The sequence below is a fragment of the Eubalaena glacialis genome, chromosome 5 (genome assembly GCF_028564815.1).
Source record: "Eubalaena glacialis isolate mEubGla1 chromosome 5, mEubGla1.1.hap2.+ XY, whole genome shotgun sequence".
NCBI classification, from domain to species: Eukaryota; Metazoa; Chordata; class Mammalia; order Artiodactyla; family Balaenidae; genus Eubalaena; species Eubalaena glacialis.
This window is the reverse complement of record NC_083720.1, coordinates 79693109-79837287: the sequence shown is the minus strand read 5'-3', so window position 1 is coordinate 79837287 and position 144179 is coordinate 79693109.

The following is a 144179-nucleotide window of genomic DNA, read 5'->3' as shown; positions in this document are numbered from 1 at the left end:
GGGGGCAGACACCAATGACAACGGGAACTACAAACATGCAGCCTGTGAAAAGGAGACCCCGCTGTAAGTTAAGCAAAATGAGAAGACAGAGAAATATACAGCAGATGAAGGAGCAAGGTAAAAACCCACCAGACCAAACAAATAAAGAGGAAATAGGCAGTCTACCTGAAAAAGAATTCAGAATAATGATAGTAAAGATCATCCAAAATCTTGGAAATAGAATGGAGAAAAAACAAGAAACGTTTAACAAGGACCTAGAAGAACTAAAGAGCAAACAAACAATGATGAAGAGCACAATAAATGAAATTGAAAATTCTCTAGAAGGAATCAATAGCAGAATAACTGATACAGAAAAACAGATAAGCGACCTGGAAGATAAAATAGTGGAAATAACTGCTGCAGAGCAGAATAAAGAAAAAAGAATGAAAAGAATTGAGGACAGTCTGAGAGACCTCTGGGACAACATTAAATGCAACAACATTCGAATTATAGGGGTCCCAGAAGAAGAAGAGAAGAAGAAAGGGACTGAGAAAATATCTGAAGAGATTATAGTTGAAAACTTCCCTAATATGGCAAAGGAAATAATCAATTCAAGGAAGCACAGAGAATCCCACACAGCAAAAATACAAGGAGAAACACGCCAAGACATACATTAATCAAACTATCAAAAATTAAATACAAAGAAAAATATTAAACGCAGCAAGGGAAAAGCAAAAAATAACATACAAGGGAATCCCCATAAGGTTAACAGCTGATCTTTCAGCAGAAACTCGGCAAGCCAGAAGGGATTGGCAGGATATATTTAAAGTGATGATGGGTAAAAACCTACAACCAAGATTACTCTACCCAGCAAGGATCTCATTCAGATTCAACGGAGAAAGTAAAACTTTACAGTCAAGCAAAAGTTAAGAGAATTCAGCACCACCAAACCAGCTTTGCAACAAATGCTAAAGGAACTTCTATAGACAGGAAACACAAGAGAAGGAGAAGACCTACAAAAACAAACCCAAAACTATTGAGAAAATGGTAATAGGAACAAACATATCGATAACTACCTTAAATGTAAATGGATTAAATGCTCCAACCAAAAGAGAGACTGGCTGAATGCATACGAAAACAAGACCTGTATATATGCTGTCTACAAGAGACCCACTTGAGACCTAGGGACACATACAGATTGAAAGTGAGGGGATAGAAAAAGATATTCCATGCAAATGGAAATCAAAAAAAGCTGGAGTCGCCAGCCATAAAAAGGAATGAAATTGGGTCATTTGTAGAGACACGGATGGATCTAGAAACTGTCAGAGTGAAGTAAGTCAGAAAGAGGAAAACAAATATCGTATATTAATGCATATATGTAGAACCTAGAAAAATGGTACAGATGGACCGGTTTGCAGGGCAGAAATTGAGACACAGATGCAGAGAACAAATGTATGGACACCAAGGGGGGAATGTGGTGGGTGGGGGTGGTGTGATGAACTGGGAGAGTGGGATTGACATATATACACTAATATGTATACAATGGATAACTAATAAGAACCTGCTATATAAAAAAATTAAATTAAATTAAAAAAAAAGTTGGAGTAGCAATTCTTATATCAGACAAAATAGACATTAAAAGAAAGATTACAAGAGATAAAGAAGGACACTGCAGAATGATCAAGGGATCAATCCAGGAAGAAAATATAACAATTGTGAACATTTATGCACCCAACACAGGAGCACCTCAATACATAAGGCAAATGCTAACAGCCATAAAAGGGGAAATCGACAGTAACATTATAATAGTAGGGGACTTTAATACCCCACTTTCACCAATGGACAGATTATCCAAAATGAAAAGAAATAAAAACACAAGTTTTAAAAGACATATTAGACCAGATAGACTTAATTGATATTTAAAAGAAACTCCATTAGAAAACAACAAAATACACTTTCTTCTCAAGTGCTCATGGAACAGCCTTCAGGACAAATCATATCTTGGGTCACAAACCAAGCCTTGGTAAATTTAATAAAACTGGAATCATATCAAGTATCTCTTTTGACCACAACAGTATCAGACTAGATATCAATTACAGGGAAAAAACTCTATAAAAAACAAACACACAGAGGATAAACAATATGCTACTAAATAACCAAGAGATCATTGAGGAAATCAAAAAATACATAGAAATGAATGACAATGACGACCCAAAACCTATGGGATGCAGCAAAAGCAGTGGTAAGAAGGAAGTTTTATAGCAGTACAATCCTACCTCAAGAAACAAGAAACATGTCAAATAAACAACCTAACCTTACACCTAAAGCAATTAGAGAAAGAAGAACAAAAAAACCCCAAAGTTAGCAGAAGGAAAGATAGCATAAAGATCAGATCAGAAATAAATGAAAAAGAAATGAAGGAAACAAAAGCAAATATCAATAAAACTAAAAGCTTTTTCTTTGAGAAGATAAATAAAATTGATAAACCATTAGCAGACTCATCAAGAAAAAAAGGGAGAAGACTCAAATCAATAGAAGTAGAAATGAAAAAGGAGAAGTAACAACTGACACTGCAGAAATACAAAGGATCATGAGAGATTACTACAAGCAACTATATGCCAATAAAATGGAAAACCTGGAAGAAATGGGCAAATTATTAGAAAAGCACAACCTTCTGATACTGAATCAGGAAGAACTAGAAAATATAAACAGACCAATCACAAGCACTGAAATTGAGACTGTGATTAAAAATCTTCCAACAAACAAAAGCCCAGGACCAGATGGCTTCACAGGCATATCCTATCAAACATTTAAAGAAGAGCTAACACCTATCCTTCTCAAACTCTTCCAAATTATAGCAGAGGGAGGAACACTCCCCAACTCATTCTACGAGGCCACCATCACCCTGATACCAAAACCAGACAAAGATTTCACAAAGAAAGAAAACTACAAGCCAATATCACTGATGAACATAGATGCAAAAATCCTCAACAAAATACTAGCAAACAGAATCCAATAGCACATTGACAGGATCATACAGCATGATCAAGTGGCGTTTATCCCAGAAATGCAAAGATTCTTCAGTATACACAAATCAATCAATGTGATACAACATATTAACAAACTGAAGGATAAAAACCATATGATAATCTCAATAGATGCAGAAAAATCTTTCAACAAAACTCAACACCCATTTATGATATAAACTCTTCAGAAAGTAGGCATAGAGGGAACCAACCTCAACATAATAAAGGCCATGTATGACAAACCCACAGCCAACATCATTCTCAATGGTGAAAAACTGAAACCATTTCCTCTAACATCAGGAACAAGACAAGGGTGCCCACTCTCATCTCTATTATTCAACAAAGTTTTGGAAGTTTTAGCCAAGGCAATCAGAGAAGAAAAAGAAATCCAAATCAGAAAAGAAGTAAAACTGTCTCTGTTTGCCGATGACATGGTATTATACGTAGAGAATCCTAAAGATGCTACCAGAAAACTACTAGAGCTAATCAATGAATTTGGTAAAGTAGCAGAATACAAAATTAATTCACAGGAATCTCTTGCATTCCTATACTCTAATGATGAAAATTCTGAAAGAGAAATTTAGGAAACACTCCTATTTACCACTGCAACAAAAAGAATAAAATACCTAGGAATAAATCTACCTAAGGTGAGAAAAGACCTGTATGCAGAAAACTATAAGACACTGATGAAAGAAATTAAAGATGATACAAACAGATGGAGAGATATACCATGTTCTTGGATTGGAAGAATCAACATTGTGAAAATGACTATACTACCCAAAGCAATCTATAGATTCAATGCAATCCCTATAAAACGACCAATGGCATTTTTCACAGAACTAGAACAAAAAATTTCACAATTTGTGTGGAAATGCAAAGGACCCCGAAGAGCCAAAGCAAACTTGAGAAAGAAAAATGGAGCTGGAGGAATCAGGCTCTGAGTTTAGACTATACTACAAAGCTACAGTAATCAAGACAGTATGGTACTGGCACAGAAACAGAAACACTGATCAATGGAACAGGATAGAAAGGCCAGAGATAAACCCACGAACCTATGGTCACCTTATCTTTGATAAAGGAGGCAAGAATACACAATGGGGAAAAGACAGTCTCTTCAATAAGTGGTGCTGGGAAAACTGGACAGCTACATGTAAAAGAATGAAATTAGAACACTTCCTAACACCATACACAAAAATAAACTCAAAATGGACTAAAGACCTAAATGTAAGGCCAGACACTATAGAACTCTTAGAGGAAAACATAGGCAGAACACTCTATGACATAAAGCACAATGAGATCATTTTTGACCCACCTCCTAGAGAAATGGAAATAAAAACAAAAATAAACAAATGGGATCTAATGAAACTTAAAAGCTTTTGCACAGCATAGGAAACCATCAACAAGATGAAAAGACAACCCTCAGAATGGGAGAAATTATTTGCAAACGAATCAATGGACAAAGGATTAATCTCCAAAATACACAAGCAGCTCATGCAGCTCAATATCAAAAAAGCAAACAACCCAATCCAAAAATGGGCAGAATACCTAAATAGACATTTCTCCAAAGAAGATATACAGATTGCCAACAAACACATGAAAGGATGCTCAACATTGCTAATCATTAGAGAAATGCAAATCAAAACTACAATGAGGTATCAGCTCACGCTGGTCAGAATAGCCATCATCAAAAAGTCTACAAACAATAAATGCTGGAGATGGTGTGGAGAAAAGGAAACCCTCTTGCGCTATTGGTGGGAATGTAAATTGATACCACCACTATGGAGAACAGTATGGAGGTTCCTTAAAAAACAAAAAATAGAACTACCATATGACCCAGCAATCCCACTACTGGGCATATACCCTGAGAAAACCATAATTCAAAAAGAGTCATGTACCACAATGTTCATTGCAGCACTATTTACAATAGCCAGGACATGGAAGCAACCTAAGTGTCCATCGACAGATGAATGGTTAAAGAAGATGTGGCTCATACATACAATGGAATATTACTCGGCCATTAAAAGAAACGAAATTGAGTTATATGTAGTGAGGTGGATGGACCCAGAGTCTGTCATACAGAGTGAAGTAAGTCAGAAAGAGAAAAACAAATACCGTATGTTAACACATATATATGGAATCTAAAAAAAAAAAAAAAAAAAAAAGGTCATGAAGAACCTAGGGGCAGGATGGGAATAAAGACACAAACCTACTAGAGAATGGACTTGAGGACACGGGGAGGGGGAAGGGTAAGGTGGGACGAAGTGAAAGAGTAGCACTGACATACATACACTACCAAATGTAAAATAGATAGCTAGTGGGAAGCAGCTGCATAGCACAGGGAGATCAGCTCGGTGCTTCGTGACCACCTAGAGGGGTGGGAGGGAGACGCAAGAGGGAGGGGATATGGGGGTATATGTACATGTATAGCTGATTCACTTTGTTATACAGCAGAAACTAACACAACCTTGTAAAGAAATTATACTCCAATACAGATATTAAAAAATTAAATAAAATAAAATATAGTATAGACAGTGAGATACAAATGTGAGCTTATTAATCTATACCTAAGGGTGATCAACTTGTGCTAATTTGGAATGCAGGTTCCAAATATAATTAGCTTGATTTTTATTCCAAAGGACTAACTCCAAGGCAGCTGGTGATAGCATTCCAAGTATCTTTATCTTTAATCAACACCAGAATTTTTAATTAATTAGCATAATCACATACTAGAATTGAATTTTTAAAGTTAAAATTATTGGCTGTTAGTGAACATAATGGATATTAGAGATGGGCTTTCAGTAGTGGATTAGTAGTTTTCAACACATATAGATTTCAGTAGAAGTACTTCAGAGACGTTCCTGCCCTTGAATAAACAGGTCATAAAAATCAAGGAAGCAGAGTAATCTTGTCCTTAGGAATCCTACTCTCAGCTTTATTCCTAAACGGTCCTATGTGTATCTACTTAGTTCAGATGATTTTTGCTTTCCTGACTCCCACCAGTAATGTGAGCTGAATCTTGCCAACAGATGATTATCACATTTGAAGCATCAAAATAAAGCTGGGGCTTTAATGAAGCCATAACACAGTTTGTCTGAGGACTTTGTGTCTTCTTGTACTTGCGTCAGGATTATATTCCAGACTTGTTTTCACTGATATCTGGTATGACACTGTTGTGGGGAGAACCCCCCACCATTACTTGCCTCTAACTATTGGAGGCTACTGACATTTACCAAAAGGAATCTAATAGTTGCACATGATCAAACTGGCTTGGTTCATTTTGCAACGTCATTCTTCTCGGCACAGTGATAGTGTAAATGTAACCTAAATTAGGGCAGTAAGACCGAACTGTGGAAGCTTTGCAGAAATTACTTAGGAAGTGATGTTTTGCAAAGACACTTTAAACACACTAGAATTGCCAGGCTGGTTGAACAGAACCTTGAAGCTGCTTAGGGCCAAATTGGCAACTGCACGGAAACAATCTGCATGAAAATAATGAGCACAACTGAAAACTCCATTCCTCAGCCTGGCTTGCACGTGGGGGTGGCCATGTGATTACGCACTGGCCAGTAAGCTATAAGAAAAAGGTTTAAAAATGACTTCCAGCAAAAACCCTTTAAAAGGCAGAGACTAGGATATGTCTCTTCTCTTTTCCCTTTCTTTTGCCTAGGATGTAGATGTGATGGCTAGAGATTCATCAGCTCTTTTGTGACCAAATACATTTGTTCACTGCGGTATTCTGTTCTAGAACAGTGGCTGATACGGGACTCAAAAATATTTGTCAACATTGTGATCCTTTCATCTGTACGTTTTAATGTATGGATTTTTACTTTCTACATTACACATAGTAATGATAACTTTGTTGACTTACATAAGTTCCAGCAAGGAGGCTGATTAGATCTATTGATACAATGTGTTTTTTTGGGGGGTGGGGAGAGTCAGACCTCACTAGAATACCAATGTCTTAAAAGGCCAGAATGAACTTTAGAAAAGTTTAGGTTGTGCTACATTCCCCTTATATAACAGATGAGAAAACCAACATACAGGGAATTTGAAGGGAAGTAACATGCATAATGGTTAAGAAGAGGGACTGGGTCAGAAAAATCTTTAAGTTTGTGCTGTAATATTTATATAGCTGTTTTGATCTCTTGAGTCAGTTACACAGTCTAAGGTCCAGTTTTTTTTCTCTGTGAAGCAGAGTAATGTTTATACTTCAGGAATATTGTGAATATTAAATTTAAAAAAGCTTATAATAAAAAAAAATTGTCAAATGAATGAATGGATGAATCAATCAATAAATGAAGCAGAAAGATATCTCCTCTTCAGCAGCTGCCTTGTCTTCATCTCTTACGGAGATTTCTTTTGTTAGATTTAAAGATTGACATTTTTAAGGCCAGGCTTTGGAATTGTTGGCTATATTTATTAGGTGCATGCCCTTTAGCAAGTCATTTACTCTTCATAAACTTTGGTTTTACCATTTGTAAGCTGAGATAATATCTATCTTGCATGGTTGTTATAAGGACCTGAGACAGCTTATTAAATCCCTAACTTGTTGTCCTGCATATTATAGATTCTAAGTAACTTGTCCACAAATGTCTTATCATTTATATGCCTCTAATACATTCTCTAGTGAATATAATGAGGAATGACTAAACTTTTATTGAATTCATACTGAATAACATTTTATGCTAGACACACAGAATTCCCTAACTATATACTCTCTCCATTTAAGCTACTTATTTCATCATTACTATACAAACACTCATTTCAGAATGTCATTACATAACTTTTCAAAATACAGTATTAAAAAAAATAAACGAAAATGGAAAATCTTCATTCTTTACTCTTACATTGTTTTCTATTGACAAGATAGAAATTCTAACTAGATTATTAAAATATAGTATCATATTAAGGATGGGACACTCAAGGAGCTTTTTCTATAGTAGGGAAGAAAAACATAATATAAGGTAAAATATGAATTTCATCAGAGAGATAATAAAAATGTATGAGGAATTCAAGGGAGGGAGAGATTTCTTTTGGCTGGGCACACCAGGAAAGGTTTCAGAAAAGAGGCAGCACAGTAGCCAGGGTCTGACGGATGGAATAAGATGGAAGAAAGGGCATACTATCTGACAGAACGGCGTGAGAAAAGACATAGAAACAGAAAACATGTTCAAATAGCAATCAATGAGTTGGTTTGACTGGAAGGTAAGAAATGTAAAAGGAATTTTAGAATATAAAGCTTGAAAGGTACCAAGATGTGAGCTTAGTTGGATAAATAATTGTTAACCATTTCCAAAAAGGAAGATGTATGTACAACTATGCTCACAGTCTTCTCTTAGTAGAAAGATGAGTGTCTGGAAATGGGAGGGGACGCTGAATCAGGACTATTTAAAGGCACCGTGATGCTGTCTCTCTGGTGATGCAATCCTAGTGTCTTTCACTGACACATGTTCATCCTTTTCTTTGATCACCTGAATTCATGACAGGCTCCAACTACCCTATTTGATAACTGGTCACATAGCCCAGGATGCAGAGATATTTCTGATACCTTTCATAATATTTCTAGAAATCCCTGCTTTGTTCACCTTCTTATGCATTTGTGGACAAGAAATGTGCCTCCAGCCATGATTAAAGGCCTATTTAACATCCCACTTTATATACTTCTTTTGATTCTTTTTAACAGTCCAACCCTATCATTTATCTGACATCTTATGGCAGATATTATGGGTCAAACAGTTTACCAGGCCATTCAGATTTAACAGCAGATATTGCAGAACACATGCAATAGGTAGGACACACTGGCTGAAAGAGCATTAGTACAGCCAAACAAAAACAGAAACATAAAAGAAAACCCAATCTCAGGATATTATTTTTTTTCCTCTAGAAATATTACTTTCTTTCCCAACCTTTTTTTCCCATTTCATAAAGTGAAATCTTGCCTTACCCAAGAAAGCTTGGATTATACTGTGACTTTTAATTACTCTATTCTTAAAGGAGAAAGAAAGGAAAGAAAAGAAAGAAAGGCATTACACAAGCTCATGGCCTCACAGCTACTCCAATTCTCTTCTGATAATGTATCTGACTAGAATAATGCATGTGGAAATACTCTTCCCTGCATTCAGTCTGCTTCTCTGTCAACTTCAACAGCAAGGTTCACTGAATGGTCTCATTGTCTACAAGCAACTCCAGAGCTCCTTTAAACTCACCAGTCAGGCTGGGAAAACCAGTAGACATTTGGCCTTTTATCACAGGATGGATCCATACACTGACTTACCAATTAAACTGGGTAGAGTAGGAGGAATGGGGTAACTTGAACAAATCTCATCGGTTAATGACATTCAAGCCTTCAGCTGTTCTACAGTTTCTGAAATGTCAAAGACTGAGAAATCCTTTTTGAGTATCTCATTTCCTAGTGGTGTCAGGTAGCCTCAAACATGATGCAAATTACTTCTGGGGCGTGGCATGGAGCAGTCTACCTCCTGCTCTTCATGTACGTTATGGGACTAGTTGATCAAACCACCAGACTCTGTACATCAGAGGGCAGTCATAACTCCCCTGGGAATATTTGAAAAGTCAAAATTAGAAACAATTATGGATTAAAAATGTAGTGGAATTTTTAATCTGCCTTAGATACAAGCAGCAACATCTAAGGGTAATCTTCATCATGCCTGAGTCAGTTGAGAGGATTCAAAGTCTGAGAAGATTCAGTTTATTTATAACTAAATGCAATTTGGAATGGTTCATAGATTGGTGAATACTGAAGATTAACAGACCCCCTAATTAAAAGTGTTTTGTTGGTGTGATGAGTAGTGCTTTCTTTCATGAAACAGACATAGGAATACTTTGAAATATTTTCTTTGCTTCTGCCTTTTTTTTTTCACTTTTACTACCCTCTTTTTCATGTGGGTGCTGTAAATGCCAAATCTCTCTTGTGCCAATATACTGCCCTCCTACCAAGACTCTTTCTGTGAAAAGACTGTTTTCAATTATTGAGGTTAGATTTCTAAGTTCTTAAGAGCAAATATATTAAATGTTGTTAGTTGAATCTATAGCTAAATCTACTTACTCTGTTTTCTAATCTCAATCAGTAACTGAATTTACCTACACACCAGTGGTTTTTTTTCATTGTTTGTTTGTTTGGTGGCATACTTTCACCAGAAATATAGAAAAGTGATGTCTGTCTTCAAGGAGACTGGTACACCTTCCTGAAAGTATTTGTTTTGTTTTGTTTTTGCCTTTATTTTAATGGTTGATGGAAAAGATATTCTAAATAGCAGAATAAGAAGAATAATGTGGTCATTAGCTACAAAAACATTGGTGTCATCCAAACATGAGTTTAAACCCTGGTTTCACTGTGTACTATCTGTATAACTTTGGGTGAGTTCCTTATCTTCTTTGGGTCTCAGCTTCCTCATCTGTAAAAGGGCATTACCTGCATTATAGAATTGTAAGGAGAATTTTAAAAGATAGTGTATTTAATAGTTTTCACACCATGACATATACACAGTAGGCATTCAACAAAAGATAGCATACAACAAATAAATTATTGCCAGTCCTCTTTCTGTCTGTAGAGCTATAAAAACATCAGGCAGCTCACAATTAACTTCTGACACTGTAGTCTTCTCAAATCAACAGAAAGCATCCCCATCCAATCAATTGTTTGCCATAATATGTGACAAAGGTTCTCCTGCATTGAGTCACACAAAGTCCCAAGACATGCTAGTGTCCCAAAAGCTCAGACTTTGATCTAATAGATCCAAAGAGAATATAATGAGATATTGAGCTTCTAAAATTGTGGTGAGTGAGGAGCAGAACGAAACAGAAGCTTAGATGTTTGGCAAGATGGTACCATGACACACCCTGCCTTCCCCTACACTGACCACTTTCCCTTTAAATATGACCTCCATTTTATGAATTAGGTATACTGATGCTGAAGGAGGAAATGTGAAAAGCCATCCAAAGAAGACAGTATGAGACAATAAAGAGAGCCTATTTTCTCTGGAAACTTGCAACTGAATGCAGCCAAATGAAAGTTATGAGATTCCTTTAATGAGTTTTGGAAACCCCTGCCTGCAATATATAGAGGGAGACACTGCTCTGCGCTAGTGCCATTTTCTTTGACTTGATACTAAAGCCAATGATTCTGCCCTTTAAGGTCCTACAGAATTTTCCCTTTTCCAGTCTCTCACCTCAATTCTTTCCAGTGTATGTTTTTTTCCTTCCAGTTATACTGAGATATAATTGACATACAGCACTGTGTAAGTTTAAGGTGTACAGCACGATGATCTGACTTAGATTTATCAATAAATGATCATCACAATAAGTTTAGTGAACATCCATCATCTCATAGAGATACAGAATTAAATAGAAATTTTTTTTGTGATGAGAACTCTTAGGAATTACTCTCTTAAAAGCTTTTATATATAACACACTGCCGTGTTAATTATATTTATCATGTTATACATTACATCCCTAGTACTTATTTATCTTATAACTGGAAGTTTGTTCCTTTTGACTGCCTTCATCCAATTCCTCCTCCCCCACTCCCCTTCTGATCCCCCACAAATCTGATCTCTTTTTCATGAGTTTGTTTTTGAAGTACAACTGACCTACAAAGCTATGTTAGTTCCTGTTATACAACAGTGATTTGATGTTTCTATACATTTCAAAATGATCACAATAAGTCTAGTTGTGATATGTCACCATACAAAGATATTACAGTTAGTTATCGACTATATTCCCCACGCTGTATATTTCATACTTATGGCTCATTTATTTCACAACCGGAGGTTTATACCTCTTAATCTCCCTCATCTATTCTTTTTCCTCCTCCCCACTCCTCTGGCAACCACCTGTTTGCTCTCTGGATCTATAACCCTGTTTTTGTTTTGTTATACTTGTTCATTTGTTTTGTTGTTTGTATTCCACACATAAATGAAATCACACAGTATTTGTTTTTCTCTGACTAATTTGACTTTGCATACCTACTAGGTACATCCATGTTGTCACAAATGACAAGATTTCATACTTTTTATGTCTGAGTAACATTTCATTATATATCTACATACCACATCTTCTTTATCCGCTGACCTATTGATGGGCACTTGGGTAGCTATCTTGGCTACTGTAAATAATGCTGCAGTAAACATAGGGGTGCATATATCTTTTCGAGTTAATGTTTTTGTTTCTTTGAATAAATACCCAGTAGTGGGATTGCTGGGTCATATGGTAATTCTATTTTTAGTTTTTTAAGGAACCTCCATACTGTTCTCCATAGTGGCTGTATCAATTTACATTCCCACCAACAGTGCAAGAGGGTTCCCTTTTCTCCACATCCTCGCCAATACTTGTAATTTGTTGTCTTTCTGTTAATAGCCATTCTAACAGGTATAAGGTGATATTTTATTGTGGCTTTTATTTGCATTTCCCTGACAATTAGTGATCTTGAGCAATAGATGTTGAGCATCTTTTCATGTGCCTGTTGCTCATCTGTATGTCTTCTTTGGAAAAATGTCTATTCAGATCCCCTGCCCATTTTTAAATCAGGTTGGTTGTTTTTTTTGATGTTGAGTCGTATGAGTTCTTTTTATGTTTTGGATATTAACCCCTTATCAGATATATCTTTGCAAATATCTTATCCCATTCAGTGGGTGACCTTTATGTTTTGCTGATAGTTTTCTTTACTGTGCAAAAGCTTTTTAGTTTGATGTAGTCCCATTTGTTTATTTTTGCTTTTGCTTCTCTTGCCTGTGGAGACATCCCAAAAAATATTACTCAGACCAATGTCAAAAAGAGTACTGCCTATGTTTTCTTCTAGAAGTTTTATGGTTTCAGGTCTTCAATTTATGTCTTTAATCCATTTGAATTTATTTTTGTGCATGACGTGAGAGAGAAGTCCAGTTTGATTCTTTTGCATGTAGCCATCCAGTTTTCCCAACACCATTTATTGAAGAGGCTGTCTTTTCCTCACTGTATATTCTTGCCTCCTTTGTCATAGATTAACTACCCACGTAAGTGTGGGCTTATTTCTAGGCTCTCTATTCTGTTCCACTGACCTATATGTCTGTTTTTGTGCCAGTGCCATACTGTTTTGGTGATAGTAGCTTTATAGTATAGCTTGAAACCAGGGAGCATGATACCTCCAGCTTTGTTCTTTTTTCTCAAAATTGTCTTGGCTATTGGAGGTCTTTTATGTTTCAGTACAACTTTTAGAATTATTTGTTCTAGTTCTGTGAAAAATGTCATTTTGATAGGGATTGCACTGAATCTGCAGATTGCCTTGAGTAGTATGGAAATTTTAACAATATTAATTCTTTCAATCCATGAACACAGTATGTCTTTCCATCTGTTTGTGTTGTTTTCAATTTCTTTCATCAGTGTCTTATAAATGTATGTCCAGTGTATGTTTTTGATCTCTATGATTTGACCAGGTATGTTACTTCCATTCTCCTAGGGTTATGCTCTTCTCCACTGTAAACACATTTTCCTATGCAACTCCTAGGAGACCAGTAGATTTTTTTTTTTTTTTTTTTGGATTCTTAAACGTCTACACCACCACATCCTTCTTGTGATAACAAAAAGCAAGTAATTCTCTGTTACTAATGAAGAAGTTGAAATCCAGAAATGTTTAAGTGATTTCAGCAGAGGCAGCAAGGGGAGCATGCAAATGTTTAAAACAAAGCTCATGGCCCTGACAAAGCTGCTCTTTAAAGGAAGGTCAGCACCTGTTTTCAGTTTACATATTTTTATCTTTTACTAATAAAATCTAGCACATAAAGGGTGTATAGCCCTTTACAGTTTATGACAGTGTCATCACACACATAGTTGTTTCTAACTTTCAGAGTAGCCTATTAAGGAAGACTTACTTTCCCTCATTTTACCTCTGAAACACTGGTTGAAGACGTTTGGACAAGGTCACACTACAGTAGTTATAGTGGCTGGATGTTAATCTGAAATTTCTGACTCCAAAAACCAAAATCATGTGCTCTCTCCCTATGATAAATCACATGACCGAGGTTAACTCCCTGCTTAATGTTCTTTCAGACACTTTAGGAAAGACTATGTCTCCTAAAACATGTCTATACTAAAGCCTTGCAGTGGAACCTAAACTCTCCACATCACTAGTTTCCCCTTGCATAAAACCACAGAAGGACCTGTGGATGTAAAAGTGTCAGAAAAAGTGGTAACATATCAACATAGCTTCAGATCATCTTCAGTCATTATCAACCAAATTTGACTGAATTCATTAAGTTAAACCATCAGGGATACAAGTTTTGCAGATAATCAATATGAAAAAGAATGTTTGCAGGAAAATAAGTTGTAAGTCTAGCTCCTTGGGGGAAGCAAGTGTAGAGTGGATAATTATCAAGTCCTGGCATGGTAAGATGTTGGTGTCAAGCAGTAGGAATGGTGTTTGTACCAGAATGACAGTGAGGCTTGCTTGGGTGTCACTCCTGGTCCCACGGTTTGAGTCAGACTCTCTGATCTTCCTATATATACAAGGATAATTTCATAAATTCCCTTCCTACTTAAGCCCACTGCTAGATGCCTACTGAACACTCAATTATTCTTTTTCCTTATTAGAAAAATATTGTAGGGTTTTTTGAGTGGTAATGTATCAGTTTAAAAAGAAACAGCCTACAAGTCCCACCCTTTCTCACATCCATGGTGGCCAATGAGATTCAAGTAGAAGTCTCCTAGAAACTTCTGGGAATGTTTTGCCTTCCAAATATACGTACTGTCCTTTCTTCTTCCTGTCTAAAAATTGGATGGAAATGTGTAAATTGGGTAGCTTCTTTGAGATTATTAGAAAATCAGGAGAATTAAACTACAGGCTATGGACAGACAGGAAGAAAGACAGTAGAAGCCTGAAATATTGATGTTTTAAAGCTCCTGTATCATCACTATATCACTTGTCTTAGACTTTTATTTATCTATGACACACAGGCTTTTGTTTGATTAAACCACTATATGCAAACTTTTGATCATTGCAGGGGATACACTATCCAAAAGGATTATTTTTTTTCTAAATAGGAAATCTTTACAATCCACATATAAAGGTTTAAAATATAAATGTAAAGGATTTACTGATATAAGTCTCTGTTCTACCACTATTTGACCTAGGGTAAGTAATTTTAATTACCAGGATCTTAATATCCAAAAGTGAGGTAGTTGACTTAAGTAATATTTAAGTGATTTTTTTCCATCTAAAGTTCTAGAATTCCACGACAGGTCCAAATGTAATTGAAAATAAGTATTCCTTCACTTGTAACTGCTCTGTAAATTGAATCAGTTATAGCTGAGAGAAGAGACTGAAAATATTTTAGAGAGATTACCAAGGATTTGATCTTGTATAAACTGGGTGAATTTGGGACAAGACCTCATACACTCAACAAGTGGAAGCCAAGTAGAATATATATCTAATTACAGATAACAAAATACAAAAATATTACTTTTAAGTGAGCTTAAGATAAAAAATTAGGATGGAGTTCTGGAGGATAAGATTTCTAAGGGGATTATCATACAAAGGAAAGAGGCAGGACATCAGAAAAACGTCTTTCATGTGAAACTGAAGTTGCTATGTGCCATACTGGTCACATTGTGGTAGAGGATGCTAATTCCTATTTCAAATATTCATCATTTATTGGGAAAAGATTTACTGAAGATGTACTACATGCAAATCACTGTGGAAAATACAATGGCATGTAGAGAGAAATAACATCACATTCAGGAAGCTTTCAACTGACCAAAAACAGATAAGGCAGCATCATAAATAACCATAAAATAGCATGAAATGGTGTACAGGGCATAAAAGCAGAGTTCCCATGCATTTGGTTTGCCTAGGACAATCCTGGATTAATTCTGTTGTCCTGGCTTAATTATTGACTTTGCTCCATTCCATACTCAAGAGTGCCCCACAATGGTTACACAGGTTTGAAATTAAAATTTTATTTTATATATTTATCAACCCAAAGTGTTGATTTTTATCCTCATTGTCTTTTGCAATAATACAAAATTTTAAGTCTCCAAATTTACCTTTGTGCTCATTAATTCACCACCAACTTGCTTCCTTTCCATCCCATCTAGTCATGAGCAACACAAAAGGAATCTAAACAAAATCTGAAGAAGCAGTATTTTCCAGGATAGTGACGTAAATGGTCCACTATAGCACCTTTAGAAAATATATTGAATAAGGCTAAGTTAAAAAAAAAAAAGAGTAAATTCAAAGGACAAAATGAACCTATAGGGCATACATGAGAATTATTAATAGGTTGGAGACTAAAAGCGTCCTTTTTGTCTAAGGAAAGATGCTGTTAATGTGTTCTCTGATTGTAAAAGATAAAACTTTTCTCCCATTTATAAGTGCCAGTTACCAAATAATATTGTAACACCCTATTTTACTTTATTAGTTTTAGTATTAGTTCTTCTGGCCAGAGATGACAGCCAGAAGACACTAACAGGTGATGATGATGAAAAAATAACTACATTAAAGTTATGTATGATGGCACTGAAAGAGTAGCACACAGTGGGAGGTAACCAACCGATCTGTGGTATTGGGGCTCATTCTTCTACACAGGAAACTGTGCTTAGGTCACTTATGGACCTTTATGATTGGTTTTAGCATTTTCCTTTTCTGATTCTGTTAAAGAAAGAATAAAAATGCTTTTCATATCCTTGGCACCCACTAGAGAAATCATCTTCTTCTCTAATAATAATGGGAAGTGCTGTAATTAGAAGCACAGAGATTTTATTCCTTCCCAGTAATTTGACTTAGCATAAATCCCCTATAGTAAAACCATTTATCTATGGTTTGTTGAAACATAATTATAAACAGACTTAAAAAAGCAGTTTTGGTTAATAATGCAGCACTATAAATTGAGCAGGATTAATCTATTCCATTATTCTGTACTTCAAAATAAATTGGGAGGGGCAAGACAACAGAGCAAGGAGATTTTCCAGTTTTCCACTGAAGTAAGCCATCTTGCTTTAATCACTGTTACCCAAAGTGAACTAAAGAGATTTAAAAGTCACTTATTAGTGTTGAAAAGAAAAAAAAAAAAAAAGGTTTCCAGGTTTAGACAAAACTTATTAAAAGATTACAAAAAAGTGTAATTTTATGGGTTTAATGAAAGATTAACTGGGAGTAGAAATTTGATTGAAAGTAAAGGCTGGTTAAAAACAAATCATAAAATAAAACCCTTCTTCTCCATTTGTTCCTGAGGTTCTTGTCTCTCAATACTTAGAGAAGATTTCAAGTTTCCAAAGGTGGCATCTAAAAGTGGCAGAGGGCTTCCCTGGTGGTGCAGCGGTTAAGAATCCGCCTGCTAATGCAGGGAACACGGGTTCGAGCCCTGGTCTGGGAAGATCCCACATGCCGCGGAGCAACTAAGCCCGTGCACCACAACTACTGAGCCTGCGCTCTAGAGCCCATGAGCCACAACTACTGAAGCCCGTGCGCCTAGAGCCCGTGCTCCTAAACAAGAGAAGCTACTGCAATGAGAAGCCCACGTACCGCAACGAAGAATAGCCCCTGCTCACCGCAACTAGAGAAAGCCTGCGCACAGCAACCAAGACCCAAAGCAGCCAAAAATAATAAATAAATAAATAAAAGTGGCAGAGTGAGAATTTTTACCGTTGTCTTTCTGGTACCTTAATGATGAGGTTCATCCTCTTCTTTGCCAACCTAAGTCCTTTCATTTTAGGACCATTTCAGCTTTCACATGGTTAACTGGTTAACTTAATCAATGTCCTAATATCACTGTTCCTTGGAATCCAGAATAATTCACCTTTACGGTAAGGAAGGACTCTTAGGACCTCACATTAGGATTCTCTATCACTTGGATGTTCTTCACCTTTGGATTCTCGACCTTCCAATTTCTACTTTCTGGCTATATCCTTCTCTTCTTTTACATCCTCTATGGCTATGCACTAAATGCACCAATTATTCAATAACGTTTAATTACCCTTTCTCTTGACCCCACTCTATTCTATTCCTTCAAAAGCCCTGTCTATGTTTCATCTGCTTTCTTCGCTCTATCTAGACCCACTGGTTAATGACTTCAGATAATTCCTAATTCCTACCTAGCATAATCTAGTTCAAAGGGCACTGAATGTAAAATAAGACATATACAGGTTAAAATCCTGTGTCTGCCTTTTGGAACTTGTGACCTTCTCTAATGCACTATAATTTCTCAACTTTAGATTCTTCTTCAGTAAAATGGAAATAATGTCTGCCTCTGAACATTCTGTGATGATTAAATGAGATAATGTGTGTAAAGTTGATCAGTAGATATAAAGGCTAAATAAAGGTTAATTGCCCCTTTCCTTTCTTCTTTTTCTCTGTCCTTATGAAGAATTCACTGCTAATTCCTACCCTAAGACCTAGCCAACTAACAGGAACGCTTCTGCGACTATGCTATTAAACTTGATGCAATAAAAACATATCTGGCCTCAACTAAACAATTCCAGTAAAGCTTGAGATTCCTTTTACTGCTTTCTAGGCTGTTCCCTTTGTACCTTCTTTTAGTTATTCTAAGTCCTTATTATATTTTTACAACCCTATCTCAGTCTGTTACCCTCAGTCCCAGAAAATTATCTTGCCTCATACTCCTCTGAGAATCTAATAGGCTATGAAACATAAACTCCATCAACTTTCCTCTTACCACATTCAAACTCATCTATCTACTATCTACCAACCTACTATTTTCCCCCACACCTATTCTTTCTTCCTTCCGTTATGTCTCAAATTAGATACCCCACCTCACCTCCAAGACAGACAGCTCCATCTATGTTAACAATCTCATTCTCCACTGCTCCATCTGGGACCCTGCTTGATTGATGATACCCCCTTTCTGTTGGGACTTCGCAATTTTCTTCTCAGCATATTAAACATATTTATTCTTTCCCATTTAAATATATTTTCTTTGCCATATATTCTTCCCAGAGTATATAATCTTGCTCTGTAATTCACCTTACTGCCCAAGTCCTTGAAAGAACAGACTACAATTATTTTTTTTCACTTTCTCACTTACCATTCCCTTCTTAATCCAGAGATGACTTCTGCCTTCATTACTTAATAAAATTATTTTAATATTATAGCTAGGTACTTCTTAGGTTCAGAATCTGGTGGGCATTTTATTTTTTTATTTTATTTTTTTATGTGCAAACACTTTGCTTAGATTTTATTTTATTTTATTTATTATTTTTTTAACATCTTTATTGGAGTATAATTGCTTCACAACAGTGTGTTAGTTTCTGTTTTATAACAAAGTGAATCAGCTATACATATACATATATCCCCATATCTGCTCCCTCTTGCATCTCCCTCCCATCCTCCTTATCCCACCCCTCTAAGCGGTCACAAAGCACCGAGCTGATCTCCCTGTGCTATGCGGCTGCTTCCCACTAGCCATCTATTTTACATTTGGTAGTGTATATATGTCCATGCCACTCTCTCACTTAGTCCCAGCTTACCCTTCCCCCCACCGTGTCCTCAAGTCCATTCTCTACATCTGCGTCTTTATTCCTGTCCTGCCCCTAGGTTCTTAAGAACCTTCTTTTTTTTTTTTTAGATTCCATATATATGTGTTAGCATACGGTATTTGTTTTTCTCTTTCTGACTTACTTCACTCTGTATGACAGTCTCTAGGTCCATCCACCTCACTACAAATAACTCAATTTTGTTTCTTTTTATGGCTGAGTAATATTCCATTGTATATATGTGCCACAGCTTCTTTATCCATTCATCTGTTGATGGACACTTAGGTTGCTTCCATGTCCTGGCTATTGTAAATAGAGCTGCAATGAACATTGTGGTACATGACTCCTTTTGAATTATGGTTTTCTCAGCATATATGCCCAGTAGTGGGATTGCTGGGTCGTATGGTAGTTCTATTTTTAGTTTTTTAAGGAACCTCCATACTGTTCTCCATAGTGGCTGTATCAATTTACATTCCCACCAACAGCGCAAGAGGGTTCCCTTTTCTCCACACCCTCTCCAGCATTTATTGTTTCTAGAATTTTTGATGATGGCCATTCTGACCAGTGTGAGATGATATCACATTGTAGTTTTGATTTGCATTTCTCTAATGATTAATGATGTTGAGCATTCTTTCATGTGTTTGTTGGCAATCTGTATGTCTACTTTGGAGGAATGTCCATTTAGGTCTTCTGCCAATTTTTGGATTGGGTTGTTTGTTTTTTTGATATTGAGCTGCATGAGCTGCTTGTATATTTTGTAATCCTTTGTCAGTTGCTTCATGTGCAAATATTTTCTCCCATTCTGAGGGTTGTCTTTTTGTCTTGTTTATGTTTTCCTTTGCTGTGCAAAAGCTTTTAAGTTTCATTAGGTCCTGGTGGGCATTTTAAATTTACTATTTTGCTTGATCTCTCAGAGGTTATTTGCCACTGTTGTTTTCTTAAGAATGTTTTTTTCCCCTCTTGAACTCAGAATATCGTTCTCTTCCTAAGTCTATTACCAATTCCCTCTTTTCCCTTCATTTAACCCTACCTCTTCACTCAGCACTAAAGTACTTTGTTTCCTAACTTCTATCTTTGACCTTCTGTTATTCTATACATTTCCCTCTCAAGGTCATATTTATTCTCATGAATTCAATGGCCAAATAAAACTTGAGAATACTCATACTTGCATTTTGCCCAGTCCTGATTCTTGAGCTACCAGATGAATATGTAATTGATACTAGACATCTACAACTGGATATTCTCTTATAAATTAAAGGATCTCCATTAATCCACTCATCCAATATAAAAACTTGCCATAACTCCCTTTAAATAGATAAGGTATATCCATGTTAGAATTTGAGTCCAAGAAACGAGGGAGAGATCAGCAGTCCTGTCTCCAGATAGTCAAGAGAAAAAGAGTGGTGAGCCTACGGCCATATGAATACCTTAAGTCAAAGCTAAGAAAATAAAATAGAATAAGATAAAACACTTGTGGCAAAAATACCCAGAAAATTCCTGAGTGATAGTTAATAATGGTAGGGAAATGTCCATGGTTTGTGGCTGATACCAACTGCCAAACTGTTCACAGGTAGATCATGTTGACCTAAAAGCAGACTCGGAACACTGGCCCATGATTCCTCAGTTGCTAACATCTTCATATAAAACCAACCCAATTCCCAAATCCATTTACTCCTACCACCTAAACATATCTCAGACCAACTCTCTTCTCTCCATCCCACTGTCACTCCTTCAGTTCAGGCCATCATCACTTGTCACATTCACTACTGCAATAACCAGCTAATCAGTCTCTCCTGGTCTCTGTCTCAAGTCTAATAAATCTTCCACTCTACTTTCAGAGTTATCTTTCTACAACATGAACCTGGTCAAGTCACTCCATTGCTGTAAGTCCTCTGCTGAAAAGTTAAAATCTCCATCTCTTAGCCTGCCAAATAAGAATATTCACAAACTTGCTCCTGCCCATCTTCCTAGGCTTAGCTCCAACTGCTTTTGTCAACTGTATTCCTTTCTTCTCATCATGACATTCTTTCACACCTCTGTATTCCCTGCTGGTTCTGACTGTTATGTCCTAAAATCCATGTTTTCATCCAGTGAAACGTCAGTAATTCTTCAAATTTTAACTGAAATATTGTGCCTTTGGCATGGTTATCTGCAATGTGTTGCAAATGGCATGAATTAACATTGCCATAATTAATTATCATATCCCTAAGATTCTATGATCTAACTGAGGTCTTTTACATTTGCACGCCCCATATTTAGATGTGTGCCTAACACCAAAAAATGCTCAAAAAATGTTTGTAGTTGGACTGTTTGGATGGATGGATAAATGAATTAGTGAGTGACAGGTTACTGTAAAAATTACCATGCCCCATATAAATTCTAAGCTGGTTTGAATATATTTTACTGTGGGAAAAAATATTCTTAGTACTTTTGAAAGAAGATACACAATCACAGAGAGAGAAAAGGATTGCCAGCCCCAAAGGGAAAGCTTTTCTTTCAGATACTAGATGACAATGATAGCAATGCTTTTTACAGTTGCTATTTAAAACTTTTTAAATGGTATTTAAATATTTAAAAATTACTTTCTCCCAGTAATTACAGCTTCAGAATTGATTTAATATAGACTCAGGGGATAAATTAGGATCTGGCAACTAATCATTAATTATGAAGAGAGTGAAACTCTGATCAATGATGACCCCCAACTCCCCCTTGTCCTCAATCATTATTGATGCCTTTCCCTACCAGTCTCAGCACCACTCACTTCCCAAGGAAGTTTATGTGTGGTGTCTTCAGCCACAGAAGTTATCCTCTGGCACAGTCTAGAGTGACAGAGAAAGCTCTCATCCTACTCTACTGGTTCATTCTACATCACTAGTCAGGTTTCAGCTTCTTGCCTGACATTCACCCAGCCCTGTATCCCAGCCTGCTCAGTGAGGCCCCGAGACCTCACCTATCTTTGACCAACTTTCTTTCACTTGTGCTGAATGGATGGATCACTCAAATTAAATCACTCTTGCTTTCTCCAATGCCTTTACTACTACTTGCCACCCGAAGCCTTCTTGGGCTCTGAATCATCTCACTGTTTTATTATGATGTTTGCTTAAATCAAGCTTGTGTTTGCATCTTATCTTTGGACGTTCTACATGTGAAGCTGGATACTCTTCTAAAGTGCCAGTTCTAGAATCTAGATTGTTTTTAAGTTCCCTGTTGAGCTTACATCAGTTTAAGTGGTTCTTGATGAACAGACAGTGGGCATATTGTCCCCTGTGGGACATTTGGCAATGTCCGAGACATTTTTTGGTGGTCACAATGGGGGATGCTACTAGCATCTAGTGGGACCAGGGATGCTGTTAAACATCCTATAAGGCATAAGACAGCCCCCAGCTCACCCCCCAAAAAGAATTATCTGGCCCATAATGTCAGTAGTCTTGAGATTGAGAAATCCTGCATCTAACATTTTCCTCTTTCTTGTACACCATTGGTGATTAAAGTACCAATATGCCTCATGGCTGTACTGACCTCAGTTATAAAACCAGGACAGAAAGCATATAAAGTTTGCCAAATTTTGATACTGTAATCTAGTCACTCGTACTCCTTTTTGCCCAGGTTTCCCATCTTGATGAAATAACAGCTGACCATTCCTCTTCTACAGAGGGCCCTGGAGGTTTAATAAATCCATTTTAATGAGGAGCTTTGCCATCCTCAGGTGAAAAATGCTTCCACAAGTGTTATTCCCATCACAAGAAAGAGCAAGGATTGCTTTGCAGATTGGCACATGAAGTTCATTCCTGCAATGCACTTCCATCCCATAGCTCCAAAAAGTACAAAATCTGCTCATAAAAAATAGAAGCGGACTGACAATTTCAGCATTTTCTTTTACCTCTCTCAGTAGAAGTGGAGTCACTGAAGAATCAGCTGTCAGGTGGCTGCATCTCTAAATTATCCAGTGCATCAGCCATCACTGTTATTAAATTCTTTGGTTGGTTTATAGAATCCCCTAATGTATAAAGCAGGCAGTAGATGGAGATTACATTGATCTCACAAGAAGAGGGATTAAAAAGTCTTTAATGTACCCACCAAAAGTATCGGTCTGGCAAATGTGGCATATGTAAAGCTGTAAGGATTGGAAAGGAAAAGATTAATGACTTTGTCTCCTTAGAGTTCAGAAAAAGACAGCTTCCCCCATCTGATAGAATTTAAATGTTTTTCTGTCCCTGGGAAGCTGCCGGTATATGGTGGCCTAGATGGATTTAGTTTGCTTTCTCTTCCATATGAACCTATGATTAAATGAGGCTTTAAGAAGCTAAATGTAATTTTTTAGTCATTTTTATTTTAACTAGAAAGACATTACTAATTTCCCTTTTGTACGTTACTTAATTTTTAAAAGATATTCTAACATGATTGCAATCATGGTGAATATTAGTTTTATAGTCTTTTAACTACCTTATCATTTTAGCAAGTTAAAGTGTTCAATTCATTCACTTATTGATTCAGTCATTGTTTCTTTCAAGTAAATATTTATGGAGTGCATTCTCTAAACCAGCATTACATTGAATTACCATCTCCATAGATACCACTGTATCCAAACCACTAACTTCTCTTGCTTGGACTACTTTGAGAACCCTTTATTTTCAGTTTGCAGAGAATGAATTTGACTGCATATTGGAAAATAAGAGTGGCTTAGATAAAATTGAAGATGATTTTTCTCTCATGAAGCTAGAAGTTGTAATATAGTGGTTCAGGCCTTGTGCAACAGTCCTCGTCCCTGAGTCATTCTGTCCCTCAGACGTCCTTGGTTACAGATTCCGCCCTGTAGATCTACTTACAGTTGCAATTTGGTCCTTGCATCTCCATCCTTTATCTCCATGTTCTGGGAAGGAAGAAGCAGCAGGAGAAGGAAAAACAGCTGCCAGCAGAGTTAGCTCCATATATACCGCTTTTGCCCAAAGTCCCACCAAATGACTTCAGCTAGTCTCTTTTGGCCATAGCAATTACATGACCATTCCAAGTTGCCAGGGACACTGAGAAATGGAATTTTTACCAGTGTGCATTGCAACCTGAAGAAAATTGGGGTTATGTTAGTAGAAAAAAGAAGAAGGAAGGGATATTGGGTATTAGGCGATTAGGAGTCTCTTCTATACCTTGTTTCCACTCTTGTTCTCCTGAAGTCCATCTCCCAGGAGCAGTCAGAGAGGTCTTTTTACAACATAAATCGAATCAAGTCACTTCCTGATTTAAAGCCATCCCAAATAGAATAAAATCTAAGTTCTTTTCCATGGCCTTCATGTGGCGATATAGTTTCACATCATTTCTTACTATTTTTCCCCTTGCTTTCTGCAATAACCACACTATCTACTCTTCAAACAGCCCTAGTTCATTTCAGCCCCGATCCTGTATACTTTCTATTCCCTCTGCCCAGCACTCTCTTCCACAAGGAGTTTTTATGGCTTGATCCATATTATGATTCAGTAAGTATGCTTAGTGTTATCTTCACTGATTGCTCAGCAGAATGGTGAATTCTGAGTTTGTACTTCCTAGACTCAAATCTTGGCTCCTACCACAAGTTAGCTGTGTGACTTAGGCAGTTACTGATCTCTTCTTTGTCTCAGTTTCCTCATCTGTAAAATGGGCTTATTTTTACACAGGGTGGTTGCTAGCCCTCAGTGAGTTAATAAGTGTAAACTGCAAAGAACATTATCTGGCACAACATTATCTGTAGTTGTTTGATAAATGTTGGCAATTATTTAAAATGGTACTTCCCCATCCTTCACAAGCCACTAGCTATACCTTCAGTTTCTTCAAAACAGATTACTTTCAAAACTACCTAACTTATTTACGTAGTTTTAGCACTTATTGACTAAGTGCTCCAGGAGAATATAAACTATATGAAAGGCACCACTGTATACCCAGACACTAGAACAATTCCCAACATAGAATAGGTGTTCAAAAAGAAATAATTTACTGAATGAATTGTGAAACAATTAATATATTTATTTATTTTCCTGATATTACAAAATAAGGTTATATCTGATGTATTTTAATAGATTATTAAAATATTGTCACTTTATTGTTGGCATTCTTTTTCCAGTTCTGACCTGGTTACAGAAGATTGAGAATGTGCTTCAGGTTTGAAAGAAAAACCTAATTTTAAATAAACTTTATTTGGAACCTAAGAGAAAAATCACAAGATCTCACAGGTGTATTTCTCAAAGTTTAGAGCATGGTCAGCAAACTTTTTCTGCAGAGGGCCAGAATGTAAATATTTTAATGTTTTGAGGGTCTATTTCATAATATTAAACATATCCACATTAGTTGTGAATATAGAGGTATATTTATTATAAAACATTACCTTAGTGAAAATACTGAAGAAAAGTTTAGACTGTGTTACTCATTTGAGGTTAAATGGATCCTCAGCTGATATTATAAATCACCAATGGAAATCAGATGAGAACTGCATCAGCCACAGATGGATTAAAGATGTTAAAAAATTATTTTCTTAGGTACCAATGTTCCTAAATAAGTAAAGTAGCAAAATGTTGCATTGTTTTATTTGTACGATTGTGTTTATAATTTTTTTTTATGTTTTAAAATAACTTTCTCTGATGGAAAAAATACACAATTCTTGATTTTTTCTTTCCAAAAAAAAAAAAAAACCAAACAAATAAGGGGATTTTAGATAAAACCTTCAAGAAATAGTATCTTACATTGCTAATCATATGGAATTGCAAGATACATTCAGCAACTCATTGACCTTCACCAAGAAAATTAAGATTTTTACAAGTGGTACTGATTCAAAATTCTGGTCGGAATAATCATTTGAATCTGTATGTTTCACATTTTTTTACAAGAATAATGTAGTTATATATTTAGTTGGTAAAGGAATATTGTATATCATCATCATAAGACCTGGTAGTTAAGGAAAGGAGAAAAGTCAAAAAAGTTTTAAAAGCTTTGAAAAAAAAAAAAAACAGAAAGAAAATTATTTTCTTGAGTTCTTTAAGTAGGAGTGGAATTAGTATAATGACGACTATATGCTTAAAATTATATATTTAAATAAGAAGTTATTTTTATATTTGAATCTTTAAAAGATTAGCCGATAATGTTTTACAAGTCATTTCACCTTTTTGGCCCTTAGTTTACTGTTTTTTAAAATTAAGGAGATGAAATAGATGGCCTTTGATATATTTTTTAACACTAAACATCTATGATTTTATGAAACATCCATGAACTTTTTTTCAACTCAAATTGTTTTATCCTCCTAAAGACATCTTCTGAAATCTATTAAGCAACATAATTAATGAATTGATTGAAAAAATATTTACTGAGTGTCTATTTGTCAGATACCATAATTAACATAGATGCAAAGTTCAGTGAGACAAGGGCTCAACACATAATCCCAGGGAGTATTTCAGAAAGCTTCATTTTGCAAGTTACTTTTTTAACATACCAAGCCATCAGCAAACTACAAGGAATACTATCAAGCAGCAATTTGGGTAAAAGTAATTATTTTTATATAAGAAATCAAAATTAATGGCAGAGTTAACCAAATAATTCCTAACATTCTTGAAATGTTATAATGGGGGGAAAGGTTAAATTTTGAAAGTTTATTGTAAAAATGCATGTCCATGGATTGATTCAGAATTTTTTTTTAACATTTTTCTTCAACTTAAGAAATAAAATTATCATTTATTCTCAAGACAAAGACTTAAAAACACACCTCAGCACTGTCTTGTTTCCAAAGGGTGAAAAGTGACATTATAACCACACAAAAGCTTTAAAAAATCATTCTGATTTCATGGACATTTAACATGTGCACCTGCTGTTCTGTTGAACTGGCAGGTGGCTAACAATTTTTTACCACTGCCAACCTTTGTCCTTAATGCCGGCTTGCGGTTTCATGTCATTTTCTGCCCTGAGGAGAAGAGTGTGCCTGCTGTTTCATCTGCCTAACTATCCTGCCTGATGACTTTGCCATTTTGTGCATGTCTATATTATAGCTATAGTTTCATGAAACAGTCTAGATTTGCTTTGTTCCCCAAACTGTCTGTTCTTAAGGTCATAATGTGGTTCCACAGAGCAATTCAAAAGAGAGGTAGCGGCAATCTGACACATGAAGATTAACTGGTCCTTAGAGAGTGGGAAGTCGCACCCTCACATGGTCATCACCACTTTCCAAGGGCTAGTCCTTAGCTTTGCTAACCCAGAAACCTAATTTTATTATGTCTTCAAGAACTGATCAGTCTTTGGGGACTCAAGTGAGGATGTGAGTAACCAAACCCAGAAGAGAATGATGATTCACTAAGAAAGAATGGAGCTCTGGGTTTCATAAACCTAGCTACACTGGTTTCTTGATCCAAATCACCCACTGTCAGAATCAAAACATCTAGAAGGCAGAATTTACTATTTAAATGTAGCCTGATGGGGGTTGAACCAGTGTTAAAGTTGGATATTTTTGAAAGAGGTTTCATCTGTTAGAAAACTGCGAGGAACTAATACCTTCTCTAGCAGTGGAATACCCTTCTCTTGGAAAAAAAAGAAATTCACATTTATTAAGATTTACTCTGTGTCAGCTATCATATTATGCATATACATAATTTCACTTATTTACACAACAGTATTTGCATCCAAAGTGGGTGATGGTGTTATTTTCACTTACTAGGCACAAATCTGAAGTCCAGAGAACACCTCATTGCTTTAGGGAGTGGAGTCAGGATGCATATTCAGGTCCCTGTGACATCAAAGCTCAGCCTAGGAACTTCCTATTCCCTGCTATACTCTTAAACTCTCCACTTCAATACAATGCTTCTCCTTAATGTGAAATGCCAAGTAAAAACTGTCCATGAAATTTTGTTATTTTTCCTTTTCTAAACTCAATATAAACCTTACTCTCCTCTGGTTGACACTTTTATTCCCTTAGACACATGTACAAACTAGAAGTTTCTTTATCTTCATTCTTATCCTGAGGCTTCTTTGTTCATCTTGATTGGACTTGAGTATTTCCAAACCTCTATAAACACTTTCAAAAAGTGGAATCATATTTTTGGGATATAACTAGCCCTTGGTGAATGCTTGTTGCTTCTAGTGTTCATTATTTTCATTCAAGTAAACTGGATTTTTTAAAAGAAAGCTCAACTTGATGGTATAAAAATACAGAATGGTTTATTTTTCTTTAATCACTGCCTTCCAAAATGTTCTATTGAATTGCTGTTCCCCACTGGGAACCAGATTCTTTCACGACCATCTTAGGAAATTTCTATAGCCTTCTGGACATTGTTGACTATATAGTTAGTCCAACTCAGTTTAAAATTTCACATGATGATCTATTTAAAGCTTTCCCTGTCCCCATTGTTGGCTGTAATTATGGCTTCAGGAACATTCATTGGAAAGGAGTCATGTCTGCTTTTTTAGTCCTTCTTTTCTTTTCCTCTTCTAGGAATAGCTACTCTAATAATGAGGCTAAGGAGAAAGAATGGGAAATGGTGAACGTCAGTGAACTTAACTGGTACAGCTAAAATTCTCTCTGTAGTGGCTATTGCTGCTTCTCTGACCAACAGGGACTGATGGCCTCTGCTTGTCAAGTGTGCCTCTCTCATGAGGCACATCTGCCTCAGAGTACCACCACCCTTCACACGTCTTTCCACTCCACAGTTCCTGGATATGGGAGTTCAAGCTCCTCCCAGCTTCCATCCCAAGGTGTTAGCCTTATGTAAAGGCATCTTCCTTGGCCATCAGCCCTCCCGGGTTGGTTCTCACAAGGGTGGCTAAAAATCAGTTACCTTTCATACTGTGCACCAGACACAAAGGAAATTCACACATCCATACCATGCCAGTGAGCATGCAGAATGCTTTACACCCACACCAGCCTGCCCTGCTCCCTCTCTCCAATTATTTTCCTCTACTTAGAAAGGCAGAGGAACAGTTAGAAACTCACTGCCCAAGTGTATATTCAATCGAGGGAAAGAACACCAGTCTCTTTCATTGTAGTACAGGTATGTGAGTGATTCCATTAGAGTGTCCCCATTATTTGAATTGGCGGCAGAGTGCCCACCTTTCATCCTCACAGTGGAAAAGCTTCTCACCAGCCACAGTTTACTTCCCATGAGGCCCATGATGCTGACAACACTCCCTTTATCCCTTGCCTCTTTATACTTCTTAGATATACTGAGCAGAAAGTAAAGTTGAGGTCGTCAGTGGTAAAAGAAAGACTGATTCCAATGGCACTTAATAAGGCCTGGCACGAGAAATGTGGTACCAATTTTTGTTAGCTATCTTTAGAATGGAATGCATTTAGTGACTTTTTGTTCAGCTTTGGCCTGACTTGAATTGTTAAGTCCTAGGAAACAAAGTCCTATCTTTTTCTTACTACACATTTATTTTTTAATACATTATTCAAAAAAACTACTGAATGGCTTCTACACAACAGCCATTGTAGTGCATGCTGATATAGAAGATGGATAAGGTATAATTACCACCCTCACAGTTACAGTCAGGTGCATTAGTTCATGCTCTGTCTTTGGTCACAATACTCACAGCTGCCCACTAACTTTAACTTGAACCTTTTCTCACTGTAATGATAGTATTTATTGTGTGATGGGAGCACCTAAAGGGGTGAAAATGGTTCTCTGTGGGAGGTGGGAGGTCAGGGAAGGCTTCACAGATGAAAAATTGTTCCTACTGCCTCTTAAAGAACAAGTAGGAATTAGCCAGTTAAAAAGATAAGAATGGGCATTCAAGAAAGAAGAAATAGCTTGTGCAAAAGCATGAAGACATAAAAGGAATAGGAAATTACAAGTAATCAAGCATGGCTTGAACAGAGAGTCCATAATAATAGTACAGGGATAAGCAAGGCTATCATATTTAATGACTTTTATTTTTTTACTGTCTCTATACTAGTGATTCTTAAACTTTGTCATAAGAATTTCCCAGGGTTCTTGCTCAAATGCAAATGCAAATTTCCAAACCCCACCAGAGATTTCCCAGGGCCACTAGAAATTCTCAATCAGTATGTGTGAAGCAGGGCCCAGTATTCTGCACTTTTAAAGACATTCCAGGGTAATCTAAACATGTAGCTTATGTAGTTCACTATCATAGATTCTGGAAAGTTTTTGAAAGGTTCTTAGCAAGGGGGTAACATGCTTAGATCTGCATTTTAGATACACACCTCTGGATACCCTGTGGCTGAATGAGTGGAATAAGGCAAGACCAGAGACAGGAAACTAATTAGATGGCTATTACAGGGGTCCAAGCAAGACATGAGGGTGGACCAAACTGTCAGATTATAGGATGGACCAATCAGGCAGATGCCTGAGATACCAACAGCAAAAGTTGCTAAAATGATCACTGGACAGAATCGAAAATATGATACAAGTTAAATAGGAAATATTTATAACATAATTAACAAAATGGCAAAATGCACATTGATCGTGCTCCTTCTGAATTAGAGAGGATCATTTGTCAATGACGCCTATCTCCGTACAGTGTGTGTTTTTTTGTTTTTTATTTTGGTTTTTTTTTGGTTCAGATGTTCAAATTCAGGGGTACAACTATAGGTCAAACCATCAGCCAGCCCTGGAACCTTGAGTCAGAAATTGCAGTCAACTGAAATTATAAAACCAGAGGGTGCAAAGCACAAATTTAAAGATTTATTTTATTATCTAAATTAAGCCCTTTGATACGTCTTCCAAAGAAATTGTGTATTTAAGGAAATTACCAAAGAATATGGAAGAGAAACCAAAACCTACAGTATTTTTTTATTTCTCTTGTTAGCAAGTTTTTGTTTCCCTTCTTTTCTGTAAGTTTTGGTTTCACCCTCTAAGGCCAGGCAGCTCTCTTTGTAGAGAGCCTTAGAGGATGAACATACTAGGGCAGCAACTAGCAACTAGTAAAATGGAAGGACTCCTCTTTGATTTGCCCATGGAGTAGAAGAACACTGCATAACGGGTTGTACACAGGGGTCAGGTGGCACATCAAATGACACGGAAGTTAAGGCTTTTAGGGGTGGTCTCAGGAATCCAGAGATGGAACAGGAATGGAGCCTCTCTAATTCCATAATGATCTAGTGACATTCCACTCCAGTTTCTCCATCATACCAGATAATAGTGACATGGGCCAGGAAGTAAAAGAGTCAGAAATGCCCACTCATGATGGAAATGTGGAGGTATAAGGACTTGGTCACTTGATTGAGAGCTCTCCTCCTTTTCCAGAACTCTTTGTGGGCAAATTTAGACAGAGTTGATGCGGCCTGGGGTGATAGCTCAGACTAAGAAGTCCAGAGAGTTGGTGGAATATTAAAAGAAAGAGATGACGGTAGGGCTTTAGGTAAGTGATAATGCCTTTGTCAGCTTAACACCTAAAATTCCCACATGGATAGCTTTAAACCACAGATAGTTGTTTATCTTCCAGTCCTGCAAGGGGAATTCTGCTTGCCTGTGCCTGGCTCTCTGAAGAGGGGTAAGAGTAGAGGCCCAAGGCTGGGAGGAAAGAGGATCTCATGGGGAAACGGGGTTGCATCTCCTGCTGAGGAACCTACTCAACTCTATTAGACTTGCAAAACCTGCTAGTTACTTTCCTGGGATAAGAAGTCATGTCTGATCTTCTTGGACAGCTCTGAGAAAAAGAACCTAGATGAAAAAACTTGATGACTATACAACAATTTACTGAAAGAGAATGTGCCTGAAATAATATTCTGAGATATTAATCTGTGCACACTTTGCTCCTACTTTTTTTCCATTTCTTTTATTAGTACTCAGTTTGTAGCAGTACTTGAGAACTTAATATACTCTATCCCTCTCTTGTCACTATGACATGACCCTAGGATGGCAGGAACTCATGGAAGGCCCGAAGTATAGCACTAACCAAGGGTTCAAAAGCAAAAATTAAATGGATGACTTAAAAATTTAAAACATTAAATCTCACATCTGAGACTCTGAACCCAGATTCATTCATCCTAGCAAGTTATAAATTGCTCATTTTGAAACTAAAAAAGATTTATAAATTTAGTAAATAGGAAATTAACTTTTCTTATCTACTCAAATAAACATTGAACAACTATTTAAAGATTATTAATTCAAAGGCATGCCAAATCACTTGCTGTCCAGGTGGCTACACACCCTGGCCTCAGGCCTACATCTGAACTTAGGAAAGCAAAGAAAGATTTAAAAGATTTAAAAGATTTAAAATCAACTTCTGCCCTTTGATCTTTGATTCAATGCTTCCTTTCAATGGTTACTGTGTCTTTCCCCTCCTTTATGTCTTATATTAAGATGAATTATGTATATGAAGCTCCTTAAAGACAGAAAATATGATATTGTCATGTACACACTCCTTCACAGTGCAGTTCACATAGTAGACACTAAAGTAGTATTTGCTGAATGACTGGATGAGATGAAATTTGAAGGTGCTATATAAATATAAGATATTGTTTTGTTCCAAGCTAAAAATTACAAACATACCACATCTAAGAAGTAATCTGCCTCCTTTGATTGAACAATGAAACAACACACAGGGGCTTAGACATGTAATTCCAGATTTCTATTGTATCTGTGACCTTGGTTATAACTTTTGGTAACTGGCTTAAGCACAGTATCCATCTATTTCCATATCCTTCAATTCCTCTATTCATAGAGTCACAGCAACAAAGATAATTCTTTCTGACCTCATATAATGGTGGTAAGAAATAAACAATCAAAGCTATGGTTAAGTACTTTATGACTGAAACATAATGTGCCTTCCGAAACGTTTGTGGAGCCAACCAAGCTGACCTTTCAGTAGATAATTAATTACTCAGATTCCACCATCATTCTAGAGCAGTCCAGATACTAATAATATTCCTTGACATTGGTATAAGCACAGCAGATATGCTTTGCATAAATGAAATAATTTCATATAGTATTTATCATATTCCAATTATGAAAAAGCTCTACAAAAACAACCCAAAATATAGCATTAACATAATAAAACTGTAATCTATTCTCAATAGCTTAATTGGAATGTGAACGGTGGTAGAAAATATTAGGCAGGATAGCAAGCCAAACACTAAAAAAAATAAGCTTTCAGTTTTAGGCTAGATTTCTGGTAGCTACTGTACTTGGCTATCCACGATGAGGTTTAAAGATCTAGTTGAAATATGACAATTTAGATAAACATCTAACCTGGTTCCTAAATCCAAAGCCTCATTTTCAGGCAGAGGCCCATCCAGAAATCACATAGGATAATACTTCTGGGAGAAAGTTTAATTTAGAAGGATAGTTAAGATTGCCTTATTCAGGAACCTTATTTTATTACTCCTTTTTGCCTCCATCCCAAACACTCAATATAAAAAATAAGAGAGAGAAGTAGAAACTCCTTTCATGCTTTTCATAAAATGAAAAATATTGTGATTATCTAAAAAACCAGCAGGAAATTCTTCCAGAGCTTAATGATGATGACATTAGCCTTGCTCTGCTGAGAGGATGATCAAAGGTGGAATGAGAGACAACATAACCTTACATTAGTCAGGTTATAAAAAGGATTCCATCAAAAGATGAAATCTCTAAAGTGTAAAACTGAAATGCTATAACTTGCAGAAGACTCTATGTCATTTTTTCCTGCAAAGGCATTAAAATGTCACAACATCATAGAAAAGGAGAGTTTATTATTTCTAAAATGTAATAATGTTATATGGTTACATGTCATATATAAAGTTATATATATATGTATATGTATTCATGTAAGTATATTAAACCACTGTTTTCTTGATCAAACTAAAAGCACTGAGAATGCCTGGAAGTCACATTTAACTATAATTTGTGAGTCTGAATCCACATGAGACAAATTCACCACATTTGTGAGCCACTTGACACTGTTTTCTGATTCTTTGGAGGGCTGAGGTGAACTTTCTTCTCCTTAAATTTCAAGCAAATCCAATCAGATCAGCCCAGCACTTTTACTTACTGAAACAAGAAGTTAAGATTCTTACCAATTCTAGTAATTCACAAAAGCAGTAGTAAGGGCTTCCTGTAGAATGTTTCAATTGATCATGTAGTGTTAAAGGAGAGGATATATAGAATTCCTACCATACAACAAAAACAGCAGAATAGAAGAATCCTAATATTGCTTGAGACTATTTGCTCTCTCTGAGGCCCATGTTGTTTAGACACAGCCAAAATAAATCTAGCTTAAAGAGCATGCCCCAAACACTATGAGTAGAGCATTGCGATACATACTAAAAAGGAAACAAATGACATACAGATGCCCACAGGAAATTCAAAACTCTAAAACTAAAAGTTTAAAACCTAAAAGTTTGCAGATTTGCTTCATATTCAAAAATCAAAAATCTCCTTAGGAAAATGCCACACTGGAAATGAACATACATCTCTAAATTAGTCCAGCACAGGCTGAGAAGGAATGACGTAGTAAGAATTATCTCTTTACCATTTGACTAGTATTTTGGGACATTGTTAAAATACACAAAATACACTACATTCTTCCAAACAAGGACCACATCAGGCCATACCTCAGCAAGATACTGCTACCAAAAGCCCGTGGGAACTGAGACCAATATGGAGAACTCAAAATCTATGACTTTCAACTCATGCTTTCTTTGAAAAGGATGGCAGGTAGAGGTGGATTCAACAGTACTATTGAAATTCTGAGCACATATATAGGTGATTAAGTTAAATGAATCTGTGATAAAACTACACTATATTTGTAATAAAGCCAAAGCAAAGCAGCGATACAAACCAATTACCCTAGGATTTCACAGGAATGAGCCTCCTATGTACAGGAAATAAGGAGGCAATTCAGGTAAACTTTGAAAGTTTAGGAGAACAATGATATGTGAACAAAAGAATTAGAAAGAAAAATATTCCAAAAGATAGAGACATGTGAAAGGGCAAGTCCTAGAAATGAGGAAGATACTGAATTCAGTGAGGTTCTTATTTATATTAAACCACGTATCTTGAAAGGCCTTGAATTCCATGCTAAAGAGTTTAGATTTATTCTGTAAGTAGTAGAAAACTGGAAGATTTTTGAGATGAGGAAAGGTCATTATGAACCAACCTGTGATTCAGAAAGAAAATATTAGTGGTAGAGTGGGGAGTGAAATTGATGGCAAGAAATTTAAAGTAAGAAGTAAAGTGCAGGCCAAAGGAAGAGAAGTAAGAAGGGAAAAGATGAGATAAGATACAAAAGACATTTCTGAGGTAAAATCATGATTTAGTGACTAATCACATAAAGGGGAAAGGGAGAAGGATAAGATATTGTATCCTAGGCAACTGGAAGATTGGTGTCACCACTAATAAAAATAATGACAATAAAAAAGAGTAAATTATTCCATCAGGGATGAGAATGAGAGTGGGTAGAGAAAATTCATTTCATTTCAACTGTACTGTGTTTAAGGAACCCAGGTATATGCAAGTAAAGGTATTCATTAGGCTCTTCACAATTGAGATTGTCAACAAGGAAAATGCTTACAACTGAAGGTGATTTGAGAGCTATCTGAATGTGATGATATTTTAAGCAGTAAATATGAATGGAAGAGAAAGATGTAGCCAGCGTATATGAGTGGAGAATGGGTTATACAGCCTACTTACCTCATAAAATGATCAACTTATAACATGAATCAACATTTGAAATCTAACAATGATGTGAGCAAAAGGAAGAGATTACTGATGCTAGAAGGAAGGTGGCTAATCATGTTATTTTCAAATGCCTTCCTAAATAATGCAAAGTATTTCCTGTATAATAAAAGCTTTGAGAAAGCAAAGTATGTGGGTCCCAAGGAAATGCCTTTAGAAAACAAAGGAGGGGGTAGAAAGCCAACCTGAAGCCATTTTAAAATGGGATGCAAATGGCCTTACAAATACCTATCTCTCAAGACAATTTATCTCATAAACATTTTATTTTTAGAAACACTGCCATCTAAGAATTTAAACAGCTCAATAGACCATTAAAGGAATTGTTTTAAAGTAGAATATATAGCATGTTTGGATTAAAAGTACAGCAGTAGCTAGAGCGTTTGTGGAATTTTTGTTATAAAATCAGACACAATCAAATAAACTGGATAATAATAGACACATGAAAAGTAACCTAACTTAAACAGAAGTTTCCTTCTGGTTAATCATCTTGACTTCTATGGTCTTATTCAAAATCTTTATAATGAAGCACAAAATACAAAGTATCTACTAAAGTCATTTTTAAACTCAATATCTCTTCTTATCTTCCTGCATTATCTTTCTTAACATCCTTCCCTTTGGATATCTGCTATTATCTCTTAAAAAACTGAAATTTAAAATCCGTAACAAAAGAGATTAATCTTATATATAAATGTATATCACGTCTTCGGTCCTTTTCCTCTACAATAATTTTATATTTTGTAATAGGTATAGAAGAAAAGATGCTAAATTATATGTACTTGACAAACCCTAGCCTCTGACCCTTTCTACTTCTCTTGCCTGCCACCCTCCCTAGACTTTTAGCAGGCTGCAAAAGAGGACTTTGTCTTTGGCTTCTTGGCCTCTCCTGCTGCCTCACCATGTAAAGGCTTGCTTTGTTCCTGAGCTGTTTTATAGGATTGGGGAAATCAGGAAAGAGAGACTTCTAGGGGAGGTGGGGATGATATTCAAACACTTGTTCAGAAGGCAAAAAACATGGTTTGTTTTGGCTTCCACTCCAATTAGATGGTATATGTGCTGTAAAGGTAGTTAAATACATTGGATATCAACCCCAAAAGAAACTAGAACAATGTTTCTCAAACTGTGCTGAAGGACTAGCTTTTTCCCCAATTCATCACACACCAATATAATTTTTAAATACAATAAAAATAAAGTAATATAAAAATGAAATTAAAAAAGACAAAATTCAAGCCCATGTTTGGTTACTAGATTCATCACACAAAAGAACTTATCAATATGCTATAAAGGATTCTAAGTGTTTCCTTTCAGTTTCTGTACTTTTCTCATTTCTGTTGGCAGCATACATTTATTTCTAGGATCAGTATGAATCTGCACAGTGCTCTGAGAAGAGCACTGCATGGGAAGATATCATACTGAAGAAGGAAGAAAAGAAAACCATAGGCCCAGGTAGGTGACAGGAGGGGTGAAAGAGCCAAGAGTACTTTGGCCTCAATTTGGGGAAGTATTTTTGGTGAGGAAGGAAAAATAGGGCTTGGAGAGAAGCTTCAAGGGCATCTACTATGGAAAACAATTTTAAGAACTATTGCTTTGGTTAAAAATTAGAGTTGGCCTTCTTTGAGAAATAGTGAGCAAAGAATGGATCTCTTTTTAATAATTTTGATTGTTGATTTCTTTACTGAATTTAATATGAGAAGAGACAAATATGCAAATGCAGTATGGTTTAACAGGAACTACTCAACTCTATCAAATTAAAAAAGAAGAATATGAGAAAAGACAGCCTCTTCAATAAGTGATGCTCAGAAAACTGGACAGCTACATATAAAAGAATGAAATTAGAGCACTTCCTAACACCATACACAAAAATAAACTCAAAATGGATTAAAGACCTAAAGGTAAGGCCAGACACTATAAAAGTCTTAGAGGAAAACATAGGCAGAACATTCTATGACATAAATCACAGCAAGATCCTTTTTGACCCAGCTCCTAGAGAAATGGAAATAAAAACAAAAATAAACAAATGGGACCTAATGAAACTTCAAAGCTTTTGCACAACAAAGGAAACCATAAACAAGATGAAAACACAGCCCTCAGAATGGGAGAAAATATTTGCAAATGAATCAACAGACAAAGGATTAATCTCCAAAATATACAAGCAGCTCATGCAGCTCAATATCAAAAAAACAAACAACCCAATACAAAAATGGGCAGAAGACCTAAATAGACATTTCTCCAAAGAAAACATACAGATTGCCAACAAACATGAAAAGATACTCAACATCACTAATCATTAGAGAAATGCAAATCAAAACCACAATGAGGTACCACCTCACACCGGTCAGAATGGCCATCGTCAAAAAATCTACAAACAATAAATGCTGGAGAGGGTGTGGAGAAAAGGGAACCCTCTTGCACTGTTGGTGGGAATGTAAATTGATACAGCCACTATGGAGAACAGTATGGAGGTTCCTTAAAAAACTAAAAATAGACCCATATGACCCAGCAATCCCACTACTGGGCATATACACTGAGAAAACCATAATTCAAAAGGAGTCATGTACCACAATGTTCACTGCAGCACTATTTACAATAGCCAGGACATGGAAGCAACCTAAGTGTCCATCAACAGATGAATGGATAAAGAAGCTGTGGCACATATATACAATGGAATATTACTCAACCATAAAAAGAAACGAAATTGAGTTATATGTAGTGAGGTGGATGGACCCAGAGTCTGTCATACAGAGTGAAGTAAGTCAGAAAGGGAAAAACAAATACCATATGCTAACACATATATATGGAATCTAAAAAAAAAATGGTTCTCATGAACCCAGGGGCAGGAATAAAGACACAGACGTAGATAATGGACTTGAGGACACAGGGAGGGGGAAGGGTAAGCTGGGACAAAGTGAAAGCGTAGCATTGACATATATACACTACCAAATGTAAAATAGATAGCTAGTGGGAAGCAGCGGCATAGCACAGGGAGATCAGCTCCGTGCTTTTTGACAACCTAGAGGGGTAGGATAGGGAGGGTGGGAGGAAGGCGCAAGATGGAGAGGATATGGGGATACATGTATATATATAACTGATTCACTTTGTTATACAACAGAAACTAACACAACACTGTAAAGCAATTATACTCCAATAAAGATGTTAAAAAAAAAAAAAAGAATATTTCTCCTGAATTTGGGATAAGGGAGGGTTTTCCAGAAGGAGAAACCTATACTCTGAGACTTGAAAGATAAATAAGAGTCATTGAAGAGAAAATGGTGAGGAGAAAAGGGTTCTATGCTAAATAAATGAATAAATGAATTAATTATGAATAAATAAATAAATGAATGGATGAATGCCTGGTTACCACCTAGAAAGTAAGAAAGAACACTTCCTGGTCAAGGGAGTTTAATGTGCTAAAATATAACAATGAAAGTAAATGATAATATTGTTTTTAAAAGCAACCAATTAACCACATACTGTGTTTGCATTTCTTCAGTCTCACATTTTCTGAGATATAGGCTGAGTACATTAAACATTGAATACACATACATACATACATAAGTACATGCAAAATCTGCTTCATATAAGGCATTATGCTCTATGCTAGAGATAATGAAACTATAAAGATTTATACCTCAAAGCATAACTTCAGTATTTCACAATTAGTAATGCAGATACCAAAAATAGGGTAACTACAAAGAATTAGAAAAAGCAAATTAAATCTTCAAGGACAGCTGAGGTCCACAGTTAAGCTTAATCTTTATTATTGTTGGGGAGTTAGTGACGGTTTGTTTTATTCTAATTAGATTTTATTCTCACAGTATTTACTCTTGCTGAAATCCTGATGGACAAATAAATATTCCCATAAACACTATATGAGATTGGATTCCAAGAAAGTGAGAAAACCAAGCTTTGAAGCCACTTAATTCAGTGAATCTAAAAACACGACAAATAATTTAGTCCACCACAGAAATTTAGAGTAGTCACATGAATTTTATGTGGCTTTAGAGGACAAAACACACCCCTGAACCACCTCATTCTCTGCCCCTACAGTCTTTTGCTTTTTCCATCTAAAACTATTTGTTCACCACATCCCTCCCTCCCCCAAATACCAGCTCAAGGTAAATTCTGTACTACAGGGGAAATATAAAAATCCACAGCTGAGCATTTTAAACAGTGAAATACAATTAAAATGAACTAACTACTCAATTTTTTTTTTACACACGATGTTAAGAGTAGCAATTAACACATAGTGATCCTTTATTTATATCAACTTCAGTCTTTACAAGAATTTTATTTGGTATGTATTGTACCCATTTTCCACCACAGAAACAGAAGCTCAGAGATGATAGACAGCTATCCAATATCAAATGGTTAATGTTCAACCTAGAATTTAAACCCAGTTCTCTCTGATCTCAAATCCCATGCTCCTTCTAAAACTTTACTGATCTTCTGAAATGTGAAAACAGAAGCAACTTAATAATAATTTTTCCTTTGGGAATTTTCAGTTTTACCCTATCTTTACTTTTGACAATTATCCATCCAGGAACTTGTTCTAGTTTCTAGTGTCTTAAAAGGGATTTATTTTTAAATTTTTTATGGTTGTTTTCTTCTTCTTCCAGTGCACCTTTCTCTGTAATTTTATTAACACTATATTAACTAAAATTTTTAAAGTAAACAAGGAAGGCAATACCTCTAGCTATCCATTAAAAATGGTTCGTTCTTTTTTGAGCCCACAGCTAGGCAACATAAAGCAGCCTCCCTTGCAGTAAGTTCTATGCATGGAATATCATGGAAATGGTATGTGACACTTCAAGATCTGGTGCATAAATTCTTCCCTCACAGGCTCCTCCATGGTCTCTCTATTTTCTGTGACTGGGATGTTCAAAGTCAAGTACCGAGGATAGCAGAGAGGAGAGCTACTCTGCAGACCTTATTATCTGCTCAAAACTCTTACGCAAGAAATACACTTACAGGGTTAGTAATCATTTGATCCTGTCCAAAATGTACATAAGACATTTGGTTCATGCCAAAAGGTCCTAAAAATGTGGTCCTATCCAAAACATACATGAGCATATTTGATCCATGCCAAATGGTTTTGGATACGATGAAATATCAAGGAAGTTTCGGCATAAACCAAATGTCTTACGGATGTTTTGGATAGGACCAAATGTCCTGCAAGGACTTACAGGGTTAAGCCACAGAAATGTTGAGATGTATTTGTTACTACAGCTTCACCTGTATTACCCTAACTAATTCACCAGCAATATATGATGATAAAGGCCACCTCTGTGAGAGTCAGCTTCCAATTTGGAGAATAGGGAACATAATCACACCTAACTCACAGAATGGTTATGAGAACTAAATGAGGTAACAATAAAATTAACTGATTATGTCTCAATAAATGGCACTCACTGTAAGGACTTTATTCATATTTTAGTTGTCCTTATATAACTATAGATTTTTCTAGTATTTGTGTAAAATTTTCACAGATTTTATATCTTTTCTTTTATATCATGCAGTCAGTTATAACTTACTGTCATTAATATGCCTGTCCATAGCATTTTCCCTATAACAAATCAGCTGTATTTTATCTACTTAAAGCTGAAAACTCAAAAAACTCAAATTTGTTGGAATTGCTTGCAAAATTATACTATCGTATTGGCTGTGGATTAAGATCTAAGGTTTTTTTCACATGAGAGGAACACATGAGCTTCTGAAGTTGAACCTTTTGATATTTCTTTTATCTACTTGGAAATCTGTCTCTTAAAATGTGATCTTTGTAACTACTCTCTTGGTTGCAAAAAACAGAAATACAACTCGATTTTATTTTTGACTCAAATTTGACTAGACCAAGGACAATTTATTGACTCACATTGTAGACAATATCAGAAATACGTCTAGCCTCAATAAAGACTGGATCCAAGAATACTGCCAGGTTTCCTCTCTGTCCTCCCTCCCTCCCTTCCTTCATCCTTTCCTCCCTTCCTTCCTTTATTTTCTTCTTTCCTCTCTCTCTTTCACCATCATTTTTTCTCCATTTTTCACCTCTGATTTCTTGTTTTGTTTTCACTTTAAAATAGGCTTTCTCCACATTTGTAAAAGTAGTCACCAGCATCTTAGCTAACAGCAGGTTAAAAAAGAGTGCTCTTCTAACTTCTGAACAATCATCGATGGGAGGGCACTGGAACTCACCAAAAAAGATGCCCCACATCCAAGGACAGGGGAGAAGCTGCAATGAGACAGTAGGAGGGGCACAATCACAATAAAATCAAATCCCACGGCCGCTGGGTAAGTGACTCACAAACTGGAAAACACTTATACCACAGAGGTTCATCCATTGGAGTGAAGGTTCTGAGCCCCACACCAGGCTTCCCTACTTGGGGGTCTGGCAACAGGAGGAGGAATTCCCAGAGAATCAGACTTTGATGGCTGGCAGGATTTGATTGCACGACTTTGACAGGACTGGGATAAGCAGAGACTCCACTCTTGGAGGGCATGCACAAAGTAGTGTGTGCATCAGGACCCAGGAGAAGGAGCAGTGACCCCATGGGAGACTGAACCAGACATACCTGCTAGTGTTGGAGGGTCTTCTGCAGAGGTGGGGGGTAACTATGGCTCACCTCAAGGACAAGAACACTGGCAGAAGTTCTGGGAAGTACTCCTTGGCGTGAGCCCTCCCAGAGTACGCAATTGGCCCCACCAAAGAGCCAGGTAGGCTCCAGTGCTGGGTCGACTCAGGCCAAACAACCAACAGGGAGGGAACCTAGCCCCACCCATCAGCAGACAAGAGGATTAAAGTTTTACTGAGCTCTGCCCACCAGAGCAACAACCAACACCTAGCACTACCCACTGCCAGTCCCTCCCATCAGGAAGCCTGCGCAAGCCTTTTAGATAGCCTCATCTACTAGAGGACAGACAGCAGAAGCAAGAAGAACTACAATTCTGCAGCCTGTGGAACAAAAACCACATTCACAGAAAGACAGACAAAATGAAAAGGCAGAGGAATATGTCCCAGATGAAGGAACAAGATAAAATCCCAGAAAAACAACTAAATGAACTGGAGATAAGCAACCTTCCAGGAAAAGAATTCTGAATAATGATAGTGAAGATGATCCAGGACCTCAGAAAAAGAATGGAGGCAAAGATCAAGAGGATGCAAGAAATGTTTAACAAAGACCTAGAAGAATTAAAGAACAGATAAACAGAGATGAACAATACAATAACTGAAATGAAAAATACACTAGAAGGAATCAATAGCAGAATAACTGAGGCAGAAGAACGGATAAGTGACCTGGAAGACAGAATGGTGGAATTCACTGCTGTGGAACAGAATAAAGAAAAAAGAATGAAAAGAAATAAAGACAGCCTAAGAGACCTCTAGGACAACATTAAACTCAACAACATTTGCATTACGGGGGTCCCAGAAGGAGAAGAGAGAGGGAAAAGACCCGAGAAAATATATGAAGAGATTATAGTTGAAAATTTCCCTAACATGGAAAAGGAAATAGCCACTCAAGTCCCGGAAATGCAGACAGCTCCAGGCAGGATAAACCCAAGGACAAACACACCGAGACACATAGTAATCAAACTGACAAAGTTAAAGACAAAGAAAAATTATTAAAAGCAACAAGGGAAAAATGACAAATAACATACAAGGGAACTCCCATAAGGTTAAACGCTGATTTCTCAGCAGAAACTCTACAAGCCAGAAGGGAGTGGCACGATATATTTAAAGTGATGAAAGGGAAGAACCTACAACCAAGATTACTCTACCCGGCAAGGATCTCATTCAGATTTGATGGAGAAATCAAAAGCTTTACAGACAAGCAAAAACTAAGAGAATTCAGCACTACCAAACCAGCTTTACAACAAATGCTAAAGGAACTTCTCTGAGTGGGAAACACAAGAGAAGAAAAGGACCTACAAAAACAAACTAAAAATTCCTAAAAATTAAGAAAATGGTCATAGGAACATACATATTGATAATTACCTTAAACGTGAATGGAATAAATGCTCCAACCAAAAGACACAGGCTTGCTGAATGGATACAAAAACAAGTCCCATATGTATGCTGTCTAAAAGAGAACCACTTCAGACTTGGGGACACATACAGACTGAAAGTGACGGGATGGAAAAAGATATTCCATGCAAATGGAAATCAAAAGAAAGCTGGGGTAGCAATACTCATATCAGATAAAATAGACTTTCAAATAAAGAAGGTTACAAGGACGGACATTACATAATAATCAAGGGATCAAACCAACAAGAAGATATAACAATTATAAATATATATGCACCCAACATAGGAGACCCTCAATACATAAGGCAAATGTTAACAGCTATAAAAGAGGAAATCAACAGTAACACAATAACAGTAGGGGACTTTAACACATCACTTACCACAATGGACAGATCATCCAGACAGAAAATTATTAAAGAAACACAAGCTTTAAATGACACAATAGACCAGATAGATTTAATTGATATTTATAGGACATCCACCCAAAAATAGCAGATTACACTTTCTTCTCAATTGCACATGGAACATTCTCCAGGATAGATCACACCTTGGGTCACAAATCAAGCCTCAGTAAATTTAAGAAAATTGAAATCATTTCAAGCATCTTTTCCGACCACATGCTACGAGATTAGAAATCAATTACAGGGAAAAAAACGTACAAAACACAAACGCATGGAGGCTAAACAATACTTTACTAAATAACCAAGCAATCACTGAAGAAAACAAAGAGGAAATCAAAAAATACCTAAAGACAAATGGCAATGAAAACACAATGACCCAAAACCTATGGGATGCAGCAAAAGCAGTTCTAAGAGGGAAGTTTAAAGCAATACAATCCTACCTCAAGAATCAAGAAAAATCTCAAATAAACAATCTAACCTTACACCTAAAGGAACAAGAGAAAGAAAAACAAACAAAACCTAAAGTTAGTAGAAGGAAAGAAATCATAAAGATCAGATCAGAAATAAATGAAATAGAAACAAACAAAACAATAGCAAAGATCAATAAAACTAAAAGCTGTTGCTTTGAGAAGATAAACAAAATTGATAAACCTTTAGCCAGACTCATCAAGAAAAAGAGGGAGAGGACTCAAATCAATAAAATCAGAAATGAAAAAGGAGAAGTTACAACAGACACCGCAGAAATACAAAGCATCATAAGAGATGACTACAAGCAACTCTATGCCAATAAAATGGACAACCTGGAAGAAATGGACACATTCTTAGAAAGGTATAACCTTCCAAGACTGAACCAAGAAATACAAAATATGAACAGACCAATCACAAGTAATGAAATTGAAACTGTGATTAAAAATCTTCCAACAAACAAAAGTCCAGGACCAGATGGCTTCACAGGTGAATTCTATTAAACATTTAGAGAAGAGCTAACACCCATCCACCTCAAACTCTTCCAAAAAACTGAAGAGGAAGGAACACTCCTATCTCATTCTATGAGGCCACCATCACACTGATACCAAAACCAGACAAAGAGACTACAAAGAAAGAAAATTACAGACCAATATCACTGACGAATATAGATGCAAAAATCCTCAACAAAATACTAGCAAACAGAATCCAACAACACATTAAAAGGCTCATACACCATGATCAAGTGGGATTTATCCCAGGGATGCAAGGATTCTTCAATATACACAAATCAATCAATGTGATACACCATATTAACAAATTGAAGAATAAAAACCATATGATCATCTCAATAGATGCAGAAAAAGCTTTTGACAAAATTCAACACCCATTTATGATAAAAACTCTCTAGAAAGTGGGCATAGAGGGAACCTACCTCAACATAATAAAGGCCATATACGACAAACCCACAGCAAACAACATTCTCAATGGTGAAAAACTGAAAGCATTTCCTGTAAGATCAGGAACAAGACAAGGATGTCCACTCTCACCACTTTCATTCAACATAGTTTTGGAAGTCCTAGCCACAGCAATCAGAAAAGAAAAAGAAATAAAAGGAATCCAAATCGGAAAAGAATAAGTAAAACTGTCACTGTTTGCAGATGCCATGATACTATACACAGAGAATCCTAAAGATGCCACCAGAAAACTACTAGAGCTGATCAATAAATTTGGTAAAGTAGCAGGATACAAAATTAATGCACAGAAATCTCTTGCATTCCTATACACAAACAACAAAAGATCAGAAAGAGATATTAAGGAAACAATCCCACTCACCACTGCAACAAAAAGAATAAAATACCTAGGAATAAACCTACCTAAGGAGGTAAAAGACCTGTACTCAGAAAACTATAAGACACCCTTGAAAGAAATCAAAGATGACACAAACAGATGGAGAGATATACCATATTCTTGGATTGGAAGAATCAATATTTTGAAAATGACTACACTACCCAATGCAATCTACAGATTCAATGCAATCCCTGTCAAATTACCAATGGCATTTTTTACAGAACTAGAACAAAAAATCTTAAAATTTGTATGGAGACACGAAAGACCCCAAATAGCCAAAGCAATCTTAAGGGAAAAAAACGGAGCTGGAGGAATCAGACTCCCTGACTTCAGACTATACTACAAAGCTACAGTAATCAAGACAATATGGTACTGGCACAAAAACAGAAATATAGATCAATGGAACAGGATAGAAAGCCCAGAGATAAACCCACACACCTATGATCAACTAATCTATGACAAAGGAGGCAAGGATATACAATAGAGAAAAGACAGTCTCTTCAGTAAGAGGTGCTGGGAAAACCTGACAGCTACATGTAAAAGAATGAAATTAGAACACTCCGTAACACCATACACAAAAATAAACTTAAAATGGATTAAAGACCTAAATCTAAGACCGGCCACTATAAAACTCTTAGAGGAAAACATAGGCGGAACACTCTTTGACATAAATCACAGCAAGATCTTTTTTGACCCACCTCCTAGATTAATGGAAATAAAAAAAATAATAAAGAAATGGGACCTAATGAAACTTAAAAGCTTTTGCACAGCAAATTATAAACAAGATGAAAAGACAACCCTCAGAATGGGAGAAAATGTTTACAAATGAATCAATGGACAAAGGATTAATCTCCAAAATATATAAACAGCTCATGCAGCTCAATATTAAAAAAAACCAACAACCCAATCAAAAAATGGGCAGAAGACCTAAATAGACATCTGTCCAAAGAAGACATAAGATAGCCAAGAGGCACATGAAAAGCTGCTCAACATCACTAATTATTAGAGAAATGCAAATCAAAACTACAATGTGGTATCACCTCACACCAGTTAGAATGGGCATCATCAGAAAATCTAGAAACAACAAATGCTGGGGAGGGTGTGGAGAAAAGGGAACACTCTTGCACTTCTGGTGGGAATGTAAATTCATACAGCCACTATGGAGAACAGTATGGAGGTTCCTTAAAAAACTAAAAATAGAATTACCATATGACCCAGCAATCCCACTACTGGGCATATACCCAGAGAAAACCATAATTCAAAAAGACACATGCACCCCAATGTTCACTGCATCACTATTTACAATAGCCAGGTCATGGAAGCAACCTAAATGCCCATCGACAGACAAATGGATAAAGAAGAAGTGGTACATATATACAATGGAATATTATTCAGCCATAAAAAGGAACAAAATTGGGTCATCTGTAGAGGTGTGGATGGACCTAGAGACTGTCATACAGAGTGAAGTAAGTCGGAAAGAGAAAAACAAATATCATATATTAAAGCATATATGTGGAATCTAGAAATATGGTACAGATGTACCGGTTTGCAAGGCAGAAATAGAGACACAGATGTAGAGAACAAACATATGGACAGCAAGGGGGGATGGGGGGAGGTGGTGGAGGTGGTGGGATGAATTGGGAGATTGGGATTGATATGTATACACTAATATGTATAAAACAGATAACTAATAAGAACCTGCTGTATAAAAAATAAATAAAATAAAATTTAAAAGAAAAAAAGAAGAGTGCTCTTATGCTGCAAATGTTTTGAGGTGGGCACTGATTGGCCTGGTTTGGTTGTATCCCTATCCTAGAACTAACCTCCATCTTACTCTGATAGTCAGGACTGTGCCTCATGCTTTTTCCTGAACTCACAGGGTGAGTCAGGTTCCCTTGAGCCCCATGGTTTAAAAATGGTGGAATCGTGGCTTCACATAGTTATTGTGGTCACTGTGTCCACTACATTCCAAACTTTGTGAATGCACACTTCTCTTCCCACAGAATTTCAAAATTCTAGTTTCAACATAACTCTACTATTCCAACTTCAATTAAAAGTACAAAACACTCTATCTACAAAGGGAACTAACCCAAGGTTTTATCTAATTACTGCCTCTAGCTCAATGACTAACACCTGTGAGTGATGTCTATTTCACCAAGTCACATTTACAAGAAGCTATTCACAGTCTGGCAATTTTTAGGGACCTAAAATATAGACCTTGAAAGACATTTTACCTAAAATAGGTAGCAGTTTGATGACTACTTCGATTATGTATATAAAAATATGCCAACATTGCAGCCTTGGGAGGGAAATCTCCATTGCCAGTCAATCTATCTCTATTCAGCACATTCCACATTTTAAGGTCTGCCACTTGGAAAGTACAAGCCCATTTCCTATTTATAATATTGGTTAGGTTTCTTATGTTTCCAAATATCATAAATCTAAAGTTCTGGGTACAACTGGCTAGAGGGGCTGCTGAACTCAATGGATGATTTAAACAAGTCATCTGAGCATCTCTTTCTATCGCTCTACTCTACTTTTCCCATGTTGGCTTATTTATGGGCTAAATTCTTTCTATGAGATGGTGAGGATGATCCTTGGCAGCTCTAGGCTTAAATTTTTGGAGAGGTAATAATTCCAGGAAATAAAGGGATGTTATTTTCTAACAGTTCTAACAAAATCCTCTGAGTAGGTCTCTTACCAACTTTGCTTGAGTCATGAACTCCTGAACCTGTCTCTGAGGTGTTGTGATTACACAGACTTTGTACAGGATATTCTCATACCTAGACCTAGCAGGCGAGATCAACCTTACATTAAACACATAGACCAAGAATAAAGTGGGGCCATTTCCCTAAAGAGATGCTTGACAGAAAAGCATATGTCCAAGGCATCTGGATTCTATGTAGTTGCCGTTGCCAGAGAGGAGACTTACTAATAAGTGAGGTGCTTGGTACTATGTGTAATAACCTCCAATTTCTTTCAATGGTCTTTTGCACATAAAGCATCAATGGCAAGTACCACAAATTGAATTTAGTCTATTTTTTTCACGTTTCACCAACTTTTCTCTCTTCTCTCCTACATTAAGCAACTGAATCCCACAATCATATACTGAATACCTGTTCTTTGCTTTTAAATACATATGACATACCCTTCAATTAGTGGTAGTCTAGTAGAAGAGAGAGACATATAAAATGACTAACTCTGCTATAAGACAGAGATGAATAAGTGCTACAGTGGAACTTAACTGGATTGATTTATTGGATTAGAATTGTAACACTCTTTTCCACATTACATATTCTGTGTCTGTGAGTCAGTTTTTACTCCTGGGAATATAATAATGTTCTTCAATAGTTACAGAAGGTCTCCGTTTACCCATATTTTACTGGTCTCTTAAAATAGATGTTATGTATCAACATGCTTATCTCAAGCCAACTGCACAATTTAGATATGCTATGAATATTATTATTAAATGAGCTACCTGGAGTCACATCCCACCACCCACAATGGTGTATATTATCCAGATATATCAAAAATGGTTTCTTATGGTATGCAATGGAGTCAAAATATATTTTGACTCATATTTCCTAGGTGAGGACTAGGAAATATGACTTCTAGAAGTATATAACATCTTCTGAATGTAAAGATACCAATATAGTGCTGACACTTTGATTCATACATAGGAGTCATGGCAATTAACAGTTACAGTAAAGTTCACAAGGAATGCAGATTTATCACTTAATAGTAAAATACTGGAAAGTTTTCCTTTACGAATATTTTTTGACATAACATGGACTTTCCAAGTTTATCATTTTGGCATAAATTCTCTCAGAATACATCTGGGATAACTAAGCACATGAGATTTATGGTTTTTGTAGGGAAAGTCAGTTGCTTATTTCTTCACCTCATTGTTAATGATAAGGGTTATAAGGCAAGGGACAAGTAACCCAAATGATGAAATAAGATGTCAGGTTTTATGCTATTCTAAGACAGATATTGTAACTTACAGATATGGTTTCAGAATTGCAATTTACCAGCCAAAACTGTATATCTAAGAAACAACTTTAATATGATGTTTCAGCTATGCATGGCTGCCTGTATAACTATAAAATGATTAATATATACTTAGAAAGGGACTCTAAGACAGGGACCATTCCTCAGGAAAAACTGAGCCAGCCTCATTTCCTATTTATTCATGCAAAAACAAGTATATAATTTTCCAAACATTTAACACAGAAATGTTGCCATGTAATTTAAGAAATGGAGAATTAAGAAACAGAAGGAAAAAAATAGATTTCTTGACTTATGTTTCCTTATAGTTTCTGAATTGAGGGCCCTTTAACAAGATGACTGGATGGAGAAATCAGAGACATAACCTTAAGGTATATGATGATGCATTATTATTTTTATTATCATTACATAATTGTATTGTCAAAGGACACCCAGTAGAAGCTACAACTACCAAGAAGCAAAACAGCATTTTAGCTTTCAACATTTCTCCCTCAAATGTCACACAGAAAAAGGGAAAATGGAGAAGATGGAATTAAAAAAAGGGGTTCTGAAGTAGAAAAGATATTTGGAAATTTTTAAATTAAAAAAAAACATTTGAAGCTTTTTATTCACAGCTTGTCTATTTCCAATAATTAACATTTAAAAATATATAAAAGCTGATGTTAGGATTTAAGAACAAAGAAGGATCTACAAATTCTTTACTTTCCTGGGCTTCAATTGAGGAAGAAAACAATACTTTTCTCCTCAATACATTTAAATAATTCCATGAGAATGCAGGCTGTTTTATTTACATAAATAATTTTGGTTGGAAAACTGTCAGGTTATATCTCCATAATGTCACCTCACTAAGACTGGCAGGGGGACGAAACCCATAAAGTCAGTTAAATACAGTTATGTTTGTCCATGACTTCAGGGTTAAGATTATGAGGATGAAATTAGACCGCCAAGTCTGTGATAGTGTTTGAAGAATGCAGGACTTCGCACCTAAAACTCTCTTTCCCTCACTGACTGCCAAGTGATGTAGTGTAATGTAACACGGTCACAGGTTCCGGACTTTTGGTTTGGCATCTTTAGGGAGCCATTTTATTCTGTCTACTACAATCCCCTTTTAAAGTACTGATTCTCAAAGAAAGGAGTCATACTTTAAATCAATCTATCTAAACTGATCACAGCCAAGAATGCTTCACACACAGATTCCATACTTTGAAATTTTGTATCTAGACTACAAAGTATATTTATTAAGTGACCGGAAATTCATTGTGCTTTTATCAATCAAAGTACTTTACTACTAACAATTAGATCGTTTGATTACCAGGAGGTAGCTACTGTTATTAAAATGAGTTGATACCACAAAGAAACATCATATTTGCCTTCATTTACTTATCTTTCTCTTAAGTTGCTCAGGTTAAGACTTTTTGGAACACATTGGATTTTCTGGATTCATGCTGAAATGTTCTTGAATAAATCTAAATTTTATTAATGTATTCAATTGTGAATTTGAATCACAAAATATCCTGATGATATTTTGAAATGAAGCATTTTGATTCCTATGCAACTCTTCTTATTAGAGAGTAAAATCATTCCTAATAGCCCTCCAGCAGACTTCCTCTCAGGTCCCATTGGCCAGGTTTCATTTTCAGCCTCTATTGTGGCAGATCAGTTCTCAACAAAGAGGAAGAAAGGAAGTGGCTGTGGAGCAGCAAACAGCACCACAGTACCAGCATTGACAGTTTAGTAATAAAGTTCATAGTTTTGCATTGGCTAAACAAATAGTTTGGCTCTACTTTTAATGTTTGGTCGCTGATGGCTTTTTAAGGCCCACCCCTTCTGCCCCCCATCTGGACAAACTGATAAGAAATAATCCCAGGCACTCCCACATTTGGCACCATGGGAACCTCACCTTGGCTCCATTGCCTAACCACCATAAAAACCCCTTACTAGTCTCCTTTCCCTGCTTTCTCAAGCCATTTTTTAACCATCTTGGGAGTCTGTCTTGCTCTGCCCAGAAAACCTCATTTAAGTGAGTCATAAATCTTTTTATACCCTCTTGGTGTGTATGTAGTAACATCAGTCTTGACATCCAAACCAAATTTTGAGGAGGGTTCATCATTTTTCTGAGGGATGGCTTAAACAAGTTCTTAAATTTTATAAAGTGTTTTTAAATGTATTAACTCTTTGATCTTTACAATAATCCTTTCAGGTGGTTTTAATTATCTAAGTGGTTACAGATCCGTAAACTGGGATTCTAGAAAATGAGTGACTTCCTCAAAGGCAGATGGTAAATGAAAAGCCTATATCTCAAAAACTCCAACCAGTATTATTGCTTCTGTACTACAGTACCTCTGATACATTTTCCAAATATGGTCTGGTAAATGTCTTTATTTCAAGAGTAATTTTAAATTAATGATATATTACATGAGGCTTGCTAAAATTTCTGCACCATCAAAATTTCTGCAGAAACAGAAAACATACGTCAAATGATTGTGTGATAAAGATTTATAAATATTGGCATTTAAATTTTTAAAAATGAACTGTTTCAAGACCACTGGAAGTTCCAATGACATATAACCAAAAGTTAATCTGTACAGGTTAGGATTATATATATGTGCTTTAGGTCTAATTATGTATAAGTGTGTATGTGTGTGTGTGTGTGTGTGTGTATTTTATACAAGTTTTGAGACCTCCCTATGAGTCAGTCACTGTGCTCAGTCAGTGTCTTACATATTCTGTCCCATTTGATCCTCACAGCAACCAAAGGAGGTAGATATTTTTCCTACTTCTCAAATGACAAACCAGAGGCTTAGAGAGTTCATATAACTTTTTCAAGATTATAGACCTGAAACATAGCAGACCTGGGATTTGAAAATAGACTACCAGGATCCAAATAATAAAGTCTGTAATCTTAACAAGCATTTGACACTATCTCCCTGATAATTATTCTTCTAGAAATTATAGTGTTTTGAGAGACCATTACTCAGTATGTTTGAAACATTTTTAACTGTATTGATTGTTAAAAATTCAATAAACATATCACTAACTCAGACTTACCAATAATTTTAAGGTAATGGTTACCAAATATTATTTCCCATGTCCTAGGAGATAGCCTGAGTCTTCATATCATATCTTTAGAAATTATTATTAAAGAAAATAAAAATATCTCCATAATCGACTTTACATGTTCACTATTCATTTTATCCTTGCATTTCTACAATTATTTTTACAGTTCTAAAGTGCTTTCACATTCTCATTTGCTCCTTATAAACAACCCATCAAGGTAGGAAGAGAAAGCATTATTATTTCTATTTTATAGCTGTAGCTACCACAGAGAAAGTTTGTACATAATGTTTCAGAGTCTGATGTAATGTTTTTGATTTGAGAATGAAGAAAAATATTTAAAATACAACAGTTTCTGAAAAAAAAAATTTTTTTTTAAGTTATTTAATATATCATTGTGTGCTCCACTGCAAGAAATGATTTATAAAGATGCTTCTAGTTGAAAAATGGGGGAGTTTAAAAAATTTTTTTAAACCTTATGCATATTCAACATGTAATATATTTTGGGGGGTGTGGAACTTACAAAATGAGGTATCAAATAAACAACAAGAGATAAAAGAAGGCTTTTAGATATTATTTTAATTTGCTTTAATTACTTTTAATATTACTTTTTCAATAAGATGACACATTTAATATTAGGATCCTAAGGAATGAACTTTATTTATTCATTTGTTCATTCATTCAACAACTTACTGAGTGAGCACTGATCAAAATGGCCTTAATGTTCCCCCCAGCTTAACTAGACTTTAGACAAGCTTCTTCTTGACTCTATGCCCTTGAACTCCCTTTACTTAGAGAATTTACTTTAGAAAACTTGCAATTATAAATTATTTCTCTAACCCTTTGAGTTGTAATTTGTTTAAAAGACTCTTTCTAATTTTACAACCCAAGAATGTCTTTCTCAAGGACCTACAAGCCATCCCTTTGAAATATAATCATCAGGCAAGATAGAATCCTATTTCTCAGTTTCTGTGGGAAGGCAGAAGCCTAACTTACTCCAAGCTGTAAAACAACCCTCTGTCATGAAGACAGGAAAAAGTTTATCTTTCCACCCAGCTCTTAAAAACTCTCCCACCCTTTGGTTCAGTAGGGTTGACCTCAGACTGAGTTTTGGCCTCTCTCTTCTATTGCAGTAGCTTCAAATAAAGTCTTCCTTGCCTATCTGGGGGCAATTTTTGCTTTGGCAGCATTAATTATTTGTTAAGCATTTTGCTAGACATTGAGGGTAACCCTAGATGAGTAGCATGTTTACCACACCATCAAGGAGTTCGGAGTTGGGAGTGAGGGAAGTGGGAGCATGCAGATAATTAAAGAGGTCATTACAATCTGTCATAGTGGTGTTATAAAATGGATACACAGAATGATAAATAATTTTAAAAACAGCAAACAAACCAAGGTAGTTAAACAAGTAGGTCATGTAATACTTTCCAGAATAAAATTTGAGGTAAATCTTAAAGATAAGCTACTAGTAAATTTTAGGGTTACCATAACAAGCAAGGGCTTGTTACTAGTAAGAGTTACAAATTAAAGCCAGTACCACTCCAGCTGCCCTAAGGACAATGGCAATCACCACACATTTATCCTATCCTGACCATATCCTTCGTGCAATACTTTTGAAAGTCACAGTGTAAGGCTCAAAGGATGTAAATATTAGTAAGGTGTTAAACCTGGCCTCAAAGAGCTCACACTCTGCATTAATCCTCAAAATGTAACTAACAGCTTAAACCCAGCAAGATTGCAAAGTAGTGCAATCTGTTATTAGCTCCACCTTCCACTATCACCATACCCTTCTTTTAGGCATCCAAGATACAACAGACCTCCAGAGCCATCCTGGCCTCCAGCTACTCAAACCTATACACTGTATTAATCTGCCTGGCTGCCTTCCTGTGCTTCTTCCTGCTAATTAAGTATAATGTCCATAACATATATGTAATTGTCTCAGAGACCAAATCCCTACCCACCTATTTTAATGGTAACAAATTTTGTCAATAAATTGGTTCTAATGTAGTTAAGAGTTGGTAAATTCAAGTCCTTCCTACCAGCATTTTTAAAAGATAAACTAAGGTCTATTAAAATTTTTAAGAGTTTTTTTGAGCAAAAATCAATTCCAATCAGGCAGTAGCAAACTGGAAGTGGTTAGAGCTCTCCACTGATAGGAAATAGGAGAGACACTTTTACGGAGAAAAGGAAGAAGCAAAACAAGAAAATTATTTGATTGGCTATAGCTTAAGCTTTTGCCTTATTTGGAAAAGTTTAATTGGCTGTTTGAGATTGGTTGCACTTAGGTTTTGATTTCTCAACCTTGAGGTGTTTACAGGCTTAGGTTTTGGTTTTGTTATAAAGGCTGCTAAGGTATTAGAACCACCTCATCTCCCGGCCTCCTTGTTTAATTAATAGCAGCATATATCAGGGAGTGTTTGATGAAGGAATCTTATAAATTATCTAGGTCAACCACATTCTGAAACTTGAAACAGGCTCAGGACACTGATACAGCACAATCAAAATCCTGCCTCTTCCACTCACTTCTGGGTGACTTGAGCAAGTGTTTTTCCCTTTGCTAGCCTTCACTTCTCTGATCTGCCAAATGAAAAAAGTAACTGTCCCCTCCTATAAAGTTTTGGAAAATTAGCTGTCACTGACCAATCATGAGGGCTCCATAAATGTTAGTTATAAGTAACTTCCTTCTATTCAATCATTCATTCAATAAGTATTTGTTGGTGGTTAATGTGTGGCACACATTGTTTTGGGAACAGGCGACAAAGCAATGAACAATATTAAATACATTCCCCCAACTGGTCATCAAACTTCTATTTGAAGACCTCCAGTGAAAGGAAACCTACTACCTCCTGAAGCAGCTCATTCAGGCAATTGTGATGTGAGAAATACTGCCTTAAATTAAGTAAAAAATGAGTTACTTTGCAATTTCTATTCATTAACACTATTTCCACAGAAACAGAGATCCTACTGAGTAAGTGTGCTGACTTTTCACCACACAGGCTTTTAAATACAGAAGGCAGTTTGAAAGAAGCCTGGCTCCTTAAAGGCCTGCAATGCTCTCTGCCTCTGGACTGGTCACTTTCTCCAAATCTACCCTTTGCTTGTTTTCCTGTGTCTCTTTGAAAGAATGGTGTACGGAACTAGCCATGGTACTTCCTTTTTTGAGATAATGTGCCTCTTTTTAATAAAGTCCAGGCTCAAAGTAGATTTACCAACAGCCACATGACAATAACAATTCATATTGAGCTTCAGGTCATCTGAAAGCTCACTGGTCTAAGCCAATTTTATACTTGTAAAGTTTTGTGTTTTCTTTAAATAAACTGCAGAATGGTTTATATCTTTTTATATTTATCACAGCAACATATTGACATTAATTTGCCTCTAGTTTTCTTTATCATGCAATATTTTACCGTCCCTCTCAATTTTGTGTAATTTGCAAATTCAAACATGGCACATCTCTCTCCATATAGGTCATTGCTATAAAATGTAGGCCATTGCCAGTGTTGAGAGGCAAACTTATTGTTTCTGCATTAAAATTCTCCCTCCAGTTTAATATCAAGCTATTCATCATGACTGTTTAGATACCATCAATCCTTTATATATCCATCTGATAATGCTATTTTCTCTAGACCCATATTACCATGGTAAAAATTCAAATTACAATTTCCAGTATCCTTTTCTGACATTCATCTTAGTCTTCATAATTTTTTTTTTTTTGGCCGGGCCATGCCTCTTGTGAGATCTTAGTTCACCCAGCAGGGATCAAACCTGGGCCCTGGCAGTGAAAGCACTGAGTCCTAACCACTGGACTGCCAGGGAATTCCTAGTCTTTAAAATTCTTAAAAGCTACTCTCTAATATTCCTTCTACAAGTTCTTTCATAGAACAGAATCTAATCCTAGAATAAAAGAAATGTAAAAACTTACTTTTAGAATCCAATCATTCCCTTACAATTTCTTCATCCTTTGGAGGTGTTTTCTCCTTTTTCTTCCTTTCCAGGTATTTGCTTTGAGTGAGAGGACAACAATTTGAGCAGTTATAATCTCTTCACATCTTTCTCATGTATATTTATACCTCTAAACCCAAGGAGTGGGCTCATTTCCTTCCTTCCCTCTCACCTTCCTCTCTCAGTCCCTTCTACCCTTCCTCCCTCCCCTCCTTCCTCCCTCCCTCTCTTCCTTCACTCTTTCCTTCCTTCCCATCCTCCCCCTGCCTGGGCTTACTTCTCTTTCACCACCCCCCCCCCACTGCCATCTGCTTTTCTTTCTCCAGAAATAAATATAAAATAAACTTTTGTTATCAAGAGGTAATATAAAGTGCAAAGAGCACACATTTTTGGTGGAGCAAGTAATTTTCTATGATTTGGGCATTTGCTTAATCTCTTTAAACTTACTTCATAAGTTTTTATGAACAATAACTGAACAGATATAAAAGACTTAGAGCGTTTTTAATGCATAATAAACGTTAAATGTTAATGTAGCATGAGTTTAAAGTTACACTCTACAATTTAGATGGCTGAAATATGTTGTTTGTGTTTTTACCAGAAACAGATCTAATCTCTACTACAGATTCCCCATTCCCACTCAATAGTGGGAAGAGGGGAAGCAGTGTGACAAGACCTTCAACTCGGCAACAAAACTATCTTAGTCTATCTCAGTTTTAAAACAGTGGTTTTTGGACGCTTGTTGTTGTTGTTTTGCTGTTGTTGTTTGGGAAATACACAGTACATTTTAAAAATCTAATATCCTATCCATGTAGATATTCCTGCTTCTTCAAAGAAACTCTGCTTTCTCCTTATTTCCATGGTGGTCTTAGGCAAAATTCTCATCATAGTCACCCTTCCTCTGGCCCCATTTACAAAAGCACAGCACTTTCTCCTTCACCTCTTTGTCTGATGGAAACTTTCCTTCTATCATATCTTAAATCCTAACTATGACTTAAAATAAAATTCTATGATTTGAGACGCCCAGACACGGCTCTTGAAATGTAAAAGGGAGTATTTGGAGCAGACTGTCTTTAGGCAAATTAGAAAAGAACCATACCATCCTCAACTCAAAGAAAGAAGTGAAAGTATTTTTTTCATTTTTAACAATAACAGTGACAAAAAACAAAGTCATTCTGTACAACTACTATAAATCAAAATTTGAAAATAATGTAACAAATTTGAATTTTTAATTACAGTTATTTAAAAGTTAAGGTCACTAGGATATAATAATTTGTTGTGAAAGAGTTACACTCCTTGCTTTCATGGAAATGAAAGTGTTTATTACAACTTCCATGCATACTTGCTCCAATATTTGTTTTCTATCAAAAAATAAATTTGATTAATGTGACAGGGAGGATCTTAAGTCATTTTTAATATATTTTATGAGGAACTTCTTCCTTTGCTGGCAAAGGTAATATAGAACAAGGGCTATAAAGGTATTTTAAAAGATGTCCAGCAAATTTGTGTCCAAATATACCACAAGATGATAATGAAAGCTGTACTAGGTTTTATAAAATTTAAGCATTTTAGTTCTTCAAGAATAGACGTATCATCAATAGCACATTTCTTACTATGTTCATCAGTCAATTTTATTGGTAAATATATATGCTACTTTAAACATATAAAATCTAATTCTTTCAACATAGTAAGCCTTTCATAAGGAAGAAACTGCATTTGACATGGAAAAATTGATTTTCAGATTATATTTGAATCACAGATGTGCTGATTATGAGGTTCACACTCAAAATGAGTCTTCTTTATCCTTTTTCTTGAATTGGAGAAACTGGTGTCAGTAATGGTAGTGTGTAATTTATTTGGCATCAATAATATTTTTTATAAATGTCAACCATTTGTTTTCCTCAAAGAATTTCATAATCTTTTCAATGATTTCAGGGACTGTTATACACTGATTTTTGTTCATGCATCATTTTGCCTATAACATTAAGTTTGCTTAAAATATCATTAGTGCAGACCAAACAAATTTTTAAAGTATATTTTTAAAATATATCTTTTTCATTACAGGATTTAGATCTTTATAAATACATCAACAATTTCTAAAAGAGCATTGGAAGAGTATCCACTAACGAGTATTCTATGGCACAAAGGCATCAATTCGACTTTCTCATTGCTGTTTTGACAATGGTGGCAAACTTATGCAGGTAAATATATTTTTAGTATACTTCAATATTAGTTCACACTGAAAAGCATTTTAAATGTATAGGAATCAATATAGATTTTTATTGGGTTGGCCAAAAAGTGCCTTAGGTTTTTAAATAAAAATAAAAGACACATTTTTCATTTTCACCATGAACTTTATTGAACAACATAGTCACCCTTTTGTTCCACTACCTTCTGCCATTTTTCAGGCAACTTCATAATTCCATCTTCCCAAAACTTTTATCTTTTTGAGCAAAGAACTGTTCCAGGTGCCTTTTATAGTCTTCCAGGGAATTGAAATTTTTTCCATTAAGAGAATTTTGTAAAGACCTAAATAAATGGAAATCCGAAGGTGCAATGTCTGGTGAATATGGCAGATGAATCAGAACCTCCAAGCCAAGCTGTAACAGTTTTTGCCTGGTCATCAAAGAAACATGCGGTCTTGTGTTGTCCTGATGGAAGATTATGCATTTTCTGTTGACTAATTCTGGATGCTTTTCATAGTGTGCTGCTTTCAGTTGGTCTAACTGGGAGCAGTACTTGTTGGCATTAATCGTTTGGTTTTCCAGAAGGAGCTCATAATAGAGGACTCCCTTGAAATCCCACCATATACACAGCATCACCTTCTTCGGATGAAGACCAGCGTTTGGTGTGGTTGGTGGTGGTTCATTTCCCTTGCCCTACGATCTCTTCTGTTCAACATTATCGTACAGTATCCACTTTTCATCACGCATCACAATTTGTTTTAAAAATGGAACATTTTCATTATGTTTAAGCAGAGAATCACATGCAGAAATACAGTCAAGAAGGTTTATTTCGCTTAACTTATGTGGAACCCAAACATCAAAGCAATTAACATAACCAAGATGGGGCAAATAATTTTCAACGCTTGATTTGGATATTTTGAGTATGTCGGCTATCTCCCACATGGTATAACGTTGATTGTTCTCAATTAATGTCTCGATTTGATTGCTATCAACTTCAACTTGTCTACCCGACCGTGGAGCATCATCCAACGAGAAATCTCCAGCACGAAACTTTGCAAACACTTTTGACATCTTCGATCAGTCACAGCACCTTCTCCATACACTGCACAAATCTTTTTTTGCGTTTCAGTTGCGTTTTGTTTTTTTTTTTTCAGTTGCGTTTTTACCTTTCTTGAAATAATAAAGCATAATACGCCGAAAATGTTGCTTTTTTCCTTCCATCTTCAATATTAAAATGGCTACACAAAAATTCACCAATTTTGATGTCTTTTTCAAAATGCACGCTGATATGACAGCTTTCATATACAATCTAAAAACTGAATGAAGTTAAAGACAACTAAGTGCTACTAGAGCCATCTTACGGAAAAAACCAAACGAAACTTTTGGCCCACCCAATACCTTACTATTTACCACAAATTTAGACAATGCACAGACGTGTAAAATATCTTTAACTATTTTGAGTATCTTCTACCCATTCTCTTTTCCAAGCATATGTGCAGTATTATTGTATCTCTTACACCTCAAATTATGTTTTTATATCTAGATTTTGGTTGTTCTTTTTTTCTTTAAGTACTCTTCCAAGAATATGTATGATTGTTCTATGACTATGTCTTTTGCTGGATTTAAAAGAAAACTTAAAATGTTCATTTTGATACATTTTTCTACAGTAGAAGAAAATCCCATGATATAAATATCATAGAGCTTCTTGGATTATCCTCTGAACACTAGTCATTGCCTTGGCAAAAACTAAATTTTGTATATAATTTGCTCAACAAAACCTTGCCAGTATTCTTATGTTCACTTCTACTCTGTTTAGAAAGCTTCAATAGTTTATCGGATTTCAAATTTGAACACAACGCTATTTTCACTCTTTTCATCTTTGTCAAGATGTTGTCATGAATGTTGTCTATGTTTTGCCCCTTCACATTCTTCAGTTGAACATTTTACATCCCCACCTAATTTGCAAAATAGAAAAACATATATAAAATCCTTTGGTTTGTAATAAAGTAACAAGTATCTAGTATATTTTTAGCAATTTGGAAGAACTCATTAATGTCTCTAAAGTCTGTTCTGTCATTTGGTAATTTTTAAATTTTCCATTGTTTAATATCCATGTTACATCAAGTATCCAGATCTCCAGAAAATATATTTGGTTTAATGAATCTTCATGTACATTTTATCCCAGTTTTTCTTGAAATTTACCATTTCCGGTTGACATGAAGCTAGAAGCTAAATTCGCATCCTTCTTCATCAGTGACACATTAGTGCTACATTACACTGAGATTGATAGCTCTGAAATCTCCTTTTTATAGCATTACATCTATTTTCTCCAAAAATGTATCTAAATAATACAAAATATTTTCTTTTGTTTACTTCTCCGATGGCTTTCCATTTTGTTTTCTAAAACCTACATTTTTATCCTGACATATAAGAAAAATACCATATAATAACTTAGAAATTATTTTAAAATGTGTAACAATTTGAAAAAATATGAACATAATAAACCCATAATTTTTTTTTTTTTTTTTAAATCTTTACTGGGAGGTTCATGGTAAGGAGATAACTTTATTTATTTATTTATTTATTTATTTGGCTGTGTTGGGTCTTCGTTTCTGTGCAAGGGCTTTCTCTAGTTGTGGCGAGCGGGGGCTACTCTTCATCGCGGTGTGCGGGCCTTTCACTGTTGCGGCCTCTCTTGTTGCGGGGCACAGGCTCCAGACGCGCAGGCTCAGTAGTTGTGGCTCACGGGCCTAGTTGCTCCGCCGCATGTGGGATCTTCCCAGACCAGGGCTCGAACCCGTGTCCCCTGCATTGGCAGGCAGATTCTCAACCACTGCGCCACCAGGGAAGCCCCTACCCATAAAATTTTAACAGTAGATAATTTTTGCACTGACAAAATTTCCAACAATAGAACATTTGCTCAAAAACAACTGACCAATTACCTGATAATTTATAAGTACTTATAGTTATGATAATTTATATCTATGCAATGTCTATTTTGTGATTTAAGTGTATTAGTCAGGGTTCTCCAAAGAAACAGAAGCAAAGAATATATATAAAGAAACTTACTATAAGGTATTGGCTCATACAATGATGGAGGCTGAGAAGTCCCATGATCTTCAGTCTCCAAGCTGCAGACCCGGGAAGGCCAATGGTGTAGTTAGAAAGCCTGAGAGCTGGAGAGCCAGTGGTGTAGATTTCAGTCCAAGTGTGAAGGCCTGAGAACAAGGAATGCCAAGGGCAGGAGAAGATCAGTGCCCCAGCTCAGTAGTCAGGTAGAGAATTAAGAGAAAGAAAAAGAGCTAGAACAAGAAAGACCTCCTTTCCTCCACCTTTTTGTTCTATTCAGGCCCTCAACCCACTGGATGAAGCCCATCTACATTGGGAAGGTCATTTCCCTTTACTCAGTCCACTGATCCAAATGCTAGCCTCTTCTGGAAACACCTGCAAAAACATACCCAGAAATAACGTTTAACCGTATATCTGGCATCTCATGATCCAGTCAGACTGACACATAAAATTAACTACCACAACAAGTGATAATTAGTTATTACATAGTGGTTCATGTAATAACAAAGATACTTGTAATTTATATTGTGAACTCAGCAATATGATCTTTGCCCTATAAACATTTGGCAAGATGATGTAAAGGAGAATATTATATATCAACTTAACTAATCCACTTACAATGGAGAATCTTCTTCCTTTCAATTTCAAAGAAATAAAAAACAAGACTGTCATGTAGAAACAGCTAATTTTAAATTTTGTTAGATCAATGAGCTCTTTCAGTTATCAAACTCATTCCTCTTTCATAAGTCAAAGGAGAATGATATATTGATATATGAATTGTGCAAAAATAAAACACTTTACTTCCATCTTTGGGAAAGTTCTTGTAAAATAACGAACAGTTGATTGCCAGAGATGTTACCATCCCCATTGTTACTGGAAGTGCCTGTTTAAAGCAGCACAACTAGAGTTTGCATCTCTTTTTACTTTTGGCAGATTGAATGCCTGCTTCTATTGCTGCTTTTCTGCCCAGATTATTGCTCCAGATATTTCCAGTCCTGCCCAGATGACTGACCAGAAGCTCCTGAAATATCCATACACACAGGGGCCACAGTGTAGGCCTCTGTTACCGCTAAAAGTTTCCCCTATTAGGATACAGAGAAGACCCCTCACCAAGGGAAACTATCACAGATATTGCCCATAGTTCTTTCTTTTCTGACATCATCTCTGATGACAACTAGGCTTAGGATAAACAATCTGATTCATCCTCACTTTAACTAAGGTGCACTATCTGTAGCTTTATGATGAATGTCTGTTTCCTAAGGTAAGGAGAAAATCAATAGATCTATCATAAGTCTTTTTCTTTTTTTTTCCTAAAAATCTTTGGAGGCATGAGATCCACACAACAAGCTATATTAATTTCAATTATGGCAATTGGGTATTCAATTTAGATCCTAATACCACACAAGTTTTCTCCCCACCAAGTTCCCAGATATCAGTCTATGAAACCTAATGGGTCCTTGAATTATATTTTTTATAACACAGGTCTAATTCGATCTTTGCATTTTACTATGTAGAAATAGGTCTCAATGGAATTCAGTAAATTATCCACTTTACAAAGGCATTTAGTAGTTAAACTGGACTGTCCTAGAGTATTCAATGTGGCCTCACATTTCTTGTTATGGTAAATTTATGAATTTATAACTCATAATTGTCAGCATTACTGATATTTGTAAAGAAGTCCATTTCATTTGAACCAGACTACTATGTATCTGAATGATGAGTTAATTTCCAACTCAACAATTCTCCCCAGAGTTCCAAAATATCTTCTCTAGAATTTTAAAACTTCACCTCAATATTATTCCTAATAGTCTGTTACATTTTTAAAGGCAATGACAGTGGCCTTAACACATTACTATTGGGTCATCCAAGCCCCCTTCCTAGAGATCTGTTTAACTATAAAAGATCTTCTGGAGGAAAAAAAAAAAAGAACACTGAACAGCACTCTTATTAAAAATATGTTAGCAACATAAATATAGCTATGTCATAAATGAAAGAAAAAATGTACTTCATGCAAGATAATGAATTAAGACAATTCTACCATGTGGCATAAATTCTACTGCCATGTTCTTATTTCCTAATTTGCTTTCGCATTACATTCTGAGTAAGAAGCATCAGATTTCATTTTTCAAAATCCTCCATTGTAATAAAAATGTGATAAAAAGCCCCAATACTTTCAGGCTTGTTAGCACATTTTCAAAGATAACATTAGATGTACAGCCCCAAGTGGGAATATTAAAACAACACACATATCAAGCTATTGGACTTGAGAGGAAAATAAGTTTGTGGTATGTTTTGTTTGTCCTGATTTACAGTTAGAACATAACTTTCAGTCATGCATTATTAACAGGAGACAGGACAGGAAAAGGGCTTTATTGTTCCAAGATTAATTAATGGCTGTTCTTCAGTAACCATTTGCCTCAGAGGCAGAGTTAGCTAGAACAATTTCCTCTCCTATTTCGGGGAACTTGCCATTCAGTACCTGAAAATTCAACTTTATAGAATTCTAATACCCTAAAGAAAAAAAGAAAAAAAAACCTATGACAAAGATGAAACTACCTACCAAAACACAAAGGAGCAGTCTGTATACTTGCCTTTGCCCTGATGGGAAAGCCTCTCACAGTTCATGTTCCTTTTGCATCTTAAAGTGCAGACAGACAATCCCTCACTACATCTCAAAATAACTAGTTACATGGGACAAACCTATGACTTCCTCTTCTTCAAAGCATTTGTCTAGCACTGTGACGAACTGAAGTCCATTCCACATTGTAAAGAGCAATGAAATTTTAACCTAATATTGCTGAAGGTTCCAACATTAAAAAAAAAAAAAAACAGAATTAAACACCAAGTGGACTTTGTATTTCATGATACCCTATTTTCCCTTTCTTTCTTTCGTCTTTCTGTTGAGAAACATAGCACTTAGGGTATAAGGATCAAATTTTGGTTTTCAAAGATTTGTGTCACCACTGCCCCATTCTCATAAAATATACCTTACTAACACTTTACATTTTTTTCCTATAAGCACATTTTTATGTTCCTTTAGCTTTCAGTCATTGACAATCTTTTGGGATTACCATACCATACTATATGCATGCATATAGAATGAACCTTTATTTTTATCCTTATTTTTCGGTAGTTTGGGTGTGTATTTCTTTGAAATTATCCTGTTTGGCATTGAGTTTTTTAATTTTAAATTTTTATCTTATATCAAATGCCCCAAGGGATTATTTGGGAATTGGGCAGTAGTCTGTATTGTAGGTCAGGTCTTCACATTATTGCTACTTCACAGTAATTTATTTCACCAACAACAATATTTGGTATTGATTGTAGTGTAGTTTTCTAAGTATGAAAATAATTGATAGAAGTAAGAATAGTGTTTATCTCAGGAAGAGGAAAGGATTGGTGTTGTCTGGGAAGATGCAGAAGGGAAACTCCTGGGGTGTGGGAAACAGGTAGAGGCTAATGCATGAATATATATGAAAAATTAGTTGAGTTGTACAATTAAGATTAGCACACTGTATATGCTTTATATATATTATACCTTGATAAAAAATTTTAAGGCTTTTTTTTTCATTTATCATTATCACAAAAATGGCATTTATTATATTCTTGAAATTTTATACAGCACTAGCTTTAAGGACTAAAATAATATAATACAATAGCAATATTTAGTTAGTTCATTGATTATTTCTTCAGTAATACTTTTTGGGGCATCTACTTTGTGGAAAGTGTAGGCATAAGACATAATACTTCCTTGAGCTCACAGTTTAGTATGGGGAGACATATAAGCTTAGGTACAGTTGTATCAGGGTAGAATTCCCATGATTAGGGAAGACAAAGCTGGGTGTTTTTTGTTTTGTTGTTTTTTAAACACATAAGTGGGGTCAACAACTAACTCTGAGGGGTGGAGTATTAGGGAAAGCCTCCCTAAGGAGATGGTTGAGCTTGACATGCACTTATGGAGATTAAAATCTAAGTAAAGAAACTTTTTAAAAATGGCCAAAAAAATGTCACTGAAGTATGTTGGCAGAAGAATCAAAAATTATTACACTGTTTTTCTCCATAAATACATAAACCAGACAAATTAAGCACAACAGCTGGAGACTTTAAGACATTAATGACTTATTGGAAATAAATTCTCACTAAATATGAAAGGTTCAAGGACAAAGTAACTGTTAATTAAAACTTTAATGGATAAAAGGAAAATTACTTCAGTGTTACCTCTAAACAAGGTCTTTGGAGAAGCTTTTATCTGGTAAGAGAAGACTTGTTAGGCAATAAGGCCATGAGATCTTAAGTTTTATGTGGTAGAATGATGAACACTCATGAACAGCTGGGGCTGAGCTTATGTAATAACTATTATCTTCAAAGGAAGACTCTGGCCCAAAATATTAAGACTAACTAATATCAGTAGCTTTCAGCCAGTAACTCCATTTCTTGTCATTCATTCCCTAGCATCAGACTCTGACCCCAAATTATCCACTTGCTTACTTCTCATACTCCCCAGACTAATGTTTCAACCACATTTCTATCCCTCCGGCCTTGCTCCTACCTGTTGCCCTATCTTGCTTCACCACTCCTTTTCTGAATGGTCCTCCATTCTCCCCTAAATTAAAAGTCATAATGGCTTAGTAAAAAAGTTTATCTTTCACTCACACGTAATCCAACACAGATGTTCCTGTTCAGTCAGGGTGATTTCCACATTATCATTTCAGCACCCAGTCTCCTTCTAGTTTCCCCTAGGGTTTGAAGTGTTCTGTAGGACCCTTTTCCAGATGGCAAATGGGGGAAGAGGAAGTATAAAGAATCATAAAGGAGGTTTTGAAGAACTAGGACTGGCAGTGTTTCAAATCACTTCAGCCCACATTCAGGTGGCTAAAACTTAGTCACATGGCCACCACATCTAAATGCAAGGGAGGCTGGGAAATGTAGTCTAGCTATCTGCTCAGGAAGAAGAGAAAATTATTTTGCTACGTCCATGGCAGTCTCCACCACACTTGCCCATTATCGTTCTTCATCCAGTTTCCACTTATATCTGGGCTTCCCAATATACTAAGCTTAACAGACAGATGGCTGCAGTCCCTACTGGCCCTGAGTTGACATACCTGAATTTTGATAGTAAGAGATAGTAAGGACTCATAAATTAATATATATGTGTTAAGTGCCTACTCTGTGTCAGGCACTTGTTTAAGTGCTAGGGAAAAATAGTAATTGAAGTGAACAAAAATGCTAACCCTGATGAGCTTACACTATCTCAGCATCTTCTCACAGCTTTGCAAAAAGAAAGAATAATAGCTACCTGTCTGTGTTATAGAATAAGAAGAGCATCCAGAAGATCCTTTTGATTACAAATATCTCCTGGATCCAGGTAGCATATTATTCATAGAGATTCAGTCACTTGAGTTAATCCTCTAACCTTCTTTTAAATACATTAAATATTAAATTAAGTATATTAAATCTTCTGGAAGGAATGATATATTAAGTCACGAGAGCTTCGTGTAAATCTACCTGTCAGATGTCTTTCTTTGAGATGGAAAAAAAGTGGTATCTAGAGGACAAGAGTGCTTAAGGACACAAAAAAGGTACACAGACAGAGGGCAAAATGAAGAAACATTTCCCACCTTATAATTTCACTTCACACATCAATGCATGTCATGGTAAGTAATTCTGCATTCATGTGTACAAAACTTTAAGGAAAAACCTTATCAAAAGCCAAGATTTTACCCTAGAATATTTAGATGATGAGTTCATTTTCCAACCATTGCACTACAGATCTTCCTCAGCTCAGGATGGGGTTATGTCCCAATAAACCCATCGTTAAGTTGAAAATATCATAAGTCAAAAATGCATTTAATACACCTAAACTACTGAACATCATAGCTGAGCATAGCATACCTTAAACATGCTCAGAACACTTACATTAGCCTACAGTTGGACAAAATCACCTAACACAAAGCCTATTCTATAATAAAGTGTTGAATACCTCATCTACTTTATTGAATACAGTACTGAAAGTGTAAAACAGAATGGTTGTGTGGGTACAGAATGGGTGTAAGCATACTGGTTGTTTACCCTCGTGATCGTGTGGCTCACTGGGAGCTGAAGCTTGCTGCCACTGCCCAGCTTCGTGAGCGAGTATCATACTGAATATCTCTAGCCCACAGAAAAGATAAACATTCAAAATTCAAAATTCTAAGTACGGTTTCTACTGAATGTGTATCGCTTTCACATCACTGTAAAGTCGTAAGTCAAACTATTACCAAGTCGGGGACCATTCTATGTCAAATAAAACATTCAATCTGCAACTTCATGTGATGCAGGTCAATTTTGTCTGTCCCCAGAACCACCTACTGTATGATCAATCAACCTCACATTACCCTTTCTCAACACTTGAAATAAATACTCTTGAACCTTAGTTCAAGGAAATGTTTCTGCTTTGCCGTGCACCTGAAACTATCACAACATTGTTCATCAGCTATACTCCATTATAAAATAAAAAGTTAAAAAAAAAAAAAGGAAATGTTTCTCCCCTCCTCTATCCCTGCCTTGGAATTGCTGGAATTGTTAAACCCAGTAGGTAAAGAGATTATAAATTTAAATAATGGGATTTGATACGGGAGATTTCTAAGTTCAGTTTCTTGTTTCCAGTGTTTCTGTAAAAGAGGAAATGGTATGAAAAAACCCAGTTCCTATTATCTCCTATCATCAGTCAGAGCCCTAGGCTAGGACTTTTTATGCAAATTTAAAGAGCACAAATAGCTATTCAAAGCTGTTTTCAGAAATTGAATGTTTTATATAAAAATTCTAAAATGATTTTTATGTAAAGTGGGCTTGTATTTCTAATTAATAAATCTCTTATCTTCCTAATAGGAACATATACTAACCATTATTTCCTTGAATTTGCAGGAATTTACATTCTTGTGTATTTATCATCTCTCTCCCATACATTACAACAAAAATTACAGTGAATACTGTAGATACTGAAAACTAATCATTTCTATCCGGGCTGGTTAAATAATGTCTGAACTTTTGTTAGCTATGCATGTACACAGATACATAGAAATTTTAGCTACAAGAGGCTTAAATCTTATTTAGTCCAAGGCTTTCATTTAATAGATGAGAAAACTGAGACCTACAAAGGTTATAGAAATCCAGTACTAACATTAGAAAAACAGCTCAAGTGTACCCTCCCTTGAAGATGGGTCAGCATTGTCAGCCCTATATAACTACTAAGTACAATGCTTTTAAATTAAAGAACTGGATTACATTTTAAATTCAGATCTAAACTGAATGAATGGGTTTTGAATTAGTTCTAACGACAGACATCAAATAAAAATAAACAAGGGTCAAAATCTGTTTTTTAACATACTTGTTAAAATTTCCACTGAGTATATATAGTTAATTGCACTTATTCATGTAGGGGCAGGAGCCCAACCAAGCTATTACTTGGGAAAGCAAATATTTTATTTGCTAAGTAAAATACTTAGGGAAGCAAATATTTTTATTCTGTTTTGAAAACGGGTTTACTTCTGTTAAATTAGTTATCCTGAGGGAGGCTGAAAACTAATTCAGGGCTTGTTTATCTATTCAGAGGGATACATTCCCGTTCTGCCTGCGCTGCAGAAATTTGAGGAAACTCAGGTCCAAGGCATTAACGCTGAAACTTTAAATCTGTTCATTGACTCCTTACAGGATTAACTTTCTAAGTATGCTTAAGTTCTGAGGCATTTGTTTGCCATGGAAGTCAGACTCCTTAAGCCTAATCAGGAGCTGTTGCTGCAGTTTATTTATAGTTCAGAAGGTGAAACTGATTCACTTAATTGGAAAACACTGCTTCCTAGTCTATGTGCCTATTGATGTACTGTACCTTTGATGCGATTAGTTACCAGGGTGAAATTCTAATATGACCTTTGTTAATAAGTTGCATTCTCCATAATGGCTGTTTGCAGTTTCTAAGAGCCGTTTACATGATGTGCTTGGTAATCAGTCATACAGTGTAATTCCCATGGTGGAGAGAAAGATCCACTTTAATTGGAATAGTGCAGAAGGCTCAAATCTGAAAAGATTTTAGTAGTCTGTGGTTGATTTCTTGCAGAGTTCCACATATGCTTTTAAAATGGAAAAGGCATGCTTGTACAACTAGCCTGACATCATGCAATTTCCATTTGGAAAGTTGCAATAAAGGATATGAAAACATCATGAGGGAAAGAGTACATGGTGACAGAACGGAAAATTATTTGCCTATTTAGACAAATACTGCTCATAGCGTAACCACCCCTCATTCACTTTGCAGCACAGAACACACACACACACACACACACACACACACACACACTACAGTGGTCCTTTGTGAACTTGTTCTTAGAATTTCTATTTAAAAGAGTACTACCATCAAACCATCTGACCAAACTGATTTTAAAGAACACAATTTGTGGATTTTTACATTGCTTATGGGGCACAGAAGACAAGAATGCCCATTTTAAAGAAGAACAACAAGTACACCCTTTGAAGTGAGTAGCATGATGTTACAGAAAGTTCCCTGGACTTGGAGCCAGGCAGCCTGAAATCAGTGTTGGCGTTACCACTTATTTGCTGTGTGATTTTGGTCAAGTTAATTAACCTCTGAGGCTCTGTTCATTTATCTATGAAATGAGAATAATAATGGGTATCTCATAGGTATGTGAGTATTAAAGTAGCATGCAGCCTTCTCTGCTATAACGTAAGAGTTCCTAAGAGAACTCAAAACAAAATCAAAATATTAATATAACAGTTTTATTATATTTATTTTCTAATAAAACTAGTGAAAAAAATTAAGGGCAAGGGAACTTCAGACCAGGAAAAAAAAGTTATTTTTCCTGCAATATTTAAATTAAAAAATGCTTTTATAACCATAAAAGCTGTAAAAACTAAACATCGCATCCGGAAGCTAAACATCCCTATGTCACCCAAACTTTAAAAGTTTCTTTCGTTTGCTCAAGAGCAATGGCTGGTCTTTTCTCACTACCACAGTTCTTCTTACACATTCCTACCCCCCAGTCATATTTCCAACAAAACACAAAGCCATTAAAATAAACATCCCTGCTGCTAAACACTACCGTATTTTTTTCATAATCCAGTTACTATCAAAAGTGGTCTACATAGCGCAGATGTTCCCACACCTGCATGACTACAAGACTCACTTGGCAAGATTCTTAAGAATCCAGATTTCAGACCCCATTCCAGACCTGCTGATGCAACAAGTCTGTTATGGGGCCAAGGAATCTGCATTTCAATAAGTATTTCTTCGTTCAATCCAAAAGAAGAGCCTCCAACAAAAATAATATATAAGAAGCAAATCTGAATCATGTTGATATTGCCTATGAATCTGGCTCAGAATATTTTATTAAGCTTTATCCTGAGAATTAATGATGGCATAAGAGCTGGATAAGATTTTAGAATAGTTATTTTTAAAACAAAATTGTAAGAGGAAATATCAGTTACTTATGCATAACTGATAATTCATCTTAATAATGGTGTAGCAAAAATATGCAATAAAATAGATGGAGGTCTCACAAGCCCTCTGTGCTATTACCTGCAGATACGCAACTTGTTTCAATTTCTAGGCTCTTTTTATTTTCAAGGTTTTCACACTCATCTCACAAAACCTTTTTTTTTTAGATGTTGTATCCATCACTTGATTTGATAGACTAACAGATGCTTCATGCCTCATGTTTCCTCACCCTCCTTGCTAAGAGTATATTGCTTCTACCTCGATCTTTTCTTATCACGTATAATACTGAAACATTTCTTTAGGTGGAAAACTAAATTATAAGCCACCTCTGGTAAAAAATGTTTGCTTTTTTCACAGGATCTGTTTTCTGAATAGATGCCTCTACATTTTTCTTAAATTGAACATTCATGTTTTCAGAATGGAACAAACAAATTTCAAGATTTGAAAGCACAGCCATGCTGACGTATAGTTGGCCAAGTACCGAAAGGCCTTTGTATGAGTGACAGCAACACCAACTGCACATACACTGGAGCTGGCTCTATCCCTCTGGTAGCACAGTAAGAGAATCTATATGCCCTGGGGACCCAATAGAGATAGAAAGTTTTGGTAATCAACCTTCCATGATATTTCTGTAACATCTTTGTGAAAGAGCTCTACAGTAAATGAATTAAAATATTAGAATGAGACACTGAAGTTACAAAAGTGGATATAATAATGTGGTAGTATTGTAGAAAGTAAGCAGTCTTCAAAATCAGGGTACCTGATTCTAGTCACATCCATGTTACTTATAAAGTAGTGACCATAGGCAGTCACGTGCTTTCTCTGGACCTTTGTATTCTTAGCTTTAAACTAAAAATCATAGCAGAATTAACCACACTGGGTGGGAGGAATGTGCACGATAAGATGTGAGAATCAATAAGTAGCCTGTTTTCCTTCATCATTTATATTTGATCTTTATATGAATATAGTAAAGCCAATTTAACAAAAAATAGTAGAAATTATACTTTGTCTTATATATTTAGGAAGAAAAGTAATCTGAATCATAAAAAATAAAAATCCAGAGGGAAGCTAGTCATTTCAACCCAAGTGCTGCAACCAGCTGAAGAAAGCAGAGATACAGGATGAAGCCTATCTGGTTTCCCGGTTCTTAATCTGTTTCCCACATTGATTTCCTTAAAGATAAGTGAAAAGTAATAAAAATTAAAACATGGTTTTTACCACACCTGTCTGATATTTCAGTTCCTTCTAATGCTCTTTGTATTGATACCCATGTTTCAGATTCACTATGGCTCTGGACATGCTGACTAACTTAGGTGCTTGAGATGGCAAAAGATGACATTAGGTAAAATGGGGTGAAGACCTGCTGCGTTTGATGTCCCTGGCACCCCCTCCATCAACATTTTGCACAAGAAAGAAGTAATGGAAGTTTTGCCTAAGACTGGTCATTTTTATGTTGCTTCAATGTATAGAGCAGGATCTGGTCATTATTATATAATTCAAGGCGAAATAGAGCAACATGAGGTTGGTAGCAAAGTAAGATATTAAACCTAGAAATTGATCTGGGTGGCATGGCTTACCATGGCTGCTTTTGCAACTACACAAGATTATGCTGGAGCTTTCAGTGATATGGATGTGGGTACCAGAAGCTGAGAAAACCTTCATTCAGAAACTCCTAGCATGGCAGATCTCACTGTGGAGAAGCTGGCAATCATTGCCACCACCTGAGTATCTTTTCCTTAATGGAATTGGGAAAAATTCCAGCACTAACTGAACAACTCCATCCAGATATATCCCTGTATCCTTTGCTGAAACCTGTATCCTCTGAGCTTCTTACAATGAAGTATGGTTTGTATAAGATTCTATGTTAGGACTCTAATTTTTCCAATTCACAACCCCAGTGGGACTAATTCTGGGATATTTCTGGTGTGTCTAGGGTGGTACTTCACTGAATATATCACCAAAAACAAGGATTTATATAACAGATATGATTGTTACTCAATGATAAATTTTAGCCAAACACAATTTCCTGACTCTGCTGCCTTCTATCCCTATGTCTCAACCTCTTTTCTGCCAACAGAAAGAAAAATGCACCCAAAGTTTATTTAACTGTCTCAGTGCTGCATTGTCAAAAAGACTTAATTCATGCTGTGCAATCTATAGTTTCTGTTTTCTCTTCCCAACCTGAAGTTACCTCTAGTTCTTATTCACAACCTTCATTCACTTTAATTGATCACTCTCATTATCTACCTCACCTTGTTTCTCTGGCCAAGTATTAGCTGATTGGTCATTATTTTCCCTGATTTTTTTCAGTTGTAGCCCAAGAGATCTTATTTTCCCATCTCTCCTACATTTTTAATCTTTTCTTTAAATTGTTACCAAACATCTCATTCTTCAACCACAAGTGTATATATGTACATATGTATGTATGGGGGGGTGGGTGTATATAAAATATATTTAAAAAGTAAGTTGATCTGCAAGGATATAAAGATAAAAAAAGATAAGGTTACCCTGGAAAATTCATACTAATTGGTACAAAATAAAATGAAAGAGAAGGAATATGTTCTACGCTCATGGTATCAAGCTATTTATCCAGTCTACTCAGTATTATTAACATAGCTAAGGAAAGACTGAAACATCAGCAAAGGGTCATATTTAGAAATGAAATATGGAAAAAGCAAGTCCTAAAACAAGCTTTGATAATCCATGTTCATCAACATTCAAGCACTTTAAAATATATCTCTGGCAGACACAAATAATCCAGTTACTAATGAGACACACTCTGCTGTGGCAGAAAGATATTACAGACTCTTCCCTGGACTTTAAATAATATCACTCAAGACTATTTGCCTTCATAATTCCATTTGTACCAAACATTGTTATAATTACTAAATTTAGATACCCATGTACATTTATATCAAGACTGAATATTCGTATCAGAAAATGCACCTTGTCTTTTTACCAAAAAGGGAAATGTCTCATTGTAGAGAAATAATTTGGCATCCTAGATTATAAATATATCTCCAGTAAATTTAAAAAGTATATCTAATCATCTCCATATTGACTGATTAAACCCAGCTTACGTGCTTGCCAAGCCCCCAAACCTGTATCATGAAAATAATGTCACCCTATAAAAGTTCTTGATGTCCAGCAAAATGATGACAAATGTACCTCAGTTTTTAATCTTTACAAACTTGAATACCAACAAAATAAGAAACATGTTTTTTTCCCCTAAAAATTAGAAGAATATTAAAAGCAACAAGAGAAAAACAACTTGTTATGTACAAGAGAACTGCAATAAGATTATCAGCAGATTTTTCTGCATGAACTTTGCAGGCCAGGGGAGTGGCATGATATTTTCAAAGTCCTAAAAGAAAAAACTTCCAACAAAGAATACTCTAACCAGCAAATTTAACTTTCAAAATTGAAGGAACAATAAAGAGTTTTCCAGACTAGCAAAAGCTAAAGAAGTTCATCACCACTAAACCAGCATTACTGGAAATGTTAAAGGGCTTCTTTATGCTGAAAAGAAAGGGTGCTAATTGGTTACAAGAACACATATAAAACAATAAATCTCACTGGAAAAGTAAATATGTAGTAAGTAGGTAATTAATTACTTATAAAACTAGTATGACAGTTAAAAGACAAAAATCATAAAAATAACTATGATCACAATAATTAGCTAAGGAATACACAAGATAAAAGGATACAAAATGTGACATCAAAAACATAAAATTTTGAGGGGGGGAATAAAAATACAGAGTTTTAGAATATATTCAAACTTAACTTGCTATCAATGTAAAATAGACCGGTATATTTATATAGGCTGGTATATGTGACCTTCACAGTAACCACAAAACAAAAACCTATCACAGACACACAAAAGATAATGAGAAAGGAATCTAAGCATAACACTACAAAAAGTCATCAAATCACAAGGGAAGAAAGCAAGAGAAAAAGAAAAGAACAAAGGAAGAACAAAAGAGTCAGAAAACAATGAACAAAATGGCAATAAGCACATACCAATCAGCAATTATTACTTTAAATGTAAATAGAGTAAATTCTTTATTCAAAAGGCACAGAGTGACTGAATGGATAAAAAGACAATGTCTAGCTATACAAGAGACACACTTTAGATGTAGGGAAGGACAGACTGAAAGTGAAGAGATGGAAAAAGATATTCCATGCAAATGGAAACCAATAAAAGTTGGAGTAACTATACTTATATCAGACAAAATAGACTTTAAAACAAAGACCATATAATAAGAGACAAAAAAAAAAGTTATATAATGATAAAGGGGTCAATCCAACTAAAGGATATAACATTTGTAAATATGTATGCACCAAACACAGGAGCACATATTATGTATACAAAGCAAATATTAACAGACCTAAAGAAAGAAATAGACAGCAGTACAATAATAGTAGGGGAATTTAATACCCCGCTTACATCAATGGAAAGATCACCCAGACAGAATATCAGGAAGGAAACATTGGCCTTAACTGATATGTTAGACCAGATGTGCTTAACAGATATTTACAGAATATTTCACACAAAAGAAACTAAATACACATTCTCAAATTCACATGAAATATTCGACAAGGCGGATCATATGTTAGGGCAAAAAAATAACCCTCAATAAATTTAAGAGAATTGAAATTATATCAAGCATCTTTTCTGACTACAACAGTATAAAGTGAGAAGTTAATGACATGAAGAAAACTGAAAAATTCACAAATATGTGGAGATTAAATAACATGCTACTAAACAACCAATGGGGTCAAAGAAGAAATAAAAATATAAATCAAAAAGTATCTTGAGACTAACAAAAATGGAAATTTAACATGACAAAATTTAAGAGACTTCTATGGACAATTATACACCAACGAATTGGACAATCTAGAAGAAACTGATAAATACTAGAAACATACAACTTACCAAGACCAAATTATGACGAAATAGAAAATCTGAACAGATCAATTATTAGCAAGGAGATTGAGCAGTAATCAAACATCTCCAAAGAAACAAAAATCCAGGACCAGACAGTTTAACATGTAAATTCTACCAAACATTTAAGTAAGAGTTATCACCTATTCTTCTCAAACTCTTCCAAAAAACAGAAGATGGGGGAACTTTTCCAAACACATTTTATAAGGCAAGCACTACCCTGATACCAAAACCAGACAAGAATGCCACAAAGAAAGAAAATTACACGTCAATATCCCCAATGAACATAGATGCAAAAAAACCTCAACAAAATATTAGCAAATAGAATTCACCAATACATTAAAAGTATACACCAAGATCAAGTGGGATTTATTCCAGGAATGAAAGGTGGTTCAACATCTGCAGATCAATCAATGTGATATACCATATTAAAAATATGAAGTATAGAAATCATATGATCATCTCAATAGATGCAGAAAAAGCTTTTGACAAAATTCAACATCCATTTATAATAACTCTCAACAAAGTAGCTATAGACGGAACGTACCTCCACATTCATATATAAAGGCCATATATAACAAGCCCATACCTAATATCATATTCAACAGTGATACACTGAGAGCTCATCCTCTAGGACCAGGAACAAGACAAGGGTGTCCATTCTTGCCACTTTTATTCAATGTTGTATTGGAAGCCCTAGCTAGAGCAATTAGGCAAGAAAAAGAAATAAAAGGCATCCAAACTGAAAAGGAAGAAGTAAAACTGTCACTATCTGCAGATGACATAATATTATATATAGAAAACCATAAAGACTCCATCTAAAAAAAAATTGTTAGAATAAGCGCATTCAGTAAAGTTGCAGGATACAAAATCAATGGCCCCAAATCTGCAGTGCTTCTTTATACTAATAATGAACTATCAGAAAAAGAAATTAAGAAAACTATCCCATTTACACCTGTGTCAAAAGAATCAAATACTTAGGAATAAATTTAACCAAGGAGGTGAAAGATCTGTATGTTGAAAACTACAAGACGTTAATGAAAAAAAAAATTGAAGAATACACAAATATAGAAAAGTAGTCCATGTTCATGGACTGGAAGAATCAACATTGTTAAAATGTCCATTCTACCCAAAGCAATCTACAGATTCAATACAATCTTTATCAAAATCCCAATGGCATTTTTCACAGAAATAGAACAAACAATCCTAAAAATTGTATGGAACTACAAAAGACCCTGAATAGTCAATGTAATCTTGAGAAAGAAGAACAAAGCTGGAGGCCTCACATTCCTTGATTTCAAACTACATTATAGAACTATATTAATTAAAACAGTATGGTATTGGCATAGACACAGGCACACAGATCAATGAAACAGAATAGAAAGCCTAGAAATAAACCAATGTATATATGGTCAATTAATTTACAACAAAGGAGCCAAGAACATACAATGGAGAAAGGACAGTTTCTTCAATAAACGGTGGTGGGAAAACTGGACAACTGCAGGCAAAAGAATGAAACTGGACCACTCTCTTATACGATACACAAAAATTAATTGAAACTATATTAAGAATTTGAATATAAGATCTGAAACCATAAAACTCTAAGAAGAAAATATAGGCAGTAAGCTCCTTGACATTGTCTTAGCAATATATTTTTTTAATCTGACAGTATAAGCAAAAGCAACAAAAGCAAAAATAAAAAGTGGAACTACATCATACTAAAAAGCTTCTGCACAGCAAAGGAAACTGTCAATAAAATGAAAAGGCAACCTACTGAATGCGAGAAAATATTTGTAAATCATATATCTGAAAAGGGGCTAATATCCAAAATATATGAAGAACTCGTACAACTCAATAGCAAACAAAGAAAAAAAAAATCTGGTTAAAAAATGGGGCAGAGGATCTGAACAGACATTTTTCTAAAAAAGATATATAATACATTTGGTCAACAGGTTAGATGTGCAACATCATTTATCATCAGGGAAATGCAAATCAAAACCAGAATGAGGGGCTTCCCTGGTGGCGCAGTGGTTGAGAATCTGCCTGCTAATGCAGGGGACACGGGTTCGGGCCCTGGTCTGGGAGGATCCCACATGCCGTGGAGCAGCTAGGCCCATGAGCCACAACTACTGAGCCTGCGCGTCTGGAGCCTGTGCTCCCCAACGGGAGAGGCCGCGATGGTGAGAGGCTTGCGCACCGCGATGAAGAGTGGCTCCCACTTGCCACAACTGGAGAAAGCCCTCGCACAGAAACGAGGACCCAACACAGCCAAAAATAAATAAATTAATTAATTAAAATGAATAATGCTTTAAAAAAAAAAAAACCAGAATGAGATATCACCTCACACCTCTAAGAACGGCTATCATAAAAAAAAAAAATGTTGGCATAGATGTGGAGAAAAGGGAAACCATGTGCACTGTTGGTGGAAATGTTAATTGGTACAGCCACTCTGGAAAACAGTATGGCATTTCCTCAAAAAATTAAAAACATCACAACCATAGTATATAGCAATTCCACTTCTGGGTATTTATCCAAAGAAAATGAAAATACTAACTTGAAAAGATATATGTACTCCCATGTTCACTGCAGCATTATTTGCAATAGCCAAGGTAAGGAAACAACTAATGTCCATGGATGGGTTAATGGATAAAGAAAATGCTGTATATATATAAAATGTAATATTATTTAGGCAGAAAAAAAGAAGGAAATCTTACCATTTGCAACAACATGGATACATCTCAAGGACATTATGCTCAGTGAAATAAGTCAGACAGAGAAAGACAAACACTATATAACCTCTCTTATACGTGAAATCTAAAAATAAAACATAACAAAACAAACGCCAAGTTCACAGATACAGAGAACAGATTGGTGGTCACAAGAAGAAGGGGTAGGGATGGCAGAAATGGGTGAACTGCTTTTGTAGGTTTTTTGTTTTGTTTTGTTTTTGTTTAGAGAAATTAAATTAAAATTTTAAAAAAGAAAATAATAAAAATTAAGAAAATTATTTGGAAATCTTTGGCTCTCTGTATATTATACTGTCTTCCAAATTGCATTCAGTCATTCTATAGTTCTGGCTGGGAACACATATTTTTGTTTAATAATTGATTCAAGATAAAACTTCTTAAGGATTTGGCAACTGTACACGACAACTAGTTTTTCAGGTTATATTTTTGTCATAGAAATTGTTAGATTTTGCCCAATAGCCATTTTCTGCTGCTTCTTACTTAGTAATTTTTTTGAGATTGCACAGTGACTAGCGCCAAGGGGTAATCATAATTGATTTAAGGCAGTCGTAATCATCCTGTCCTCTTTTTACAGATACTAATTTTTCCAGCCTCTTATTCACAGCAAGGAATGACCCAACCCATTGTTCTAGCCAATTAAAAAGAAGGTAAATATACTGTGGTGTAGGAGAGCTCTTGTTCCTTTATTAAAATAACAGATACATAAGGAGAGTTCACTCAAATCACCTGTCCTCCTGCTTTCTGCCTTTGATAATGTGAGAATGTGATGCTTGGAGATGGTAAGCCATCTTGTGACCATGAAAAGAAAGCCAAGTGAACTGAGAACTAATACCAACAACAGCCTATTTCTTGCTTTCATATTTGGTAAGAAATGTATAGCCTTCATTTAACCTAGAGCCAAAATTGTTCCTATACATTTATTCTGGATCTAGGAAAATACAGAGAACAATTTTTATATTATAGAAAACCTAGAGGAGCTGTGCATGTGCATCTGGGCTATTTATCTTTTCTTCTTTGCTATGTATTACCCGCATCCCAATTCATATTATCATGTGTGTCTAAATGTGCACTGTATCCTACATACTGATATCATTTTTGATTGATGGTTCAGTTGTTTTCCATGAAAGCAGAGTCTTGCCAAATATAACATGATCTTTGCCCAACATCAGCAATTCTCTTTTGTCCAATGACAATTCCCAGTCTCATTTTTAAGGTAAACATTTTGGATAAATTGAGATTTTATCCAACAATATTTTCACTCATTCACTTTAATAGGATTCATTATATATGCAAAACTGACTTTTGTATATATTCATAACACATTTTGAAACAGATTTAATAAATTACAGCAATCATTATTCCAATACTGGCAATGTTACTCATCAGGTCTTTGAGCATTGAGGTCTCATAGTACCTGTTCTGTCCTAAAAGGATGGACCTATTTCTACTTCCACAGTTGGTCCATTCTGTTGCACATGAGGAACCGCTACAAAACCTCTCTGAACTTACCTTGCCATAAGAAATTGCCAATTAAAACATAATAAAGAAAGAAAGAATAAAGAAAACTCAACTTGTCCAAAAAAAGTGGAGGGGGGACTTTGGAGGTTATTTATATGTAACAGCTTCAACAGACACATCAGATCCAAAAGCCAGTATCTAATTTGTCTTAAATTACAAAGAAAGCTTAATGACCTGACAACAAAATTAATCTTCAAACCAAGCATTCAACAACACAGAAGTTGTGATGTGATTGTGCATATGTTTATTTAAACAGAATAATTATCTCCCTCATTCTAAAAGCTAATTCTTCTCCACCTGTATCATTTTCATTAAAACTCCTGTCAAATCAGATGGTGCAATATAAATAGGAAACATACTGTCCATATAATTTTAAGATTTTTTTAACGACTATTTGCAAAGTTTCACCTAAAGGAAACTGATATTTTTAAGATTGGGACTTCTTGGAACCAACTGTGGAGGAGGTGCATCTCCGACATGCAGAGATGTGGGAAAGTTTCCCAGGAGGAAAATGACAGCAGAATAATTAGAGATATAAAATATAGGGCACATTTTTGCACTGCACAGTTAGGTTAAAGCATCAGGGACATGGATTGGAGTAATAGAAGACAAACTGCAAAGGGAAATAGATCCCAAACCAGGTATTCGTGTTGAATGACGTCAGAAGTTCACTGATGATAGCAGATGGATACTGTTGAAGTTTTTTATTTTTAATCTTTTATCCATTTCTTATGCTTGACATAAGAAACAGATCAGCTTACCTATAGCATTCCCTTGGATTCCTCATGAAGTTTGCATTTGTGAATCTACTTGCATTCAATGGTCAGTCTCCAAATACTGGCCCAATATACCTCAAATGTTATAAGTTGCTTCCAAACCACCAAGACTTTTTCAAGTGGGTTCTTCAATAGATGGTACATGAAAAGACTTTTCCTAACCCACTTCTCTTTGACTGAAAGAGTCTGCTTTTCACTGTGCATGTTTCTGGCTGCATTGTCTGCAACAGTGCAGAGAAGTAATTATTCCTAGGAAGAAGTAAGGGCTTAGCCATCCCCATCATGAGCAGGGTCAAGAATAAAGTGATTACTGGTAACCTCTTCTCTGCCAGAGAAAGATACCATTTTTTTTTTATCATCATATAAATATTACCATACCCAAGTCACACCAAGAAATGCATACTGATCAATGCATAAAGAATGAGTGATCTTATTATTTTGTAACACTCCTTCATAGATGAGACCTAATAAAAGTTACTGAGGACATAAATATAATCACAGCAATATTGCCATGGAATTTCAGTTTTTCTCCTGTAATCTGTTTTAAGTCGTTTTGTTGTATGCTGTAAGATTAAGATTTTCCATTATAGACCAAAGAGGACTAGGACTAAGACTGAACATAATTGGGAAATCTAGGTCTTTCACCCAGAATAACATGTGTGAGAGGTGGACACTCAAAATTTACAATTTCTGGGATGTATTAACCTATATTACAAACTGATTCTTCAAAACACATTAGCAGTGGCAAAATTCAGAGGTACCCATCAGTAACTACTATCTTTGGATTAGTATGTGATGCTAATAACAGTTTTCTATGTTACTAAGAAGTGTTTTGAAGTACCTATTCAGCACTCAAAAATCATTCAAGTCCTTAGTAATCCATTAACTTAATAGAAGATGGTATGATGAATCATAAGGGGGCTTGTTTCATTTGTAGGATATCTGCCTCTCCATGGCTACCAATGTGCTTCTGTAACACTTGATACAGAAAATATTCTCCAGCCATGCCATTTCTTGGTTTCTTGCTTCCCAAAGGAAATTAATGCAAACTTTGAGACATACCTGAAACTAAGAGTTTGAGGCAATGATATTTCCAATGAATGTGATTTCCAAGTTTATTAGGTAAATAAAAGATGTGCTTTATATATTAGAAGAAGTCAGCAAGAATATACCTATTTTTCTAGACCTAACTACAATAAGTTATTGTAGTTATTAGAGCAATGATTCTATTAAAAAATATGGCTTTTAATTTTATCCTAGCCAGTAAAAGATGAGGATGTATACAATGTGTAAAGAAAGGAGACTAACAGACCAGGACAAGTCAAAAATTGAAAACTATCTTCTGCAGCTGTAACATAATAGGACTCTTGGAAATTGAAATTTGCAAGGTTTCATAATAACACTGACGAAAAGAATTTGTGTATATGTGTCAATAATGCTGAGGAAATGCTCCTTAAGATACACTTTTCAAAGAAATACAAAGAGGTTCATCTCGTAGGATATCAGAAAAGAAATACACAACATGTATTTGGAAACAGAGTTGGAGAAGAGTGTAAAAACAAAAAATAATGGAATTCTTATGGTTTCAAGATGGTGTCAACATGTGAAAATAAAATATGCACACATATTGTGCGTGTGTCCCAAAATACGTTTTTTTCAGAGTTAAAGTTGTTTCTGGAAATGGTAAGCCAAAGTCAAAAGAGTATTTAATGAGAAACCTTGACATTTTTCATAATCAAGAAACTAAGAAAAAAATATTATTTTTATAAGCCCTGTTGAGAATATAAACTACTGAACTATTTACTACCTTTTGTTTAAAAAAAAAAGGAGTTATTTGAAGACTACTTACATACCAGTTACCATAAAGACACAATGAATAAATAGCACTCGGCTACTCTATCTTATAATGAAATAGAATTTGGGGCTATTTTATTTGCTGAAAGAAAAAAAGCTCTCCTGTAATATTCTACTCTTGTTACTTCTGCTTTATTTTTTCATTTCCTATAGGGGTTTTTTTAATACAGTTTTTCTTACAAGTTTTTTTAATAGGAAATTTTATTTACTTACTACATTTTTAATAGAAAACTGAATATGTTAGAAACATTCTTAACAGGAAATGACATATACACACCTGAATTTGCTATATACACAACAACAATATGCTAATTAGCTCATTATCTGTTCTCTACTTAAATTTAGTCTGTAATTCCATTGCTTGGTAGTCAAAAAGCCTTAAGATCTTTTGACTTTGTTTTTTCCTTATAGTCCTGTTTATGAAAATGAACTGTTATTCTAACAGATTCTTTTCTGACAAAAACATGAAGCTCATTTCTTCTACAAAGCAGTTAGAAATCCAAGTTTAGATATGGGATCAGGGATATGAGAGCTATATAGCAAAACAATGGCAGTTGCTTGAATGTCCAACATCTAAAGAAAGAACACTGAGAATAAACAATAAAGAAGAAAGAAAGGGATGAAACCATGTTAAGATTTAATTACCCATTTTAAATGCCGTGGATAAAAAGCTGCATGGGGGCAAGAGATTGAAAAAGAACTGGGAATAAGAATGTTCATTTCTTCATTCTTCCTTCAGGTTTCAAGGAAGTTTGCCTTTCCCTTTTACAAGATGATTATTTCATACCTTAATTTCTCTCCATAAATTTCCTATATCCCACAAGTTCTGGATACATGACTGCCTCATACTAAGAGAAATCATTAGGCAAGAACGTAATTGTCTTCCAAACACAAATCTACACAATAATTTGCATCTAACTCCATATTTTTCTTTCCTCCTCTTACAACTGACAAAGTCAATCCTTCTTTAAGGAAGTCCAATTCTTATGCAAGAGTTTTGGAATCTGTCCTTCATCAGCTTTTAAAGGAATGCTGTTCATTTATTCAGTCAAAATATCTTTACTGAGCCCTTATTCTTTGCTACACACCATGGAAGATCCTGGAAATACAATAGTGGCCACAGAGAAGCATAATCCCTCCACTCACAGAGCTTCCAGCATGCTGGAAGCCCAAGACATTAATCAAACAATCACACAAATAAACATTAACTTATAACTGTGTTAACTGCTATAAGATAACCAAATAATGCAATACAAGTTCTTCAGAGAAATCAGGGGAGAAGTCCCTGAGGAAGTAGGATTTTAGCTGACATACAGAGGATCTGTACATATTAATTGGACCAAGAGAAAAGAGAAGTGAGTTCTAGAAAGAAAAATGGAAAAATTATCCTAAGGTCCTAAAAATGACAAGTGTTACTAGAGCAAAGAAAATAAGAGGAAAAACACAAGAAATTAGGCCAAGAAGTTAGAAGACAACAGAGGATGCTGAATTTTGTGGGACATGTTTAGGAGATTTGTTTATATCCTAAGGTTAATGAGAAGTTATTGGAGGGATTTAAAGAGGGAGGTGGCAAAATCACCCCATCAGAAATGTGAGTCCAAGAGGACCTTCAAGATGGCAGAGGAGTAAGACACGGAGATAAACTTCCTCCCCAGAAGTACATCAAAAATATATCTACACGTGGAACAAATCCTACAGAACACCTACTGAACGCTGGCAGAAGACTTCCCAAAAGGCAAGAAACTCCCCACATACCTGGGTAGGGAAAAAGAAAAAAGAAAAAACAGAGACAAAAGAATAGGAACAGGATCCACACCTCTGGGACGGAGCTGTGAAGGAGGAAAAGTTTCCACACACTAGGAAGCCCCTTCACTGGTGGAGACGAGGTGTGGGCGGGGGAGGGAAGCTTCGGAGCCACGGAGGAGAGCGCAGCAACAGGGGTGCTGAGGGCAAAGCGGAGAGATTCCTGCACAGAGGATCGGTGCCCACCAGCACTCACCAGCCCGAGAGGCTTGTCTGCTCACCCGCCGGGACAGGTGGGGGCTGGGAGCTGAGGTTCCAGCTTCGGAGGTCAGATCCCAGGGAGAGGACTGGGGTTGGCTGCGTGAACACAGCCTGAAGGGGGCTAGCGCGCCACAGCTAGCCGGGAGGGAGTCCGGGAAAAAGTCTGGACCTGCCTAAGAGGCAAGAGACCATTGTTTCGGGGTGCACAAGGAGAGGGGATTCAGAGCACCGCCTAAACAAGCTCCAGAGAAGGGCGCAAGCTGCGGCTATCAGCGCGGACCCCAGAGACGAGCAGGAGACGCTAAGGCTGCTGCTGCCGCCACCAAGAAGCCTGTGTGCAAGCACAGGTCACTATCCACACCTCCCCTCCTGGGAGCCTGTGCAACCCGCCACTGCCAGGGTCCCGTGATCCAGGGACAACTTCCCCGGGGGAAAACACGGCGCGCCTCAGGCTGGTGCAAGGTCACGCTGGCCTCTGCCACCGCAGGCTTGCCCCACATTCCACATTCTGCACCCCTCCCTCCCCCCGGCCAGAGTGAGCCAGAGCCCCTGAAGCAGGTGCTCCTTTAACCCCGTCCTATATGACCAAAGAACAGACGCCCTCAGGCGACCTACAGGCAGAGGTGGGGCCAAACCCAAAGCTGAACCCCCGGAGCTGTGCGAACAAAGAAGAGAAAGGGAAATCTCTCCCAGCAGCCTCAGGAGCAGCGGATTAAACCTCCACAGTCAACTTGATGTACCCTGCATCTGTGGAATACCTGAATAGACAATGAGTCATCCCAAAATTGAGGCGGTGGACTTTGGGAGTAACTGTAGACCTGGGGTTTGCTTTCTGATTCCCGTTTTATGTTTATCATAGTACAGTATTTAGAGCTTATTATCACTGATAGATTTGTTTATTGATTTCGTTGCTCTCTTTCTTTTTATATATATATATTTTTTTCCTTTTTCTCTTTTTGTGAGTGTGTATGTGTAAGCTTCTTTGTGTGATTTTGTCTGTATACCATTGCTTTTACAATTTATCCTAGGGTTCTGTCTGTCCATTTTTTTTTTGGATAGATTTTAGTGCTTGTTATCATTGGTGGGTTTGTTTATTGGTTAGGTTGGCTCTCTATTTTCTTTTTCTTACTTTTTTATTACTTTTTTACTTTTAATAATATTCTTTTTTATTTTAATAACTTTTTTTTCTTTCTTTTTTTTCCCTCCCTTTTCTTCTGAGCTGTGTGGCAGACAGGGTCTTGGTGCTGCGGCCCGGTGTCAGGCCTGAGCCTCTTAGGTGGGAGAGCTGACTTCCAGACATTGGTCTCCAAGAGACCTCCCGGCCCCATGTAATATCAAACGGCAAAAGCTCTCCCAGAGATTTCCATCTCAATGCTAAGAGCCAGCTCCACTCAACGACCAACAAACTACAGTGCTGGACACCCCATGCCAAACAACTAGCAAGATAGGAACAAAACCCCATGCATTAGCAGAGAGGCTGCTTAAATTCGTACTAAGTTCACAGACACCCCAAAACACACCACCGGACGCAGTCCTGCCCACCAGAAAGACAAGATCCAGCCTCATCCACCAGAACACAGGCACCAGTCCACTCCACCAGGAAGCCTACACAGCCCACTGAACCAACGTTACCCACTGGGGGCAGACACCAATAACAATGGGAACTACAAACCTGAAGCCTGTGAAAAGGAGACCCTGAACACAGTAATAAGTTAAGCAAAATGAGAAGACAGAGAAATACACAGCAGATGAAGGAGCAAGGTAAAAAGCCACCAGACCAAACAAATGAAAAGGAAATAGGCAGTCTATGTGAAAAATAATTCAGAGTAATGATAGTAAAGATGATCCAATATCTTGGAAACAGAATGGAGAAAATACAAGAAACATTTAACAAGGACCTAGAAGAACTAAAGAGCAAACAAACAATGATGAACAACTCACTAAATGAAATTAAAAACTCTCTAGAAGGAATCAATAGCAGAATAAATGAGGCAAAAGAATGAATAACTGACTTGGAAGATAAAATAGTGGAAATAATTACTGCAGAGCAGAATAAAGAAAAAAGAATGAAAAGAATTGAGGACAGTCTCAGAGACTGCTGGGACAACATTAAATGCACCAACATTCGAATTATAGGTGTCCCAGAAGAAGAAGAGAAAAATAAAGGGTCTGAAAAAATATTTGAAGAGTTTTATAGTTGAAAACTTCCCTATTATGGGAAAGGAAATACTCAATCAAGTCCAGGAAGAGCAGAGAGTCCCATACAGGATAAAACCAAGGAGAAACACGCCAAGACACTTATTAATCAAACTATCAAAAATTAAATACAAAGAAAAAATATTAAAAGCAGTAAGGGAAAAACAACAAATAACATAAAAGGGAATCCCCATAAGGTTAACAGCTGATTTCTCAGCAGAAACTCTGCAAGCCAGAAGGGAGTGGCAGGACATATTTAAAGTGATAAAAGGGAAAAATCTACAAACAAGATTACTCTATCCAGCAAGGATCTCATTCAGATTTGATGGAGAAATTAAAACCTTTACAGACAAGCAAAAGCTAAGAGAATACAGCACCACCAAACCAACATTACAACAAATGCTAAAGGAACTTCTCTGGGCAGGAAGCACAAGAGAAGGAAAAGACCTATAGAAGCAAACTCAAAACAATTAAGAAAATGGTAATAGGAACATACATATCGATAATTACCTTAAATGTAAATGGATTAAATGCTCCCACCAAAAGACACAGACTGGCTGAATGGATACAAAAACAAGACCCATATATATGCTGTCTACAAGAGGCCCACTTCAGACCTAGGGACACATACAGACTGAAAGTGAGGGGATGGAAAAAGATATTCCATGCAAATGCAAATCAAAAGAAAGCTGGAGGAGCAATTCTCATATCAGACAAAATAGACTTTAAAATAAAGACTATTACAAGAGACAAAGAAGGACACTATATAATGATCAAGGGATCGATCCAAGAGGAAGGTATAACAATTGTAAATATTTATGCACCCAACATAGGAGCACCTCAATACATAAGGCAAATACTAACAGCCATAAAAGGGGAAATCAACAGCAACACAATCATAGTAGGGGACTTTAACACCCCACTTTCACCAATGGACAGATCATCCAAAATGAAAATCAATAAGGAAACACAAGCTTTAAATGATACATTAAACAAGATGGGCTTAATTGATATTTATAGGACATTCCACCCAAAAACAACAGAATACACATTTTTCTCAAGTGCTCATGGAACATTCTCCAGGATAGATCATATCTTGGGTCACAAATCAAGCCTTGGTAAATTTAGGAAAATTGAAATCGTATCAAGTATCTTTTCGGACCACAACGCTATGAGACTAGATATCAACTACAGGAAAAGATCTGTAAAAAATACAAACACATGGAGGCTACACAATACACTACTTCATAACGAAGTGATCACTGAAGAAATCAAAGGAGAAATCAAAAAATACCTAGAAACAAATGACAATGGAGACACGACGACCCAAAACCTATGGGACGCAGCCAAAGCAGGGCTAAGAGGGAAGTTTATAGCAATACAAGCCTACCTCAAGAAACAGGAAACATCTCGAATAAACAACCTAACCTTGCACCTGAAGCAATTAGAGAAAGAAGAACAAAAAAACCCCAAAGCTAGCAGAAGGAAAGAAATCATAAAGATCAGGTCAGAAATAAATGAAAAAGAAATGAAAGAAACAATAGCAAAAATCAATGAAACTAAAAGCTGGTTCTTTGAGAAGATAAACAAAATTGATAAACCATTAGCCAGACTCATCAAGAGAAAAAGGGAGAAGACTCAAATCAATAGAATTAGAAATGAAAAAGGAGAAGTAATCAATGACACTGCAGAAATACAAACGATCATGAGAGATTACTACAAGCAATTCTATGCCAATAAAATGGACAACCTGGAAGAAATGGACATATTCTTAGAAATGCACAACCTGCCGAGACTGAACCAGGAAGAAATAGAAAATATGAACAGACCAATCACAAGCACTGAAATTGAAACTGTGATTAAAAATCTTCCAACAAACAAAAGCCCAGGACCAGATCACTTCACAAGTGAATTCTATCAAACATTTAGAGAAGTGCTAACACCTATCCTTCTCAAACTCTTCCAAAATGTAGCAGAAGGAGGAACACACCCAAACTCATTCTACAAGGCCACCATCACCCTAATACCAAAACCAGACAAAGATGTCACAAAAAAGAAAACTACAGGCCAATATCACTGGTGAACACAGACACCAAAATCCTCAACAAAATACTAGCAAACAGAATCCAACAGCACAGTAAAAGGATCAGACACCATGATCAAATGGGGTTTATCCTAGGAATGCAAGGATTCTTCAGTATACACAAATCAATCAATGTGATAAACCATATTAATAAATTGAAGGATAAAACCACATAATCATCTCAATAGATGCAGAAAAAGCTTTCAACAAAATTCAACACCCATTTATGATAAAAACCTCCAGAAAGTAGGCATAGAGGGAATTTACCTCAACATAATAAAGGCCATACATGACAAACCCACAGCCAACATCATTCTCAATGGTGAAAAACTGAAACCATTTCTACTAAGATCAGGAATAAGACAAGGTTGCCCACTCTCATCCCTATTATTCAACATAGTTTTGGAAGTTTTAGCCACAGCAATCAGAGAAGAAAAAGAAATAAAAAGAATCCAAATTGGAAAAGAAGAAGTAAAACTGTCTCTGTTTACAGATGACATCACACTATACATAGAGAATCCTAAAGATGCCACCAGAAAACTACTAGAGCTAATTAATGAATTTGGTAAAGTAGCAGGATACAAAATTAATGCACAGAAATCTCTTGTATTCCTATACACTAATGATGAAAAATCTGAAAGAGAAATTAAGAAAACACTCCCATTTAGCATTGCAACAAAAGGAATAAAATACCTAGGAATGAACCTACTTAAGGAGACAAAAAACCTGTATGCAGAAAACTATAAGACACTGATGAAAGAAATTAAAGATGATACAAATAGATGGAGAGATATACCATGTTCTTGGATTAGAAGAATCAACATTGTGAAAATGACTCTACTACCCAAAGCAATCTACAGATTCAATGCAATCCCTATCAAACGACCAATGGCATTTTTCACAGAACTGGAAAAAAAATTTCACAATTTGTGTGGAAATGCAGAAGACCCTGAAAAGCAAACTTGAGAAAGAAAAATGGAGCTGGAGGAATCAGGCTCTGATTTTAGTCTATACTACAAAGCTACAGTAATCAAGACAGTATGGTATTGGCACAGAAACAGAAATACTGATCAATGGAACAGGATAGATAGGCCAGAGATAAACCCATGCACACATGGTCACCTTATCTTTGATAAAGGAGGCAAGAATATGTAATGGAGAAAGACAGCCTCTTCAATATGTGGTGCTGGGAAAACTAGACAGCTACATGTATAAGAATGAAATTAGAACATTTCCTAACACCGTACACAAAAATAAACTCAAAATGGATTAAAGACCTAAATGAAAGGGCAGACACTATAAAACTCTTAGAGGAAAACATAGGCAGAACATTCTATCACATAAATCACAGCAAGATCCTCTTTGACCCACCGCCTAGAGAAATGGAAATAAAAACAAAAATAAACAAATGGGACGCAATGAAGCTTAAAAGCTTTTGCACAGCAAAGGAAACCATAAACAAGACAAAAAGACAACCCTCAGAATGGGAGAAAATATTTGCAAATGAATCAATGGACAAAGGAATAATCTCCAAAATATACAAGCAGCTCATGCAGCTCAATATCAAAAAAACAAAGAACCAAATCCAAAAAAGGGCAGAAGACCTAAATAGACATTTCTTCAAAGAAGATATACAGATTGCCAACAAACACATGAAAGGATTCTCAACATAGCTAATCATTAGAGAAATGCAAATCAAAACTAGAATGAAGTATCACCTCACACCAGTCAGAATGGCCATCATCAAAAAATCTACAAACAATAAATGCTGGAGAGGGTGTGGAGAACAGGGAACCCTCCTGCACTGTTGGTGGGAATGTAAATTTATACAGCCACTATGCAGAACAGTATGGAGGTTCCTTAAAAAACCAAAAATAGAACTACCATACAACCCAGCAATCCCACTACTGGGCACATACCCTGAGAAAACTATAATTCAAAAAGAGTCATGTACCACAATGTTCATTGCAGCTCTATTTACAATAGCCAGGACATGGAAGCAACCTAAGTGTCCATCGACAGATGAATGGATAAAGAAGATGTAGTACATATACACAATGGAATATTACTCAGCCATAAAAAGAAAGGAAATTGAGTTATTTGTAGTGAGGTGGATGGACCTAGAGTCTGTCATACAGAGTGAAGTAAGTCAGAAAGAGAAAAACAAATACTGTATGCTAACACGTATATAAGGAATCTTAAAAAAAAAAAGGTTCTGAAGAACTTAGGAGTAGGACAGGAATAAAGACGCAGACGTAGAAAATGGACTTGAGGACACGGGGAGGGGGAAGGGTAAGCTGGGACGAAGTGAGAGAGTGGCATGGACATATATACACTACCAAATGTAAAACAGATAGCTAGTGGGAAGCAGCCGCATAGCACAGGGAGATCAGCTCGGTGCTTTGTGTCCACCTACAGGGGTGGGATAAGGAGCGTGGGAGGGAGACACAAGAGGGAGGAGATATGGGGATATATGTATACGTATAGCTGATTCAGTTTGTTATACAGCAGAAACTAACACACCATTGTAAGGCAATTATACTCCAATAAAGATATTAAAAAAAAAAAAGAAATGTAATAACTTTCAAATAATTTTCACATTTTCAGAAATTTATGATGGAAAAAACTCTAGGGAAGTTTGCTTGGTGAATTATAAGCACAAATTTATAGTTATTATAATTCCAAGAAAATTTGAAAGATTCAATAGTTTTTCAAAAGATTTTAATCAGTGATGATGTCTTCTTGGAGGGTGAAAATGATTGTTAAATATTAATGTGTTAACCTATATCTGTAAGTACAATTAAAATTATGCTGAGTTGGAAAAAAAAAAGAAATGTGAGTCCATATTCCTGTGCGAATAATACATTATGGAGAGATCACTAACAAATAGCTTTTGCAGTATTCTAGGGAAAACATTATTAGCGTTCGATACAGGTTTGGGAGAAAGATTAGGAATTTTGTTCTTTTATCTCATAAATCTCAGTTTATACACTCTTCTAATTTGACCCCATCTGTAGCCTCCATTTATTTCCTTCAAATTCACAAACTGCTCATATGAATTGATTACATATGCAGTATCCTCACTCTCATCTCCTATTAAATATGGAAACTGCATAATTTCACACTCACCACTGGTTAGAATCACAAGATACCTCCATACTACAAAATTCATTGAATTATTTTCCATCTTCTTATTTCACATCTAAACTGCATTTGACTAAGTTGACCAATGATTCATTCAACAAATGCATTTTTCATTGAATAAACACATATTGAGCTTCTACTATGTAACATTCATTGCATTATATGTTTTACTAGGTATACAAAAAAGACATGAGTTTAGTGGTTGAAACAAACAGTCATCAAAGAGTCATATAAATAAATGAAAAATTTCAACTGAAATTAATTTTATGAAAATTACTGGGAACTCATTTTCTCAAGAGAATCAACATGTTCATCTCTTGACTATCATCACATCATATTCTCCTACATCCCTGGCTTCTCTTGACATCTATCTATCTATCTCTATCTATCATCTTCCATCCATCTATTCATCTATCTTATTCAAATCACAGAGTTCAAAGGTAATAGGGAATAAGAAATTGGAGGCAATGAGTATATAAGTAATTTGAAAGAGAAGAGACTGGGTGACAGGATTTTAAAAATGTTTTTAAAGAACAGAGGAAATCTGATGTACCATAGAGAAGGCAGGGGAAAGATTGAAGATGCAGGAAAAGAAGTTTACTGTTGATAGAATAAAGACATAGGCAAGATGAGATACTACTAGTAAGGCCAGAGGTGAATGGATGCTTCATTTTATAAAGAAAAACAACTCATAATCTGTAACAAGAGGAAAGATATCAAAGTGCTAAATTTTTATTTTATAACTATAGTAATATGGTATGGTAAAAACATTAATGAGTAACATTAGGCAAATGTTGACTGAAGTAGAATTATAATTTAATTAATAACATTAGAGCAAATTATTATTTTGAACTGGGCAAGCCCCAAACAATAACAATTAGATTTTAACCTATTTGCCTCTTCAAAAGATGAAGCTAGTCTATGAAAGTGTCTCATATTCAACTCTCTCTGCAACAATGCTGTGAACAACTGAATTCAATACTCAAAACAAAACCCACCCACTCCCATTTTAACAAAGATTGTGCTGACAGATTCATTTTTTGAACAATTTTCTCAATTATTCTTAAATATCTCAGATTTCATTATTGATTCTGAATTTTTTTTTGTATTTGTTGATTGGTTGGTTGGTTGGTTGCTTGATTAACTAGGTAACACTAAACTCTATATTTATTTTTTCCTTCTTTTGTTTTCTATCTATTGTTTCCTTCTCTGCATGCATACACATGCGTACACACACACACAAACACACACACACACTGAATCACTTTCTAATTTCTGAGGTTAAATGTTTGGTCCATTTATTTTCTTTCTTTATCCTTTAATGTATAACACATTTAAAGCGATGTGTTTATCTCCAGGTATAGATTTTATTATAACAAGTTTATTTTTATATATAATGTAATTTCTCCTCAAAAAATATTGTCTGTAAATATAATTTGACCTAATCTATGCAACAATAGTAGTTTAAGGTAGTTTAAGTAGTTTAAGCCTTCTAACTCTTTCATCTCCAAAGTGTAGAGTACTTTTATATATTTATATTTTTGTTTCATCATAATCTAAGAACTTCCCTGAGTGATGTCTGCCTTTTTTCAAATTTATATGCAGCCTAGTTTATGATCATACTTTGCATTTTTTCTAAGGAAACTTAAAATAACTATTCTTTCTACGGTAAAACCTACCTATATGTGAACATTTATAAATATGCTCATCAGATATGCTTATCAGAGACAAATGGTAATCTCTCAGTAAAGTTAAGAGATTTTTTCTTTATGCAACTTTGTTATTTATACATGTTAATATATATCTTATTTTTGTATCTTTTGCTTCCTGTATAGGTTCTCGATTCATACAGATTTATGACTATTATCTTTATGATGCTATATATCCTTACTTTAAAGGTATTTTTAATACAAGTAGAATGCATTTTAATTTTGTCTTTTAACTCAATCTGATAATATCTAACTTTTAATTCAGTGATAAACATAGTTTCATTGACCTAACATATGTTTGGTATTATTTGTTTATTATACATCTTTATTATATTTTTGTCATTTTTTTGTTGTTTATTATTTCCTTTATTTCTCTCTCATGTGAATCATATTTAATTTTATTTCCCTATTGAGTATTAAATTTTATTGGTATGAAACTATTTGACTATTAAATAGGAGATCTAGATAGTTTTAAATTATCAAAGTTAAGGGAAAAATCAGTACTGCTTTCCCCATTACATGAAAAAGATTTTAATTGTTAATTTTTATTGTACTCTTGTTCAATTAATACAGACCTGTGAATAATATTTTTCAGCAAGGGTATATATGAGGATATCTTTCTAGTATTTTGACATATGCTTCCAAATTTGGGTGAGATGCAGCCTTCTTTGTATAATTCTGTATATCCTCGCCTGTTAGTATTAAATATTAGATGAGTAAGGTTAGTGTGATTTTTATTTCTGCTGATTCTTCTTTGGTTATCATATAATTTGTTCTGGTTTCTTCTGTGGGAACATTTATTAATTCAATATGTTACAATATATGTCTTACTCTTCACTATCTTTCTTCATTTTCATCTTTCATTTTTATACATCTATGAGGCTTCTTTAAACTTGTCTTTAGAGCAATAATTTGATTTCCTGCAATACCAATTATGTTCTTTCAATGTCTTTAATGTATCAATTCAATTATTAAACTTTGTCTTTCCTTGAAACATTTTTTTATTTCTATAAGATTCCACTATATATAAATTATATATTCCATTTCTATGCATTCCATATATACATATGATCCTTATCTATTATGCACTTATCACTTCCTTTTCTGGTTTTATATAGGCCAAGTCTTGTTGAGTTTTATTAATAACAAGTAATATATATTCCTCTAGTAAACAATTTTTAGAGATAAAAATTTTATTTCCTTAAAGTGCTTGTTTTCCTTTATATTATGGAATTTTCTTCCCTATTACCTCTAGATCTTTTTTCTTTTTCTTTCCTCATCCCTAAACAAGTAGAAATCTATTCAGACTTGGTCTTTTCTCTGACAATGTGTGTAGAGTATATAGTCTGAAATTTGACTTACAAGACAGCAGATTTACCTCTCAACTCCAGATCTGGAGGGGCTCAATTTGTTTCCTATAGATATTTATATAATGTGGCTCTGCTGGTCTAGTATGGGAGACCTCCAGTCTCAACAATCAAATTCTCTAAATAGACCTGAATCAGATATAATTTTTCTTTGGCCAGATATAACACCTGAAAGACAGAGTTTCCCTCCACTTTAAAATGTTGATAGGGATCCCACCATCTCTGTCTCATCCCCTCCCACTGCCAAGTACAACAAAGTTTCTAAGATGACCACACCTCTCAAAATGTACTTGTTATTATCCACACCCCTACCTAGATATGCTGCTATCCTCATATAGATATAAAAAGAAAAGAACTAAGGGATAAGGCTAGAGAGTACTGAGGACAGACTGGTTTAGTCAGTTAAAGTCTTTCTCTGATTCTAAAATTCCAATACTGTTGAAAAATCTTTCTTTTTTGAATATTCATGAGTATTCTGTATTACCTGAGGTAACAAAAAAGATCATATTATAAAATCAGACTCATAGGCATCAAAATCTTACCCAGTAACAACTTTTACTAATAGTTCCGAGAATATAAGCAATATGATTTCCAGGGCCTCTACCACAGCTACCCAGGCCCTTTCTTCCAGCACGCCAAGCACACCAGCATGGTGTAGCCCAGTTTAACAGATGAGATTTCCAAATAACTTATGTCACCTCACTTACCTAGAAGGTGACATTTGGGTTGTAAAACACGTCCATTTTATAATAAAATAATTTCATACCTTATGTGACATTTTCAAGGAGCCATGCTCCAATAATCCATAGATTCCATAGATGTTTATCCTAAGCAATCCTAGAAACTAGGTATATCTCATTAAAAGCATTCCATAGATAGGTGACACTCCTGCCAGCAAAGACTATTTGGTTTGTTTGGCAGACTATTATTAGTTTGTATATAAGGAGATCAGACCCAATCTCTTGCCTTCTCCTCCTCTTCACCTCAGAAGTGTCCTGTCTGCCTCCCAAGCCCACTCGCCAAAGTGAGTGAATGGATTACAGACATGTTGTTTAACCATTCATGTCTTATTGTTAAGGGATTTGGGGATAGGCACAGAATCTCTTATATATTATCAATAAAGGGACTTTTCAAAACCATACTTCTGATTATTTTTTATACTTGTTTGTTTTTCCATCATCTAAAGATAAAGCGGAAACTCCAGAATGTAACATCAGTGGCCCTCTACAATCTGTTGCTAACCATCCTACACAGCCTCAACTTCTGCCTCTCTCAAGCACATTATGATTTTGCACATTCTGAACTTCCTACTCCAAACCCAGCAAGTTCTTTCATGTATTTCCTCTTGCTTTCTCTCTTGTCCTGACACACAGTAGGCCCTCAGTAACGGTTGGCCAACTTGAGCTTGGATGCTTATCTACAATAAGGCAAGAACTATGTTCACATTTAGTAACCCAGAGAAATAAAACTATATCCTAAAGAGTTACAAGGAACAAGGATACACTGTTAATAAGCCTGAAATATTATCAAATTTACCTTGTTAGTAACTGGAAGAAAAGTGAATTAAGCTGATCACTTTAATTGAAAATGAAATCAGACCAAACCTAATTATACTGTCGTACAACACAGACCCTCCACACAATGAAAACATTTGTCCTACTGTTGCAGACCTTGTAAACACTGCCAGTACTCTGGTAATGCCTCATTTCCCTCAGGCTTTTCCAAATACAGCAGAATTTATCGATGCATACAGTGAGGTCAGGTAATGAATTTTCAAGGTCATTTTGCAAATAGGAGTAAACAGTTTCTTTTGACTCCTCCTAGATGTCTCTGCATAATGGGTTGCTTCTGCTGAATTCATTAACTTTCTCACCATGCTGTAAACCAACTAATTTTTCTGCCTACCCTCATTATAATCTACATTTATATGACCCATATTAAACATTGGAAACACTCTAAGAATTTTGCCTCACTAATCCACAAAATAACTTTTTGAAGAAAATAGAGCTGTCACATTTCCCTTTTTATCCTTGAGGATGAAGAGCTGTGAATAAGTTTGCTTCGGGTCTATAAAATGAATCAAGGACCCAAGTTCCTGAAATAGAGTTTGCTACTCCTCTATCTGGGTCTAAAATTTTACATAAACATTTATAGAATATTTTCCCTTGGGCTGTTCTTACCATGGGAGCTGCTAGCTTAAAAGAAAAAAAAAGGATAATCACATTGTGTGCACAACATGTAAGCCCATCAGAATGACATTTTGAAGGGAAGTATTGCCTTTTGATATCCAATCTTTCCAGGCAAGTTTGCAGAGAGAGGTTGTACCAGATCACAAGGTTCTGGGTTTTAGTGCCGGAGTCCAGAATTTATTTTAGGAACATTAACAAGTCTTTGCAAAGTTTAGAAGATAAATTCTATAATTAGAATTCTGTGGTGATGTGAAGGATGGACTGAAAGAACGGAAGAAAATGAAAGGCAAGGAGTTCAGATAGAATGTTACTAAAATTGTCTCAACGTGAAACAAGGAAGGCTTAATGATACATAATAATACTAAAAGCAGAATCTGAGACACAGTTCACAGAGTGGGTTAGCCATCATCTTTCTCATCTTGGTGCTGTGTATGTCTCCACTGCCTTCCTCCAAAACCAAAGGAAAATATTACCATGGACAGGTTATTGTGTGATCTCTTCTTTTTCCAATTTTCTGCTGAACACATTCCATAATAATCAAAATCATCTAGAATAAAATTTGGGTAAGATATTCACCATAATACGTCAGGAAATCTTCATAAAGCATAGAGCAAAAAGGATAATTTTAAAACATTTTTAGGAAGAAATGTTAAAACAACCATGTACATAGAACTCTCAAAAGTGTTTCTACTGTACACCCATCCTTCTCAGGTTTTACAGCTGAGATATCCTCCCAGTTTCCTGTTTTCCTTCAATGGTGTTTCAATTCTCAAAATATTATAAGTATAAACAGCCCAAATATTTGTTTAAAATGCTAACCTGGATTTTAAAACAATTATATTATCTTTATTAGAAGTGACCATTTTTAGCAACGAAACACCCTGAATACATATTAAAAGTCCAGAATCAATACCCAAGGGCTAAAAATAAATATCTAACGGTGACTGTAAAACATTGATTTCATTCAGAGTATTGACTATGCTGTGTAAAGTGCATTCTTGCTTCATTTTATATCAACCACATCCGGAAAATTGCACAGATTGAGAATGCCATCCTCAGCCTCAAAGAGAATAGATTTGCCCTCAAATGTAAACTCTGGCTTACCTTGCCTTGTCAAAAAGATTGGCGCTTAAAGGTTTTGCTCAATTAGCAGCATCCTTGTCTATTTAAAACACAGCATGTAGAAGGTGAGCTTCAGGTTAACCAAATAACCATCTGTTAAAAAACCGTCAGCACAAAAATGTTATAATCCCTGTTTCACTTGCAAAGTTTTCTAGGAATTAAGTCTTCTGGTGATTGTGACTAGGTGTTATTATATTTGAGTTTGATTCATTAGCATTCCTTTGAAAAGTCAACAAAAAAACATTAACACAGACAATTTTCTAACCACTTGCTCTCTCACACCACACACATACCTACAAACATTTCTCTAATTCTCTCCTCTTCACTCCACTCCAGCCACACTGGGTTCCTTGCTTATTTTCAAACATACAGACACACTGCCATTTATGAACCTTTGTCCTTGCCATTCCCTATGTCTGGGATCTTCTCCCATTTGTATATGGCTTGTCCTCAATCTCTTTCAGGTCTTTGCTCAAATGGCACCTTTTCATTGATAGCCTCTCTGATCATGAAAACTGAACCCCATCCTCAGCTATCCCAATTCCTGCTCTTTCTTTCTTAACAGAAGATATCAACATCTATCATACCATATAGATTGTGTTGTTCAGTTTATTGTGTGCATCCCCTTTCTATAATGTTATCTCTACAAGGGCAGGGTTTTGGGTTGTTTGTGCTCCCTAGATCTTCAGTATCCATGATAGTGCCTGGTAAATTGCAGGCACTCAATAAATATGTGCCATTAAATGAATGGAAGTAGTTCCATAGATTCTTTTTTTCTGAATCCACTTTTTCCCTAGCAAGCACAAGCTAAAGTTGCCTTCAAGTCTAAACCAAAGGAATGACTACTGAAGTCACAGAGCCTAATGACTTTCAAATACTGAACTATCAAAGTTACCAGTTGGCCTCTGTAAGTTATTTTATTTATGCCCTTACAATTACTGTAATACATTACCAGAAAAAAAAAATCTTACAATTAATATGTCATAGACTGTCTTGGTCAACTCAGGCTGCCATAATAAAATACTATAGATGGGGTTACTTAAACAACAGAAATTTATTTTCTCATGATTCTAGAGGTTAGAAATCCAAAATCAAGGTGCCAGCATAATTAGGTTCTGGTGAAGCTCCTCCCTGGCTTACAGATAGATAGCCACCTTTTTGCTGTGTCCTCACAGCAAGAGAGAGAGAGAGACAGCAAGCTCTTGGGTGTCTCTCCTTATAAGTACACTAATACCATAATGAGTTTCTGACCCTCCTGACCTCATCTAAACCTAATTGTCCCCCAAAGACCCCTTCACCAAACACCATCACTTTCTGGGTTAGGGCTTCAACAAATGAATTTTGAGGAGGAACACAACTCAGTCCCTAGCATTAATTCACAAAGAGTATAGAAGATGGTACAAAACATTTCTTAACTTGTTTCATCAAACTGTCTTTCAAAATTGGCTTCAGATGGGTGTCTCTTTTCTCCTTTCCCCCCAGTTTTTTTGTCTTCTCCATTCCCCAGGTACAACACAAAGTTATTTTGTTTTTGATTTTGATCCAACTATCCTGTTCCCAACCATCCTGGATTCTATCCCTGAGGTAAGGTTGATGATTTCATCCATTTATTGATGGTGACATGAATTCTTACATTTCTTAGATTTTCACTCTCTTTGGAGTGAAAGGTCCTTAATAAAACAAAGTCTTCTTGGGCTAATGTTGAACCCCTCTAATAGCAGAACTTGATGAATTATCATGCTAAATTGATAATTATATTTTACTCAATTTTATTTTATAAATTTTACCTAGATAAGAGAGAATGAATGTGGGAGACTAGGGGACAGAACAATTTATCCTATCCTAACTCATGGGTTTAACTGCCAATTATAGACCTTCAGTCAAAAATTAAGAACATAAAAAATGTATTTAATGTCACTAACATAAGAATCTATAAAAGAAAAAAGAAAAAAAAAATGAGGATAGGTTAAAAAACCTCTGGGACAACATCAGGAGTACTAACACTTGCATCATTATAGGGGTTCCAGAAGGAGAAGAGAAAGGGGCAGTGAACATATTTGAAAATGCAATACCTAACAACTTCCCTAACCTGGGAAAGGAAACAGACACACAAGTACAAGAAGCATAGAGAGTCCCAAACAGGATCAACCCAAAGAGCAATCACAAAAAGAGACACTGTAATTAAAACTGCAAAAATTAAAGATAAAGAGAGAATAGTAAAAGCAACAAGGGAAAAGCAACAAGTCACATACAAGGAAACTCCAGTGCGGTTATCAAGTGACTTCTTCAGCAGAAACCCTGCAGACCAATGGGAGAGGCATGATAATTTAAAGAGATGAAAGGAAAAAACCTACAACCAAGAATACTCTACCTGGTAAGGCTTTCATTCAGATTTAATGGAGAGATCAAAAGTTTTACAGACAAGCAAAAGTTAGAAGAGTTCAGCACCACCATCCAGCTTTACAAGATATGTTAAAAAGACTTCTCTAAGAGAAAACAAAAAGGTCATGACTAGAAATATGAAAATTACAAAAAGAAAAATCTAACTGGTAAAGGCAAATACACAGTAAAAGTAATGAATCAATCACATATAAAGCTAGTATAAAGCTTAGAAGACAAAAGTGGTAAAATCATCTCTATCAACAATATGTAGTTAAGGGAAACACAAAACAAAAAGAGGTTAAATATGATATCAAAAACTGTAAACATGGGGGGTGGGGTAAAAATGCAGGGTTGTTAAAATGTGTTTGAGCTTAAGAAATCAGCAACTTAAAATAATCATATATATATATATATATATATATATATATATATATACACACACACACATATATATTGCTACATGTAAACCTCATGTTAACCACATGGTAAACTAAAACTCTATAATGGATACACACACACAAAAATAGAAAGGAATCTAAACATAACACTAAAGACAGTCATCAAACCACAAGGGAAAAGAGCAAAAGAAGAAGAAACAAAAAAGAACTACAAAAACAAACCCAAAGCAATAAACAAAATAGCAACATACATGTCAGTAATTACTTGAAATGCAAATGACCTAAATGCTCCAATCAAAAGACACAGAGTGGCTGAATGGATTCAAAAGCAAGACCTGCATATATGCTGCCTACAGGAGACTCACTTCAGATCTAAAGACACACACAGACTGAATGTGATAGTAAAAGTTATTCCATTAAAATGAAAATCAAAAGAAAACCAGGGTAGTAATATTCATATCAGAATAAATAGACTTTAAAACAAAGATTGCAACAAGAAACAAAGAAGGACATTACATAATGATCAAGGCATCAATCCGAGAAGAAGATATAACAATTGTAAATATAAATGCACCCAACATAGGAGAACCCAAAAACATGAAGCAAATATTAACAGACCTAAAGGGAGAAATTGATAGTAACACAATAATAGTAAAGGACTTCAACACCCCACTTGCATAAATGAACAGATTATCCAAACAGAAAATCAATAAGGAAATACTGACCTTAAAAGGCAAAGTAGAATGGACAGATTTAATAGATATATACAGAACATTCCATCCAAAAGCAGCAGAATATACATGGAACATTCTCCAGGATAGGGCACATGCTAGGCCACAAAACAAGCCTCAGTGAATTTAAGAAAATTGAATCATATCAAGCATCTGTTCTGACCACAATGCTGTAACTAAAAATCAACTACAAGAAAAAAACTACAAAAATCACAAACATGTGGAGCTAAACAATATGCTCCTAAACAAACAATGGATCACTGAAGAAACCAGAGGAGAAATAAAAAATAACTGGAGACAAATGAAAATGAAAACACAATGATCCAAAATCTATGGGATGCTGTAAAGTAGTTCTAGGAGGTAAGGTTATACTAATACAAGCCAAGTCAGGAAACAAGAAAAACCTCAAGAAAACAACATACCCCTACACCTAAAGGAACTAGAAAAAGAAGAACAAACAAAACTCAAAGTTAGTAGAAAGAAAGAAATTATAAAGAACAGAGTAGAAATAAAGAGACTGATAAAGCAATAGAAGAGATCAAGGAATCTAAGAGGTGCTTCTTTGAAAATATAAACAAAATATATAAATATTTAGCAAGCCTCATCGAGAAAAAAAAGAGAGGGCCCCAATCAATAAAATCAGAAATGAAAAAGGAGACTTTACAACCAACATCACAGAAATACAAAGGATCATAAAAGACTACTAATTATAGGCTAATAAAATAGACAATCTAGAAGAAATAAAACAATTCTTACAAGAAATAAACAATTCCTAGAAACAATTCCTAGAAGTCCCAAGACTTCAGAAAAAAATAGAAAATATGAACAGACCAATTATCAGTAATGAAATTGAATTGGTAATAAAAAAAAAACTCCTAAAAAAGAAAAGTGAAGGACCAGATGGCTTCACATATGAATTTTACCATACATTTAGAGAAGAGTTAACAATGATCCACTAGCTATTCCAAAAAACTGCAGAGGAAGAAACCATTCCAAACTCATTTTACAAGGCCACCATCACCCTGATACCAAAACCAATAAAAGATATCACACACAAAAAAAATTACAGGCCAATATTACTGATGAACATAGATACAAACATCCTCAACAAAATATTAGCAAACGGAATTTAACAATACATTGAAAGGATTGTACACCATGATCAAGTGGGATTTATCTCAGGGATGCAAGGATGGTTCAATATCTACATATGAACTGATATGTTACACTTCATTTACAAATTGAATAAAAATCATATGATAATTTCTATAGAAACAGAAAATGTTTTTGACAAAATTCAGCATCCATTTATGATAAAAACGCTCCAGAAAGTGGGCATAGAGGAAACATACTTCAACATAACAAAGGCCATATATGACAAACCCACAGCTAACATCATACTCAATGGTGAAAAGCTGAAAGCATTTCCTCTAAGATAAGGATTAAGACAAGGATGCCCACTCTTGCCACATGTACTCAGCATAGTACTGGAAGTCCAGGCCAGAGCAATCATACAAGAAAAATAAATAAAAATAATTCAAATTGGAAAAGAAGAAGTAAAACTGTCACCGTTTGCAGATGACATTATACCAATACTATGCATAGACAATCCTAAAGATATTACCAAAAAACTGCTAGAATTCTTCAGTAAATCCAGTAAAGTTACAAGACACAAAATTAATATACAGAAATCTATTGCATTTCTATACACTAACAACACACTATCAGAAGGAGAAATTAAGAAAACAATCCCATTTACCATTGTATCAAAAGGAATAAAACATCTAGGAATAAATCTAATCAAGAAAGTAAAAAACCTGTACTCAGAAAACTGCAAGACATGGATGAAAATAATTGAAGGCAACACAAATAAATAAAAAAATAAACCATGCCCATGGATTGGAAGAATTAATACTGTTAAAATGACCAACCTGAGGCAATCTACAGATTCAATGCAATCCCTATCAAAATACCATGGCATTTTCCACAGAACTAGAAAAATAATTCTAAAATTTGTATGGAAACACAGTGACCCCATATAGCCAAAAAAAACACTGAGAAGAAACGAAGCTGGAGGTATCACACACACTGGTTTCAAACTATACTACAAAGCCACAGTAATCAAAACAATATGATACTGACACAAAAACAGACACATAAGTAAATGGAACAGAATAAAGAGCACAGAAATTAACTCACACTTTTATAGGCAATTAATCTATGACAAAAGAGGTAAGAATATACAGTGGAGAAAAGACAGACTCTTCAATAAATGGTATTTGGGAAAAAACTGAACACCTAAATGCAAAAGAATCAACCTGGACTTCTCTCACACACCATGCACAAAAATAAGTTCAAAATGGATTAAGACTTAAATGTAAGACCAGAAACCATAGGTCTTAAAAGAAAACACAGGCAGTATGCTCTTTGACACCAGTCTTAGTAATATTTTTTGTGTATGTCTCCTCAGGCAAAGGAAACAAAAGCAAAAATCAGAAAATGGGATTATATCAAACTAAAAAGTTTGATACAGCAAGGAAATCATCAACAAAACAAAAAAGGCCACGTACTGAATGGGAGAAGATATTTACAAGTGATAGATTTGATAAGGGATTAATATCCAAAATATACAAAGAACTCATATACAACTCAACATAAAAAAAACAACAACAGCAATTAAAAATGGGCAGAGGATCCGAATAGACGTTTTCCCAAAGAAGACTCAGATGGCCAACAGGCACATGAAAAGATGCCCAGCATCACTAATCATCAGGGAAATGCAAATCAAAACCACAAAAACATTTCACCTTATACCTGTCAGAATAGTTATTATCAAAAAGATAGAAAATAACAAATGCTGGAGAAGATATGGAGAAAAGGGAACCCTCATGCACTATTGGTGGAAATGTATTTTGGTGCAGCCACTAAGGACACCAGTACAGAGATTTCTCCAAAAATTAAAAATAGAACTACCATACAATTCAGCAATTCTACTCCTCAGTATTTACCTGAAGAAAACAAAAACACCAATTACAAAAGAACATACACCCCTATGTTCACCAAAGTATTATTTTAAAAAGTTAAGATATGGAAGCAACCTAAGTGTCCATCGATAGATGAATGGATAAAGAAGGTGTGGTACATGTATATATAACGAATCTTACCCAGCCATAAAAAAGAGTGAAATTTTGCCGTTTGCAACAACATGCATTGACCTAGAGGGTATTATGCTAACTAAAATAAGTCAGACAAAAAAAGACAAACACTGTGTGATTTCACTTATATATGAAATCTAAAATACAAAATAAATGAACATAAAACAGAAACAGAGTTATAGATACAGAGAGTAAACAGGTAGTTGTCTGAGTGGAGAGGAGTGGGAGGGAAGAAAGAAATAGGTGAGGGAGATTAAGAGATATAAAATTCCAGTTGCAGAACAAATGAATGGCCAGTATGAAATGTATAATGTAAGGAATATAGTCAATAATTATGTAATATCTTTGTATGGTGACATACTGTAACTAGACTTCTCGTGGTGATCATTTTGAAATGTATAGAAATACTGAATCACTTTGTTGTGTTACAGGAACTAACATAGCATTGTATGTCAATTATATTCCAAAAACAAATAAACAAACATACAAAAAGAGATCACATTTGTGGTTACCAGAGGTCAGAGTTGGGGAGAGAGGAAACTGGATGAAATCAGTCAAAAGGTACAAACTTCCATGTATAAGACAGATAAGTAATAAGATGTAATGTACATGATAAAAATAATTAATACTGCTATATGTTACATACGAAAGTTGTTAAAAGAGTAAATCCTAAGAGTTCTTATTACAAGGAAAAATATTTTTCCTCTATTTCTTTAATTTTGTATCTATATGAGATGATGGATCTTCACTAAACTTATTGTGATAATTATTCAATAACATATGTAAGCCAAGTCATTATGCTGTACACCTTAAATTTAGTGCTGTATGTCAATTATATCTCAATAAAATTGAAAGAAAAATAAATAAATAAAATAAGAACCCATGGCCCCAGATTTACCCAATCTCTCTATAGAAATCTATAAAATCATATATATTCATTTAGCTTTCTTTTTCTGCTCATCAATTCTACCTTGGCAAGATATAAATCATACACTTCTCATTACTTTATAACAATACAACTATTCCAAAGAATTGGAAAAGGTAGCAATAAGTTGGAAGACTATTATGCAACTTCTTTGAATCTTTAGGCTCTTACACAGTTTTGCTTATCTAAGATAAAATAAGCTTTGCTTTTACTGCTACAGAGACTAACTCATGAAATAATTCAGTTTTTAACAATATTGACTATTGCTTCCGTGTACCCGTTAAGCAGCGATTAAAAGAAATAGACCATCAGACAATTTATGGTCCTTCCTAGGCTGACTCTTTAACTTTTTATGTCATTGTTGAGGTTCACATCAAGTCAAAATTTTCCATTCATAATGCCATCTATTTTAAATGAAAAGTACGGGTGGATGAGTACTACAAAATGAGTTTCTTACGAGGCCCATCTTTGTGCTCTAATCTGCAGATAAGTGTATTATTGTCAACATTGCCTTTACTTTCAAGAGAAGAGTAGAATTTGAAATCAAACATAATTCTAAAAATCAAGGTTCCATGGGGAAAGTATTTTCAGATGGTGTGTTAGCATTAGGGCTTTTGACAAATTGTTGCTTGTGAGAATGGGACTTAAACTTATACCATTCAAGTAAAGACAAAGGTTCTTGGCAATTCCCATTTTTTATTAAAAAGAAAAAAAAAGATATACGGGAACAGGACAAAGGGAAATCACACAGAAATCATACAGCATTATTATGTTCAATTAGTCCACTTGGATTTTTTCCCCCAAGTTTTCCACTGGTGTTAAACTGTTTTAAGAGAATAATAAGGTGCTAAATAGCATCAGTAACAGATCATTAACAACTCTAAATACAGAAACAACATCAAAGACCATTCCAATTTTTCTTCCCTCATTAGTAAACTCTTCTGTTGAAAAATCCTAGTTGAAATTAAGAGCAGTTTTGTTTATAAAGATTGCTAATCTTTGTAAATATCTCTATAGTTCAGACCCATTATAAAAGAATTAGAGACCACAAAAATATGAAGACCTCTGTCTAGCTTCTTTCATTGTGCAGAATTTACTTCCCAAATTGCTTTTGGGCACTGACAACAATCTAAATGTTAAATCATTAAGAAATGCTGCTTGAACCTCTCAGCATCTTTATTTATTACAGGTTTTAATTGCAATTCAAGAAGCATTGTAAGATTGATGAAAAGGGGTAAATGGCTGAATGGTACAGTAAATGTCATTGAATTTATTTCATTGGGGGTTTTAAGGTAATTAATCTTACATGGTTAATATCCACAGAGGAGTTGAATTGGAATCGTGAACTCCAATCGAGTTTGGAGCTAGACAGGTAATGGAAGATGCAAAGATTTGGGAATCCAAAGGCTAATTAGTTATGAAAATCACAATTTATCAAAAGTATTTGATTTGTTCCTAAAGCAACAAAGCCCAGTGGAACCCTTTGTTATAATTTTTTTTTCCTCCTCTTTTTATTCTGTGAATTTCTGGTGTTAGCACATACTTAAATGTGCCTAAAATAATCATAAAGGAAAACATGACAGCATAACACAATAAGAAATGCCTGTGAGAGCAACACAGGAAATAACAGAGTTAATAATTTCTGTCCTGATAAGAGGAGTGGTAGGAAAAATATGTTCTGTACTATACATATAGTCATTATAAACCACCAGATTATACCAATCTCCCCTCTGCTTATTGCTTGCATCTCCTATTACTTAGTAACTTCTCAATTTATCGATGCCTTTGGCCCTTACTCCATGATTTTTCCCTCTTTTACTCATACTCATACTAGCTTCCGTTTTTTTTTTTTAACATTAATATAGTACATCCCTGACTTCTCAATTTCTGGATATCCTTGCCATCATCTCAGGTACTTACTTCCTTTGGTAAACTAGCCCTTGCCACCACCACCAACTGCACCATTTCTGAAACCTCTGTTCCAAGAACTCAACATCTCATTCTCCAATCATTTTCTACCTGTTTATTCACTGTATTAATCTGACTAAACACACACACACACACACACACACACACACACACACACACACAGAGTTAGCCTTATTAGACTCTCCAATCCATTGATTCCACCATTTTTTTTCACCAATAAGAAGAATTTTAAATGTCAGGAGTTGAAAGAGTAGTAAAGTTCAGGCTGATGGACTCATTGTAAGTTATAAATTCTAGAAAATAAGTTAAATGACAAAAGACGAGAGAAGGAAGGAGAATATCAAAAATACATGTTTCTTAATTGCATTCTAGGGAATAGCAATCCCTAACTGTTACTTCTGAAAGCATCTGAACAACATCAAAGAAAGTCTGATCATATAAGTCTCATTAAAAAGAGAAAATTACTTTCAAATACAATCTTGGAAGATGTAAAAGAAAAAATAAGGCAGATATGATTTTATTAATAAAAATAAAATAAGCAGAATTAATAAAATATGTGGAGCTTACCTCAATTTCAGTTTCATACTAAGATATAGGGGCAGTTTAGCTATCAATATTATCCTACTACAATCTGTTCTGATAAGCAAAAGAATAATTTTTGCAATTATGGCCACTTATATCTACTTTTTAAATTATCTCCCAACAGGAAGACTCACAATCCTTTGAATATCTGTCAGACAAAATTAACAACTCTTTGGCTCAATCCACATTGTTGAATAGTTTGAAACTATTCTCATCATTTGGGGTGGAACAGCAGTTAATTGTGCTAATGGGAAGCAAGAAATGATGAATAATGAAAGAAGTCATTGGTCGTCCTAAGTGCTAATTCTTAGGGATGTAAATCTAGGCTCATTACAAATATTTTAGACAGATTAAGGCACACTGATGAGCATTTAGTGGTATCAAGTCATAGAATGCAATGTTTGGGAACCTCTGTATTTAAATTATGAAGCTGTGCCATGAGACAAGCACTAAATCTAATGAAGCTCTAGTTTGGATAGTCTTATATTTTATAGTTCACTGCCTTGGCTCTGGGATTCCTTGCCATAGTGACTGGGTCACATTAATGACAGCTAACATTAATGACGGGACAAAGACTATTATTATCACTCTGCAAGATAAAATTTTAATGGATTGTTGAAGAGAAATCAGAGCATAGGAGAACTAATGGCAAGCTAAAGGGAATTTAAACATCACCTTTTTAATAAAATCAGTTGGTCTCTTTCTTTATAGTCTTGCCTTTTGTGCAAATTAAAAATGTCCATCTGGAAGATCAAGAATTATTAAGAGAGCAAATGTAGGCATATTAATGATTTTCTAGCCTCTATCACAGAGAACTTAGACTAAGCACACCTAGAGATGTTTCTCTCTTGACCCTGAAATATAGATTAGTAATACAACCTTCTGCATGTTAGAAAGCTAAGGGATGGTCAATAGTTAATTGAGAAGCTCCAAGTCATAATCTTGAAGGTGTATTCTTGTTGAAGTAGAACACTTCCCTAGGGCTTTCTGACCTATAAATAAATTGAATTTAAGCAGATCAAGCACTGCATTTGTAGGAAATGGCAAGAGCATTAGAAATACAAATTTTGCCCTCTACGAATTCATGCCACCAAAAATAAAAGGGTAAAATAAAAATAGGTAAGAGATTTAGACAGAAAAATTTTGATATCTGTATTGAACAAATAAAATATACTTTCTAAAAGAAACAAAATATTGTCCCTTTACTGCATCTAGTTCAACATTATTTAGTGACGTTTACCAAATGTGCATTCATTTTAAATTTCTTCTTTCTGTGTGTAAGAAATGAAAAAGAGTTTTAAACAAGCATGGTAGAAAGCTTCTAACATGGCCTCTAATGATCCCCATCTCCTTGTATTCACAGACTTATGTAATCCCTTCCTACTAAATAAGCTAGACTTAGTAATTCTCTTCTAATGAATAAGATGTAGCAAAGTGATAGGATGTCACTTCCAAGAAGAAGTTAAAAAATGATGGTGGCTTCCATTTTACATGCCTCTCTTGCTTTCTTGCTTATTTGCTTAGATGGAAGTTAGTTGTCATATTATAAGCTCATCTATGGGGAGACCCATGTGTCAAGGGCCTTCAGAAACCCTTGAGCCAACAGTAAGCAAGGATTAGAGGTCCACAGCCAAACAATCCCATATGAGGAACTAAATCCTGCCAATAAGCACAGCTTAAAAATAGATTCTTAAATGAGCTTAAAAATAGATTCTCCCTGAGCCAATCCTTCTGATGACAGCACAGCCCCATTCAACACCTGGATTGTAGCCTTATGGGCCCCTGAACCAAAAGCACCCAGCTAAGCTGTACCCAGATATCTAATGCACAGAAGCTATGAAATATTAATTATTTGTTGTTTTAAGCCTTTAAATTTGGAGTAATTTGTTACACAACAACAAATAACCAATAGAACAAAAAAATCTACTTGCAAGAGATTGTCATTTGGCCCAAGATTTAAAATTTGATTTCAGTTGCATGTTAAACTAAATCAAACTGTTTAAAATTAAATGAGATATGTTTTCCAATTTCCTTGAAAATAACATTAAAAAATGAGTACCCATAAAAATATTCATCTTTAGTTAGTTAAGATCTACTACAGAATACTTCAAGAAGTATTTGTAACAACATAAGAAATCATATCCTCATAGCATTAAATGACATCTCTTACATCTTTAATCAGATTTGATAGGATTACTTGAAGCTCAATGATGTCTCTGAAAAGCAAGTAAAGATCCTTGCAGTTTTTTAAAAAATATTGCTTTGATTTTAATTTGTGAATCTGTTAAACTCGCTATTTTTATTATTGCGATATAGTATTTTGTAATACTTTGCAAACACATAGTTAGCATTTATGCAGCCATCTATTTCATAAACATGAAAATTACATCAAATTTATATTTAAGCTCTTTAGAATAGATTTTTTTTAGAGGTTAAAAAGTAATGATTCCTAGACTAATGCCTTACTTTTAAGTTCACATCTATTACCCAGTGCTAGAACTTTCACATTCACAAATAATGAGGTTGATTCAGTAGATTGTAATAATGATATCTTAACGGGATTTTTAAAATTACATACTACTATATTTTTGTATAAAAATCTAATTCATGTCAACATTTCTGGAAACCTGAAAACTGTAAGCCATTTAATTTTACATAGTCATATTAAAAGTGGCAATTTCCTGAAAGCAAAAAGGAACATGTTTCCATCAAATAAAGATGAGGCACAGAGATATTCTATAATTTTTTCCCAAATGATGAAGAACTGACAATAAAGAACACCAAAAAGAACATAGGTAACAGAAGATGGCATGTTTTAGAAGCAAAAAGCAGAGAATCAAAATATATATTTTGAAAATCTTTAGATAAAATTATGTGCTAACAGTTTTATATATTTCAAATATTTCAAAGTATACTGCCATTACTCTATGTAGGAAGTGTAATTGGTAAGAGCTGTGCCCCATATCTGCATAGAAGAAGATATGTTTCACATGTTCATTATTTCCATTTGGAAGTATCAGTTTTGGGAGCAATTGAGAAGTAGATAAACAAGCTGATAATCTTGAGCCTTTACATGGTTGACAGGATGTCACTACTTCATGTGAGTGCATCTAATTGCTATATGACATCTCATAATGCAGTGAAATGGTTCAACTAATTCAAAGGATAAACTGAGTTACCCAAAGAAAAATTAAAAGGTCCAAGAACTGGACCACACCCTATGGTGATATGTCTTATGACTTAAAAGATAAAAGAATATACAATAATACTATGTGTTTATGACAAATGGCTCACAGTGCTAAAGAGTAATAAAATCACTAGTTCTTAAACATATTTCTCAGGAATATGTAGGTGTCTATCTCCTTAATTAGTACATTTTGATTTAGTCTTCCAAAGGCAAACTATGATGCTTTTTAATAAAACATCTTTTGCATCTGCTGCCAAAAGTAGAGTACCAAGTTAGAAAGATGTCTTAAACTTCAGATCAATAAAAACTGAAAATTATAAGGAAAAGATAACATAGCTTATATAAATCCTAATAGATTTATATCAGTCAAAGTGTGATCCTGGAGTTCCTGGAGGCCCCAAAACAGTTTTAGAGAACCTGTGAGGTTAATAGTTAAAATGAGGATAAATAAAAAACACATATTTCTTATTTTTAATCACTCTCAAGTGTAGTGGACTGTATATGTAAAAATGCTAAAAATATACTGAGGATTTTAAGTATATATACAACTAAAATGTATGACAAAAATAGCACAAAAGTGCGAGGAAGGAATAGAGCGTATATGGTTGTAAGGTGCTTAGATTAGGTGTGAAACAGTATGATATCATTTGAAGATAGATTACAATTAATTAAAGATTTCTACTGTAAACCTTAGAGCAACCAATAAAACAAAATACAACTTTTTTGGGGGGGTGGTTGTCTTTTTGTTTTTGTTTTTTGGCCATGTCACATAGCATGAGGGATCTTAGTTCCCTGACCAGGGATTGAACCCATGCCCCTTGCAGTGGAAGCACGGAGTCTTAACCACTGGAGCGCCAGGGAAGTCCACAAAACACAACTTTTTAAAAGAGGTCCTTGAGAAAATATTTGAAGAGATTACAGTTGAAAAATTCCCCAGCATGGGAAAGGAAATAGTCAATCAAGTCCAGGAAGCACAGAGAGTCCCATACAGGATCAACCCAAGGAGAAACAAGCTGAGACACATACTAATCAAACTAAAAAAATTTAAACACAAAGGAAAAATATTAAAAGCAGCAAGGGAAAAGCAAAAAATAACATACAAGGGAATCCCAATAAGGTTAACAGCTGATCTTTCAACAGAAACTCTGCAGGCCAGAAGGGAGTGGCAGGATATATTTAAAGTGATGAAAGGGAACGACCTACAACCAAGATTACTTTACCCAGCAAGGATCTCATTCAAATTTGACAGAGAAATCAAAAGCTTTACAGATAAGCAAAAGTTAAGAGAATTCAGCACTACCAAACCAGCTTTCCAACAAATGCTAAAGGAACTTCTCTGGGCAGGAAACACAAAAGAAGGAAAAGACCTATAGAAACAAACTCAAAACAATTAAGAAAATGGTAATAGGAACATACATATCGATAATTACCTTAAATGTAAATGTATTAAATGCTCCAACCAAAAGACATAGACTGGCTGAATGGATACAAAAACAAGACCCATATATATGCTGTCTACAAGAGAGCCACTTCAGACCTACGGACACATACAGACTGAAAGTGAGAGGACGGAAAAAGATATTCCATGCAAATGCAAATCAAAAGAAAGCTGGAGTAGCAATAATCATATCAGACAAAATAGACTTTAAAATAAAGACTATTATAAGACACAAGGAAAGACACTACTTAATGACCAAGGGATCAATCCACGAAGAAGATACACGAATTGTAAATATTTATGCACCTAACATAGGAGCAACTCAATACATAAGGCAAAAGCTAACAGCCATAAAAGGGGAAACTGACAGTAACACAATAACAGTAGGGGACTTTAACACCCCACTTACACAAATGGACAGATCATCCAAACATAAAATAGATAAGGAAACACAAGCTTTAAATGACACATTAGACCAGATTGACTTAATTGATATTTACAGGACATTCCATCCAAAAGAAGCAGATTACACTTTCTTCTCAAGTGCAGACGGAACATTCTCCAGGACAGATCACATCTTGGGTCACAAATCAAGCCTCGGTAAATTTAAGAAACTTGAAATCATATCAAGTATCTTTTCTGACCACAGTGCTGTGAGACTAGATATCAATTAGAGGGAAAAAAAACTGTAAAAATTACAAACACATGGAGGCTAAACAATACACAGCTAAATAAACAAGAAACACTGAAGAAATCAAGGAGGAAATTTTTAAAAACCTAGAAACAAATGACAATGAAAACAACACGACACAAAAGCTATGGGATGCAGCCAAAGCAGTTCTAAGAAGGAAGTTTATAGCAATACAATCCTACCTCAAGAAACAAGAAAAATCTCACATAAACAACCTAACCTTACACCTAAAGCAATTAGAGAAAGATGAACAAAACAAACCCAAAGTTACCAGAAGGAAAGAAACCATAAAGATGAGATGAGAAATAAATGAAAAAGTAATGAAGGAAACAACAGCAAGATCAATACAACTAAATGCTGGTTCTTTGAGAAGATAAACAAAATTGATAAACCAGTAGCCAGACTCATCAGGAAAAAAAGGGAGAAGACTCACATCAACAGAATTAGAAATGAAAAAGGAGAAACAACAACTGACACCACAGAAATACAAAGAATCATGAGAAACTACTACAAGCAAATATATGCCAATGAAATGGACAACCTGGAAGAAATGCACAAATTCTTAGAAAAGTACAAACTTCCAAGACTGAACAGGGAGAAATAGAAAATATGAACAGACCAATCACAATCACTGAAATTGAATCTGTGATTAAAAATCTTCCAACAAACAAAAGCCAAGGACCAGATGGTTTCACAGGCGAATTCTATCAAACATCTAGAGAAGAGCTAACACCTATCCTTCTCAAACTCTTCCAAAATATAGCAGAGGGAGGAACACACTCAAACTCGTTCTATGAGGCCACCATCACCCTGATACCAAAACCAGAGAAAGATGTCACAAAAAAAGAAAATTATAGGCCAGAATCACTGATGAACATAGATGCAAAAATCCTCAACAAAATACTAGCAAACAGAATCCAACAGCACAGTAAAAGGATCATACACCATGATCAAGTGGGGTTTATCCCAGGAATGCCAGGATTCTTCAATATACTCAAATCAATCAATGTGAAACACTGTTATTAACAAACTGAAGGATAAAAACCACATGATAACCTCAATAGATGCAGAAAAAGCTTTCAACAAAATTCAACACCCATTTATGATAAAAACTCTCCAGAAAGTGGGCATAGAGGGAACCTACCTCAACATAATAAAGGCCATATATGACAAGCCCACAGGCAACATCATTCTCAATGGTGAAAAACTGAAAGCATTTCGTCTAAGATCAGAAACAAAACAAGGTTGCCCACTCTCACAGCTATTATTCAACAGAGTTTTGGAAGTTTTAGCCACAACAATCAGAGAAGAAAAAGAAATACAAGGAATACAAATGAGAAAACAGGAAGTAAAATTGTCACTGTGTGCAGATGACATGATACTATACATAGAGAATCCTAAAGATGCCACCAGAAAACTACTAGAGCTAATCAGTGAATTTGGTAAAGTAGCAGGATACAAAATTAATGCACAGAAATTTCTTCCATTCCTATACACTAAGAAAGAAAAATCAGAAAGAGAAATTAATGAAATGCTCCCATTTACCACTGCAGCAAAAAGAATAAAATACATAGGGATAAACCTACCTAAGGAGGCAAATGACCTGTAGGCAGAAAATTATAAGAAACTGACGAAAAGAAATCAAAGGCAATACAAACAGATGGAGGGATATACCATGTTCTTGGATTGGAAGAATCAACATTATGAATATGACTATACTACTGAAAGCAATATACAGATTCAATGCAATCCGTATAAATTATCAATGGCATTTTTCACAGAACTAAACCAAAAAATTTCACAATTTTTATGGAAACACAAAAGACCCCGAAGGGGCAAGATGGCGGAAGAGTAAGACGCGGAGATCACCTTCCTCCCCACAGATACATGAGAAATACATCTACACGTGGAACTGCTCCTACAGAACACCCACTGAACGCTGGCAGAAGACGTCAGACCTCCCAAAGGCAAGAAAATCCCCACGTACTTGGGTAGGGCAAAAGAAAAAAGAAATAACAGAGACAAAAGAATAGGGACGGGACCTGCACCAGTGGGAGGGAGCTGTGAAGGAGGAAAGGTTTCCACACACTAGGAAGCCCCTTCGTGGGCAGAGACTGCGGGTAGCAGAGGGGGGAAGCTTCGGAGCCACGGAGGACAGCGCAGCCACATTGGTGCGGAGGGCAAAGCGGAGATTCCCGCACAGAGGAGCGGTGCCGACCAGCACTCACCAGCCCGAGAGGCTTGTCTGCTCAGCCGCCGGGGCGGGCGGGGCCTGGGAGCTGGGGCTCGGGCTTCGGTGCTAGCCGGGAGGGAGTCCGGGAAAAAGACTGCAGCTGCCAAAGAGGCAGGAGAATTTTTCTTGCCTCTTTGTTTCGCGGCGCGCAAGGAGAGGGGATTCAGAGCGCCGCCTAAACGAGCTCCAGAGACGGGCGCGAGCCGCGGCTATCAGCGCGGATCCCACAGCAACAGGGACGCAGAGGGAAAAACGGAGAGATTCCCGCACAGAGGCTCGGCGCCGAGCAGCACTCACCAGCCCGAGAGGCTTGTCTGCTCACCCGCCGGGGCGGGCGGGGGCTGGGAGCTGAGGCGCGGGCTTCGGTCGGATCCCAGGGAGAGGACTGGGGTTGGCTGCGTGAACACAGCCTGAAGGGTCTAGCGCACCACAACTAGCCGGGAGGGTGCACGAGAAAAAGTCTGCAGCTGCCGAAGAGGCAGGAGACTTTTTCTTGCCTCTTTGTTTCGCGGCGTGCAAGGAGAGGGGATTCAGAGCGCCACTTAAACGAACTCCAGAGATGGGCGTGAGCCGCGGCTATCAGCGCGGACCCCAGAGACGGACATGAGACGCTAAGGCTGCTGCTGCCGCCACCAAACAGCCTGTGGGCGAGCACAGGTCATTCTCCACACCGCCCCTCCCGGGAGCCTGTGCAGCCCGCCACGGCCAGGCTCCCGTAATCCGGGGACAACTTCCCCGGGAGAGCGCACGGCGCGCCTCAGGCTGCTGCAACGTCACGCCGGCTTCTGCCGCCGCAGGCTCGCCCCGCCTCCTCCGTACCGCTCCCTCCCCCCGGCCTGACTGAGCCAGAGCACCCGAATCAGCTGCTCCTTTAACCCCGTTCTGTCTGGGCGGGGAACAGACGCCCTCAGGGGACCTACATGCAGAGGCGGGTCCAAATCCAAAGCTGAACCCCGGGAGCTGTACGAACAAAGACGAGAAAGGGAAATCTCTCCCAGCAGCCTCAGAAGCAGCGGATTAAAGCTCCACAAACAACTTGATGTGCCTGCATCTGTTGAATACCTGAATAGACAACGAATCATCCCAAATTTAGGAGATGGACTTTGGGAGCAGGATATATTCACTTTTCCCCTTTTCCTTTTTTTTGTGAGTGTAGATGTGTATGCTTCTGGGTGAGATTTTGTCTGTATAGCTTTGCTCTCACCGTTAGTCCTAGGGTTAGGTCCGTCCGTTTTTTTTTTTTTTTTTGGCTTAAAAATTTTTTTCCCCTAATAAATGTTTTCTTAATAATTTTTCCTTATTTTCTATTTTTAAAAAAAATTTTTAATAAGTTTTTTCATATTTTTTATTTTAAAAAATTAAAATTTTTTTTCTTAATAAATTTTTTGTAAATAATTTTTTTCTTATTTTTAGTATAAAAAATTAATAAATCTATTTTTAAAAATTAAAAAAAATGTTTTTCTTAATAAATTTACGCTTAATAATTTTTTTTCTTATTTTTTATTATAATTGCTTTATTTTATTTTATTTTATCCTCTTTTTTTCTTTCTTTCCATTTTTTCTCCCTTTTATTCTGAGCCGTGTGGATGAAAGGCTCTTGGTGCTCCAGCCAGGCATCAGGGCTGTGCCTCTGAGGTGGGGAGCCAACTTCAGGACACTGGTCCACAAGAGATCTCCCAGCTCCACGTAATACCAAACGGCGAAAATCTCTCACAGATCTCCATCTCAACATCAAGACCCAGCTTCACTCAACGACCAGCAAGCTACAGTGCTGGACACCCTATGCCAAACAACTAGCAAGAGAGGAACACAGCCCCATCCATTAACAGAGAGGCTGCCTAAAATCATAATAAGGCCACAGACACCCCAAAACACACCACCAGACGTGGACGAACCCACCAGAAAGACAACATCCAGCCTCATCCACCAGAACACAGGCACTAGTTCCCTCCACCAGGAAACCTACACAACCCACTGAACCAACCTTAACCACTGGGGACAGATACCAAAAACAACGGGAACTACGAACCTGCAGCCTGTGAAAAGGAGACCCCAAACACAGTAAGATAGGCAAAATGAGAAGACAGAAAAACACACAGCAGATGAAGGAGCAGGGTCAAAACACACCAGACCTAACAAATGAAGAGGAAATAGGTAGTCTACCTGAAAAAGAATTCAGAATAATGATAGTAAGGATGATCCAAAGTCTTGGAAATAGAATAGACAAAATGCAAGAAACATTGAACAAGGACGTAGAAGAACTAAAGAGGAACCAAGAAACGATGACAAGCACAATAAATGAAATTAAAAATACTCTAGATGGGATCAATAGCAGAATAACTGAGGCAGAAGAACGGATAAGTGACCTGGAAGATAAAATGGTGGAAATAACTACTGCAGACCAGAATAAAGAAAAAAGAATGAAAAGAACTGAGGACAGTCTCAGAGACCTCTGGGACAACATTAAACGCACCAACATTCGAATTATAGGGGTCCCAGAAGAAGAAGAGAAAAAGAAAGGGACTGAGAAAATATTTGAAGAGATTATAGTTGAAAACTTCCCTAATATGGGAAAGGAAATAGTTAATCAAGTCCTGGAAGCACAGAGAGTCCCATACAGGATAAATCCAAGGAGAAACACACCAAGACACATATTAATCAAACTATCAAAAATTAAATATAAAGAAAACATATTAAAAGCAGCAAGGGAAAAACAACAGATAACACACAAGGGCATCCCCATAAGGTTAACAGCTGATCTTTCAGCAGAAACGCTGCAAGCCAGAAGGGAGTGGCAGGATATACTTAAAGTGATGAAGGAGAAAAACCTACAACCAAGATTACTCTACCCAGCAAGGATCTCATTCAGATTTGATGGAGAAATTAAAACCTTTACAGACAAGCAAAAGCTGAGAGAGTTCAGCACCACCAAACCAGCTTTACAACAAATGCTAAAGGAACTTCTCTAGGCAAGAAACACAAGAGAAGGAAAACACCTACAATAACAAACCCAAAACATTTAAGAAAATGGGAATAGGAACATACATATCGATAATTACCTTAAATGTAAATGGATTAAATGCTCCCACCAAAAGACACAGACTGGCTGAATGGATACAAAAACAAGACCCATATATATGCTGTCTACAAGAGACCCACTTCAGACCTAGAGACACATACAGACTGAAAGTGAGGGGATGGAAAAAGATATTCCATGCAAATGGAAATCAAAAGAAAGCTGGAGTAGCAATTCTCATATCAGACAAAATAGACTTTAAAATAAAGACAATTACAAGAGACAAAGACGGACACTATATAATGATCAAGGGATCGATCCAAGAGGAAGGTATAACAATTGTAAATATTTATGCACCCAACATAGGAGCACCTCAATACATAAGGCAAATGCTAACAGCCATAAAAGGGGAAATCGACAGTAACACAATCATAGTAGGGGACTTTAACACCCCACTTTCACCAATGGACAGATCATCCAAAATGAAAATAAATAAGGAAACACAAGCTTTAAATGATACATTAAACAAGATGGACTTAATTGATATTTATAGGACATTCCACCCAAAAACAACAGAATACACATTTTTCTCAAGTGCTCATGGAACATTCTCCAGGATAGATCATATCTTGGGTCACAAATCAAGCCTTGGTAAATTTAAAAAAATTGAAATCGTATCAAGTATCTTTTCCGACCACAACGCTATGAGACTAGATATCAATTACAGGAAAAGATCTGTAAAAAATACAAACACATGGAGGCTACACAATACACTACTTAATAACGAAGTGATCACTGAAGAAATCAAAGGGGAAATCAAAAAATACCTAGAAACAAATGACAATGGAGACACGACGATCCAAAACCTATGGGATGCAGCAAAAGCAGTTCTAAGAGGGAAGTTTATAGCAATACAAGCCTACCTCAAGAAACAGGAAACATCTCGAATAAACAACCTAACCTTGCACCTAAAGCAATTAGAGAAAGAAGAACAAAAAAACCCCAAAGCTAGCAGAAGGAAAGAAATCATAAAGATCAGATCAGAAATAAATGAAAAAGAAATGAAGGAAACAATAGCAAAAATCAATGAAACTAAAAGCTGGTTCTTTGAGAAGATAAACAAAATTGATAAACCATTAGCCAGACTCATCAAGAGAAAAAAGGAGAAGACTCAAATTAATAGAATTAGAAATGAAAAAGGAGAAGTAACCACTGACACTGCAGAAATACAAACGATCATAAGAGATTACTACAAGCAACTCTATGCTAATAAAATGGACAATCTGGAAGAAATGGACAGATTCTTAGAAATGCACAACCTGCCGAGACTGAACCAGGAAGAAATAGAAAATATGAACAGACCAATCACAAGCACTGAAATTGAAACTGTGATTAAAAATCTTCCAACACACAAAAGCCCAGGACCAGATGGCTTCACAGGCGAATTCTATCAAACATTTAGAGAAGAGCTAACACCTATCCTTCTCAAACTCTTCCAAAATATTGCAGAGGGAGGAACACTCCCCAACTCATTCTACGAGGCCACCATCACCCTGATACCAAAACCAGAGAAAGATGTCACAAAGAAAGAAAACTACAGGCCAATATCACTGATGAACATAGATGCAAAAATCCTCAACAAAATACTAGCAAACAGAATCCAACAGCACATTAAAAGGATCATACACCATGATCAAGTGGGGTTTATTCCAGGAATGCAAGGATTCTTCAATATACGCAAATCAATCAACGTGATACATCATATTAACAAATTGAAGGAGAAAAACCATATGATCATCTCAATAGATGCAGAGAAAGCTTTCGACAAAATTCAACACCCATTTATGATAAAAGTCCTGCAGAAAGTAGGCATAGAGGGAACTTTCCTCAACATAATAAAGGCCGTATATGACAAACCCACAGCCAACATTGTCCTCAATGGTGAAAAACTGAAACCATTTCCACTAAGATCAGGAACAAGACAAGGTTGCCCACTCTCACCACTATTATTCAACATAGTTTTGGAAGTGTTAGCCACAGCAATCAGAGACGAAAAAGAAATAAAAGGAATCCAAATCGGAAAAGAAGAAGTAAAGCTGTCACTGTTTGCAGATGACATGATACTATACATAGAGAATCCAAAAGATGCTACCAGAAAACTACTAGAGCTAATCAATGAATTTGGTAAAGTAGCAGGATACAAAATTAATGCACAGAAATCTCTTGCATTCCTGTATACTAATGATGAAAAATCTGAAAGTGAAATTAAGAAAACACTCCCGTTTACCATTGCAACAAAAAGAATAAAATACCTAGGAATAAACCTACCTAAGGAGACAAAAGACCTGTATGCAGAAAATTATAGGACACTGATGAAAGAAATTAAAGATGATACAAATAGATGGAGAGATATACCATGTTCTTGGATTGGAAGAATAAACATTGTGAAAATGACTCTGCTACCCAAAGCAATCTACAGATTCAATGCAATCCCTATCAAACTACCACTGGCATTTTTCACAGAACTAGAACAAAAAATTTCACAATTTGTATGGAAACACAAAAGACCCCGAATAGCCAAAGCAATCTTGAGAACGAAAAATGGAGCTGGAGGAATCAGGCTCCCTGACTTCAGACTATATTACAAAGCTACAGTAATCAAGACAGTTTGGTACTGGCACAAAAACAGAAATATAGATCAATGGAACAGGATAGAAAGCCCAGAGATAAGCCCACGCACATATGGTCACCTTATCTTTGATAAAGGAGGCAAGCATATACAGTGGAGAAAAGACAGCCTCTTCAATAAGTGGTGCTGGGAAAATTGGACAGGTACATGTAAAAGTATGAAATTAGAACACTCCCTAACACCATACACAAAAATAAACTCAAAATGGATTAAAGACCTAAGTGTAAGGCCAGACACTATCAAACTCTTAGAGGAAAACATAGGCAGAACACTCTATGACATAAGTCACAGCAAGATCCTTTTTGACCCAGGTCCTAGAGAAATGGAAATAAAAACACAAATAAACAAATGGGACTTAATGAAACTTAAAAGTTTTTGCACAGCAAAGGAAACCATAAACAAGACCAAAAGACAACCCTCAGAATGGGAGAAAATATTTGCAAATGAAGCAACGGACAAAGGATTAATCTCCAAGATTTACAAGCAGCTCATGCAGCTCAATAATAAAAAAACAAACAACCCAATCCAAAAATGGGCAGAGGACCTAAATAGACATTTCTCCAAAGAAGAGATACAGATTGCCAACAGACACATGAAAGAATGCTCAACATCATTAATCATTAGAGAAATGCAAATCAGAAGTACAATGAGGTATCATCTCACACCGGTCAGAATGGCCATCATCAAAAAATCTAGAAACAATAAATGCTGGAGAGGGTGTGGAGAAAAGGGAACAGTCTTGCACTGTTGGTGGGAATGTGGGTTGATGCAGCCACTGTGGAGAACAGTGTGGAGGTTCCTTAAAAAACTAAAAATAGAACTACCATATGACCCAGCAATCCCACTACTGGGCATATACCCTGAGAAAACCATAATTCAGAAAGAGTCATGTACCAAAATATTCATTGCAGCTCTGTTTACAATAGCCAGGACATGGAAGCAACCTAGGTGTCCATCATCGGATGAATGGATGAAGAAGATGTGGCACATATATACAGTGGAATATTACTCAGCCATAAAAAGAAATGAAATGGAGGTGTTTGTAATGAGGTGGATGGAGTTAGAGTCTGTCATACAGAGTGAAGTAAGTCAGAAAGAGAAAAACAAATACAGTATGCTAACACATATATATGGAATCTAAGGGAAAAAAAAAAAAAAAAAAAGAGGTCATGAAGAACCTAGTGGCAAGATGGGAATAAAGACACAGACCTACTAGAGAATGGACTTGAGGATATGGGGAGGGGGAGGGGTGAGATGTGACAGGGTGAGAGAGTGTCATGGACATATATACACTACCAAATGTAAAATAGATAACTAGTGGGAAGCAGCCGCATAGCACAGGGAGATCAGCTCGGTGCTTTGTGACCACCTAGAGGGGTGGGATAGGGAGGGTGGGAGGGAGGGAGATGCAAGAGGGAAGAGATATGGCAACATATGTATATGTGTAACTGATTCACTTTGTTGTAAAGCAGAAGCTAGCACACCATTGTAAAGCAATTATACTTCAATAAAGATGTTAAAAAAAAAAAAAAAAAAAAAAAAAAAAGACCCCGAATAGCCAAAGCAATCCTGAGAAAGAGAAAGGAGCTAGTGGAATCAGGCTCCCTGACTTCAGACTATATTGCAAAGCTACAGTAATCAAGACAGTATGGTACTGGCACAAAAACAGAAATATAGATCAAAGAAACAGGATAGAAAGCCCAGAGATAAACCCATGCACATATAGGCACCTTATCTTTGACAAAGGAGGCAAGAATATACAATGGAGAAAAGACAGCCTCTTCAATAAGTGCTGCTGGGAAAACTGGACAGCTACATGTAAAAGAATGAAATTAGAACACTCCCTAACACCATACACAAAAATAAACTCAAAATGGATTAGAGACCTAAATGTAAAACCAGACACTATAAAACTTAGAGGAAAACACAGTCAGAAGACTCTATCGCATAAATCACGGCAAGTTCCTTTTTGACCCACCTCCTAGAGTAATGGAAATAAAAACACAAATAAACAAATGGGACCTAATGAAACTTAAAAGCTTTTGCATAGCAAAGGAAACGATAAACAAGACGAAAAGACAACCCTCAGAATGGGAGAAAATATTTGCAAACGAAGCAACTGACAAAGGATTAATCTCCAAACTATACAAACAGCTCATGCAGCTCAATATCAAAAAAGCAAACAACCCTATCCAAAAATGGGTGGAAGACCTAAACAGACATTTCTCCAAAGAAGACATACAGATTGCCAACAAACACATGAAAAGATGCTCAACATCTCTAATCATTAGAGAAATGCAAATCAAAACCACAATGAGTTATCATATCACACTGGTCAGAATGGCCATCATCAAAAATCTAGAAATAATAAGTGCTGGAGAGGGTGTGGAGAAAAGGGAACCCTCTTGCAATGCTGGTGGGAATGTAAATTGATACAGCTACTATGGAGAACAGTATGGAGGTTCTTAAAAATCTAAAAATAAAACTACCATATGACCCAGCAATCCCACTCCTAGGCATATACCCAGAGAAATCCATAATTCAAAAAGACACATGCACCCCAGTGTTCACTGCAGCACTATTTACAATAGTCAGGACATGGAAGAAACCTAAGTCCATCAACAGATGAATGTATAAAGAAGATTTGGCACATGTGTACAATGGAATATTACTCAGCCATACAAAGGAATGAAATTGAGTTATCTGTAGTGAGGTGGATAGACCTAGAGTCTGTCATACAGAGTGAAGTCAGAAGGAGAAAAACAAATACCGTATGCTAACGCATTTATATGGAATCTAGAAAAATGGTTCTGATGCACCTAGTGGCAGGGCAGGAATAATGCAGATGTAGAGAATGGACTTGAGGACACAGGAGGGGAAGAGGAGGCTGGGACGAAGTGAGAGAGTAGCATTGTCATATATACACTACCAAATGTAAAACAGATAGCTAGTGGGAAGCTGCTGCATAGCACAGGGAGATCAGCTCGGTACTTTGTGACGACCTAGAGGGGTGGGATAGAGAGGGTGGGAGGGAGGCTCAAGAGGGAGGGCAGATGGGGATATATGTATACATATAGCTGATGTACTTTGTTGTACTGCAGAAACTAACACAACATTGTAAGGCAATTATACTCCAATAAGGATGTAAAAAATAAATAAATAAAAGAGGTGCCAATAAAAAAAAAAATGCAATAGTAGGCTTAAAATGGAATCATAAGAAATATTTAAATAATTCAACATCAATCAGAAAAAAAAAATTTTTTTAAGGTGAGAGGGCCAAACCACAAACAGAATAGAAAGCAATTAGAATGTAGACTTTAATCCAACTATATTAATATTTATATTAAATGTAAATCATCTGAACATGCCAATTAAAAACAGAGATTAGATAAAAAGCAAAACTCAAGTATATGTTATCTGTAAGAATCTCACTTTAAATATAAAGCAATAAATATATTAAAAGGATGAAAAGAGATATATCATGAAAATGCTAATTAAAAGAAAGCCTGAGTGGCTATATTAACATCAGAGAAAGTAAACTTCAAAAAATGAATGTTATTGGAAATAAAGGGAGACATTCTATAATGGTGCAAGTGTTATTACACCAAAAAGCCATAATAATCCTAAATGTATATGTATATAACAACATATTCAAAACACATAAAACAAAAGCTGATAGAACTAAAAATAGAAATGGACAAGTTTACAATTATAATTGGAGACTTTAACACTCTTTCTCACTAAGAGATAAAACAAACAGAAAATCAATATGAATACAGAAGGCCAGGCCAGCATTATCAACCTAACTTTCCTAATTGATGTTTATTGACAGTTGTAGAATAATTCACATAACAGCAGTAGAGTAGACAATCTTTTCAATTGCACATGGAGCATTCACCAAGATAAACCATAATCTGAGCCATAAACCAACCGATATTAAAAAATAAGTCAGTATATTTTTCCATATAACAGACTAAAGAAGAAAATCATACGATCATATAAAAAAGATATAGAAGAAAAAGCTGACCAAATTCAATTTACAAGCAGGATAATAATTCTCAGCAAATCCGGATTAGAAAAGAATTTTCTTAACTGTTAAAGGGCATCTACAAAGAGATCTTACCGTAACATCATACATGGTAAGAGAATGAATGCTTCCTCCTTAAGTTCGGGAATAAAGCCGCTCCCACTATTCCTACTGAACTAAAGACTGGAGGCCTTAGCCAGTACAAGACAATAAAACTTTGAAAAGACATACAGAATGGGGGTGGGGGAAATAAAACTGTGTCTATTTGCAATGCAATTATCCACATAGAAAAAATTTCAGATTAAGAAGGAATTGTGAGTAAAAACATATACATAAAATGGAAAAAATCTAAAAATCATTGTTTATAAAATACCAGTAATCAAACGTAATACATAATTCCAGTTATTTGGTCACATTATCCTCTGTGCTCACATCACTCTTAGTGAAGTTCCTTGATGAAGATTCTATCACACTCTTTTTAGTCAAATGTAAAACTTATTGATGGCATGGATCCCACCCTTTTCATCTCATGTCCCTAATGCTTAGTACAGCACATGATAAAAGAAAAGATTTAATAAATTCTGTGACTCAGAAAATAAAAAATTAGTAGAATGGACAATTAGTTGGATTCAAAGATTACAAACAAACCTGAAGTGTGAGGCTAAAATAAACAACAGAGATAATACACTAGAAAAATCATAACTTGTTAAGCTTAACGAGAGTTTGTAACAGTTAAAAATAATACTAGGGTTCTTGCTCCATTTTGTGGTGAGAAAAAAATATTGATTAACTTTAGACTCTGAAATTCAGTATTCATGGTAATATCTCAAGAGTAGTAATAAAAATTATAAAAAGAGTGTACAAAAATTCTAATCTAGTTGAGGGAAACACATAAGAATATTAAAAAATAATCTATTCTAAAAAGAGAAAGAAAGAGGGAAGAAAAGAAGCACAGACAAATGACATACATAGCATGAAATAATATGGTAAAAATAAATCCATACATATATAAAACATAAATGGGCAAAATTCACCAATTAATACATAAAGATTTCCAGATATAATTTCCAGATAGAATATTCATGTGTTACATATTTATAGCTAGGTATGCCTTTCAAGAGACAAGTGAAACATAAGAAACTAAAGAGGTTGAAAGTAAAAGGTTAGAAAAGGCAAACTAAGCAAAGAACAACCAAAAGGTAGCTGGACTATTTATACCGATATTAGTTTAATATTACCCAACAAAACATAAAACATTATTAAAGCTATGTAAGATTTTAAAATAATGATTAAGTTCCCTTTTACAATGTGATTTTAAAATTTCTAAACATATGCAACTAATAAAATATTCTTTAAAGGTATAAGTTAAACACACAAACAAATGAAAATTCATAAATTCACCATCATTGGGAGACCTAAATGCAATTTTCTCCATAAATGATAAGGCCAAGCAGGAAAAACAAATTAGTGTGAATGTAGAAAATTGGGACAACATAATTAAACATCTTGATCTAATAAACAAATATTTAATATTGCACCTCACAGATTATAGCCTTTCTTCTCAAGCACACATGGAACATTTAAAAAATTGAACATTAGATCAAAAATTTGGTGTATTAGACCATAAGGCATATCTGAAAATTTTTCAAACAATCATTAACATACTATCTAACTAAATCAATTGGTGAATAAATATGGGAAATTTAAAATTACACTTCTAAATATTTCATAGGTTACAGAAGATATCTGTAAAAAATGTTAAAGTGTGCTTATTGTAGAAGAGAAGAAAGCCAGAAAATTAGGAGCCTGTCATCCAAGTTTAGTTGTAAGGAGAACAGAACAAATTCAAAGAAAATACTGACAACAAATAAAATGGTATAATTCATTAAATAGCAAAACACAGTATAACATGTAAGATAAAAATAACTACAAATTGATTCTTTGAAATTAATAATAAAATAAGCAAACCTCTAGTGTCACTAAGAAAAAGGGCAGAAAGCATAAATAAATGAGTCAATGACCACCACCACTGCAAAGATTTTAAAACAGAATGTTCCTGTAGTCCCATATTGCACAAATGCCAAGATACTACTACCTCCAAATGTCTCAGTGGCTTAGCAGCACTTGGAGTATTTGAATCAGGGCATAATGATTAAAGAAATTGAAGCTGTTGTTAAAATCACCGGGATACCACCAGACCCTGGCTATTTTATACTTTGAAAGAAAGATTACTTCTATCCAACACAAAGTCTTCTAAATTATGGAAAGGGAGAAAATACATCCTAACTCATTTATAAAATACTTGTATAACATGTACAGCAAAACCAACAAAAACAGTATAAGAAAAATCACAAGGTGATAACATTAAAAATCCTTAGAAAAAGCAATAACAAACTGTATCATGCAAACTTAAAAAAATTATATGTCATGTCTACCTTGGTTTTATCCAAGAATGAAATGTTACTTTAATATTTTTAAAATCTATTAAAGGAAATTCACCCAATTTCCAGGCTAAAGGAGAAAAACCATACTTTGATCTCACTAAAAAGAGGAAATATGTTTAAATAAAAATTCAATACTTATTTGTGATAAAACCAAATGATTAGAAAACTAAGAACAGGAGAAAGGCAACTACTGAAAATCTTAATAAAAATCTAAATCGTTATCATCATACTTAATAATGAAATGCTAGAAACATTCTTTTTAAAATCAGAAAAAGACACAACGATACCCACCACGACAAATTCTATTCAACAATGTTCTAAAGGTATTAGCCAGTACAGTGAAAAAAGAAGGACAAATAAAATGTATACAGAATGAAAAGGTACAACTATGACTTTCAATATGTAAAGGAAGATATAAATGTCTATACAGATATAAAATTAGAAGTAAATTATTAGAAGCAGTAAAGAATTTAGCAAGATTTCTAAATAATATCCCTATAATGCTCTTTTCTTTATCCTAAAATACACAGGAAGTATTTTTTAATTTTGCATAAGAAATTTTAAAATACTCTCAAATTTTAAATATTGCAGTATTAATCCCACAATTAGCACTGAACCAAGTAGTTCCCCCTACTCATCAGAAACTAAGATTCTGCATTGTGTTTTAAAGTTAATGTATTAGTCACTTTATTTGGCTTTTTAGGGCACTTTAAAAGAAGAAAATATACCTTTTAGTAATCTTCCTAAATTTAAGAAAACCTACCTAGTTCTTCTATATATGTTGGATTAATTAGAATTGCTAGTTATGTATAGTGAATTATCACCAGATTAATGGTTAAATTCAATCTCTTATCATAACTGTAGTTTACAATTTGGAGAGAACCATTTGCTACAACAAACATTTTAACAAATGTAGTTGTCTATATCAGAAAACAAAAATTGAAACAAACCAAAAAAAACTGATTTCAACTTTACAAAGCAACATTTTTTGAAACCATCACACAAAATGTTCAATATAAAGGATTTAACATGGGCTTAGTTGCTCTGCGGCATGTGGGATCTTCCCGGACCAGGGCTCGAACCCATGTCCCCTGCACTGGCAGGCAGATTCTTAACCACTGCGCCACCAGGGAAGCCCCAGCATAGAGCTTTAGAGAGACTCAACTTTATGCTAAGAAGTAGAATAAAGATTTGACTTACATTTTGTAATCACACCTATGTAAAAATATTTATCTACTTAAGATGAAAATTTCTCCAAGGTTTGGCTTCTGAAACGCCTGTTAACAGATTCCCCTTCTAGCAAGGCTCTTCTTGTGACTGAGGCCTACTTTTGCTTCTGCTACATTTTCTATTTAAGGCTAAACTGAAACATTTGGGGTTTTTCCCCCCCACACACCGGTGACCTTGTCAATAATAAATTATTTTCAAAGTGTATCTTTGTGTAATTAAACAAGTTAAAGTTCTTTATGAAATTATGGGTTATGCTATAATCAAAAGTCCAAGTGATGTCAGCCACAAATAATTATTTATTTTTTTTAACAGGTTTTATTGATTTTTATCAATAATTTTTGATAGCACCTAGGTAGAATAATAAATTCTTCAATAAAGTCATGCCTAGTTCACAATTTAAAAATTCTGCTTTCCTATCATGGCCCATGTATGCAGATTATGTAGTTGAGCCAAAATCAATTTAAAATATTTATATAAAAGACAAAAGGAAGAGAGGTCCAAACACAGCTGTGTTTTACACTCTTTGAAATTATCTGAACAGGGAAACATTCTAACTTACCCTTGTCTTCATAAGACTAGTAAGACCCAATTCTACATAGATATCAGTCACCAAGGGCCTAGCCCATGCTACTGAACTCAGGGCAAACTGATTCTTATTTACAGAGTCAGTCTGAGTAAAAGCCAAAGAAAGCCATTTTCTGCACAACATGTTCAAAAGTGTGAACATGGTCAAGAGAGTAATCACACTCGCTGAAATCTCTTTCCATTATGCAAAATATTCCATGTGAAGATATTATTTTATATTTTTATAAATAGAATATAAGGCCATTAGTAAAAATAAACATTTATTTGTTTTAGAAGAAACAGAAGCAAATTGCCCTTATCACTGTCATCTGTAAAACTCAAGGACTTGAAAGATGATGGGAATGTTTAAAAATCCAAATAAGAAAAAAAAAGAAACAAGCAGCAAAGTCTTCTGAATAAGAAGACAGTAATTACGTTGTGATTGCAGTATCTTTGTTTCTTTATGTAAGTATTTATGGAGTGTTGACCATGGCCTATACCAGGTCCTTCATGTGCATTATTTGAAATCTTCACTACAAACTGGTGAGGTGGAAATTGTTATCCCATGTTGCCGATGAAGAAATTGTGCCTCCAAAAGCTTAAGTATCTCGCCAAAAATTCACATGGTTGACAGAGCCAGAATTCAAGCATGCCGGATGCCAAAGCCAGTATTAGCTCCTCTAAACTACACTCTCTCTATACCTATCATTACTGTGGATGACGATGGTAACAACAACGACAACTACTCTTCAATGACCACGTGCTATATTATATATTGTGCTGCATTTTTAAATGTAAAATTCCAGTAATTCCTAACAATTTGATTGGCCCTTTCTACAATGCCGAACAGATCACTTGGGTTTAAAACTCTTCAAAGGCTCTAATTCCTAGAGTACTCACCTCCAAACATTTCAGTGGCACATCCATTCCATCCTTAAACAACTTTTAAGCATACTCCCAACATGGTATATTTGTTTACTTATAAGTTAGAAACATATATATGACAAAGCATACTTTAAAATAAAAATTAAAGGATGATATAATGTTATATAGAAGTTCTAATATATTCTTACATACTCTGATGGAATATATTAAGCAACCACATGCATTCCCACACATAGGAGACCAATATTTTAGATGATAAAGTCCAAACTCCTCCACATGGGAGGCCCTCTCTACATTCTAGCTGAACCAAATTATTGTAGTTCCCCAAGTACACTCAGTGGCTTCACATCTATGTTTACTGGTCACAGATCTTCCTGTGCCTAGAATGACTTTCTCAGCACATGACAAAAGTCCACTATCTTTCAAGATGAAGCCACTTACATTATTTCATTTATACTTGTTTATATGTCTGCCTTCTCCTACTTCACTGAGAGCTTTCTGGTGGGGTGAATTGAAAGCATGTCTTGTTTGAGTCTCTAGTATCCAGTGCAGTGCTTGGCATGTAGTAAGCAATCACTTGGGAATGAATGAGTGAATATAAGCCATCTATTCTGTTTTTCACCATGTAAATCCTATGATTTTTCTATCATGCTATATGTTCCTGAAAAATTAGTAGACTAGGAAAAGAAATAGAAAAGGAATCTAAAATTGCCTCTACGTCCATGTGCTGGTAATAGATAAATACAGCTGATGTGTGCAGAATGGAAATAGAATCACAGAATCTAAGAATTTTACTCCTAGAAGGGACTTTATGCAATTTAGAGCTGAGGTCAACAACAGGTCAAAGGGAGATAAAGAAGTTAGACAGACGAAGAACAGAGACACTGCTGCACTAAACAACAGAAACAATGGAAAAATACTTTGAGGTGTGTGTGTGAGAGAGAGAAAATGGTTTTCTTAAACCAGAAACAGAAAGCTTCATTAGGTCACCTGTGGAAATCTCAAAAGTAGTCACTACTATCTAATATTACTGGATAGTATTTGCATATTCTGTTTTTTCCCCTTGTATATCTGAAACACTGTAAATGCTATATGTTGATTTCCCTCTGTCATTCATTAAACTTTCCTCATTGTTACTTTTAACACTGTCTTATCAATGTGCTTCTCAGTATCACTGTAGTTTCTTGGAATTTTAAATGGATATGCAAATAAAGGTCATGTGATTTATGATAGTACCTTTTAAAAGGCTGTCTCAAGGAAACATTCAGTGTTTTTATAATTGATTATAAAACATATTTCTAAAGGGCCTACTTGTGAAGTTATTTGTCCTTCTAGAGAAAGAACTGAATAAAAAATTGTCCAAGGCTAATATCTAGAAACTGCTTAGAAATAATCTTTTCCTTTGTAATTAAAAAGCAAAATCTGTCCAGTACATCTCATCCCTATGAGGATAAACAGAGTAATTGTATTTCTCATATATGTGCAAATGGATGCATTTAGTTTAAAGAAATTCTAATCATGGTACTTTGTGAATGGCAAAAAATATTATCTTTGTAATTGCAATGTGGTATTAAAAGGTTATTTATCTATTTATTTATTTATTGGCTCTAAATTTTATCCTATTAAATAATTTATGAAGAGTTTAAGATTTCCATTGGTTGCTAAACTGAGTCAATATTTTTAATAGTATATACTAAATACAGCCTTCTTGTTGCCTATGTAAAAGTAAATAAATTAACAAACAAACAAATAAGGATTCAAAGCAACTTCGTTGTAAATTTTCCACATTAGCTGATAAAAACTGAAGCCTATAAAAGTTGAAATTGAATACAATATATTTCTTTCCTTTGCTGCTCTTCCTACCACTAAGACAGTGCTTTGTTATTACATGAAACAGAATCTCAATGAAATTCTTCTTTCTCTGCCTGTGATACAATCCCTACAGTAGAGTCTAAGGCACACCAGTTTATATAACTTTTAGAATTGTAATTGTTTGTTTTAAATGTTTAATTGAAATTCCAGTGAATTTCACATAACACAAAAAATATATAAACCAAATCCCCATGTAGGACATAAAGTAAGAAACAGAATAATGTATTACATGAAATGCACCATCTGTAACCAAGGTGAAGGACAGCAGGGCAGAGGAAAGATTTTAAGAATGATATTGATAAACAGGGTCAATAGATTCTCATTAGTCTGTGATATATAACGGAAAATCATTCCCCTTGGTGCAGGTTTGGTTACATTCATAGGAAGAGTGCAAATTTAGAACAGGTAAATAGTCAACAGTCTTAGAAAACTCTTGGCCCAAAAAATAAACTAATCACGCTTCAGTCTTACAAGGTACATCAGCAGGCACCAAAGGTGTTTCCTCTGGAGCTGGATTACACCAAGCACACATATTCTCATAGCATGTTTCCCAAGGAAGTATCTAAAACATCATATGAATTCATCTTTCATTTAAGTAACAAAGTAATAATAGTAACTAACATGTATGCAGCTGGTACTTGGTACTCTTTCAGGCATTCTCATTAATCTCCACTGTAACCTCACCAGGTAGGTACTATTTTCATCTTTATTTTACAGTTGAGTTAATACAGACATAGAGGTCATATAAATTGGCCAAGTTTATAATATTAGCAATTAGAGGAGCCAAGCTTTGGCCAATAGATGCAAAATTTCTTAAAAAGAGAAATCAAAATTGGATTTCAATAATTTACTAAAGCTAGTAGATAAGGAAATATTAAAGATTTAGGCCATTCTTAGTCTTGTCCTTTAAAAAAATAAAGCTATTTTCTACACCAATTCATGCAAACACACGTGTCCTGAATCCCCACACACTCTTAATTGTTATAGTCCCTTTAAGAAGCAGTATTTTAAACACAAAGAGAAAAGACTTGATCATACTTTGTATTATCTGATACACTTTGATCTAAAAATCAGAGCCCAATTATATTTGAAAATATGTGTGTTAAATTTTAAGTTATACTAAATTCTTCTGGAGTGGTTCCCTATGAAAATAATCATTTTAATAATAATAAAATGATTGATAAATGATCATAAAATGATCTGATAAAATGATAATTTATTATATACATATCCATCCCATAGTATGTAAACACAGTTAGCATTTAATTCATCAAATACAAACTCACACATACACACACAATCACATACATATCCTGTTTTTCCATTTTATATTATCAATAGTTAATTTAACGTATTTTTAATTTTGACTACTATAGCAATCAGCCAAGTGCACATGTCAAAAACATTTAATTCCTTTTTTTTTCCAAATCTTTTACCGCCTTAATTTGAGCAACAACTTCTCTTTGGCTCCAAAGCTCTAGAAAGCCAATGTTAGTGGGACTCACAGAAAAAAAATCACAAAATCACTTCAAAGATATCGACAGACTCACTCAAAAAAGCAAAGTAACTTTCTTTTTATATGACTCAAAGCATATTCCTACCCGGAAGTTATTGAATTTAAGAGTTTGCAAAGACTTTTTACCACTCACAGTTTTATCATGTGATGTCTTGTACTTTCCTAAAGAAAGCATCACTAGTACTCTTTCCAATAAATGTGAACACCATGAAGACATTCCAGAAACATAACATATTTGGAGGTTTTCTTTGCATTCTTCCCTCTAAGCTTCTGCATATGCCATTATCAAAAGAGTCTCTCTAAACTAACATAAGGGTAACCCTGACATAACAATCAGAACAAATTTGTGGGCACCTAGTTGGGATTAAATCTGTAAACTATGGCCCTACCCCTACGTGAACAAAGCCAAATGAACTATCTCGAATTACCATTTCTTACCAACTTCTTGGTATACATACCTTTAAGACTTCGTAGTATATTTTGTCATTTTGTTCAAGCCTTACCCCTATTTCATTGTATGTGCTCTTTTGTTCCCTGCCTCTATTTTCTTTGTTCCTTGCCCTTTATTTCTTTGTTTGTTCTTTGCCTCTTCTTTCTCATGTCTAATTTATGTCATCTTGCAATATAATATTTTTAGGAAAAAGAAGGGAAATAAATAATAAATGAATAAACAAGAAAAAAAATCACCAACTGAGATAACCAACCATGAAGCAAAGTGGAGAAGCTTCATGCCTTCCCTTTCAGAGCCATTGAAAATTTACTGAGAACCTGGAGGCCTGAATCTGTGCAATACTTTCATATGTAGCAGTGCATTTCTACCTTTGGCTTGGAAATAATCATAGTTAAAAAGACAGTTCTCAGAACATCTCAAAAGATGACTAGAAGCACATGTTTTAGCTTGTTTTGAAATATTCACTGGAACTATTCTTGCACTGGCAATTCTTTGGGCCAGCAACTGGAAAATAATTCAATAGTATTTAACTATGCTCTTACTCAAACTTAAAAGACTAGTATATCTAATACATAATCAGTTAGAAAAGATTTAGAACTATTTCTAATCTTCCCTTTTCCAGAAGTCTTGCCTAAAAATTAAATGCCCACATTGGTGAAATCCAGTCTAAAAAAGATGGTAGCAGATATTTATTCTTTACCAGAAGAGAAAATTCAAATTAAGTTTCAAATGTACCATGATTTTGATAATTTTAAACCAAAGCTGACTGAACACAGCCGTGCCCATCTTTGGGGATATATGTTGTCTATATTTCTAAAATATACTTCTGAAATATTGTCTAAATATACATCTTAAATAATGTCCAAAAATATTGTCTCAGTTTCTGCTAACTTAACATGACTATAGTGGAATGAGGAAGAAAAGACCATCCAACATTTGGGTCTGCTAAAGGGCAAGACAGAGCGTGGTGACACTTCCTTTTACCAGAAACATTAATAGGTCTTTGGATATGAAAACAGAGTCCCAAAGAAAAGTTAGGGGAATTGAGCTAAATAGGGTGAGGGAAACTAGGCTGAAGGGAAGAAACCTGGTTTTGAGCAATTTTGCAAAAGGTAAACACCAAAAGCTAGAAGGGGGCAAAAGGGGGAACAGTGGGGAAAGCACCATGGTGAAGGGGTACTGTAAATGATCTACCGGTAAAACAGAGCCAGTGAAAAATTCCCAGTAGCAAATGGACAAAGGATTTTTTAGGATAAGATAATTTGCAGAGATGCAACATAAAATTCCTTCCATTGCCCTATAATCTCAGTAAAGCCTACTGCATGTAGAAATGATTTATCGGGTGGTTTGTGGGAAATTAAGGAAAACAGATTAGGTATGGGGATAGTTCAGTGTGACGTAAACAAGAGAACAGAAATGATAATAAGAGGTCAGTATAAGTAGGAACTCAAAGTCAGAAGGAACCACAAGGCTGTAATCCCCTGGAAACCCACAGAAATTTAGAGACAGTCTGCATTGTATACAGCATGGGCATTCCTGGTTTTTGCTTAAATCTCAACCAACTGAGTGGATTCAGCTGACATCCAGTTTACAAAAAAACTGAAGAATTACCTTTTAAACAGAGGGGATGTAAAGTTTAAAAGAAACCATGAAGATATAGTTTGAAATGTCAATGTTTTCTTTAAAGTCAGTCTTCCCGGAAGGGACAGAGTTAACTAGAAACCACTTGCTATCCTTTCCTAACCCCAAGCTTCTAGGAGAAAATTCAGCTGCTTCCAACTTGAATTAGAAAGGTTTTCTTACGAATATCATTTGAAATATTTTCACAGGTCCCACAGCATTTAAACTTTTCATAAAAGTGGGAAATGTGAGCTCTGAAGACTAGAGCCTGAGTGCCTGATTTCCAAGGCAATGCAATGCCTCAGGTTTGAGAGCCTGTTAGTTGTCAGGAACCTGGTGCTAACACATCACAGGTAATAAAGTAAATATTACATGTTGCCACAGAAAACTGATATGGGTGCCCACAAAACATAAAGGTGTCCAAAGCATGCCTTTTGCTATAGTTGTCATTGCTACTTTATTAGGATTCCAAAGAACCAGGTCAATATTAGAAAATTGGACATCAGCCCAATCATTACATTTTGTTGACAGCTTAGCTGTGCCAGAACTTGAATCTCAGTTCCTCACATTTAGTAGACAGAACAGATTTCTGTTTCCAATAAGCTCTTGACAAAAAGAATCTGTGAAGACGGCATGTTTACAGAAGTCTGTGCACTGTGAGGAGAAAAATATGAGAGTATCTGACAAATTGCAGACCCTCTGAACATGTTCTACACACTGGATTTCATTAAGCTTTCTGAATAAAGCAAGAATATGAAAAGGTACACAATTGAGGAATACTGATAAAGAATTATTCTGGCTGCAAATGTTAATTCTTAGATACTGTTTGTTTCCAGTTTAATTAAGAACTATATAAGGTGTCAACCAAAGTATGTATTATCAATGAATTTATTTACTTTATTGTAGAGATAAACTTAAATTTCTATGTTATAACTACTTACTGACCATACCTCAATGTATGGCATTATGAGACCAAATGAGAGGTGTCACACAGCTGTATATTTTTAGAAGCATTATTATGTTTTACAACTGAGGATAAATGAACTATGTGCTAACAAAGTTCTGATAGAGTGTTGATTTAATGTTACACCACAAAAATATTTCATTCAGTATTCTCTCTTGTATTATTTGTTTTGCTTAGGTCTTTAACTCCCAGACTTATATACTTACAGAGACATCTGATGTCCTGATACATTACCCTTTAGATGTAAGCAGTAACAGAAATGTCTTCTGGATTGTGCTATGTCTGCCTTATCATCATTAAATTTATTTATCCAAGCAAGTTCCACTTAGGACATGGAAGAAAATATGAGTTCCATTTCGAATGGCAATCATCAGAAGCATTGACTCATTCATTTTATTCCCTTTTGGAGAGTGAAATAGGATCACATTTGTACTTTAACAGGCCATTTAAAAAATCTTTTCTCCACTGACATTCTATCAAAATTTAATGTTTTCTGAATAGAAAGCAACATTCAAAGTGATGTTGTTCTCCAAATGGTTTGGGCTTCTTAGAACATATGATCATAAATTTGAAATTTTATAAGACTAGGTTAGTTGAAACAAGTTCAGAGATTTAAAAAAATGGGATATGGACATAGCAAACTCAAAAGGATATGAAACATACAGTAATAATCTTAAAATGAGATTCTTCCTTGCTTGGATTCTGCTAAAGCCTGCAAAGGCCAAGTACAAAATAATAGGAGGCAGTAGTTCAAACTAGATTTGCTAGACCATCTAAGCAAGACTTGAAAAGGAGATATACTAGTTTGCTTGGGCCGCCGTAACAAAGTACCACTGACTGGGTGGCTTAAACAATAAATAGAAACTTATTTTCTCACAATTCTGGAGGCTAGTTTCCAAGATCAAGGTTTCGGCAGGATTGGTTTCTTCTGAGGCCATTCTCCTCAACTTGCAGATTGCCATCTTCTACCTTATCTTCACACTGTCTTCCCTCTGTACATGTCTGTGTCCAAATTTCTTCTTCTTACAAGGACATCAGTCTTGTTGGGTTAGGGTCCACCCTAATGACCTCATTTTACATCTTTAAAGACCCTATATCCAAATACAGTCACATTCTAAGGTATTGGGGGGTGGGGTTTAGAACTTCAACATATGAATTTGGGGAGGATACAATTCAGCCCATGAAAAGAAATAATCAAAAGCTTGCGACCTGAAGCTCAACAGAACTTCAATGATATAAAACAATTGAGCCTGATGAGCCAAAAGAGAAGCTTTTATCAGAGAAAATGACTGGGGTTCTGTGGCATTTTCCCTATCCACCTCATGCAGGAGGAAAGATAGATACTTCACCCTCACTCCATGTCAAGTGAAAAGGGCTTTAAAAGAACTATTTCTACAGCTTACATATATTTCACGAAGTTTCATGAAACTCAGAAGACCAGTTTTTGCCCTATGCCTGAGAAATGTAATGTAAAAGAGAGATAGCTAATGTGAAGGTTAATTTTATGTGTCACCTTGACTGAGCCACAGGCTACCCAGATATTTGGTCAAACATTATTCTAAGTGTATTTGTGAGGGTGTTTTGAAATAAAATTACCATTTGAACAGGCAGAATGAGTAAAGCAGATTGCCCTCTCTAATATGGGTGGCCTTCATCCAATCACTTGAAGGCTGAACAAAACACAACAAAACAAAACAAAACAAAAAAATGGCTGAGCTTCCTGTGAGTAAGAGAGACCTCCCCCTGCCTGATGTCTTGAACAAGGACATTGTTTTATTTTTTTTTTCCTGCCTTCAGACTCAAACTGAAACTTTGGCTCTTCATGGGTCTTGAGGCTGCTGGCTTTCAGACTGGAACTTTCACCGTCAGCTCTCCTGGGTCTGCAGCTTGCTGACTACAGATCTCAGGACTTCTCAGCCTCCATAAAGATATGAGACAATTCCTTATAATAAACCTATATATCTATAGATATATAGATATATAGGTTTATATCTACATATCTATACCTTTATCTCTATATATACATATCTATATAATACATTTATTCTAAGAAATATATAGACATCCTGTTGGTTCTGTTTCTCTGGAGAACCCTGATTAATATAGCTAAAACTGTCAAGAGATGACCACACTGGAAACGAGTTGTATTTCCACTGATTAGATAGAGTGGAGGAGGGTTTTCCATGGTCCAGATGTGATCATGTAAGTGGACGCTGCCTTTAGGGTCACCATTTCAAAGAGACTCTGTCAAAGAGACTCCTCAGCTAAGAGGCACTGGAGGTATACTATTGGAGGGGAAAGCTGAGGGGGTGTCATATAGCTCCCAACAGAAAAGAGGTATTGCTTGATACAAAGCAGGCTGCAGTCTTTGAAATTTCAAAGAAAATCACCACAATGTCTCAAGAGAGAAAGACTTGGTATTGAACTTGAGCACACAAATGCCAGATCAAAATTACATTTGTTGGAGAACAAGAAGAAGACAGATGAAGCTGGTCAGAAGGTACAACTTCCTGTTAGACATTAGCTGTCACAACAGAAAATTGGGGGCATTATCCTGGATGATCTCTAAGATTTTCATTTTTGGTTAAAGTTTTTTTCTTACTAAGATTCTAAAGCTCAAAATATATCATCATTTATCCTTCCAGTTTTATATATCATCTTTCAGATTCATTGCGATCAATTTCATGTTGCCAGTTTCCTAGACTAATTAGTGAAGAAATAGTGCCAGATTTCCGCCTAATCATTTAAGTCTGACACCCTGTGCTAAAGACATTTCTGATATAACTATACATGCAATACTGAAAATCAGAGTAGTTAGTGGGCATGGTCTTTGTTTTATGTGATGTTGTTTAGAGATTCCTACGAGCAATAGACTTGAAAGGGTAACTCAAATATGAACACTCTTGCCTACATAATAAAGTGGAAATTCCATAGCATGCATTCAAAGCCATGAGCAATTTGAACTTAACCTCTCTTCCCATCTTCATCTCATTCCACTCCTTACACTCCAGTCACCTCCAGACTACTTGCCTTGTATTATACTTATTTTTCTTCCCTATCCATCTGGTAAACTGTTTTACATCCTCAAAATTCTCCAGAAGTCTTTACATCCATCAACACACTCCTTTGTGAAAGTTTCCCGAGTCCCTCAAAGTGTCACAAATTTTCAACTCATAGCACTTTTTCTACAGTTCTATTATAAGATTTAACATGTCATATCACAATTGATAATGTGCAACTATCTCACTGGGAAAACAATTTGATTGAGGAAGGAAGAGGAAGAAAACAAATATGAGTTTGGTCATATGCATCCTTTCTTTTCCCCCTCCCCAAACCTAGACCCAGTGCCTGCCCTAGTGCCTATAATATAGAACAATGGGAAATCACCACACAGTATCACTTCATAGAATTTTCTCTGGTTGTTTTAAGACCCTTGCTTTAGAGTTGATCTCAAATAGGTGAAAGAAAAAATACATAATTTTAAAACTCATTCCCTGGTTCTTTGTCAGAGGTAGAGACCAAAAATGGATGGCTCCTTGCAGAGTAGAACATATTAATGAGTATCTGGATGTGTGTTTCAGAAGCACAGGTAGAGACATAATTACTATGTATAAGAATACTAAGAATGTAAAAATAGTATGAGGTGTTGAGGATTGGTAAACAGAACAGAGAAATGAGAAATCTGGGCAAAGTAGAGGGATGCGAAGAGGGAGTGGTAGTTTCGAGCCAAAAAGAAGGGAACATAGCCAGTGTGCAGACAATAGACACATGCATCAAGAATAACAGCTGGGATCTGATGACTGGGTAAAGTAGGCCACAGTGCAGACTCTAGGAGGATGTAAGACACCTAGAAATCTACAGAAATGTTATGAAAATATTCTACAATACATAGGACTGATGGAATCTCTAATTATCTTACTTGGATATTAAATAAAGGGTGATCTAGAATGCTAGAAGGCTTAGTGCTTTAATATTTTCTCAAAGCTGTTGAGCTGGAGTTCCTGTTATGGCATGGTGGCTTAAGCATACTATAACTCATCCTTCACACTGATTACAACTGAAAGCTATAGATGAAAGGCAAAATAATTACCTGAAGAATCTAGAAAAGTAAAGGAAAATGGGCAGATTATGAAGGAAAGCTAAAAGTTTGAAAAGTAACCTAAGCAAGTAACTAAAACTCTATAGAAACCCCATCGTTCCAAAACCAGCAGAGTAGCCTCTGTAGGTTGGAGGGGAGGGGGAATCATGAAGAAAAGAGAACTGGAGAAGAGAATCCACTAATTGTGAGCATGAAGTGTCACAAGCCTCAGATTCACCCTTGAGCTATGCCTGTGTGGGACAGAACCAAACCAGTGTAGCAAAGGCTTTGAGAACTGGACTGAGATTTGAACCACCACCCACAGAAACAAAGAGAACTTAAGGTCTGAACCTAACTGTATTGACTGCTCCTAAAACAAACACATCAACATTCTCTAGAGGATTATAACAAGACCCAGAGCCTATAGAACTTAATATTCACAGTGTTTAGGACACCATTCAAAATTACTCAATGTATAAAAAAATCAGGAAAATGCGGAAAATTCTCAAGGGAAAAGATTATCAGCAAATGCCAGCCCTGAGATCACTCAGATAGAACAATGCCTGACACAGATTTTAAAGCAGTGATTGTTACTATGCTCCCAAAATAAATAAAAGGCACTGAATTCAATGAAAAGAATTCTCAGCAGATAAATAGATCTTATAACAAAAACCCAACTGGTAATGTAAGTTAAAAATGCAGTATCTAAAGTAAAACAACAACTACAAACAACAACAACAAAACACACAAAAAGCAAACACCAAAACCAACCTTACTGGATGAGCTGAATAGAATGGATAAGAAAGAAATCAGTGAACTTGAAGACAGTCAATAGAAATTATTCAATCTTAAGGACAGGGAAAAAATATTGGAAATAAAAATTAACAGAGCCTCAAAGACCTGTGAGAAAAATATCAAAAAGCCTAACCGAGGAAAACTGAAGTATTAGGAGAGGAGAAAGAGATTGGGCAGAAAAAAATATTTGAAGAAATCAAAACCAAAAATTTCTCAAATGTGATGAAAGATATAAAGCTAAGTGAACACTAAACAGAATTAAATGCAAAAAAACTACACATAGACACTTTATAACCAAACTGCTAAACTAAAAGATAACTGAAAAAAATTTTTAAACAGCCAGAAAATATGATACATTTTGTTATAGAGAGAATTGTGTCCTCCTAAAATTCATATATTTAAGTCCCAACGCCCAAAACCTCAGAATGTGACTGTATTTGGACACAGGGTCTTTAAAGAGGTTGTTAGGACAAAATAAGGTCCTTAAGGCTGGTCTGAATCCAACATGACTGGTATTCTTAAAGGAAGAGGAAATTTGGACATAGTCACATACAGAGGAAGCCCATGTGAAGACACAGAGAGAAGATGGCCATCTACAAGCCAAGAAGAGTGGCCTCAGAAGAAGCAAACCCTGCAGACACCCTGATCTC